The sequence below is a fragment of the Balaenoptera musculus genome, chromosome 5, assembly GCF_009873245.2.
Source record: "Balaenoptera musculus isolate JJ_BM4_2016_0621 chromosome 5, mBalMus1.pri.v3, whole genome shotgun sequence".
Lineage (NCBI taxonomy): Eukaryota > Metazoa > Chordata > Mammalia > Artiodactyla > Balaenopteridae > Balaenoptera > Balaenoptera musculus.
The window spans coordinates 112,359,405-112,481,300 of NC_045789.1; the positions used below are offsets into that span (position 1 = coordinate 112,359,405).

At 37.7% G+C, this 121,896-nt stretch overlaps 1 protein-coding gene and 1 long non-coding RNA gene across 2 annotated transcripts; one reads left to right on the plus strand and one right to left on the minus strand.

Annotated features, from left to right (window-relative positions):
* The first annotated feature begins 36,991 nt into the window (after positions 1-36,991).
* FAM241A (family with sequence similarity 241 member A) lies at positions 36,992-76,627 on the plus strand. Its single transcript, XM_036852186.1, has 2 exons — positions 36,992-37,324; positions 71,229-76,627. Exons 1-2 carry the CDS (start codon positions 37,169-37,171, stop codon positions 71,472-71,474), a joined length of 402 nt encoding a protein of 133 aa, XP_036708081.1. The 5' UTR covers positions 36,992-37,168; the 3' UTR covers positions 71,475-76,627.
* Positions 62,170-120,890, minus strand: LOC118895271. Its single transcript, XR_005019921.1, has 3 exons — positions 120,828-120,890; positions 86,017-86,056; positions 62,170-62,297 (listed from the first exon to the last, which is right to left on the minus strand). It is a non-coding gene; the product is annotated as an uncharacterized LOC118895271 (long non-coding RNA).
* Positions 120,891-121,896: the final 1,006 nt, after the last annotated feature.

Sequence of the window (121,896 nt, forward strand, 5' to 3'; positions counted from 1 at the left end):
GACAGGAATCTTTTGAGGTTCATTAGAGATCCCCCACTATTTGAACTGTTTTAGTACTCTGAGGCAGGGACTCTTTATAGTAGTGGGATGGAGTACCAAGAGTGTGGCTACAGTGTCAGTTAGGACTGGAAGAGATTCATCCCCAATCCGGAGACATGTTCTTGCAAGCCAGTTAAGAGGGAGGACTGGGAAGAGCCCCGACAGTTCTTCAAGGCTCTGTCATTGAGAATTGGTAGGGCATTGAAAAGACTGGTTCAAGGGCTGAAGGCGCTTGAAGTACTTAAATTTGTAGCAATCTCTTTTCCAATGTCCTGGCTCTTTGTAATAATACCAGAAACTAGGAGGACTTTGTTTTTGTTTAGGGGCCTTCATTTGCTGGAGTTGAAGAATTTTAGCGGTCTTCTTTTAGGGGACTCATCTAGGTTGTGAGAGAGCTTGTTAGCCAGATTAACTAAATCTAGAGTGGACATAGTTTTCCATTGCATTCTGGTGCTTTTTACTAGGAGGGAAAGGCCCTGGTTGAGCCCATTAATAAACAGAGTTAAAAGCTATCCAGGTGGAATGAAGGAAGGAAGACCAGAATTTTCTTTAAAAATAATTTGGGGCTTCCCTGGTGGCGCAGTGGTTGAGAATCTGCCTCCCAATGCAGGAGACACGGGTTCGAGCCCTGGTCTGGGAAGATCCCACATGCCGCGGAGCAACTGGGCCCGTGAGCCACAACTACTGAGCCTGCGCGTCTGGAGCTTGTGCTCCACAACAAGAGAGGCCGCGATAGTGAGAGGCCCGCGCACCACGATGAAGAGTGGCCCCCGCTTGCCGCAACTAGAGAAAGCCCTCGCACAGAAACGAAGACCCAACACAGCCATAAATAAATAAATAAATAAATAAAATTTAAAAAAATAATAATTTGAAGTCTACTGTAATAATTATGAACAGTTTCATCAGATTTTTGTGTGCAAGCCTGAATTTTGCTCCAGTCAACAGGCTTTGGAGAAGTCTAGGAATTGCCCAGTAAAGTTGCCTAGTGATTGCATAAGCCTGATCACATAGTAAGTGAACAGGCTGGTCTTCTGGTTATAATTCTAGAGACCTTTCAAAGTTTTTCCAGTTAGCGGTTTTCATGCAATGCTGGGCCTGGCCTTCATTAACAAGTATATGAACTAGCTGATATAAGTCAGAGAAACCAGGTTGAAGAGTTTGAATGACTATATTAAATTCCTCAGCAAATCTGTGAGGATCTTCAATTACTTTGAGAAAATCTTTGACTGTGGCTTGCAGTTCAGCTTTAGTCCAGGGCATATAAGAAATTAAGGGTTTAGCCTCTAGATCCTCAGAAGGCTTAATTTTAAAGGGATAGGTTCCGATAGGTTGAAAGGAAAAGGTAACGGGGAGCGTTTCAGAGAAAAGAGGAGGTTTGACAAGGGAATTAGTATGGGAGAACTGAGGGTAGAGAGGAGATGTAGGTGGTATAGAATGGAAGGAGGAAGATGGCACTAGAGTTAGGGCCTGAGCACGAAGAACAAAGGGAGAGGAAGAAGATGGCGCTGGAGGCAGAGCCTGAGAAAAGCAGCAAGGGAAGAGGAGCATGAGGCTTCAGAAGCCATCTTACCTTTCTTTAACCGTTTGTTTGCCTCAGTTAATCTTAAAATCTTATTTTGCAGAGAAGTAATTTTAGGCTCCTGATAACACTTGGAAGCCTCAAAAACCAATCAAAATAAGCATTCTGTTCAGTTTTGGAAATTTTAGAGCTATAGTGTCAAATTTGGTTTTAAGAAAAGTAGGTTTGGGGGTTTCAAAAGTTCCCCATGATAGCCAACAATGTTCTAAATTGCCTTTGGTTAGGTAAGTCCTAACCATTTAGTTAGAAATGCACATGAGGGAGGGTCGTGGTTTTTAAACATAAAATTGGCCAGGGTCCATGTAGGGGAGGGCACCCTCAAAATATTTAGATAACTGGGATCTCGTTTCTCAGAAGTTTTTCTCTAAAGAATAATTTTCAAACAGTCTAAACAGATCAAACAATTCAAATAGTCTGCAGGCCTAATACAAGCCAGTCCTAAGGAACAGTCTGGTCCCAAAAAAGCCAGGCTAAAGGCTGCACAGCACAGTTCAAATGAAATAGCCTAATTCCAAGGGAGTCAGGCCAAAAGCTTAACAAGCACAGTTCCAATAAAACAGCCCCTACTGCAAAAAGAATTGAGCTGAAGGCTGAAATGGCACAGTTCCAATGAAATAGCCCATGTTCCGAAAGGAATAGGCCAAAGGCTAGCCAGTTCCAGGAGGAACAGCTCCTGTTTCAAAAGGAATCAGGCTGAAGGCTAACACAGTTTTGAAACAGGAGGGAAGGGGGCAGGGCACAACCTTTGAAAGAATGACATAGCCCAAGGACATGACATAAACTGATTAGAACCAAATGGATCCAAGATGGCAGACAAGTCGACTTCCACTAGATCTTGAGCCTCAGTATACACTCACTGTAACACATCATCAACTAAATGACACACTCACAGGCGCCATGACAGTTCCAAGGCCAGCCAAAAGGATCAAAAAGTGGGCAGTGGCCCAATTCGTGGAAATTCCCACCCCTTCCCGAAATAGCTGGAATACTCCTCCCACTCATTAGCCTATGAAATTACCCACCCCTATAAAAACTGACAACCCCATATCCTGGTGCCTTTCTCACCTTCTGAGATGGCCCACGCTCTGTATGTAGAGTGTGTTTCTCCCAAGGCTGCTCTCGCCTTCTGAGATGGCCCACACTCTGTCGGTGCAGTGTGCTTCTCTCTAAATAAATCCACTTCTTACCTATCACTTTATCTCTCACTGAATTCTTTCTGCGATGAGACACCAAGAACCTGAGCTGCATTAAATCCTGAAACCAGGTGTGTGATCTCAGTTGGAAGACCATGGGTTTTGGCCAGGTTCGAGTCCCAGCCACGTAGATTCAAGTCTGTCAGGGTTTAGGCTGGGCTCGAGTCCTGGCATGTGGGTTCAAGTCCCAATCAGGGTTTTGGCCAGGTTCGAGTCCTGGCCACGTGGATTCAAGTCCCAGTCAGGGTTTAGGCTCGGTTAGAGTCCCAGCACGTGGGTTCAAGTTCCAGTATGAGGTGCACGGTTTCAACTTCAATTGGAACCGCCTGTTGCCAAAGTGCCAAATGAGTACCTGTATACAGAATAAGGCCTTAATCAGAAAGTGTGAAGCCTTAAAATAGATTCTGAATAAAACCTGGAGAGTTTCAAAACACAAAAAAGCAGAGGCTGGAAACCAGGCTTACTCTCAAACCCCAGGGTCTTCAAGAAGAGCAGCAAGCAAAAATGTACTCAATGTAAGTACCATACCTGTTTGCTTACCAGCCTCGAAGTCATGAAGGGTCTTCTCTGGATCCCCATATGGGCCACCAAAATGTTGACCTAAAACAAATAGACTACCAGGTATTTCTCCAGCAAAAATGGGTTTAATTGGGATCAACAAGGAATTGAAATTTGGTGTCTATAACCATGGTGAGCCATATGCAAGTCTCCCCCACCACAACAAAGAGAGGAGAAATCTTTTAAAGAGGAGAAAAATAAGTTGGGGGATCTATAGCAAACAAAGACTCCATTGAGGAATTGAGAGTTCAAAGTATAGGGGCTTTTCATTGGCTGAGTTGTGAGAGTCTCTCATTGGCTGAGCTCTTGCCAGGCAAGAATAGGAAGTCATTTTCCTTCCTGCTGAGCTCCGCTATCCTCATAGAATGTGAGAGCTTCCCCTTCTGGCCTCCTGACTCTATTTTAATTGAAGTTTCTGTTTATTAATTTTTACACCTTGCACACCATCGGAACACTGCATGTCCTAATTACCCACTGACTCCCTACAGAGATCTCTCGTCCCTCATGTAAGAAACATCTTGCCTTGGAGCCCAGCCCAGGTTCCTGTGACTTGTCCAAGCTGAGCTCATAGGATACATCTGTCAAGAGAGGGAATCAGATATGTGTCAGCTCTTTCTACTGGTTCCCTTCCTGTTTTTTCGACAACTCCACTTCAATTCTTTTCAATAGCTCTACTAGCCACGCCTACTCCCTAAGCATCAGTATTTCCTCAGGTTCAAGTGCCACATAGCATTCCCAATACATATTGTTAAATAAAACTGAATCCACAGAAACTGCGTAATCTGTCCATATCCATTATGACAAAATTGGGCTTGGTATTCAACTTTCTAAAGCCCAAGAGAGTGGTTTACTTTCTACAGCATATAGGGCAGTCTCGTAATTGCCTTCATGGGACAAACTCCATGAAGCACTTTATATTTGATTCTGGAGGTGACATTTTAGGCAGCATATTGATATATAAGTCATTCTAAGGGGGAAGGATCCAAAAGGCATTATCAAGTACAGAAAGTAAAGGGACTAAGAACGTTCTCTCTTGGGAAGAAAATTCTTAGGAGAGAGTAGACAGTGGTCTCAAATATCTAAACATCTGGGCTGTATAAAGGAAACCAGATTTATTTCATGCTCCTCAGGAGGAAGATAAGGAACAATGAGCAAAAGATACAATTAATTCAATCTGGGGTAAATGCATAATATGAGAAATTTCCAATAATTAGAATTGTCCCAAAATGTTGTTACCTTGTGTGGTAGTAAGCACCCATCAGTAAAAAATTTCAAGCCGAAGTTAGATGCCGCTCTATCAGGGATGTTGGAGACACAAACCTGATTTGACTTGATCAAATGGCTCTTAAGATTCCAGATCCTTTTTAAATTCTAGAATGTGTCTCGAGTGAAATGTAATCAGTAAAATTTTAATTGGTGCTTCTCAAACTTCAGTATGTACAAGAATCACCTAGAGAGCTGGTTAAAACATATATTTGGGGCCCAATCCCCCAGAGATTCTGATTCAAGGTGGGGCCCAAGAATTTGTTTTTCTAATAAGCTCCCAAATGATGCCAATTCTGTAGGTGCAGAGACCATGCTTTGAATAGCTCAGTAAATCATAATTATTTATTAGGTATTTGTGAAGAGATGAAGGAAAATTAAAAGGCTTTGGCAAGCAAAAAGGGAAATGAAAAGTAATGTATACTTGGCATTCATATAGGAAATAGAACAGTGTAATGACTACTTCAAAGGAAAGGATCCTTCCAAAACATAGGCCACATCTACCCAACAGTATAAAAACATTTGGAGAGGAAATTAATTGGTACATGTGGCTGTGGATGTTCGTTTCTAATCATTCTAAACACTCCACCAAAGTCTTTCTTTTAAACATTTGGTTACGTAATTCTAATGAGATGATACCATTTAAAAACCGCCTGGTAGGGTGGGGGGTGGTGGGGGAAGGGGGGTTACCCACTCAGGTCCAGGTATCTCTTCTGCACATCTCTAACACCTTCATTAGCAATTCCACCCAGACCAGCAATAAAACCTGGGGAGCTTGTCAGTTAGGAGTAAAGGGCAGCTGTTTGAGACAAACAGTACAATTCAGTTTGTAGATGTTTTTAACCCTTGAAATGGAGATCTGAGGTGACCACCTTAAAAATACAAGCTCCCTAATGGCAAATTCAAAGGAAATCCTTATCCATCCTTCAAAATTCATCTCAAATTGCACTCCCTCATTATATCTTTCCTGATCCCATCAACAGACTGTGAGCTACAAATCCTTATCTCACATTCAGATCTCTTGAGATGATACTACATACTTTATTCTGACTTGCAAACAGTACTTGTTGTATTAGTGTAGCCCAGATCACACAGTGGGTTAAACAGAGAATGCATATATAAAGAATGATCAAATTCTGATAAACGAGTGCATAGGAACAAGTGTAAGGAAACTTCGTGGTACTCTGAGGGACAGTACCACCAAGGGCTGAGGGACAGTAGCCAGGGAAGAACAAAGTTGGAAGGGGTTCTCCTCCCCAGGGTTCAGACCTCATTAAAGAAGGTACAGTTCAGGCCACTAGGTATCAGAAAAGTTCACTGGTTTGTTTTAGCCAGAGCTGATTGGGGTCACTGGGAGAGCAGGAGGCATCCCTCCACAGTGCGGGCCGAGGATAGTTAACCAGCAAAGAGAAGTGGGTGTGCACACGGGATGGGAGCCCTGGGAGCAGGAAGGCCACAGGGGCTGGAAGAGGAAGTAATGGCTCAGTGAAACCTTCCAGGCTCCCAGCAATACACACGTCGTACTGCACAGGGAATGAGGGTCCTGATATGGGCAGGAAACCTGTGAAAAACCAGCTTCTATGTCAAAGATGGGAGTGCTGTGGGAAGCTTATTGCCAGGCTAGGCTGAGGCTACAAGGTCACCTAGTGACCACACATTAAATTCAAAACCTTTGTGCTTCAAAGGACATCATCAAAGAAGTAAAAGACAGCCCACAAAATGGGAGAAAATATTTACAAATCATATATCCGATGAAGCACTTGTATCCAGAATATATAAAGAACTTTTACAAATCAACAATTAAAAAATAATGACCCAATATTAAAAATAGGCAAAAAAGGAACAGACATTTTTCCAAAGAACATATGCAAATGGCCAATAAGCACATGAAAAGAAGCTCAATGTCATTATTCATTATGAAATGTGTATCAAAACCACAGTGATTTATTCACCTCACACCTACTAGGAAGGCTATAATCAAAAAGAGACTAATAAATGTTGGGGAAGATATGGAGAAATTAGAACCCTCATGCATTGCTGGTGGGGATGCAAAATGGTGCAGTCACTTTGGAAGATCTGATAATTTCTCAAAATGTAAAACATAGAGTTACCATATGATCATCAATTTCACTCCTAGGCATATACAACAAGAAAATTGAAAACATATTTCCACAACAAAAACCTACACACAAATATTTTTGCATTCACAATAACCAAAAAATGGAAACAACTCAAATATCTATTAAATGATGAATGGCTAAACAAAATATACTATATCCCTGCAATGGAATACTAACACTACCATTAAAAGGGAAGAAGTATTGATACATGCTACCACATGAATAAACCTTGAAAACTATTCTTAGTGAAATAAGCCACACACAAAAGGGTACGTATGATTCCATTTACATCAAATGTTCAGAATAGGAAAATGCCTAGAGATAGAGGGTAGGTTAGTGGTTGTCAGGGGCTGTGGGAGGGGGAAGAGAATGGGGAATAACTGCTAATGGATACAGGGATCTGTCAGGAAGCGATGAAAGCATTCTGGAATTAGATAATAGTGATGTAAGCACAATATAGTGCACAGACTAAACACCATTGGATTGTACACTTTAGGGTGAACTTTGTGGTATGTAAATTATATCTCAGTATAGTTGTTATTTATTTTGAGAACTAAGATTTTGATATTTACCTCCATTTTCTTCTTTCCTTTCCAAGTACAGAGTTACATCCAAGGAACATGTACTGAAAAATTAAAATTTCTTTTCTTGGAACAATTAAGATATATAGAGAATTGGAATGTAATAATCAGTGACTTCAATTTTCTTATATTCTTATAAAATGTTTATTGTTACTGGTTGCCACGAATCCTGAAAGCTCATGAAAACAAGTGAGATAGTGGAGAGGCTAAGGGGCTGAATACCCAATGGAAGAGAAGACTTGAGCGAGCCACCTAGTCTCTCCCTGGGCCTCCAATTTCTCAACTGTGAAATGAAAAATTTGGGCGAGATGACCTCCAGCATCTGCATGCTCTTGTCATTTGCCCTAGAAAATTAGCTTTAGAATCAAATTTTCAAAGATGTTTAATATTTATGAATTAAATAAATAGTAATAGGGATTATCTCCTGACACCCCAAAAAATACTTCTTATTATATATGGGTGGAAGTATATATTATGCTTTTCTTTTTCTCCTGATGGAAACTGTGTCTCTTTATTACTAAGTTAAAATATATAATTCTAACCCTCTGTGTGTGTTTGTGCATATTATTATGCTTGAATGTTTAAGTATGCTTTGAAGGAATCTTTACCCACTTAACAACTTAGGCCTTCTAATTCTATACATACTTGTGCATACTTTGCACAGATTCCATTTTCTTCTGTGTAAAATTAAAATTCAGGGGCTTCCGTGGTGACGCAGTGGTTGAGAGTCTGCCTGCCAATGCGGGGGACGCGGGTTCGAGCCCTGATCTGGGAAGATCCCACATGCCGCGGAGCAGCTGGGCCCGTGAGCCACAATTACTGAGCCTGCGCGTCTGGAGCCTGTGCTCCGCAACAGGAGAGGCCGCGATGGTGAGAGGCCCGCGCACCGCGATGAAGAGTGGCCCCCGCTTGCCACAACTGGAGAGGGCCCTCGCACAGAAACGAAGACCCAACACAGCCATAAATTAAAAAAAAAAAAAAAAAAAAAAAAGAACCAGGAAATTAAGACATTTAAAAAAAAAAATTAAAATTCAGACAGCTAAAAAAATCATGAGCCATTTCTGCCAGCCATCTCCTGGGACTCTGTTCCCAAGTTAGGCAGTTATTTAAAATTGAGCAATTGTACTGCCTTTTTTTCTAATAGTTATCATTTCAAAAACTGATAGCATTTTTTAAAAAAACAGAGAATAAAGCAAACCTTCTTCAACTGGACAGTGTGTTCCCTTGAACACAGCAGATACACTTCTATCCATCTATATTTGGATTTAAGTATATATTTAGACTCTATCCTAGGGAGCTGAGTGCTTGCACTCTAAAAGCATGTTCTCTTCTGTTCTTGGTCATCTTAAAAAATATCATTATTTTTTCCTTTCCCATTTCAAGAAAAATTACGGGGGCTAATAAAAAAGAAAAAAATTGATTAAGAGCAGGGACAGAGGATAAGCAGTAAGAAAAAAAAATCACAGCTAATCAAGTTCCTTGAATCTGTTATGTCCACCCATCTGCTCTCCACAAGAGATCATTGCCTGCTCGTGAAGCCCTTCCTGATCACTAAAATCACAATTAACCCTGCCTTTCCTCTGTGGACCCTCAGCATGTTCCTTGAGACTCCATTTGATGCTTATTTGATTCTGCTGTATATTATGTAAGTTAGTTAAACGTTTGTCTTCCCCATCAAAATTATTTTTCTTTGAGTGTTGTGTCAGAATACTCCTGAGTCACACTGAATAAAAAACTAGCCATTTCCCAATGTAAAGCTCTCCAAATTCTCCTAAAATGGGGAGGGATGTCTAAATGATACTTATATTCCTTGAACAGCTCCTTGTACAGTGATTTCATAAAGTGTGTTCTCAATACAGTTCATTGAATTAAATTCACTTGTGAGATCATTCTGTTAAGCCTTATCAAATGGCCATTTCCTCAGGTTAAAAACTGGCAAGAATTCCATTTCCTGGCCCAAATGAAATTCATTTCATTTCAACAGTGGGCCCAAACCCACTGTTTGGTGTTATCTTCCTCCCTCCCTGTAAACGAGCTCTCCCATCAGGTACCTCACCTTCAAGTGATTTTTGTCAACATTTCATATGGCTCGATTTAATAATTTTCACTAAAGAGTTTTAAAGTTATAGAAGTATTTTAGTTATAAAAGCACTATTTGAAATTAATTTCCTCTTGTCTCTCACAAATTTGGTATTTAAAAAGCGAAGCAGGGCAACAACAGCCAGTAAGAATGGAACATAAGGTGGAGCAATGTTTGTTAGTCTTTTGAGTTGTTGTAGAGCCTTTGAGACTCTGACAGAAAAATATGGACACACTTCCCAGAAAAATGTACACACACACACACACACCATTTTGCATATAATTCCAGCTGTTAATAGATCTTTCCATCCCTGTCAAGCTATCGTTTAATAACTTCTCTTCTAGAGGACTACACTCAGAAGATGAAGAAAGTATTGAGTAACTGTCCAGTAATTTCAACCATTTCCCAATTTTAGATCAAGAAAAAAATAGTTTATTCTGGGATCTACCCAGTCTACAAATTACCAGATGGTTGCTACTTTTTGCCTGCATAAACACAACTAAACTGGAAGAGCATACGATGTATTGTCCAAACTGAGACACTTTTGAGGGTGAAAGGGGCACTAATAATTACACCAAGACAACAGAACCATGGTCTATAAAAAGAAAATGTCATCATTAAATATTTGTAGAGTTTATTTTAAAAATGTATCAGACCTCTATTATCCAGGTAACCATCCTATTTCTCCTCTTTCCAAGAGGGGCTAATGTCTACCACCATAAAAGACAACGTCCAAATTTATGGTTTTTTCTTCCTTTTATATTTTAACTAGAGTAAGTCAGTTAAATTCTATAGGGCTCAGCCTCCTCACTAGTAAATTAGTAGGCAGAAGAGATGACCTCTTAAGTATGGCTCTACCATCATATAAATCCAATTTTAAAATAAGGTTTTTATCAGAAATGTTTCTAAGTAAAAAGATTTTTAAGCCTTCTGCTTAGGAAAAAAAAAAGCACTTACAATCACAGTATATTTGTAAAAGGCAAATAAACTTGACTGAAAGTAGCTAATACCTTACAAACTTACAATCTACCATATAAATAATCAGTCTGTAATTTTGAAGTGTAAATTGTTAAAATGTCTTGTTATTGATTACCATGTTAACTAACATTTACACAGTATTTACTATGTGCCAAGCACTATGCTAAGTACATCATATATTTTCTCACATAATTATCACAATGAGATAGGTACCTTAGTCCCACTCTATAGACAAGGAAAATAGAAACTTGACTGAGGTTACATTGCTAGTGAATGACAGAATCAAAATTAAAACTCAGTCTGTCTACAGAGCCTCAGCTCTTCACTGATGCACTAAAGCTAATGAATTCACCAAGTAATGTCCAGCTTTGAACTTAGCTGTCATTCTACTTGTAGCCCTGACATATATAAAAATGCCATATTTCCTAACTTCATAACAGATATCTCTTGCACAATTACTTAATTGCTTATTATTACAATAAGTGATAATAGCCACGCTTTTGGTTTAGATAGGGGGGAAAGTATATTCAATATTTGTTAGTACATTTTAAAAATATCAAGTCTATTGAGACCAGTTATCTAAGGAATAGTTCATAATGGACTATGTCCTTGAATACAAAATAGCTACAGTTGTGAGGGATATTATTCCACCTGAAAGAATTTTTTAAATGACAACCCAAAAACTATACTCTGTATTTTTACATGTGGTATTTAAAACCAACTTCTACAGGCAGAGTCAAGATGGCGGAGTGGGAGGATGCGGAGTTCGTGTCTCCCCACAACTAGGGCACCTACCAGATGCTGGTGGGGGACCTTGACACCCCAGGGGACAGGAGGAACCTCCGAGCAACTGGGCAGGATGTGGCGGGGAGTGAGGGGAAGGAGGGGGGAGGAGGGGGGAGGAGGGGGGAGAAGGGGAGACTGGATGGGACCAGCACCCCTGAGGGGTGGCTGGGGGAGGGGAGGAGTTCCCACACCTGGAGGGACCCTCAGGGGTTCGGAGGATGCAGGGGGAACGCAGCTAGTGTTTCCCCTGCCCAATCTGGCCCTGGGAAGCCTGCTGGGCTCCCGGGCCAGGTCCTCCCCACTCCAAGGCCCTCTCTGGCTGCATTGGTCCTAGGGGTATAGGAGGGAGGGCGGAGGGGGGAAGAGGAGGAAAGGTAGACGGGGGTGGGGAACCCTCTGGGATGGGAGGATCAGAGGAAGCCCAGCTATTTTCCCCTGCCCACTTGGGCCCTGGGGAGCCTGATGGGTTTCCAGGCCTGGTCCCCTGCCTTCCGGGGCCCCCTCTGGCCACGTGGGTCCTAGGGGCATAGGAGGGGGGGAGAAGAAGAGGAGAGGAGAATGGGGAGAGATCCTCTGGGATCGGAGGATGTGTGGGGGAATGTGCCTAGCATTTCCGCCACCCACTGGGGCCCAGGGAGCCTGCTGGGGTCCGGGGCCTGGTCCTCCACTCTCCGAGGCTGTGCTGAACCTAAGCCCCCCCGAATCCCATCCCCCAGGGCCTTTTCTGGCCACATGGGTCCTAAGCCTAGACCCCTCCTGCCACCTAAACCCTGCCCCTGCCTAAGCCCCATCCCCCACAGCCAAGGCCTTTTCTGGCTTTTTTTTTTTCCTCTTTTTTGCTATTGTGGTTCCATTTTACCTTACAGTTGTTGTTTCATCTATATTTTTATTTTTTCTAACATATCTGTTAGTTTTCTAATCTTATTTTATTTTTTACTCTTTGTTATTGTTCTGCTCCCTTTTTTACTTCTTTTTTTTTTTTTTTTTTTTTGCAGCCAAGAATGACTTGCAATATTTTGGTTCATGAGCTGGGGGTCAGGCCTGAGGTCCTGTGGTGGGAGCTCCAGGTCCGAACCACTGGACTAACAGAGAATCTCAGACCCTAGGGAATGTTCATCAGAGTGAGGACTCCCGGAGGTCCTCACTTCAGCACCAAGACTCGGCTCTACCCAACAGCCTACAAACTCCAGTGCTGGAAGCCTCAGGCCAAACAACCAGTAAGACAGGAACACAATCCCACCGATCAAAAAAAAAAAAAAAAAAATGAGATGACAAAACAATATGTTACAGATAAAGGACCAAGGTAAAAACCTGTAAGACCAAATAAATGAAGAGGAAATAGTTAACTTACCTAAAAAAGAATTCAGAGTAATGATAGTAAAGATGATCCAGAATCTCAGAAATAGAATGGAGGCAATGAATGAGAAAATACAAGAAATGTTTTAAAAAGACCAAGAAAAACTAAAGAACAAACAAACAGAGATGAACAATACAATAATTGAAATGAAAAATACACTACAAGGAATCAATAACAGAATAACTGAGGCAGAAGAACCAATAAGTGAGCTGAAAGACAGAAAAGTGGAAATAACTGCCGAGGAGCAGAATAAAGAAAAAAGAATGAAAAGAATTGAAGACAATCTCAGAGACTTCTCAGACAATACTAAATGCTCCAACATTCGAATTACAGGGGTCCCAGAAAAAGAAGAGAAAAAGAAGGGCCTGAGAAAATATTTGAAGGATTATAGTCAAAAATTTCCCTAACATGGGAAAGAAAATAGCCACCCAAGTCCAGGAAGCACAGAGAGTCCCATACAGGATGAAACCTAGGAGAAACACACCAATACACATATTAATCAAACTAAAAAAAATTAAATACAAAGAAAAAATATTAAAAGCAGCAAAGGAAAAGCAAAAAATAACATATAAAGGAATCCCCATAAGCTTATCAGCTGTTTTTTCAGCAGAAACTTTGCAAGCCAGAAGGGAGTGATAGGATATACTTAAAGTGATGAAAGACAAAAACCTACAACCAAGATTACTCTACCCAGCAAGGATCTCATTCATATTCAACAGAGAAATCAAAAGCTTTACAGACAAGCAAAAGCTAAGAGAATTCAGCACTACCAAACCAGCTTTACAGCAAATGCTAAAGGAACTTCTCTAAGTGGGAAACACAAGAGGAGGAAAAGACTCACAAAAAAACCCCCCAGGCTTCCCTGGTGGCGCAGTGGTTGAGAATCTGCCTGCCAATGCAGGGGACATGGGTTCGAGCCCTGGTCTGGGAAGATCCCACATGCCATGGAGCAGCTGGGCCCGTGAACCACAACTACTGAGCCTGAGCATCTGGAGCCTCTGCTCCACAACAAGAGAGACCGCGATAGTGAGAGGCCCGCGCACTGCGATGAAGAGTGGCCCCCACTCGCCGCAACTGGAGAAAGCCCTCACACAGCAACGAAGACCCAACACAGCCAAAAATAAAAATAATAAATAAAAAATTTTAAAAAAAACCTAAAATAATTAAGAAAATGGTAATAGGAACATACATATCAATAATTGCCTTAAATGTAAATGAATTAAATGCCCCAGCCAAAAGACACAGACTGGCTGAATGGATACAAAAACAAGACCCATATATATGCTGTCTACAAGAGACCCACTTCAGATCTAGGGACACATTCAGACTGAAAGTGAGGGGATGGAAAAAGATATTCCATGCAAATGGAAATCAAAAGAAAGCTGGAGTGGCAATATTCATATCAGATAAAATAGTCTTTAAAATAAAGATTGTTACAAGAGACAAGGAAGGACACTACATAATGATGAAAGGATCAATCCAAGAAGAATATATAACAATTATAAATATGTATGCACCCAACATAGGAGCACCTCAATACATAAGACAAACGCTAACAACCATAAAAGGGGAAATCGACAGTAACACAGTAATAGTAGGGGACTTTAACACCCCACTTACACCAATGGACATATCATCCAAACAGAAAATAAATAAGGAAACACAAGCTTTAAATGACACAATAGACCAGATAGATTTAATTGCTATTTATAGGACATTCCACCTGAAAGTGGCAGAATACACTTGCTTCTTAAGTGCACACAGATCATTCTCCAGGGTAGATCACATCTTGGGTCACAAATCAAGCCTCAGAAAATTTAAGAAAAATGAAATCACATCAAGTATCTTTTCCACCCACAACGCTATAAGACTAGAAATCAATTACAGGGAAAAAAAAACTGTGAAAAACACAAATTCACTGAGGCTAAACAGTGTGCTACTAAATAACCAAGATATCATTGAAGAATTCAAAGAAGAAATTAAAAAATACTTAGAAACAAATGACAACGAAAACACGCTGACCCAAAACCTATGGGATGCGGCAAAAGCAGTTCTAATATGGAAGTTTATAGCAATTCAATCTCACCTCAAGAAACAAGAAAAATCTCAACTAAACAATCTAACCTTACACCTAAAGCAACTAGAGAAAGAAGAACAAGAAAATCCAAAGTCAGTAGAAGGAAAGAAATCATAAAGATCAGAGCAGAAATAAATGAAATAGAAACAAAAAAAAAAAGCAAAGATCAATAAAACTAAAAGTTGGTTCTTTGAGAAGATAAACAAAATTGATAAATCTTTAGCTAGACTCATCACGATAAAAAGGGACAGTATGCAAATCAATAAAATTAGAAATGAAAAAGGAGAAATCACAACTGACACTGCAGAAATACAAAGGATTGTAAGAGACTACTACAAAAAACTATATGCCAATAAAATGGACAACCTTGAAGAAATGGACAAATTCTTGGAAAGGTACAATTTTCCGAGACTGAACCAGGAAGAATTAGAAAATATGAACAGACCAAGCACAAGTACTGAAATTGAAACTGTGATTTAAAAACTTCCGACAAACAAAAGTCCAGGACCAGATGGCTTCACAGGCGAATTCTATCAAACATTTAGAGAAGAGCTAACACCTATCCTTCTCAAACTCTTTGAAAAATTGCAGAGGGAGGAACACTCCCAAATCTGTTCTATGAGGCCACCACCACCCTGATACCAAAACCAGACAAAGATATCACAAAAAAAGAAAATTACAGACCAATATCACTGATGAACATAGACACAAAAATCCTCAACAAAATACTAGCAAACAGAATCCAACAACACATTAAAAGGATCATACACCATGATCAAGTGGGATTTATCCCAGGGATGCAAGGATTCTTCAATATACGCAAATCAATCAATGTGATACACCATATTAACAAATTAAGGAATAAAGAGTATATGATCATCTCAATAGATGCAGAAAAAGCTTTTGCCAAAATTCAACATCGATTTATGATAAAAACTCTCCTGAAAATGGGCATAGAGGGAACCTACCTCAACATAATAAAGGCCATATATGACAAGCCCACAGCAAACATCATTCTCAATGGTGAAAAACTGAAACCATTTCTACTAAGATCAGGAACAAGACAAGGATGTTCACTCTTACCACTCTCATTCAACATAGTTTTGGAAGTCCTAGCCACAGCAATCAGAGAAGAAAAAGAAATAAAAGGAATACAAATGGGAAAAGAAACAGTAAAACTGTCTCTGTTTGCAGATGACATGATACTATACGTAGAAAAGCCTAAAGATGCCACCAGAAAACTACTAGAACTAATCAATGAATTTGGTAAGGTTGCAGGACACAAAATTAATGCACAGAAATCTCTTGCATTCCTATACACTAACAATGAAAAATCAGAAAGAGAAATTAGGGAAACAATCCCATTTACCATCACAACAAAAAGAATAAAATACCTAGGAATAAACATACCTAAGGAGGCAAAAGACCTGTACTCAGAAAACTGTAAAACACTGATGAAAGAAATCAAAGATGACATAAACAGATGGAGAAATATACCATGTTCTTGGATTGGAAGAATCAATATTGTGAAAATGACTATACTACCCAAAGCAATCTACAGATTCAATGCAATCTGTATCAAATTACCAGTGGCATTCTTCACAGAATTAGAACAAAAAATTTTACAATTTGTATGGAAACACAAAAGACCCTGAATAGCCAAAGCAATCCTGAGAAAGCAAAACAAAGCTGGAGGAATCAGGCTCCCCAACTTCAAACTGTACTACAAAGCTACAGTAATCAAGATAGTAAGGTACTGGCAAAAAAACAGAAATATAGATCAATGGTACAAGATAGTAAGCCCAGAGATAAACCCATGCACATATGGTCACCTAATTTATGACAAAGGAGGCAAGAACACACAATGGAGAAAAGACAGACTCTTCAATAAGTGGTGCTGGGAAAACTGGGCAGCTACATGTAAAAGAATGAAATTAGAACACTGCCTAACACCATACACAAAAATAAACTCAAAATGGACTAAAGACCTACATGTAAGAGCGGGCACTATAAAACTCTTGGAGGGAAACACAGGAAAAACACTCTTTTACATAAACCATAGCAAGATCTTTTTTGACCCACCTCCTAGAGTAATTAATATAAAAACAAAAATAAACAAATGGGACCTAATTAAACTTAAAAGCTTTTGCACAGCAAAGGAAACCATAAACAAGATGAAAAGACAACCCTCAGAATGGGAGAAAATATTTTCAAACAAAGCAACAGACAAAGGATTAATCTCCAAAATATACAAACAGTTCATGGAGCTCAATATCAAAAAAAAGCAAATGACCCAAGTAGAAAATGGGCAGAAGTCCTAAATAGACATCTCATCTTCTTCTTCTATGAAAGAAGACATATAGATGGCCAAGAGGCACATGAAAAGATGCTCAACATCACTAATTATTAGAGAAATGTAAATCGAAACTACAATGAGGTATCACCTCACACCAGTCAGAATGGCCATCATCAAAAAATCTACAGACAATAAATGCTGGAGAGGGTATGGAGAAAAGGGATCCCTCCTGCACTGTTGGTGGGAATGTAAATTGATACAGCCACTTTGGAGAACAGTATGAGGTTCCTTAAAAAACTAAAAATAGAACTACCATATGACCCAGCAATCCCACAACTGAGCATGTACCCTGAGAAAACCATAATTCAAAAGGACACATGTACACCAATGTTCATTGCAGCACTATTTACAATAGCCAGGGCATGAAATCAACCTAAATGTCCAATGACAGATGAATGCATAAAGAAGATGTGGTACATACATACAATGGAATATTACTCAGCCATAAAAAGGAATGAAATTGGGTCATTTGTAGAGATATGGATGGACCTAGAGTCTGTCATACAGAGTGAAGTAAGCCAGAAAGAGAAAAACAAATATCGTATATTAACACATATATGTGGAATCTAGAAGAATGGTACAGATGAACCTATTTGCAGGGCAGGAATAGAGACGTAGACGTAGAGAATGGACATGTGAACACAGTGGGGAAGGGGAGGGTGGGACGAATTGGGAGATCAGGATTGACATATATACACTACCATGTGTAAAATAGATAGCTAGTGGGAATATGCTATAAAGCATAGGAAGCTCACCTTAGTGCTCTATGATGACCTAGATGGGTGGGATGGGGGGTGAGTGGGAGGGAGGTCTAAGAGGGAGGGGATATAGGTATACATATAGCTGATTCACTTCATTGTACAGCAGAAACTAACACAACATTATAAAACAATTATACTCCAATAAAAAAAAAAGTGCTACAGCACTTATCTATAAAACAATGAAAGAACTGAAAAAAATTTTTAAATAATAAAAACAAATAAAACTTCTATCAAGATTTTTTAACCTTAGGGACATCCCTGGTGGTGCATTTGTTAAGAATCCGCCTGCCAATGCAGGGGGCACAGGTTCAATCTCTGGTCCGGGAAGATCCCATGCCACGGAGCAACTAAGCCCATGCACCACAACTACTGAGCCTGCACTCTAGAGTCCGCAAGCCACAACTACTGAGCCTGCGTGCTACAACTATTGAAGCCTGCGTGCCTAGAGCCCGTGCTCCGCAACAAGAGAAGCCACCACAATGAGAACCCTGCGCACCGCAACGAAGAGTAGCCCCCGCTCGCTGCAACTAGAGAAAGCCCACACACAGCAACAAAGACCCAACGCGGCCAAGATAAATAAATAAATAAATAAAATTTATTTTTAAAAATTTTTTAATCTTGAAAAAAATTTTAATATACATATATATAACATATACATGTATAACTGCATTATAATCTTGCATATTAACTTACCATATTAGGTTTCAAGGTTAAAACCTTAAACCTATTATTAGTTAGGTTTAAACATGTGCATTAAATGTATCTAATGGAACACCAAAGCTGGAGATAAACAGTCTTGTAAAATACATGAAAATATAGGTCCAAAACCAAGGGCAATCTTTAACACAGGCCTGAAATCTTGCTAAATCAAAGGCAAAACTTGAAGGTTGTTTTAGCACTACTGCCCAGAAACTTAAAACCAGCTGGGCACAGAGAAAGCAGAGTGAGGTTTCTTCAAAACCACCCACACAGTGGCTGTCTTCCTGCTCCCACGTCTGCCTGTGGAGACAAGCTTCCAGCTCAAGCACGAGGAGCACATGCATATGGAAAACTGTGAAGTCAGCCAAATTCCCACCCACATCAGTTCCTCTCCTCAGCAGCACCCTGACAACCCACAGAAACCAAATGGCTCAATGTGATGGCGAGATGAAAGCAGGACCCACTTCTCTTGCAAATAGAAATGTTTAGGTACACTGCAGACACTTAACCAACCCACAGAGCAGATGAATGAAGCATCAAGAGTTTTAAAAAGCAAAAGCTATAAAAAGATACATTTCATTAGAAGTGGAGACTTTAAACATGAAGGAATGGTATTTACCTAATTATAAATGGAAAAAGTAGAAAAGATATTAAGTGATCACATAAAGAAAACTAATATGAGAAATAAAATCCATTTCAAACGAGTTAGAAAAGGAAAAAAAAAAAACTTTGAGTAATGTTATCAAAAATTAGCACCTTGTCTCTCCAGAATCACTAGTGAATGAACTATGGTGAGCAGAGAGCTGGACGTTTATCCTTCAACTAACACATTTGAGAGAAGTTTAACTATCTTGAATGCAAATCTTTCTAAATCTATTATTTTATTATCTGTTATTATCTATTACTTTGACTTCTTAAATTGTTTATTCTTAAAGGCTCATGATAAGAAACATTGTGCAATGATTAAGAAACTCCAGCCTGAGATCAGGTTCCAGGTTGACTCATAAGAATCACCTGAGAAAACCTCATAAAAATATGGAGAAGATATTCTGATTTACTAGGGTAGGAGTGAAGCCCAGAAATCTGTCCTTTTAAAAATCTTCCCAGGTGATTTTGATTCACAGCCAGTTTCACGAACCGAGAGTAAAAGAGGAAGAACACTTGCGTGACCGTTAATATTCAGGTAGCTTTATTTCCAAGAACTGTGCATGCATTCAACCACAATGATTGGACATCTGATATGTCCTAAAATTGAGCACCTACTATGGTCTTCGGTATACAGAGATGAATAAAACAAGGTCTGTCAAAGAGTTCACATTCAAACAGGGTAGCCAAATACGTAATTATAGTATAAGTCAGTCCAATAATAGGATGTAAGGAAAATCCATCACTGGACAGGGAAGACCTCCTCTATCTTAACCTGGGCTTCCTGGAGGGGACGGCATATGAAGTGAGTCCTAAAGGTTGAGATATTAGCCAAGTGAATTTGGAGAGAGAATGAGGAGGGAGAGGGAGACAATGTGCCAACCCCCCCCCCTCCCCCCCATTGTACATATAGTATAAGGAGAGGTAGAAAGCAGGGAAGGGCTGGATAGGAGTTCGAAGTTCATCTTGCAGGCAATGGGAAGCTGTCGCAATAAAGTCAGTGAATGTTACCGTCAGATTTGCATTTCAGCCAGATGTCTCTGGCTGGATAAGTGGTATATAGATTTAAGAAGGATCAGAAATGGAAGGAGAAAGATGAGTTAGGAATCCATGGAAGAATTCCAGGCAAGAGATAGTAAAGGTCTGATATAAGGCAGTGAAAACTGAAATGGAAAAGGGAATATAAATTTGAGGAAACTGGAGGCAAAAAGACAAGGTGATTGCCTAGGTAGAGATGGCAGGTGGGAAGAATGGGAAAGGTGAGGCAAAGAGTAAAAAGGAGTCAAGTATGAGCCCCTCACCCCTGCTAGACTGAGGCAAGTAACTTACCCTTTCTAAATGTCATTAATAAAATGTGGAGCCTAGACAAGCTTTAAGAGAACTTCTAATTCTAAACGTCTATGAATCATTTTACAGCACTGATTATTGCATTATTCAATGATGTCCTCAAAGCCTCTAAAAGTTGACCTTACACTAAGTGGCTCCTGGACATTTTAAGTTCACATACCTGCTTTCTAGAATATTGCTAATTTATTTCTTGATGTTAACTTATCAGCTGTAATGGTAGTGGCTGGCAGCATGCCTGCATATAGCAGTTCTTCCCTCTTCTAAGTTTGCTATTTCAGATGTATACTGTGAAGGAAGTTAGGTAACTAAGTAATCTCCCTCTCTTCTGAAATACAAAGTACTTCGTTTGTAATTCCTTATGACACTTTCCTCATTCTACACTACTTTATTCTTAGTTGTGTAAATGCTTTACAAGGCTTATTAAGGTTTAACCACCTGAGAATAAGAAGAGTCTCAATATTCTTTGTGCCCCTTCACATAAATCATTCCATACACAACCACCTTGCATACAGAATTTAAACAATATATAGGTGTCTTTTTGCACCAAGATTGTTAGAATGTGAATAGATTGTGAATAAACAGACTCTGAGTAAGGACCCAAGCAGCATTTTTTTCTGAGTAGAGGAACTATAATGCTCAGGAGTCTTTCAGAAGGTCTTTTGTTTGGTTCTTTATTCTCAATTGTGTTCTCGACAGATAAGGTTATTAAGAGGCAGAAATAGAAAACAGCAAGCATCATTAAAGCACGAAAAACTGAAGATATTCAAGTACAATTTGAGAAAAGAGGCAACTATCAAAGAAAATAAATATAGGCAGCCCCATACCTTTGCATATAATGGATTTCTGAAGATCTATGAGAGTAAACTGTGTACATTCTCAGAAAACAAATACCGTATGCTAACACATATATATGGAATCTAAAAAAAAAATGGTTCTGAAGAACCTAGGGGCAGGACAGGAATAAAGACGCAGATGTAGAGAATGGACTTGAGGACATGGGGAGGGGGAAGGGTAAGCTGGGACGAAGTGAGAGAGTGGCATGGACATATATACACTACCAAATGTAAAACAGATAGCTAGTGGGAAGCAGCCGCATAGCACAGGGAGATCAGCTCCGTGCTTTGTGACCACCTAGAGGGGTGGGATAGGGAGGGTGGGAGGGAGACGCAAGAGAGAGGGGATAAGGGGATATATGTATACGGATAGCTGAGTCACTTTGTTATACAGCAGAAACTAAAGCAACATTGTAAAGCAATTATCCTCCAATAAAGATGTTTAAAAAAAAAAACTGTACATTCTCAGAAGGCTAAAGACTATAAAAAATGTAGGTACATCTAATTGGTGCAGTTTGAAAATATATGTCATGCAATTTGAAAATACATGTCTAGCAATTTGTATCAACACTTTATTTTTACCTTCCCTGATAAATGAACCTCACAGATAAACTGAACACGCTAAAGCTAGTGTACTGTTAATGCCAAAATTGTGCCATTGGGGACATGCCAGATGATTTTTACCTTTGCCCAATTGCAACTAAGTTTATGAGGCCTATACCTCTTACGTTTCAACAGAACTTTTATTTTTCTAGAACACTGCCTCATATCTATAAAAATGTTATGTCAAGATTCAACTGAATAAATTGTCACTGTTGTTCAGAAAAAGGTGACAATGGGGCCAAAACTGAGCTATTGGCCCTCTTCCTCTAATGGCTCAGAATAATCATTCTCAGCTGCTGAATATAACAGTACCCATTTTATTTATGAGTGTCAATTAATGATGTGGAAATTACAAGTTGGACAAAGTCTCAGAAATTATGACTTAAGAACTATCTACAATTTTAATATTTAGGAAGACAAGGAATCATAGAATTTTGATTTTGTTTTTTAGTTTTTAATAGATACTGTGTCTAATGGGTTGCAGAAGTAGGAATGAAAAGGAGCTGGTTAGTATGCACAGAAGGCCTAAAATTTGCATCTCCAGGGTCTTCCATATCCCTATTCCCTACCTGAATTCTGTCCTACATGAACTCTGAAAAAGGGTTTAGTAATCAGGGACTTACTGTGCCCTCTCTATTCTGATTAAAGTTTGGCAAACATCTTTTTGCTCTCAGTTTACTTGCTATAAGATGGGAATTTTCCAAAGATATTTTTAATAGGAAACTAAACAGAGCAGGAGGCTCCAAAATAAGCATAGAAACAGAATAAGCCTTACAGGATAAGGACTTTCAACCCAAACCTAATAAAAATTTAGATATAGCTGAATCAGCTCAAACATTGATTATGTACCTCCTACATACCTAGCAGTTGATAAAGCATGAAGGATAATAGTGGATCTTCCTTCTGGAAACTTATATTCCAGTTGGAGAGACAAACACATAAACAAAGGAGTTACTATCAATATAATGTGGTAAATGCTAGGATAGACATACACACATTTTACTGGTTTGCCAACAGCCTTGACGGAATACTTCCTTTAAATCTGCTAATTTTTCTCTCTCCTCAGTCTTTTTTTTTTTTTTTTAGTGAATTACCATTTTATACCCATCATATTGGCAAAACAAATTTTTTTATATACAGCAGGTTCTTATTAGTCATCAATTTTACACACATCAGTGTATACATGTCAATCCCAATTGCCCAATTCATCCCGCCACCACCACCACCACCCCTGCCGCTTTCCCCCATTGGTGCCCATACATTTGTTCTCCACATCTGTGTCTCAATTTCTGCCCTGCAAACCGGTTAATCTGTACAATTTTTCTAGGTTCCACATATATGTGTTAATATACAATATTTGTTTTTGTCTTTCTGACTTACTTCACTCTGTATGACAGTCTCTATATCCATTCACGTCTCTACAAATGACCCAATTTCATTCCTTTTTATGGCTGAGTAATATTCCATGGTATACATGTACCACATCTTCTTTATCCATTCATCTGTCAATGGGCATTTAGGTTGCTTCCATGACCTGGCTATTGTAAACAGTGCTGCAATGAACATTGGGGTGCATGTGTCTTTTGAATTATGGTTTTCTCTGGGTATATGCCCAGTAGTGGGATTGCTGGATCATATGGCAATTTTATTTTTAGTTTTTTAAGGAACCTCCATACTGTTCTCCATAGTGGCTGTATCAATTTACATTCCTACCAACAGTGCAAGAGGGTTCCCTTTCTCCACACCCTCTCCAGCATTTGTTGTTTGTAGATTTTCTGAAGATGCCCATTCTAACTGGTGTGAGGTGATACCTCATTGTAGTTTTGATTTGCATTTCTCTAATAATTAGTGATGTTGAGCAGCTTTTCCTGTGCTTCTCCGCCATCTGTATGTCTTCTCTGGAGAAATGTCTATTTAGGGCTTCTGCCCATTTTTGGATTGGGTTGTTTGTTTTTTTAATATTGAGCTGCATGAGCTGTTTATATATTTTGGAGATTAATCCTTTGTCCATTGATTCGTTTGCAAATATTTTCTCCCATTCTGAGAGTTGTCTTTTCGTCTTGTTTATGGTTTCCTTTGCTATGCAAAAGCTTTTAAGTTTCATTAGGTCCCATTTGTTTATTTCTGTTTTTATTTCCATTACTCTAGGAGGTGGGTCAAAAAAGATCTTGCTGTGATTTATGTCAAAGAGTGTTCTTCCTATACTTTCCTCTAAGAGTTTTATAGTGCCCGGTCTTACATTCAGGTCTCTAATCTATTTTGAGTTTATTTTTGTGTATGGTGTTAGGGAGTGTTCCAATTTCATTCTTTTACATGTAGCTGTCCAGTTTTCTCAGCACCACTTACTGAAGAGACTGTCTTTTCTCCATTGTATATCTTTGCCTCCTTTGTCATAGATTAGTTGACCATAGGTGCGTGGGTTTATCTCTGGGCTTTCTATCTTGTTCCATTGATCTATGTTTCTGTTTTTGTGCCAGTACCATATTGTCTTGATTACTGTAGCTTTGTAGTATAGTCTGAAATCAGGGAGTCTGATTCCTCCAGCTCCGCTTTTCCCCCTCAAGACTGCTTTGGCTATTCGGGGTCTTTTGTGTCTCCATACATATTTTAAGATTTTCTGTTCTAGTTCCGTAAAAAATGCCATTGGTAATTTGATAGGGATTGCACTGAATCTGTAGATTGCTTTGGGTGGTATAGTCATTTTCACAATATTGATTCTTCCAATCCAAGAACATGGTATATCTCTCTATCTGTTGGTATCATCTTTAATTTCTTTCATCAGTGTCTTATAGTTTTCTGCATACAGGTCTTTTGTCTCCCTAGGTAGGTTTATTCCTAGGTATTTTATTCTTTTTGTTGCAATGGTAAATGGGAGTGTTTCCTTAATTTCTCTTTCAGATTTTTCATCATTAGTGTATAGGAATGCAAGAGATTTCTGTGCATTAATTTTGTATCCTGCAACTTTACCAAATTCATTGATTAGCTCTAGTAGTTTTCTGGTGGCATCTTTAGGATTCTCTATGTATAGTATCATGTCATCTGCAAACAGTGACAGTTCTACTTTTTCTTTTCCAATTTGTATTCCTTTTATTTCTTTTTCTCCTCTGATTGCCATGGCTAGGACTTCCAAAACTATGTTGCATAATAGTGGTGAGAGTGGACATCCTTGTATTGTTCCTGATCTTAGAAGAAATGTTTTCAGTTTTTCACCATTGAGAATGATGTTTGCTGTGGGTTTGTCGTATATGGCTTTATTATGTTGAAGTAGGTTCCCTCTATGCCCACTTTCTGGAGAGCTTTTATCATAAATGGGTGTTGAATTTTGTCAAAAACTTTTTCTGCATCTACTGAGATGATCATATGGTTTTTATTCTTCAATTTGTTAATATGGTGTATCACATTGATTGATTTGCGTATATTGAAGAATCCTTGCATCCCTGGGATAAATCCCACTTGATCATGGTGTATGATCCTTTTAATGTGTTGTTGGATTCTGTTTGCTAGTATTTTGTTGAGGATTTTTGCATCTATATTCATCAGTGATATTGGTCTGTCATCATTTTCTTTTTTTGTAGTATCTTTGTCTGGTTTTGGTATCAGGGTGATGGTGGCCTCATAAAATGAATTTGGGAGTGTTCCTTCCTCTGCAATTTTTTGGAAGAGTTTGAGAAGGATGGGTGTTAGCTCTTCTCTAAATGTTTGATAGAATTCACCTGTGAAGCCATCTAATCCTGGGCTTTTGTCTGTTGGAATATTTTTAATCACAGTTTAAATTTCAGTGCTTGTGATTGGTGTGTTTATATTTTCTATTTCTTCCTGGTTCAGTCTTGGAAGGTTGTGCTTTTCTAAGAATTTGTCCATATCTTCGAGGTTGTCTACTTTATTGGCATGGAGTTGCTTGTAGTAGTCTCTTAGGATGCTTTGTATTTCTGTGGTGTCTGTTGTAACTTCTCCTTTTTTGTTTCTAATTTTATTGATTTGAACCTCTCGCTCTTTTTCTTGATGAGTTTGGCTAATTGTTTATCCATTTTGTTTATCTTCTCAAAGAACCAGCTTTAGCTTCTCAAAGAACCAGCTTTTAGTTTTATTGATCTTTGCTATTGTTTTCTTTGTTTCTATTTCATTTATTTCTGCTCTCATCTTTATGATTTCTTTCCTTCTGCTAACTTTGGGTTTTGTTTGTTCTTTTTTCTCTAGCTCCTTTAGGTGTAAGGTTAGATTGTTTATTTGAGATTTTTCTTGTTTCTTGAGGTAGGCTTGTATAGCTATAAAATTCCCTCTTAGAACTGCTTTTGCTGCATCCCATAGGTTTTGGATCATCGTGTTTTCATTGTCATTTGTCTCTAGGTATTTTTTAATTTCCTCTTTGATTTCTTCAGTGATCTCTTGGTTATTTAGTAACATATTGTTTAGCCTCCATTTGTTCCTGTGTTTTACGGTTTTTTCCCTGTAATTCATTTCTAATCTCATAGCATTGTGGTCAGAAAAGATGCTTGATTTGATTTCAATTTTCTTAAATTTACTGAGGCTTGATTTGTAACCCAAGATGTGATCTATCCTGGAGAATGTTCTGTGTGCACTTGAGAAGAAAGTGTAATCTGCTGTTTTTGGATGGAATGTCCTATAAATATCAATTCAATCTATCAGGTGTATTGTGTCATTTAAAGCTTGTTTTCCCTTATTAATTTTCTGTTTGGATGATCTGTCCATTGGTGTAAGTGAGGTGTTAAAGTCACCCACTATTATTGTGTTTCTGTCGATTTCCTCTTTAATAGCTGTTAGCAGTTGCCTTATGTATTGAGTGCTCCTATGTTGGGTGCATATATATTTATAATTGCTATATCTTCTCCTTGGATTGATCCCTTGATCATTATGTAGTGTCCTTCCTTGTCTCTTGTAACATTCTTTATTTTAAAGTCTATTTTATCTGATATGAGTATTGCTACTCCAGCTTTCTTTTGATTTCCATTTGCATTGAATATCTTTTTCCATCCCCTCACTTTCACTCTGTATGTGTCCCTAGGTCTCAAGTGGGTCTCTTGTAGACAGCATATAGATGGGTCTTGTTTTTGTATCCATTCAGCAAGTCTGTGTCTTTTGGTTGGAGCATTTAATCCATTCACGTTTAAGGTAATTATTGATATGTATGTTCCTATGACCATTTTCTTAATTGTTTTGGGTTTGTTTTTGTAGGTCCTTTTCTTCTCTTGTGTTTCCCACTTAGAGAAGTTCTGTTAGCATTTGTTGTAGAGCTGGTTTGGTGGTGCTGAATTCTCTTAGCTTTTGCTTGTCTGTAAAGCTTTTGATTTCTCCATCGAATCTGAATGAGATCCTTGCTGGTAGAGTAATCTTGGTTGTAGGCTCTTCCCTTTCATCACTTTAAGTATATCATGCCACTCCCTTCTGGCTTGTAGAGTTTCTGCTGAGAAATCAGCTGTTAACCTTATGGGAGTTCCCTTGTATGTTATTTGTCATTTTTCCCTTGCTGCTTTCAATAATTTTTCTGTGTCTTTAATTTTTCCCAGTTTGATTACTATGTGTTTTGGCATGTTTCTCCTTGGGTTTATCCTGTATGGGACTCTCTGTGCTTCCTGGACTTGAATAGCTATTTCCTTTCCCATGTTAGGGAAGTTTTCAACTATAATCTCTTCAAATATTTTCTCTGGTCCTTTCTCTCTCTCTTCTCCTTCTGCGACCCCTATGATGCGAATGTTGTTGCGTTTAATGTTGTCCTAGATGTCTCTTAGGCTGTCTTCGTTTCTTTTCATTTTTTTTTCTTTATTCTGTTCCACAGCAGTGAATTCCACCATTCTGTCTTCCAGGTCACTTATCCGTTCTTCTGCCTCAGTTATTCTGCTATTGATTCCTTCTAGTGTAGTTTTCATTTCAGTTATTGTATTGTTCATCTCTGTTTGTTTGTTCTTTAATTCTTCTAGGTCTTTGTTAAACATTTCTTGCATCTTCTTGATCTTTGCCTCCATTCCTTTTCCGAGGTCCTGGATCATCTTCACTATCATTATTCTGAATTCTTTTTCTGGAAGGTTGCCTATCTCCACTTCATTTAGTTGTTTTTCTGGGGTTTTATCTTGTTCCTTCATGTGGTACATAGCCCTCTGCCTTTTCATCTTGTCTATCTTTCTGTGAATGTGGTTTTTGTTCCCCAGGCTGCAGGATTGTAGTTCTTCTTGCTTCTGCTGTCTGCCCTGTGGTGGATGAGGTTATGTAAGAGGCTTGATGGGAGGGACTGGTGGTGGGTAGAGCTGACTGTTGCTCTGGTGGGCAGAGCTCAGTAAAACTTTAATGCACTTGACTGTTGATGGGTGGGGCTGGGTTCCCTCCCTGAGGGAGGGTTGTTTGGCCTGAGGCAACCCAACACTGGAGCCTACCTGGGCTCTTTGGTGGGGCTAATGGCAGACTCTGGGAGGGCTCACCCGAAGGAGTACTTCCCAGAACTTCTGCTGCCAGTGTCCTTGTCCTCACAGTGAGCCACAGCCATCCCCCGCCTCTGCAGGAGACCCTCCAACACTAGCAGGTAAGTCTGGTTCAGTCTCCCCTGGGGTCACTGCTCTTTCCCCTGGGTCCCGATGCACACACTACTTTGTGTGTGCCCTCCAAGAGTGGAGTCTCCGTTTCCCCCAGTCCTGTCAGAGTCTTGCAGTCAAATCCCGCTAGCCTTCAAAGTCTGATTCTCTAGGAATTCCTCCTCCCATTGCCGGACCCCCAGGTTGGGAAGCCTGACGTGGGGCTTAGAACCTTCACTCCAGTGGGTGGACTTCTGTGGTATAAGTGTTCTCCAGTCTGTGAGTCACCCACCCACCAGTTATGGGATTTGATTTTACCGTGATTGCGCCCCTCCTGCCTTCTCATTGTGGCTTCTCCTTTGTCTTTGGATGTGGGGTATCTTTTTTGGTGAGTTCCAGTGTCTTCCTGTCGATGATTGTTCAGTAGTTAGTTGTGATTCTGGTGTTCTCGCAAGAGGGACTGAGAGCACGTCCTTCTACTCCGCCATCTTGGTTCTCCTCCGGGCTCAGGGTCTTCTAATGTGGGCCCCCAATTACTCAAGTCCTTACTCTGGGTTGACCTCCATCCCTGACAGAACCGACTGCCTTTGGAGACACAGTGCGGGTCCTCGCTTGGCACCCAAACACTGATGCTGCCCCCACACCCACAGGGAGGACGTGGTGGGAGGGCGGATGCTGCTTCTCGGAATGGGTTTCGTCCTAATAATTAGGGACTGTGGCACCAAGGTGGCACCGCACCAGGAAAGTCAAGGATGCAGTAGGATGTAATCTCTGCAGACGCCCCGTGAGCTCTGGTTAAGAGTCCAAACACTCCTCTGGGTGCGAGAGGAAAAGGGACAGGCTCTGGCTTCCAGCAGCCTGGCTGGAGGGAAGCTTCCAGCTCACAGGAACGGGCAGAAAATCTCAGTCTTAAATGTATTTACTAGCCAGTTGTCAAGTTCACTTCCCATTCCTGAAACTTGCCTCCTTTGTCTTTCAGACCTAGATCGGAGAGGCAAATACATGGCACTTGTGCCAGTGCTCATATCTCCCGTGCCATGGCAGTTATTCTTTCCCAAAAAGTTCTCACAAGCTATATTATACAGTGTACCAGGCAGCCATGAAGAGTAATTGGCACATGAGATAAAACCCATCTGCTACCCTTATCTAGTTTTACTTCCACTAGTACCTTGCTGGCAGATGCTATTTGAAATTTTCAGCATGGGGTCTAATTTCTTGCCCAGCCAAAAACACATATTCTTTAATTTCTGTTTCAGCTCTTTGCATTCCCTTTTGAGCCAACCACAAATTTATTTCCCATGTGAGGAAACTCAAGGTCCAACGTCATTAGCAGAACACAGATAACTATGGTTTCCCACAAGCAATGAAAAATCACACACATCTCATGTGAGCTCTACTCACATAATACTACTAATTAATGTATTTAATATTAATACTAATTAATTAATTAATACTAATTAATAGGTGCCAATAATACCCATATTTCGCAAATATGAGAACTGAAGATTAGAGAGATCCAGGATCGAAATTCAGGAAAAGTCAAGACTCTGAATTGTTAGTCCCTACCCTGTACCAACTCTACTTTTCCAGATCCTTCTAAATGGTTCCAGAAATCCTCTTAGAAGTCCTTAGTTTTCTTAATACATACTGTTTTAAAGAATAATAGATTTATTTAGGAAAACACACACAGGAAAGAAAATACAGAAAAATATCAACAACAGGCCAATCTAGGTAAAAGCTCTGCTGGTGTTCATTGTACTATTCTTGCAATTTTTCTGAAGGTTTGAAATTTTTCAAAATGAAAAGTTAGAGACAAGAGAGTAATAGACCTAATTTTCACTGAGTAAAGGGAGTTATTTCATGACAAAGTCTTAAAATTATAGATGTCTTAGAACCATATTAGGACAATTTATATGTTCATTAAAACATTTTAAAAGATTGAGGGGTAGGGAATAGGGAAAATAATTTAAATATGAGTGATTAAAAAAAGATGCAGCATAGGAAAATTCCTTCTATCCTTTTGCTTTTGAGAGTTAACCTCTCCGAGAAGAATAACTTGACCAATTGGAATAAAAGCAAATGACAGCAGCCAAGACACTCAGGTTAGATCTAGAGGCAAAGTCATACAGAAATCATAGAAGTTTAAAGCAGGAGGAGGTTTTTCAAATTGTCCAGTTAAACTTGTTCATTTTACTGATGATGAAATTCAGTACCAGCACTTTAAATGAACTGCCCACATTTCTGCAGTCTGATAGTAGCAGAACTACTTCATTTCCTCTGTACCCTAGTTTAGAGCTTGTATCATTCTAACTTCTTTAGTAAGTGATAAAAAGCCAACCCAAGATGGCGTATGAGGAAAAAAAAGAGGGGGAGTGGTACTATGGTGATATATTTATTGGCTAACATATCTGAAAAAGGCATACAGGGGTAGCTCAACTTTTGGAGTAGTTAAAAGCTGGCTTTAAGAAGCTCATCTCTCAGTCATGCATTCTGCTGGACAGACTTCATTCTCAGGCCCTTATAAGATGGTTCTCCTGTAGTTCCAAGCTCATATCACCACACACCAATCCTGCAGACAAGACTTTGCTTTTTCTACAGTACAAACAAAAATCCCAGAATTGAGTTTCACTGGCCCTGATGGTCCTGATTTGGGCCACGTGCACATCCTCAAATCAGTCACTATAGCCATGGGAGGTAGGAAGGGTGAAATGCATTTGATTTACTTAGTAAAGGTCATATTCTCCACTCCTGGATCCAGGAAGAGAGTCATCTTCACTGAAATCACAGACAGAGTAGGAGAGAGTTGAATCAAAAAAAAAAGCTGGGGTACTGTTAACATAAGAAGTAGGTACAGATAATAAATGGCAAAATCTACAAATTCTACATCTATCCATAAATAACAGCTGAAAGAATAAAGGCTAAGAGAAGAGAAAAACTGCCTTTTAAAAAACATTCAAAAGACTGTCTTGAGGGAAAAAAAAAAAAAGATTAATCAGTACTCTTGTACTTCAGGAAAGAATTAGGACCAGTAGGCAGAGGAGACAAGGATACAGATTCAATTCAGTAGATGTAAAGAACTTTCTAACAACTAGAGATATCCAGTAATTGAACAGGTAGCATCATGAAGTAATGAGTTTCCCATAGTTGGAAGCCTTCAAACAGAAGGAGGGTGACCACCTGTCAGGAATGTTATAGAAGGGATCCTTATACTGGTGGGAGGTTGTTCTAAAATGCCTCTTAGATTCCTTCCAACTTAAGATTCTAAATTATTGAGAACGGCATGAATAAAAGATCCAAACCCATTCAACAACTAAATTATTCAACAAAAGGTAACAGAACTTTCAGCTATGAAGTTGAAGCAACCAGACTTTGCGTGCCAGCCATCCAATTTTACAAAGAAAACAGAAACAGATCTTTAAAAATGATTATTTTTAAATTACAACATTAAAATTAATTTTACTAGGAAACACACAACCCAGAAAACATTTTAAAAATTTTTCTTCCAAATTTGATCTATATGTTCACATAATTTCACTTCTGTCAGACTTATTCCCTAAGTTGAACAGAATTAAGTTCCGTATTACACTTTTTATCTTCCCAGCTCCTGAGATACAGGCTAAGTGGCTCTGCTACTATCAGGCTGCACTTTTCCACTTAACATCATATTAAATGTGTTTATCACATTGATATAAAATCTTTATCATTACTATTTTAAGGCCTTATACATTTAATTGTGTTGGAGTTCCATAGTTTACTCAGACATGTCCCTACTGGAGAGCATCTAGGCTTCTTTCAACTTTTCACTATAGTTTTGCCTTGAACACGGAACAGTTTTGTTTGTTTTTTTTTAACCTCTTTTGAATTTTTTTCTAGGTCTGCAGTTAGTAGGCCAAAGAGTATGAATATTTTTATGGTTCTGAATATGTACCGCCAAAAGAATGCCATGCCATCAGTTTGCAGTGCTACTAGCAGTAATTGAGTTTAACCATTTCCCTAAGACTTGTCCACATTAGGTTTTATTTAACACTTTAAAAATTGCTAACATATATTAAGTAGTACTTTATAATTGTTTACTTTTCCATTTTTTTCTCTACTAGTGAGTTTGAATAGCCTTCTCAACTCTTTTTTTTTTTTTTAGTGAAAATACAACTCTTAATCTACATTCCTACTGTAAGGAGAGAACTCAGTAGTACATGTGGATGCAAAGAAGTCACACCAGAAAAAAGAGAATAAAACAGTTAAGGTAAACAGATTAGGCCCAAGATGAAGTCACTCATGCTAAACACCACATCGACAAACCAAAACTTAACTAAATTTCGAGCCTCAGAGAAGGAAGGCCTAGGTCAACTGATCAGCCCTTGCCTGCCCAGCACAAGTTACCTCACCAGGCCCCAAGACTTCCTTTGCTCCATATAAGGGAATAACCCTGCATTAACCAATCAGCAAATGCCCAGTATAACTTTCCTGTTCCTGCTCACTTTGGTCTATAAAACCCTGTTAAGTTGTACACTTCTTTGGAGCTCCTTTCTATCTGCTAGATTGGATGCTGCCTGATTCATGAATGGCTGAATAAAACCAATAAGATCTTTAAAATTTATTCAGTTGAATTTTGTTCTTTAACAAAAGAGAGAATAGAAATTAATTCCAAGAAGAAGGGTAAATTTTTCCTTCTCCCAATCAGAATGGACTCTCTGGGATGGACAGAGAACATTGAGAAAGCATTGGTTCACCATGTTTCTGATATAGCTTCCTTAAAATAAAGGAACGATAAAGGAAGTGAGTGTTCTCCAATAAGTTCCTTTTCCTTTAAATTCACATGTTCTCCAGAAACCATAGTTTTTCCTGGGATTTTAGTTAAGATTTCAAACATCTCAAAAATTATTCCCCATACTGAAGGCTCTGCTAAACAGGAACGAAACAGATTTTTTTAAAAAATGAGAGGCAAAAATTAAAGCACAGGAAGCATATAATAACATCATAGTATGTCAAAAATTAAACTGAAAAATGAAGTTTGGTGCAGTTTCTACAAATAACTGCATTTGTTTCTAATATTATATTACTAAATGAGTACAGATCACTCTGATTTGTTCATTTTTCTCTCTGGAAAGTTGTACACATAAGAGTGGAAGAACATTAAAAATAAGATATTAAAGGTGTGAAAGTGAGAGAGTTCCCACAGCAACTGCAAAAGACACCTTTGCACTACACAGGCCACTCCTGAGAAATGAATCTGTTTTTTGCCACTTATTAATTCCTGGGAAAACACAAGGTAAATACACTAATAAAATCACAACTAAACTACATACAATTTGAGACCAACACGTTATAGCTGCCTAGGTAATAACAATCTTATATTTCCCATGGGAAACGGGCAGTAATAGCTTTATATATTTATTATTCATAGTATGCAACAGAGGGAAAACAGTCCTCCCCTCTCATAAGACACACTTGAAAGTATGTTATCTGTGATGTAACCTGAATAATGTCTTTTGTATAAAATGCTACTACTGGGTTTTGTTTTGTTTTTTTATAAATTTATTTATTTATTTATTTATTTTTGGCTGTGTTGGGTCTTCGTTTCTGTGCGAGGGCTTCCTCTAGTTGCGGCAAGCGGGGGCCACTCTTCATCGCGGTGCGCGGGCCTCTGCTCTCGCTCTCGCGGCCTCTCTTGTTGCGGAGCACAGGCTCCAGATGCGCAGGCTCAGTAGTTGTGGCTCACGGACCCAGTTGCTCCGCAGCATGTGGGATCTTCCCAGACCAGGGCTCGAACCCGTGTCCCCTGCATTGGCAGGCAGATTCTCAACCACTGCGCCACCAGGGAAGCCCACTCCTGGGTTTTTTAAAAAGAGGTGATTCTCTAAATCTTCAGGAAAGACTAAAGTCTGTATAAACAAATGAATAACAGTTCAAAGAGGAAACCCAAGCACTAAATAAAAGATAGATACTAAGAAAATGAAGAGGTTCTGACATCAGTCCTAGGCAGGAATCAGAGGATTCTGGCCACCTTTTGGTGAAAGTTCTTGGCTTTTGCCAGGAAAAGCAGAATTGAACTCAAAAGAAAATTAAATGTAAGTTACATGAGAGGAGGGACCTAGACCTGGGCCTAATGCCTAGAGGTGTTCAATAAATATCTGCTAAATAACTGAATGAATACACTTCTCAAAGAATCGAGAAGCCTGACTTTCCAAAAGGCCAGACAGTATGTTCTAAAGCACTTAAGTAAGACTTGTCCCCTAAGTTGAACAAAGCTAAATTCTGTATTATTCTTTTTTTCCTGGCCAGATATATATATTCTATGCCTTCTGAGTCCTCAAGTATAGAAGGAGTTTCTGTTCACTCTGTAACCTGATTGAAGAGTGCATAGCCACTTGATTTATCAAGTTATCAGCTACAAGCCAAAAGAGGGTGAACTTCAAAATGTGCCTTAAGCTCCACAGAGTTGGCAGTAAAAAGCTGATATTCTCTGTGCCACATACATAATCCTAAAGTTTTGTTTTAAATATATATATGAGGTCATTTTTTATAAGAAACACTACTAAGAGTCAAAGCAAAATTTCAAGAATGAAAATGTCATTAGAGGAAAGCAATGAGGTCCAACAGGGAATGCTTTTGGGTTCCCATGGTGACATTTGTTTCTGATTATATATATATATAATATTAAATACTTTCCTCTGGGGTTTTAAAGCCTTTTAAGAAAGGAAATAAACCAAATTCATTTCTAATTTGTGATAGCCAAAGGCATATTTTCTAGCTTCTACAGTCCTGATTACCAAAACCAGGAAACAGGTCTTTAAAATAAGTCTTTACATTCCCGCCTATTTTAATTCCCTCTGGGCCTAGAGACTTTTTAATAGAACATCTCAGATAACTCAGTCTTCTCCATACCTAGGCATATTTACTTTCCATTGAAAGATAGCCTGATATTTTATCTATACAATAGTCTATTATCTTCTGAAAATACAGATACGAGATATACAAAATTTGATACCTTATTTAAGTGCCCTCAACTTCCCTTTAACAAAATGGGTAGGGTAGTCTGATGTGTGTTTTTCAACACCACTAAGCAGTTAACTCAGTTCTGGCACTACCTATCTGGAGATAAGTTCACAGATCTTACAGGCCAGGGACTCAGTTCCGCAAGACTGCTCTCTCCCCCCCCCCCCACCTCCCCTCGCTCCAACTCCACCCACCACACACACGTCAGCTGCCAATTGCAACTCCGGGCTGTTACCTGTGCTTCTACCAGCCACCTATATATTGAAGGTTCCCACGATCCCCTCTTTGGGTTCCACTAATTTGCTTAGAGCAGCTCACAGAACTCAGAGAAACGTTTACTTACTTTTAGGAGTTTATTATAAAGGATATTACAAAGAATACAGGGGCACAGTCAGATGAAAAGGTACATAGAGCGAGGTATGCGGGAAGGGGCGCAGAGCTTCCATGCCCTTTCTAAGCTGCCACTCTCCCCCCATCTCCACGTGTTCACCAACCCGGAAGTTCTCTAAACCCCTATCCTTTGGGTTTCTATGGAGTCTTCATTACAAAGGCATGATTGACTAAACTACTGACCACTGCTGATCAATTCAACCTCCAGTCCCGCTCCCCTCCCGGGAGATCAGAGGGGGCACTGAAAGTTCCAATCCTCTAATCACAAGGCTGGTTCTTCTGACAACCAGGGCCCACCCTTAAGTTACCTAGGGGTTATCAAAAAGTTGCCTCATTAACATAACAAAGGACATCTTTATCCCTTTCACCACTTAGGAAACTCCAAGGTTTTAGGAGCTCTGCGCCAGGAATGGGGACAAAGGCAAAATATATATATATTTCTTATTATAAATTGCGATACCACAGGTAGCATGAAAAAGAATTATAAACTAGATGTCTCCCTTACCACACACTGAGTGACATATTCTTACCCATTTATAGAAATATACACAAAGGCAGATACACCACCAAGTGCTCCCAAGGCTCCAACAACCAACACACACCAGGGAAGCACTCAACAGAGAGAGACCTTCAGACCTTCAGAGAGACACAGAGAGCAGGCAAAAGGAACAAAATAGATGGAGAATGTGTATTACTTGCAAAGGATGGACAGCTACTCAGGACAGGCAGCCAGCATCACACCCAGGCACACTGCCGGTGCCAGGCAAGCCCAGAGGGGCCCCGCTGGAGGGTGGAACTCTGTGTCTGCGTGTGTTTCCCTCTCTCACACACCTACCAACACACGCTCTCCTCTCTCCCTCACAAACGCATACACCGCGTCTTTCAGTCTCTCTCAACACAGTGCCTATCAGGCTCTCACACACACGAGCTCTCACACACACAGTCTCATGCACATACAATCTCTTATACACAATCTCTCACAGTCTTTACGTACGTAGTCTCTCATACATTCCCTCTCTCATAGTCTCTCTCACACACACACAGCCTCTCTCTCACACACAGTCTGTAATGTACATAGTCTCACACACACTCATAGTCTCTCACAAACGCGTGCGCGCGAACACACACACTCGCGCGCGCGCCCCGTTGGCCCCGCCTCTGCCCTGGCCCCTCCCTCCCCCGGGTGGGCTCCGCCCCGGCGGCCGAGGGCGGGGCGAGCCGGTGACAGGAGGGGCCGGGCCGGGCTGGTACTTGTGGCGCCCAGACCGCCGGGGCGCGCTCCATAGGCTCCTGTCAGCAGCGAGCGCGGCCGATCCCAGGGCGGCCCTCGGGCGGCGATCGCTGCCTCCGGCTTCGCGGCTTGGCCCCTCCGGCGGCCGTCCCGGGCAGCGGGAGTTGGCGGCGGGATGTGCTCGGCCGGAGAGCTGCTTGGCGGCGGCGGCGGCGGAGAGCGCGACGAGGACGGGGACGCGCTGGCGGAGCGGGCGGCGGCGGGGACCGAGCCGGAGCCCGGGGCGAGCCCGCGGCGGCGCGACCGGCGGCCGCAGGAGGAGCAAGAGCAGGTGAGCCAGCAGGGGCGGCGCGGTCCGGCCGGTTTCCTGAGCCCCACGCGACGGCGGAGGGAAGTGGCCCGGCGGGCGGGCGGCGCCCGGGCTGTGCTCGGCGTGGGGCGCTGGTCGCTGCGGCGTTCTGGGAAGCGGCCCTGGAGAGCGGTTGGACGGAGCCCTCGGGGCCGGGCCGCGGGGTCCCGTGTGTGCGCTACCAAGTGCCGGCCCGGAGTCGCGTGCCTGGCGGGGTCAGCGCCGCCCTTACCCACCCGTCGGGCAGAGGCTTCTCAGGGCGGAGCCCGGGGGTCTGTGGAAGTGCTCTCCATAATGGTCACTTATCTAAAAGCCTTACATGTAAACATTCTTCAACTTCGAGTTCATACCCCGGTGCTGTGTTTCAGGGGCCAGCGGCTCCCCTCACGACTTCCATCTTGTCATTTCTGAACTCACACCTAGCGCCTCTGTAAGGTGTGGGTGTATTTCTCTAGACATGCAATCAGTACCTGAAGACGTGTAGGAGCGAGTATTACAATAGGTGTCTTGACAGGGACTCTCCGAGAGCAAGTTTTTCACATGAACCCAAAGGGGATCTAAACTTCATTTAAAAACTGAAAAAGGTGAGTAATAATTCAGTTTAAAAAATAATGCCTAAGGCAGAAAGAAAAAAAACTGAAAAAGCAAGAAAATTGCTTTCAGTTGGTACCAAAGGGGAAAAAAGTATGAGTCCAGCCATAATAAGGGAAAAGAGAAGTTGGGTAGTTTTTGAAACTTTTGAAAGAATTTGCTTTCACTAAGTTAAGTATGTGATAATAGGCATTATAACACATCATTTATCTTCAAGATTATGCAAGAAGTTTAATAAAATAAATTGAATTATATGTGGGATGAATTTTCACCAGCAAATACAGTAATTAGACCTTCGAAAATACCCGAGATAAGCTAGCCTTCAGAATCACATTAAAGACCAAGAATTAAAATGATTATTTGCCTTTATTACAGTGTATACTGTTGAGATCAGTTGATACCTGTCTCCTCTCATTATCCTTCTGCATCTGTTCTTTTTGTCACATTTCACAAACTCCAACATCATCACTAAATGCATTAGTAGATAAAGTATAAGTTCTAGTGTCTCAGCATTGTTTAGAAAACAGAAATAATTGTGTGGCACGCACAAAATATGCCTTAGCATTAGGTTTGCTCCCCATGTGGAAGTGTAATTTTTCATTCTTTTGACAATGTAAGAGATGGTGACTGAAGCAAATAATTGGTAGCTAGGAGATCTTCCTGACTGCTTTCCTGGTAGTTTTCCCCCATTAACTGTACCATGACTCAGTAGCTAAAGGACTGTTTCCTCTTACTTTAGTTGTTCAACTGGAAAAGTGAAGAAAACAGCAACAGGAACTCCCTGGGGGGGAGTGGGGGGGGGCGGATGTATTTGAGCTGAAGGTCCCAAAGCAATTTTCAAGTGGTTTTAAGGGAGCATGTAAAATCATTTAAGCTTCTGTGGATTTTTCATCATCAGTAGCTCTGGTCTTAACAAAATTGCTTATGGTACAACAAAAAGGGATGAAACGAAAAAAGAATGAAACATATAGCCTAGAAAACAGATATACTTTGCATACCTGCTTCTTTCATTGCATGTCATGTAAATTTATTTTCCTGTACTCCTTTGAAAATGTTATCATTTATTTTTATCACATGATTTATTTATGTACTCTAAGTCCACATACACAATACTTGAAAATTACACCTGAGATATGCGTTTCCTCCTATATCAGAACCAAAGAAGAACTTCTTATAAAGAAGTCAAAAATAAACAAAAAATTGATACAACCCAACTCACTGGTGTAAAAAGCAAGCTTTTGTGATAAATCATTTCTTGGTAATAAGTGTAGCTTTTTTGTCAAGTCCTGAAAATGAAATTTAAAATTTGTATGCACTGCCTTGCAATGATGGCAGAGATATAAAGATATTTGAGGGAGAGGTAAATGAAATTAACAACTATAAAACATAGTCTAAGGATTTGTTTTATTTTGTTTTTCTTTAGGCAGATGGTGTGTGTTTGTTTTGTTGTTTTAAGGACACATGGCCTCCAAATTACAAACGGAGTATTTTTGAAAACTTGGTTTGTAAACTTGTTGTTTAGAACTTAAAGTGAACTTTTCCATAGAAACAATGATATAAACAGAAACAGAACCAAAACTAATTAGCTGGAAATGAGACAGAGGCCATCTCCCTGCTGTCCTTTCTGCTTAGCACACTCACTTAAGGTTCCAGAATCTGAGTAGCATCATGGATGTTAAGAGAGAATTGGTAGTAGTGGCAGCGGCAGCAGTAATAGCAGAGGCTCCTTTATATCTGGATCAGGGTTACAGGTGGTGTGCTCTTGAATGCAACAGCTCCAGAAGGCACCTGACTTTTGCTTCTCCAGCTCTTTCAAAGATTTTTGTCAGCCCCTAATTTGCTGTATTAAATCCCTTTCTATTTCTAGTTCCTTCACAGTTTGCCCTTACCTGATCATTTGTTGAAGGAGCTTTCTTCCTTTGGCTATTCCCCAGCCTAAAGTCTCCTCTACATACATCCTTACCTTCACTGATTTTTCTTTCTATTCCTGTCTGAAAGACTCATGCCCTTCCCTCTACCTGGAAGCCTCTTGCATCAGCTTTGACTTTACAAAACATATCTTTGGCTCATTGTTATTATGATACCAGATCAAAATGGTATTTATTTCATGTAATACCAAAATACCAGTATTTATATAGGTGTTTTCTTAATAACTAAGATATTATAAGCATCTTTTTTTTTTTTACTATTTATCCTTAAGTACTACTCCATCTGAGAGAAAACTAAGGTTCCTCTGTCTTTCTGGCCTAAACCTTTCCAGGTACATGATTGACAAGGCAGCCTCTATCCTAGGAAAGGAGGACTTGAAAGACTGGACCAGGTTCCCTAGATGAAGGAACTGTCAAGTCTGAAGTAGCAGTTTGGCCTCTAAGAAAGATAAGCCAGGGAGAGAGGCAAAATGCCCAAGGAACTGAAGGGACAGGGCACAGCTGTCCTACATGTGTGTTGGTAATTGTGTGCATGGGAGATGATCCAAGTATGTTCATGACTGTGAATGCCAGGTCCCTTTAGGTAAGAGAGTCTCTGCCCTGCTGCATACCTGGAAGGTTAAATATCTCCAGTCCTTTTATTACATTTATGTATGTATGTGGCATTTTACAACCTGAATAACCTAAGATGGCCCTGCCTTAGGTGGGATAGAAAGGTCCCACCATCCTTGGATTGACTTTAGAATCATTATTTTTAGCTTTAAGGTCTTTCTTTATGATTATAAAAGTAATGTGTACTTCGGAAAATGTAGAACTATAAAACAATCTAAAGAAAACAAAAGCATTTGAAATCTCACTGAGTAATATTGTGCTATAAAATATGAAACATTTGATGTTACTACATTCATATATCTCTCTGTATGTGTGTATATGCATATATACACACATATTTTTAAACATGTTTTAATGTAATATTTGGATTTGGTATCTTGTTTTTATCTACTTAGCATGTTGTGTCATTTTCCCATGTTATCAAAAATTCTTTGTAAAAATTATTTTTAGGGCTGCCTAATAATCATTCCCCTAATACTACATATTTAAGTTGCTTCAAACTTTCTTTTATAGATAATGCTGTAATGAAAATCTTTGCTTATAAAGTTCTACCTTTTTCTCACTGTTCCACCTTGGAATAAATTCCTAGAACTGGAAGAACTAGGTCAATAAGTCAAACTCTTTGAATCCTCTTGAAACATCCTAAAAAATTGCATTCAGAAAAGCTTGCACCATTGTACTCTTCTGGCATTAGTATGTAAGAGTACCAATTGGAAACCATCCATTCCAGCAACAAACAGTATAATTTATAGATTAATCTTTGCCAACTTAATAGGCAAAAATTATCTTATTGTTGTAAGATACTGCTGGAGAGGTTTACTAAACCATTCATATATTTGTTGAGCATTTGTATTTCTTTTTAGTTGTGTTCTTTGACCATTTTTTCTTTTGGCATTATTATAAGATATTAAACTCATATTTCACATTGATTATAATTATTTTCCCTGCTTGCTGTTTACTTTATAATTTTGTTTATGATGTTTTTGACTTAGAAATGCTTTAAATTTTTATTAGCCAAAGGAATTTTTTTGTTAATTTCATACACACACATCTCACACCCTCATACATGCACACACACACACCCCACACATACATACATATATCTATTATATTTGTTTAGAACATTCTTTCTAATCCTACACTTAAAGTATCCACCAATATTTTCTTATGTGTGTGTTTATAGTTTTTTTTTTTTTTTTACTCTATATATTTAATCTCTTTAGAATGACTTTATGTATTGTGTGAGGTATGGAGCTGATCTTTTTTTTTTTAGCCTAATCATTGAATAATCCACTTTCTCCCTGGCTTTGCAATCCTTTATAGTAGTTATAAATACTGAAGTCTATATTAAGCTTTTACATTTCTGTTGGCATTGTGAAAGGGATTTCTTTTTCCACATCATGTTTTTGCTGCTGGTTTCTAGCTATCGGTTTTTATTTAGTTAGTTTTAAACTAGCTACCTTTCTGAATTCTTTTGTTAATTCTAATACTAATATATACTAGTATCTCTTAGACTTGATTCTTTTGCATCTTCTAGGTATATAATCATCCACTCTATAGATAAGGTTGATTTTGCTTCCTTTCAGATGGTAATGCTTCATTTCTATTTCTTGCCTTTTGCAATGCTGGAACTTTCAGATAAATGCTGGCTTATAGATATTTAAGTAAATAAATGAAGGAACCTGTATAATGGCATTTATCAAGGAATGTTCCATGAGATCATCTGTAAAAAAAAAAAAAAATGGTACCAGAGGGAAGCCTTATACCTCCTTTTTGGTCTATCATCAAAGATATGATTAGCAGTACATATTCTAGATCCAGAATACCTAGGTTTGTATCCTAACTCTGCCACTTACTAACTGTAACTTTGGGCAAATTAATTAACCTCTTTGGCCTTCAGTTTCTTCATCTGTATAAAGGGAATAATAGTTGTATCAACCCCATAGAACTGTTATATGTATGTATGTAATATATGTAAAGTGTTAGAGCAGTACTTAGCATATAATAAGCGTGTAAGGGTTAGCTTTTGGACCTAATTTTCAACTAGAACCTAAGTGAAAAGATATCTGAGAAATGTTATTTTTAAGTTTTCCAGACTCTGCAGTTAGAAAGCCACCCTAGGAGGAAGGTGGAATAGAACAGTGCTCCTCAGTTTTAATGTGTAGACAAATCATCTCTTGTTAAATGCAGGTTGTGATTTTGTTGTTCTGGGGTGAGGCCCAAGATTTTGCATCTCTGACAGGCTCCTAAAGTGATGCTGATGCTTTGCCCATGGACCACACTTTGAGTGGCAAGGGAATAATAAGCAAACCAATCCACAGTATTCAACAAACTTGCCCTTCGACATAGTATCAGTAATAGATATATATACATAAGGAAGTTATTTTACTATTTCCCTAGAAGGGTATATTAGAACTCTTGGTAAAGTGTAAGAAGCCAACAAGCCTTGCTTCTCCAGGCCAAGTGATTTGCCCTAGGTCTTAACAATTAACTGGTACTAGAGCACACCAGAACCCAGGTCTCCAAACTCCAAAGCCGGCTTTGTTTTTGTTTCAGAAATGCAAAGAGCCCTCCCTCACCTATGATGGGAGGACAGTCTGATAAATCTGCTGCTCCCCCTTAGATTGTGTAGTTCAAAAATAGATATTTGTTTATACCCACTTCCTTTCACATCTTTGAAAAGCAGTTTGCAAGCAATACTGTAGCAAGTGCTTTGAGTTTAGATGAACTCAGCCCTAAACTTAATCTAATTTTTTTCCAATGGGCATCTAGTCACTAACTCAGGGAATAATTTTGTATATGGTAGATATCTTTTGTCCATTTTTTATCATTATTTCAAGAATGGAACTTCTAAATCAGTGGTTCTTAACTGGGGGCAGTTTTGCTCACGGGGGACATTTGGCAGTGTCTGGAGACATTTTTGAATGTTAAGACTAAGGGGGTACAGTACCGTTGGCATCTAATAGGAAGAGTCCAGGGTTACTGCTAAACATCCTATAATGTGCAGAACAGTCGCCTACAGCAAAGCATTGCCTGACCCAAAATGTCACTAGTGCTGACGTTAAGAAACTCTGCTCAAAATGTATTAGGATTACAGTGATTTGAGTTGTCAAGAATAATTACTCTGTTGATAGATATTCCAATGGATAGGTAATAATTGTTTATTTTTTTGACACCTACATTCCAAACAGGTAGTCTCCCTACGGATCTTTTCTTGCATCTCTTCTTCCAGCAACTCCTTATATGCAACTTTCTCTATTTTGCTTTCCCTCTTTGTTGGAGAACAAAGGGAACAAAAAGTGCCCACCAAACTGAGAAGTTATCTTGAGACTGAAACACAAGGCAGGCAGCTCTATATAATCCATGGATCAGTATATTACAGGGTGACTTGCTCACAGGGTGGGATCAGGCGGATGCTCTGTAAGCGTTTGCAGCTGCACTCCACACTGCCAAGGGGCCACTGAGACAATTTTATAGTTAACATAGGGTATAGGGGTATGTGCTTTGAAACAGGAAATGCATTCCTAAGTCAATATTTATAAATGGGTAACTAGTATTATGGACCAGCAGTCCCCAACTGTTTTGGCACCAGGGACCGGTTTCATGGAAGACAGTTTTTCCGCGGAGGTTGGGGGGGATGGTTCAGGCGGTAATGCGAGCGATGGGGAGCGGCCGATGAAGCTTCACCTGCTCACCCACGGCTCACCTCCTGCTGTGCGGCCCGGTTCCTAACAGGCCTCGGACCGGGGGTTGGGGACCCCTGTTGCGGACACAGGGAATAAGTCAGCAAAGGTTTTCATCACTGTTTGAGGATTACAGAGCCAAGAGGCCAACCTGGTCCCAATGATTATTAAGCAATATCTATTAGCTACAAAGCCCTTGACAACAGAGATGTGATTTACCTCACAGTACTGTCCTGGCTGGGATCAGCGGAAGGACAAGAGGAACTGTACGGGCCCAGGATGGCATCACTTATGCTAACAGCCATATACTCTCATATTCTTTTTCTGCCCCTCTGTCCTACTACCCATCGTTTTTTCATCTCTCCCTACTGTGTCTCATTCTCCCATTGTCTGTTACTCTTCCCCACCTCCCATCTCAGCCACTTTCTCTTTTTTTCCATACGTCTGCTCCACCCCACTGCCTCCTCCTTCTGTAGAAGCTGAGCATTATGGAGCAATGAAAAAGGTTTTGGGTAATGACAGTTCTAAGTTTGAGCCTTGTCATCCTAATAACTTAATCCCTCAGAGACTCAGTTTCCTCATTGTAATGGGTATAATGCTATCCACTTAAAGTTCTTATGAGGGTTCAGTAACATTCTGTGTATGAAATACCTAGCATATAGTAGGTGAATATTAGCTCCCTATTTTGCCCTGATCTTCTCTCCCATCTTTTTTTCTGGTTCCCTTTTTCTTCTTCTTCTTAACTAACCACATCATAGAACTGTATTTTTAGTACATGTAATTTTCAGATTTATAGAATAAATATTATTTATTGAACAAAATATTAAGATTTCCTAATCTAAAAATCAGATGTGGGCTTCCCTGGTGGCGCAGTGGTTGAGAATCTGCCTGCTAATGCAGGGGACACGGGTTCGAGCCCTGGTCTGGGAAGATCCCACATGCCGTGGAGCGGCTGGGCCCGTGAGCCACAACTACTGAGCCTGCGCGTCTGGAGCCTGTGCCCCGCAACGGGAGGGGCCGCGATAGTGAAAGGCCCGCGCACCGCGATGAAGAGCGGTCCCCGCACCGCGATGAAGAGTGGCCCCCACTTGCCGCAACTAGAGAAAGCCCTCGCACGAACCGAAGACCCAGCACAGCCAAAAATAAATATATAAATAAGTAAATAAAATAAAAGTAGCTATAAAATTAAAAAATAAATAAATAAATAAATAAAATAAATAAAAATCAGATGTGTTTCATATTTCTTTAAAAAAAATTAAACCACCAACTAAATTATTAATATGTTGCTTTTTGTATAGATCGCCAGTTGATTTTTTTTTTCTGTTGTGGATCATTGATCTTGATGAGAAAAATACCCACCCTCCTCTGTACAAGTTATTCTCAATTTACTATTCAAGAGAAGTGGTAAAGCAAGGTTAAAGGGTAAAACTTAAAGTAGTACCATGACTTTAACCTTGCCCTAAGAGACCTAAGTAGAGACTGTATCTTTCCCAGGCCTTCTTTAAGCCCCAGCCACACTAGCTTTGGCTCCCATCGCCGTCTTCTCTGGAGTCATAGTCTTGTCTTGCAGTAACAGCCACATATCTTCAAAGAACCTTAAGCGTCTCCACTAGTCATGTTTTGGTTCATTAAGTGTGTGTGTGTGTAAGGCAATTAATAAGATAATCAAAGAGTAGTTTCATCCGAGCAGAGAAACTGCATTTCTAATTAACTTAATGCAGAAGTTACTTTCTATCTGCTGATCTAATTTTTCCCGTATCCAGTGTTTTGGGTTTTTTTTTTTTCCATTTAACATCATTGTCAGCTGCGCCTTATCTTGGCTAAGGAAGAGGAAAGGGTTGGCTTTATTTGCTGTTGCTGTTCTCTTATAGCAACAACTTGATCTTATCAGATTTCTGATCAAAGAGAAAGCATGGTGCAAATATTTTGAAATTTACGGGAAATGAAGGATAAACTAATTATTAATACTTAATATCTAAACAATATCTATTAATACTTAATATCTAATATCTCTTAATACTTAATACCTAAATTTTTTTTAACAGTGTTAAGAAAATTAAATTTCCATTTGTGGTTTTTACTATATTCCATTTGATATAATTTTTTCTAACATCTGTGAAATTTTTTTTATTCCCTCTTCCAATTAATCCAATTAATTTGTCTTTTATCCTCTTGATCAAAATTTTACTGGGATGTATGCAGACCATCTACAGAGGCAGGGAATTTAAGTTTGATTTCCCATGGCTGGCAAATTTCATCAGTTTGATTGAATTCAGAATTCCTTATTCCATGGTTTTCAGAGGTAATAAAATATAACAGAAGCTATTGTCACTGTCACAAATTGAGAATTGAGAAGGAAAGTCATTTTTAAGGAAAAATGTTTGGTTTTAGCTACTTTAAATAAACAAGCGATTGCACCTGTGGTAGCAGCCAGCATACAAGGTACTCAATAATGTCACCAGAAACTTCATTTCTTTAAAAAAAAAAAAGATTTTAGAGAAAGTACAAAATGTAGAAATTTTTAATTTGCAGCTTGAATTAATCATATTCTTCACTTCATGGCCTATTATTATCTATCATTAGTTCATGCACATCATTAAATTTTAATTAATTTAATTAATTTATTTTTTCATTGTAGAACCATTCTCTTCTACTACAATAGGCAACTTTTAATATTTTTGGTAGGTATGCCTGAAGGTGGTTTCATTTGTCTACGTTTGTAACTATGATTTAAAATATTGAATTCTATTGGTTAAAATGAAAATGAATACAAATTTTAGTATTTCTCCATTTATAATCATTTCAAAGACTTATTCAAGAACTAGCTGATATTCTCATTGATTTGTATCCATCCCCCCAAAAGCTTTTTCCTTTATTGGTTATATGTAGTTTAGTGGAAGATAAGTGTAAATAAATGTCATAACCTTGCATTTAATTAAAAAATGACAAAGAAGTTATAAATACAATGCCTAGTAAAATTTTATATTTAACACATTATTTTTGTACATTTTGTAGGAAATAAAAACTGCAACTACATTTAGTATCCAATGAGGAGGAAAACACGTCCAGCCTCACTAGAAATAAAAGAAATTCAAATTAAAACTATTAGGAATAATGTTTCACCTATCAAGTTGATAAAGATTAAAAAGATGAATGGTGTGGGTTTAAAGAAACAGTGTATGAAATAAGAATACACTAAAGTTAGAAGTAAAATTGATTCAGTCTTTCTGGAGGGAAATCTGGTTTCAAACCTCACGGGTAGAGACTGCTGTTGCCCCTCACTCTAAAGGTGTAAAAACTGCAGCACAGGGATGTTAAGTAACATATTGAAAGTATCACAGCTAGTAAGTTGCTGAGTTAAGATTCAAACCCATGCTTGAAGCCTGAGTTCTTAACAACCAAGCTAGTGTTGGTCCATGAAATCAATTCAGTGGATTGTGAACAGGATAGGATAGGACAGAAATTGTTAGAATGCATCACACATGGTATGAATGTCATTTCGTAGAAATTTATATGTACTGGGTCAGGAAATAAAATATTTATCTTATTGTGGATCACAATCAAGATCACTGCACTAGCCCAGCCAGCTCAATTCTATCTCAAGGCCTCTGCCTAGATTCTTTTCCCCAAATCTTCCCTTGGCAGATCATATCATCGGCTTAACTATAACCTTTCTGAGATCTCAGCTCAGCTCTGATATATAGAAAGAACCTCCAGTCTATCCCCTCTTCCTCTCTTCCATTACTCTTTTATTTTCCTCATAGCTCTCACACTATTTGACAGTATTTTATTTATTTGTTTGCTAACATGTTTATTCTCTGCCACTTCCCACTCTCTCCTTCACAGGCTCACACTAAAACATCATCCCTATGAGAGCAGAGACTGCATAAGGCAAAATGCTTCAGACAATTATTTTGGCATCTCTGAGGTAGTACAGAGTCTATAAAAATTTCAGTCTAAAATGACACTGCTGGTAAAAACTCAACTGATGTTTTTGCTGAAGCAATGTGGTTTCCCAGGGGAAACTTTCATAACAAAATTTAGTTTTGAAGAGAGAGAGGACTTTGTGTGTAACAGGAACATACTCTATTGTCAGACTCAACAGAAAAGAAACGAGTGGTGTTAGTTTGTGCATTGAGCTAAAGGTCCCTGTAAAACATTTGTAAGAATTTAGGCAAGGATTGTGTTCCTTGATGTGATGTATTTAAAAACTACCACGATATCAAGAAGGTGAAAGGCTGACAAACAGAATCTTGGAATACTAACTGGCATTAACTTATGTAATTGGTAAAACCTTGCAATTTTGTTTTTAATTTTTCTTGAACTAAACATAGGAAAGACAGTAAATGAAACCCAAAGCTAACATAGATTTAAATTCAGATCAGCCATTTCAATAATGGCAAAATGTTAAAGGATAATTTTCAAAAAGAGGTAAAATTATAGTGCTCATTAAATATAAAATGAACACATGTTAAGGAGTTTATTTAACTCATCATTAAAGAGGGAACCAGGCAAATGTTACAACTGCTTCAAAGGAGAAATCAGTCAGAAATGTATGTGGAGAAAAGGTATGTTGAAATGAATTTACAAATGGCCACGAGACTGGCTTTTTCCATAGGCAGGGAGGAAAGACAGTTGAACCTCTACTGGAGCAGAATTTGTTTGCTTGTCTATAGATATGAATTATTTTGCATTGCTATTGGTTATCTGTAATTTACAGACTTGTAAAATATCTCAAAAGCCATAAAGACCAAACAGTAGTATTCTAAACAATGCAGTTTTCCATGGAGACACCCATAATTTTTTTTTTGCTTATTCTTAATTTTCTTATAGTAATAAAGAAAAAAAGTAATTTCTAAAATTTGCTACACAGAGTAGATTAATTTGTGGATAATGAGGGTACTTTATCTCTCCCTTTACAATGTCTCATGCTGCTAGAAAAGATTAATTCTATTCTAGTCTTCTTCCATGGTAGTACATGTATACATACATGTATACATACATTCGGTGTACATGTGGAAATGTATGATTTGTATGCATGTGAAAAGCAAGGATTGATTTATATTTGAAGTTCTTTCTGTTGAGTTATAAGTAAAATTAACCTGATAGTCAGATAACTACTAAAAACAAATTTTGATAGGAACAAGATGGCTGCTCCAAGGATTCCATATCCATGTCTAGTTTTTATTCAGCACACAAATCCCAACTGCTTGTTCCTAGCATCCTAGCATACTTTCTTCACATGTTGAATGGTTATTGGTTTCACAGACAACTTTGTCTACTAAGGAGTTTCATGGGAGTTTAGAAGCACATTTGGTTTAAGCTTTTAAATTTAAAGGAGGGCAAGAATGAAGTGATTTCTTCATAGAGAATTAACCAGTTAGTTATAACCATTTTTGATATCAATAAAAATACTCAGCGTAAAACACTTGAGAATAAATATATGAAGAAAAAATTAAATACTAAACTTCTTTCTTTATTATTCAGTATGTAAAGTTTATTTAACAGTAATATCATAAAAATGGTTTAATGATTGTGCCATTTCTGGATGATAGTATTTTCCCTTTGGAGTTTAAATGACTAAGTATTTGGAAATCAGTCTTTGAGCACCCTATGTTAGGCTACTAATTTAAGACTTAAGTTGTGCTAACAAGCCGGCCATATACTAAAGATATTTTCCTTATCCATTTGTGTCATATAGAACATCAATTGCTTTAACAACTGATAACACATTGTATTATGGATGGTTTTCTGTATTTATTATTTGTATTCATTATTTGTTATTATTTGTTATTTGTTCCTTATTTTCTTGGTAGCTTTTTTTTTTTTTTTTTTTTTTTGGCTGTGTTGGGTCTTCGTTTCTGTGCGAGGGCTTTCTCTAGTTGTGGCAAGCGGGGGCCACTCTTCATCGCGGTGTGCGGGCCTCTCACTATCGCGGCCTGTCTTGTTGCGGAGCACAGGCTCCAGACGCGCAGGCTCAGTAGTTGTGGCTCACGGGCCTAGTTGCTCCGCGGCATGTGGGATCTTCCCAGACCAGGGCTCGAACCCGTATCCCCTGCATTGGCAGGCGGATTCTCAACCACTGCGCCACCAGGGAAGCCCCTCTTGGTAGCTTTTAATTCATTCATTCAAAACATTTTTGAGCTCCTACTATTTCCTGGGCAGTGCTGTAGGCACCGGGACACAAAGAAACAAACAGAAACAGGCCAGATCTCTCCTCTCATTAATCTTGCATTGTAGTAGGGAGAGACTATGAATAAATAAACAAGTACATCAGTGGGTTATAAATGCTATGGAAAAAAAAAAAATAAAGTAGGGAAGGTGTATGGGGAGTATGTGTATGGGGTAGGGGTGCTATTTTAAATAAGATGATCATGTAAGGGCTCACTAAGGCAAATATAAGCAGAGTCTTAAGGAAGTGAGAATTACTGGTTTGCCCCCTCCTTTTGATTTGACTCCATGGAGGGTAGAGCCAAATTTGAGGCTCAGTCTTAGTAATCATGGTAACATATCTTTCCCCAGTCTAGACTCTCAATTCTTTCTCATCCATCCCCCCTTCCAGTTTTCTATATTTTATTACTATTTTATTCATTTATTCCTACTATAAGCAAATTCAAATCCCTTGTGGAAAGATGAGAGGAAAAACCAAATTAATTATGGACTTAAGTAAATTAACTAAAAACTTCATCTTTTAAGAAGTATATTTCTTAAGGAGTATTATATAATCACACCTTATAATGAATTTGTTTAAATATTTTGCTTTCTTCTTAATACCTGGTTTAGTTCCTTTGTACTAAGGGATTTAGAGGTCTGCAGTGCAGTTTATTGGAAAGAGCTCAGAATTTATAGTCAGAAGACTCCTGTGCTCAAATTCTGGCTGGTTGTCTGATTCTGGGGAAGTCACTTGACCTCTAGAGTCTAATAATACCCACCTTAATGGTATTTTTGTGAGGAGCCAATGCTTGGAGTATGTGTGTTTAATAAGTTTATTGAACAAATGACTAGTAAGCAAATGAAATGGGGAGAGGATTCCATTTAAAAAATGGTGGGGGGAGGGCTTCCCTGGTGGCACAGTGGTTAAGAATCCACCTGCCAATGCAGGGGACACAGGTTCGAGCCCTGGCCTTGGAAGATCCCACATGCCGCGGAGCAACGAAGCCCGTGCACCACAACTACTGAGCCTGCGCTCTAGAGCCCGCAAGCCACAACCACTGGGGCCTGCAAGCCACAACTACTGAAGCTCGCGCGCCTAGAGCCAGTGTTCCGCAGTAAGAGAAGCCACCGCAATGAAGAGTAGCCCCCGCTCGCCGCAACCAGAGAAAGCCCACGCACAGCAACGAAGACCCAACGCAGCCAAAAATAAAAATAAATAAAATAAATAAATTTATAAAAATTTAAAAATGGTGGGGGGAGAATCAAAACTACAGGAATTTTTTTCCTGAAGAAATTAAAAATATTTCACTAATAATTTTCTCTTGGCCAGGGTGTGATTTTAAAAAGTGAGAGTCTTCAGCATATAAACTATGTAAGAATTAATAAAATCATTAGAGTACATGAAAGCTCCATGAAGAGAGACTGTAGAGTAAGAAGAGAAGAAGGCCTATAGGTAAGTCCCTGAGAAGTTCCAACACAGACTCAGAGGGAGATGAGCCTGCAAAAGTCGACCAAGCAAGACAAAGGCGGTAAAGACATCTAGAATGACTAGCAGGCTTCCTTGTACTTCTGGGTTGTGCCATTCCCTGAGGTAGGGGACGCGTGGAGGAAGACCAATTTTAAGGCAGATCATTATGAGTTTGATACAGGGCATGTTGAGTTTGAGGTCCTCTAAGACATCTGGGAAATGCTGAACATGCAATTGAGCATACAAGTCTCGGAATCTGAAAAATTGCCTGAGCTGAGAAAGATCAGAAGGAAACTATGAATCTTTTATAAAAGTATGGGTCATTTTAATTGTTAGGGGATTTGAATATGGCAATTTGAGTACATATCTTTCCTTATATATTAAGCAGCTTAATGGCAAGGAGTATAGGTTATTTGCTTTCTGTATCCCACAGCACTTGCCTTGTTCATGGTAGGCATCCTATTATTATTTATTGAATTGAACTAAATTGCCTAAAGGATTTATTTTGCAAGCAGACTATTCTGTGAGTCAAGGGTTGTGATTATCAGAGTTGGAGTTTAGTAATCAAAGATTATTGATACTCAGGGAGGACGTGACACACACTAAGAACCAGAGTGCGGTTTCCTGAAAGTAAGCAGCTGTCAGCCTGGCAAATCAGTCAGGTCTGTGCAGGCTTGCCACAAGTAGGGCACAACACATCTTGCATAAAATGCAGGTGTAAAACATGCTGAGACGAGAGGATCATAACTTCACAACATGACTACAGACTTCATTACAGTAGGCAGAAAACTTGTCATTTTCACTATATCACTATTCACCCAAAATTTAAATAACTAGTATATTCCATTATAAAATAAGGTGGCTTTATATAGATATACTGTTTTTCAAAGAATTTCTTCCATAAGAAATTTTATAAATCCACATACTTTTATTTACAAAACTAGATTCCTACAGATTCTTTAATGTCATAAATAATGAGAAGCAATTAAAATTTTTCCCCACTTAGTCCAAATGGTTGATTGATAACTCAACAGGCATTTCATTTCATAAGAAGTGCACTGCAGTGGTTATTTCAGAGCACAAAGAAAAATATCAGCCAAGTCACTGGATTGGACAAAAAGTGCAGTATATAAAACAAGAAGCTGTTATTGTACAGAACACAATAAACAACTCCCAAACATTGTTACGTGAGTGGCATTTTCATAGCTTTCTTAAAAATTGTCCCACTCATAAGTACTGTTAAATTTTCTTTGAGACAAAATTCCATTATGGATCTTAGTAAGGAATTAATGATAAAAAGCTAACTTTAAAGGCAACTTAATTCTAACAAGGATGGATCATATTTTTGCCTAGTTCTATTAGACATACCAGCCATATTTATCTTTAACTCTTCAAATATAATATGGAAAAGATATTTAATAGCATAAGCAAGTAGAATTTTCAAACTTTCATAAAGCTATATACTTCCTTTGCAAACTTAAAACTCCTATGATAAAATTTAATTTTAAAAGAGGGCATTCACAAAGTCACAAATGTTGATGATTCTTTCAATAGATACGGTCAAGCAACTGGAACAGCAGTGACAGACCCAGTGCTTTTAAGAATCAGTCCTCACCTACTTAATGCCTCAGATTCTGACAAGTGTCTTTGATTTTGTAATATCTTTGCCTTTCTTGGTTTTGTCTTAAAAGGAAGTGTGACTTGCCTAATGCACAAATGTTCCAGTTTCAATCGGGATCTCTGTTTTGCTTCTTTTGCTTTAGGAATGAAAGTATGTTACAGTATAAAATCCATTTTTGTACTTAGATGTATGGATGCGAGAATTTGGGATTATGAATCTTGGTTAACCTTAAAAACAAACAGCAACACCTCTAAGAAGGAGATGATAGAGTGGGAAAGATTTGGAACAATAAATATTTGGAATTGGATGGAGAGTTACCAAGAGGTGACTCTCTCCACTTAAGAGTATAGAAGTAGTACCAAGAACACTGAGACAACATGATTTTATAACGAGGCATCTGAGCACAATTTTTACCAACAACAACACTTAGCAGCCTAGAAGAAGCAGCAGGGAAATTGGAGGATGCTGAAAGTCAGAAAGTACGGGAGAATATGTGGCTATGAATTCGTGGTTGAAATGGTAGACTGTGGGTTCTAAACTGCAAGGAGAAAATAAAGGGCTAAATCTATAACAAATCCAGAGGCTTTTAAATTTTATAACTACTTCTTTCTTAATATCTATTTTCACATATTTGTTTATCGCAGTATGATACTGTCTCTTGATGTTTTGCAAATGTAAGACTCCTGCCCTTTTAAAAGAAAGCAACAAGATCTTTCTCAAAACAGGTCTTTCTTTTGAGAGGTCCAGTGGAATGGTGAGGTGGATTGAGAGAAACAAAATTACAGTATTTTGGAGGGGAAGACTTTCAGTCTAAAATCCCTCTGAAACTGACTCCCAGCTTGTTTCTATTGTTGTCCTTCATCCTTCATTTTTGTCTCTCCATAATTATATTCAATCAAAAATTACATTATTTATAAAGGCAGCCTTTCTATGATCATTGGAGCACATTCTACTATGTTAGAAGTTCATTGTTCATACTACGAAGGCAAGAAAATTTCAAAGGGAAAGAAAAGTTTATGTCCAAATAAAATGTATGTTTCTCTCTTAACTGGATGTAGTTAGAAAAATGAAACCAAAAATCTACTTCAATAGTGTTCTATGTGCTTAGTCTTTATGCCAGTTTATGTTGCTTTTCTTCTGGGGAGATGTGGTGGAATTAAGAATTCGATGTTGGTTTGGTTTTTAGTTTTAAAGAAAGAAAAATTTTAAATCCGGTCAAGCTGTATCACAATTAAGACCAGTTGCTATATTGTACAGTGAGTCAGATGTAACCATCACAAAACCATTTTTAAATGACATTATTTTTACTGAATATAAATTAATCAAGACAAGTGTAACTGTTTGAACTGCTGTTAGAAACTGATATATTAAAATAAATAGAAGGAGGGACTTCCCTGGTGGCGCAGTGGTTAGGACTCCGTGCTCCCAATGCAGGGGCCCCGGGTTCGATCCTTGGCCATAGTGCTATAAACCACTATTCTGTTATATAATAAGACAAAAGCAGTTAAACATGCCATATCATTTTTTAAAACATCATCTAAATATTTGAAAGCATTGCATTAACTTTTTTTGCCAGCTCTCCTGATTTAATTTTTTGACTATACTGACCCTTTTTGAACTAAATGCCAAGCATTTTGCAGCTCTTAAACACATCATATTTTTGCCTTAAAATATACTTTTTTTTTTTAATGTCTGAAACATTTATATTAACATATTTCCATACGTATTTCCATACAAATACAAATATAAGATTTTTAGAAATTTCATGTAAATATACTTATTTTTATATAAATGTTAACCTTTTTATTAAATTGTTAGCTTCTTGAAGTTAAGGATATAGTCTTATTTATCTAACACATTTTAGGTGTCAGGAAAATTTTGTTGAATTGAATTGGTTCTACAAAGCAGAAGTGTTTTTACAGTAAAATAATTTTAAATGTTTTACTGAATATATATGATAGCTTAAGATAGTTTTATTTGTTCTTATATGTATTAGTATATTTATTTCTTTGTTTATTTTTTTCTTTCTGGGCTGCCAGAGATTTAATATGGGGAGTTAGGAAGGAGGAGATGATTTTAATGCTCACAAAGCATTCTTGATTTACTTCTGACATTTCTGCAACTCTTAGAAACTTTCCCAGAGGGTTATAAATACTGATAAAAAGTATTTTACTATGCTAAAAATTATTTTAAAATACAGACTTGGGTGTAAAATTTAATGTATTAGATGCAACTAAAGGGAAAATCAGGACTATTCTGAGACTTGAATTTCCAGTTAACTTTCCTTAGACTTAATTTTTAAAAAATGAGTTAATTACCAGCTGAAGTTCAACTTTTGAAGTTCCATTTAATCATATGGTTCTTCTACTAACCCTTTTTTTAAAAAAATCTTTAAATATTTACTTATATTTAAAGCTTAAATGAATAAAAAACAATGGGTTTCTTTTCCTCCTTTCTCATTTCCTCTCATACCAACCATTAAAGAGGCAGTTTTCCTTCTTTGCTTAGCGAGTCTAGCAAATATTTTAGCTGCCCACACTACTGAAGCCTGCACGCCTAGAGCCTGTGCTCCACAACAAGAGTAGCCCCCGCTCGCCGCAACTAGAGAAAAGCCCACGCACAGCAACGAAGACCCAGTGCAGCCAAAAAACCCCTCAAATTTCACTTTGTTTAAAAAAAAATAAAATAAAATAAACACTCTTCAAAGTGCTTAAGGTCCTATGGATGATTCCAGAAAACTAGCTGCGTACTACCCAGGATCCCCTGGTTCATCCTTACAGGAATTATCCTTCAGTACACCATCAGAAGTAATTAATGTCCAGAAACAACATGGCAGGACTTCCAGAACAATGAAGTAAGGAACTCAGTAGATTTTATCCCAGCAAAACAACAATTTAACTGGTGAAAATTATTTAAAAATAAAATATCATTTAAAATCTTTGGGAATCACCCTAAGAGCATACAGCAAATGAAGGAACATTCATTCAAGAAAATCTACAAAATCTAGGTAAGAACAGTGAGTATTTGTGGCATTTGAGCCACAACCTAACCCATTACCTCCCCATCACAGTGCTGTGTTATAGAAGCTGCAACCCCAGCATGTGTAGCCAAGAAGCTGAAGTTCCCCTCTCCCTCTACCTCCCAGTCTAGGGCTACAGTTTCACCTGCAAGGGTAGGCCTTCTCATCCCTTTCCTCCCTTCCCCCTCAGCTCCATGTTACAGGAAGTCTATTCCAGGCAGGCATGGCTGAAAGGACCAAGTCTCCCTCCCCACAAGCAACCCCCACCCTAGGCACAGCAAGCTGAGAACACTGAGGCCGAATTACCCGTCCCAACTCACTATAGGGTAGAGATTCCACACCAAGAGAAGCAAGCCACGACCAAGAGCTGCTCCCCACCCCCAGGACCTCCTTATAGAGCCAGATTGTCACTCTAGGAAAATAGGGTCCCTGCCCCCAACTCCAGTGCAGTGGTGCAGGTGTTCTGCCCAGGGGAAAAGGCAGACCATAAAAGTGAAGAGCTCTTTGGATCTGCCTGAGAAGACTGACTTCAACTGGAAGAAGGAATGGAGAACTCCATGCCTAAGGGTGTTGTTGAAAACAGTACAGATCTTGATGAAGATCAATTAAGAGGAGGCTGGTAGCTCCATAATACATCAAAACAACAGAGCAGCCAGAGGTTTTAAAGAAAGAACCAGGGAAAGAGTTGGCCATGAAGAACCCTCTTGGGATCATAGTCACCTGTGAGGATCAGGAAGGCAAGTGTGCATGTGTTAGGCTGCACCCACTCAGGAACAATTGTAGCAGGATGTGGGGCAGACTTGAAAGCATTCCCTAAGCTGCACACAGACCCATCAACACAGGGAAGAAGCCTTACAAAGAACAAGGGGCTTAAATACAACCTGTGACCAAACACTGATTGAACAATACGCTACTCTGACCCAGGGATAACTCCTAGGAAGCAAGGCTCCAAAATATCACAATCACCTGTGACAGTCGGAAAAATGTATACATGCCCAAGGCTATAACCTCTCCGGAGTAGTAACAGTAGGACCCTCCAAGCTACTAGTCCCTCGCTGAATGTGGGGCAAAGAAGTAAAATCTCTGAATTATGATAGCAGTTTCCAAGCTACAGATACAGCCAATGGTAAAGAATGAAAATAACTGGCTAAGGGACCATAAGCACAACCTCTAACCAAGAAATGGCTATACTAGCCCAGGGACAACCCCTAGGTAATGAGACTAAAAGATGAAAACAAGGGGAGAAAATGTGAGTAGGAACATCAGAGGCTGCACACTGCAAAGGAATAGACTTTGCAGAATTAGTTCAGCCAAGTCACTAAACAAATAATCATGCGAATAACAACCACCACCACCCCCAGAGTAGTGGTAGGGGATCAGTATATAGTGTTGCAAAAATATATCTAAAATGTCCAGTTATTGACAAAAAAAATTATGAAAGATGGAAAGAAACAGGAAAGCATGATCCATAAGTAGGGAAAAAAATCAGACAATAGAAAATGTCTTTGATGGGGCCCAGTGATATACTTAGCAGACAAAGACTTCAAAACAGCTATTATAAATATATTCAAAAAACTAAAGGAAACATGCTTAAAGAGTTAAAGTATGATGACAGTGTGTCATCAAATAGAGAATATTAATTAAGAGAAATTGTTTTTCTTTTTAATTAAATGGAAATTCTGGAGTTGAAAGTACAGTAACCCAAATGAAAATTGAGTGGGCAGAAGATAAAAATCAATGAACTTGTAGATAGAGCAATATAAATTATGCAATCTGAATAACAGAGAGAAAAAAGAATGGAAAAAAATGAACAGAGCCTCAGAGAACTGTAGGACATGATTAAACACATCAGCATACAAATAATGGGACTATGAGGAGAGGAGAGAAAGGGACAGAAGAAATATTCTAAGATATATATGGCTGAAAATTTTTCAAACTTAATGAAAAGCATTAAGCTACACATACAAGAAATTCGATGAAATCCAAGGAGGATAAACAGAGTGATCCACATCTAGACACATTATGGTCAAAATGTTGAAAGAGAAAGAAAATCTTGAAAGCAGCAAAGGAAAAACAACTCATCACATAAAAGGAAACCCCAGTAAGATCAATAGTTGATTTCTCATCAGAAACTTGGAGGACAGAGGCAATTGGACAACACATTCAAAGCGCTGAAAGTAAAAACCTGTCCACAGTCTTATATCCAGCAAAATTATCTTTCAAAAATAAAGGTAAAACACATTCCCAGATAAAAACAAATTTTTTTGCCAGCACACCTGTCTTACAAGAATGATCAAAGGAAATTATAAGGATGAAAGCATCTGATATCAGACAGTACTTTGAATCCACACAAAAAAACAAAGAGCACTGGTGAAGGCAATAATGTAGATAATTACAAAAGATAGTATAATCGCACCATCTTCTCTTGACTGATTTAAAAGCAGTTGCATAAAACAATATGTATCTATAATTGTATTGTTGAGCCTATAACATACTGAAATATATTTGACAATATCAGCACAAAATACAAAGGTGGAAAAGTTGTATTGGAGTAAGGAAATGACACCAAATAGTGACTCACATCCACAGGAAGGAATAAAAAGAACCAGAAAGGAAGGTGTTGAGAAGACGGATTGTATACCAGCCAACAAACAAGAAAGATTAGACAACTATAAATGCCTGAGATATTTAGGATTTAAAATCAACAGAACCCACTGATAATTTGGATATAGGAAATTAGGTAAAAGAAGGTTTTGCAGATCATTCCTGAGTTTCTTACTTGTAGAAATTAAGGATGGATTTTATTCCTGAGAATCTGTTCATTGAATGAAGACCAGTTTTGAGGAGGAAAATCATGGGTTTGGCCTTGGGTGTGTTGAATATTGAAGTATATTCAAGATATCCAAGTGTAAATGTCGAGAAGGCAGTTGAATATACGGGTCTAGAGTGCAGAAGAAAGGTCTGAGCTGGCTATAATACTTAAATAACTGATTTACTGGTGGTAATTGAAACTGTAAAGTTTGGATGAGCTTATTTGGGAAGAGAATATGGAAAGAAAAGAGATAAGGACTGGGGACTTCCCTGGTGGCGCAGTGGTTAGGAATCCGCCTGCCAATGCAGGGGACACGGGTTCGAGCCCTGGTCCTGGAAGATCCCACATGCCACAGAGCAACCAAGCCCATGCACCACAACTACTGCTCCTGCGCTCTACAGCCCATAAGCCACAACCACTGAAGCCCATGCTCCTAGAGCCCATGCTCCGCAGCAAGAGAAGCCACTTCAATGACAAGCCCATGCACCGCAAGGAAGAGTAGCCCCTGCTCACCGCAACTAGAGAAAGCCCATGCGCAGCAACGAAGACCCAACACAGCCAAAAAGCAATAAGTAAATAAACAAATCAATTTATTAAAAAAAGAGAGAGAGAGATAAGGGCTTAAGACCAGAGGTTGAGGATCAGTATTTAATAACTAGGTTGAGGATGGTGAACCCACAAAGCAGACTGAGCAAGGAACAGCCAGAGGGATGAAAATAGAACGAGTAGAACCAGGAGAATGTAATACCATATAATTCAAAAGAAAAGAAAAAAATGGTTATTAATTCTGCTTAGGGTTTGAATAAAATGAGAACTGAAAAACTCTAATTTTTTTTTCTTTTTTTTTTGGCCCCACTGCGCGGCTTGTGGGATCCTAGTTCCCCGACCAGGGATTGAACGTGGGCCCTTGGCAGTGAGAGCACGGAGTCCTAACCACTGGACCGCCAGGGAATGCCCCTCCCCCCGCCACCAAAAGAAACCCTCTAATTTACTGATACAGCAGTTTATTGGTAACCTTTTCAAGAACTGTTTTGGTGGCGTAATAGGAACAGAGGCCACACTGGAGTAAGTTGAGGTCTGACTGGAAGATTGTTGGGAGCAATTCTCCATGGATCTCTTGCATTGAGAACTTTTGTTTAGGACTGTTTTTCAAGGATGTTTGTTAAATTAACAGACTTGGAAGATAGGAATATTGTCTCCTTTAGGAGCAGAGGGCAGATTGTCTGCTACCCAGTGTAATAAAAATGACGTCTCCCTCTGGGACAAACATCAGGCAGATTTGCTTACAGCCCAGTGTAAAAGATGAGAGTTCCCTAAGCTCAGAGTTCTTCAGCTGAGACATAAGCCCACTGAATGCAGCATCTACCTGTGCCACTCTGTCACCCTGTGGGACTGGGACTTAGGAGGTAAAGGGAACCAACATCAACATGAAACTCAGGCTGCTTCCTGTGGCATGAATAATAAAGTCCTTTGTCAGAGACAAAGGAGGCTTGTGTCTTCTGCCAGTATCCATGAAACCAAGACAGGCTAACTTGTTAACTTGCAAGTAGGATAAAACATCAGTCCCTTCACAGTTCCTGACAAAGATGAAAATATGGAAACAAGCAGAGTGAATTGTTTCAAATAGTTTGGTTATGAAGGAGAAGGAAAGGCAAGGCAGAGCTAGTGGCATTAAGGGGGAAAAATCTAAGCATGTATAAATAGTGATGAGAAGCAGCCAACTGAAAGGGAAAGACTGAATATATATGAGACAGAGGGATAATGGAAAAGGGATAATATAAGGTAGGAAAGGATGTGAGCCTAAGCATAGGTAAGAGGAATTGGACATAGAAAGAAGAATACTTCCGTATTTCTTTATTTGTAACAAAAGAGAATGAAGAGAAGTTGGATGTAAACTTTGGTAGTTGATACATTTAGTATCACAAAGTTAAGGAAACTCTTCTGACTGCTTCTCTTTTTCCTGAGAAATAGGAGGTCAGGTAATTTGCTGGAGGAGAGGGATAAAGAGAGGAGTAGGAGGCAGTTCAAGATTTTTAAAAGAAGAGATTTGAAACAGCCCTGTGTAGAGAGCAAAAAACCCAAAAAAACAAAAAGAGTAGAGCAGAGAAATGAAGTAGGAATGTACTTGAAGATCTGTTTGGGGTTGTCATAAACTCTTGGTGCCCTATGGTGTGACTTTCTCTAGCACCACGGGTACTCTGGTGCAGACACAGAAAATAGTTGTTACTCTAAGATTAGGGTTTCCCCTATGAGACAAAGGAGTTTTATTAAAGTTTTTAAAACTTTGGGTCATAGAAATCAAGCTGAATGTGAAAAGTGAAGAAGAGGGCTAGTGGATTGAGAGAAGTTAGAGACGGGACTGCAGTCCCAGTGAAGCTGAAAAACAGTGGGAGTACAGGTACTCCCTGCTTTCGAAAATTTGCTTTCTGCCACTTCACTTTTATGAAAGACCTACCTTAGTTTGTACCTGTTTTTGATAAGCAAAATAAATCCAAAGAGGATTTTTGCTTTTAAGAAAAAAAGGTGTAAAGCGAAAATAGCATTCAGCGTTTGTTTTGTAGCAAGTTAGAGAGGCAGCACACCTCCCAAGTAGCTAAAGTGACAACACCAAGCTCCTCCCCAGGAACTACACTCAGCATCTCAGCATCAGGCCACCATAGTTTTGAACTGTGTCTGTGCGCATCTGGGCTTTTTCTCAGTTTGTTTTGTGTATCCATCAGCAAGATGTGCCCTAAGATAATTGCTTCTTTGCTTTACGCCATTTCGGTTTACGAAAGCTTTTATAGGAACACTTTACTTTTGGATAGCAGGGGAAACCTACAGTTGAATAAACAAGTTGAAAGGAGAAGAGGTTGCAGCAAGAAGATTTAGGAGTTGTTCATTCATTCATTCATTTCTTCATTCATTTAATAAACCTCAGTTCCCAGACTACTATGTGCTATCCAAAAATACTTTTGCTCAGTATGCATCTTGATATGTATACCAAAATAAATTTACCTTCCCAGTTATGATTTCCATGGGCTTGCGTTATTGAGGCTGGCTCTGCTTGATAGCTAGGGAAGGTTAACCTAAAGTGGCAAGGAGAAATCAGCATCTTAGTCTTTACTCTGTATTTGTGTTATCTGAATACAATAACCATTTATCCACGTATTCTTACGTAGTTTTTAAACACTTTTAGAAAGTTATATCTAAAAATTTCTACTTGCATAACCCCCATTATTATTTTTTTAATATTATTAATACATTCCATGTTAATTATTGCTAGTAGCAATAAGACCAAATTAATGAGGAAGTTCTTGAGCACTACAGTTAAAAACACAGGCTTCGAAATTAACTAATAATACTTATTATAATAAATAATAATTAGATGGCATAATGAATGTAAAATGTTTAACACAATATCTAGCAGTAGAAAACATTCAGTTAATGGAAGCTATTACTACTTTTTTTTTTTTTTTTTTTTTTCTTTGGCTGCACGGCATGTGGGAACTTAGTTCCCCAACCAGGGATTGAACCCGCACGCCCTGCATTGGAAGTGTAGAGTCTTAACCACTGGCCCGCCAGGGAAGTCCCTAATGGTAGCTGTTACTACTTTTTATCATCATCATCATTATCTATAGTCCGAACTCTTAGTTCCAAGCAACAAAAATTCAACTTTTACTAGGTTTTGCAAAATAGGAATTTACTGGCTCATGTTATTAAAAAAAAAACAAAAAAAACAGGTAGATGCCCTAACTGGATTCAAGTATTCAAACAACATCAACTATGTCATTTCTTGGCTTTACTTCATATTAGCTTCATTCATAGCAAGCTTTCTCCTCATTGTAATATTGGGTTGGCCAAAAAGTTCGGTTAATGAATATGTTGTTCAATAAAGTTTTTGGTGAAAATGAAAAATGTGTCTTATTTTTACTTAAAACCAAATGAACTTTTTGGCCAACCCAATAAGATGCCCTCCATTTTGCCAGCTAACCAATATTAGTGGGGGGAAAACATGTCACTTTTTCAATAGTTGCAGCAAAAGTCTCAGGTAGAGCTTTCATTGGCCTGTCTTGGGTCACATGCTCATTCCTTAACTAATCATATGCCCAAGGAAATGAAATGTTCTGATTGTCCAGGCCTGAAACTGGGGAATGGGCACAAATTCAACCAAAACACATGGACCAAGAGTGGGCGGGGAGGGTTTTCCCAAAGTTAAATCAAGGTGATACCTGAGGAAGAAAGTAGCATAAAAATCAGGCAAAAACAGCAGACTTCCAGTACTACACTCGGGAAAACAGCTGAAAGTGAATCTTAAATTGTCACCCACTCAGTGAAAGCCTGTTTATAGAATGTAGCTTGTACTCTTCTTAAAGTAAATAAGCAGGTTCTGCCATACTAATGTGCACAGATTGTTCCATAGGTAAGGATGTGCCATAGAAAACATCCCACCTCAACTTCTATATAATTAAATTGTCATAACACTTGAAGAAAAATACAACTGAATTTAATTATCACAAGAAAGGTGATCATAAGGTATTAATTATCTCAGGCAGCATGTTACAATAGAAAGAGAATAGAAGTAAAAATCACAAGACATAAATTCTACCAAAACTGTAGTAATAATATTAGTTACCATATATTGAATGATTGTTATATCTATTCTAAAAGCCTTTTATCTGCTTCCTCATTTTATTATCACAACTCTATGAGGTAGATATTAATATGCTCCTTTTATACCTGGGGAAACTGAGGGTCAGCAGTTAAGTAATTTGCCTCATATACGTGACAGAGAAAGATTTGAATCTGTCCACCTTGCTTCCAAAGCCTGTGTTTTTTGTTAATAAGCTGTGTGACTTAACCTCTTATTTCTTGTTTCTGAAGTAAGAGGCTTTGTTTAAATTATCTTTAAGGATCCTTTGCTCTTAATAATCCTATGATTATTTAAGGGTTCACCTTTAATTTCTTTTTTTTAAATAAATTTATTTATTTATTTTTTATTTATTTTTGGCTGTGTTGAGTCTTCGTTGCTGCACGCGGGCTTTCTCTAGTTGCGGCGAGCGGGGGCTACTCTTCGTTTCGGTGCGCCGGCTTCTCATTGCGGTGGCTTCTCTAGTTGCAGAGCACAGGCTCTAGGCACGCAGGCTTCAGTGGTTGTGGCACGAGGGCTCAGTAGTTGTGGCTTGCGGGCCCTAGAGCGCAGGCTCAGTAGTTGTGGCACATGGGCTTAGTTGCTCTGCGGCCTGTGGGATCTTCCTGGACCAGGGATGGAACCCGTGTCCCGTGCCTTGGCAGGCAGATTCTTAACCACTGCACTGCCAGGGAAGTCCCCACCTTTAATTCTCATCACTAATTTTGCATATTTTTAAAGAAGGATTTTCAGTCAATTATAACACCCCTATGTCATTAATCGTGGACAAAAATAATATCACTATTTTGGTGAGAACTTTTTTTTTTTTTTAAGTGGGATGAATATCAGGAGTCCCACTTTTTTTTTTTTAATTAATTAATTTATTTATGGCTGTGTTGGGTCTTCGTTTCTGTGCGAGGGCTTTCTCTAGTTGTGGCAAGCGGGGGCCACTCTTCATCGCGGTGCGCGGGCCTCTCACCATCGCGGCCTCTCTTGTTGCGGAGCACAGGCTCCAGACGCGCAGGCTCAGTAATTGTGGCTCACGGTCCCAGCTGCTCTGCAGCATGTGGGATCTTCCCAGACCACGGCTCGAACCCGTGTCCCCTGCATTAGCAGGCAGATTCTCAACCACTGCGCCACCAGGGAAGCCCCAGTGAGAACATTTTTTAATGTGCATGTCATAGTCAGTACTATCATATGATCATGAAGGAAACTGTACATTTGACAAATATTCCTCCATTGGGATCTCACATACAAAGAATAAAATTTGACAAAGACACAAAGTGACTAATGTTAGAACAGGGGGGAAATGCCATCTGCATTTTTGCATTGGTGTATTTTATGTGTGAAGTGTTTGTGTGTGTGTGTTTGGTTGGTTGGTTGGATTTTTGCCTTATTGCAACTCGGCCAAGCCTATCTCCTCATTCTTGCTTGGAGTCTTTTTTTTTTTCTCACATTTGAATCTGAATTCTAGTCAATACTGAAAGGGCTATGAAAAATTTGCTAAACTGCTGCAAATAGCTTTACCTTGTTTAAATCTTTATATAAGATGAAAATTAAAATTTGAGCAAGTTTTGTGCTTCATAAACTCACCTTCAAGTGTAAACTGAAAAAAGATGTAATGCAAAAAAGATACTGATGTTGATTTCACTATGTTAAGTGTACTCTTTCTATGAAAAATGAAAATGTGCTTACATAGCTTGTCTTTTTTCAGAGATCAATATTTCTCTCTGCAGCATTAGACAGCTGCTAGCTATTAATAATATAATAATAACTGGAGGGAGTATAACATAGGGATTAATGGTGTTGTCTCTGTAGTAAGAATGTCTAAGTTCATATCATAGTTCCTTCAGTTACTAAGTATAAGTCAATGGCCAGACATTTAACTCCCCTGAAACTTAGTTTCCTTATCTGCAAATGGGGAAAATAATAGTGCCTCCCTCACAGCCTGTTGGAAAGACTAAACAAGAGAATGCATGCACAACACAGTGCCTGCCACATAGTAAGTACTGAGTGTTAGCTGTTCTACTATACCGTTAACAATAGTACCACCACTACTATTACTCTGAAAATTACACATACCTGAGAGTGAGTCAAGGACTCAAGAACTCATCCGTTCATATTAGCCTCTGCTCTTAAAATACAGTGGTTTAGGAACTGAACTGAGCATGTGAATTTTAGCTAACAGCTCCCATATCTTATAATCTAAATCTAGAACTTATTTATAAATATTTGAACAAATTCACAACTGTACTCATGGGAAAATAAAATAATTTATGTTACATGTAAAGTTTGTTTTTATTTTTCGAGTAGTTTTTTTACCTGATATGTTATTATAGAATATTTCTATTGTTTATTCAACAAATATTTATTATGAGCCTACAATGGGCCAGGCACAATGCACTATACTAAGTACTCATGTTAGAACTATAAGATATGGTTCTTGCCTTTAATGACTTGGCCTTCCCTATCAAAGATAGTGAGAAATAGATATATAAAGAAATAATTTTAAAATTAAATATTGTGGTGCACAGAATAATGGTTTCTCCCCACCCTCCCCAAAGATGTCCACATCTTAATCCTTAGTACCTATGAATATGATACCTTACATGGCAAAAGAGATTTTTGTAGATGTGATCAAATTTAAGGACTTTGAGATGGGGAAATGATCCTGGATTATCTAACTGGACTAGACCTAATCACATGGGTCCTTAAAAGCAGAGAACCTTCCCCTGCTGTGGTCAGAGGGAAAAGTTAACTACAGAAGGATGGTCTGAGAGCTGCAACATTGCTGGCTTTGAAGACGGAGGAAGGGGACCAGGAGCCAAGCAATATGGACACCCTCTAGCAGCTAGAAAAGGTAGAGAAATGGATTCTCTCCTAGAGCCTTCAGAAAGAAACACAGTCCTGCTGACATAACTTCTAACCTACAGAACTATAAAGTGATACATTTGTGTTGTTTTAAGCCACTAAATTTGTAGTAATTTTGTATGGCACCAATAGAAAATTAATACAAATACAGTAAATTCTCTCTATTTAAGGTCTATATGTGGAGAAATAGAAGAAGGATCACTTTCCAAAGTTGTATCAGAAGAGCTAGGAAGAATTTTCCCAGAAAACCCACAAAAGTCATCATTCCAAAGTAGATCACATGGCCTTTCCAAAAGCCAGCTTCTAGTAAAGGGAAGGGGATTACTCTTAGACCTATCACCTCTGAAGCTGTAGATGGGATTTTCCTCACATAAAGAATGCAGACTGGATTAAGGTTCTAATAGGAAAGAGGAAAGAGTGAATGGATGCTTATTAATATCCACAACAAAAAAAGACTGCTAATTCCATAAAAATTGATACATTGTTTTGAGATTACTATAATAAATAATACTTTGGAAAAATAGGACCATCTTTTGTTTGGCAAAAAGTGGAGCAGGTAGAAAACCTATCAAGATATTGCTTTAATGCTTGCCAGACACATGATAAATTCTCTCCATCTATTCAACAAATATTTACTGATACAGAAAATACTGTAATGAGATTAACTGTAATGCCAGTGATTTAAGAATGCTGCCTATTTTCTTTTCCATGTTTTTAAGTGTCTTTCCTCTAGGATTATTCAAACCCCCATCCAGTTCATTGCTGGATATCTTTGATGTTTCCACAGAACTTCATTTGTGAACGTATGCCGCTTTTAGGCATTCTTCTAGTGACTTTACTTTTTTCCTCTCCTTTAGATTGCCCAGATTAAGAAGTGCTTTGGTAAAGTGGCAAATTTTTAGTATTTAATCTGGTTGATAGGTGTTTAGGGGTTCATTGTACTATTTTCTCTAATTTTGTGTGTTTGAAATTTTTCATATTAAAAAAAGAAGTGGCAGGCTGCCACAGCACGCCTAGGCCAGTCCTTATTGGGCCTTCTACTTCCCTTCTCAGTCCCCCCAGCTGCTCCCAGGATCTGAGATGATATGATTAACTGCTGCCTCCCCACCTGGCCTCTAGGAGTTAACTAAGCATTGCAACACCTACTTCTTCCCCTGAAAAACCCACAAACAGTTCGTAAAAGAATTCAAAGAAATCTTCAGAAAGAACCGTTTCAGATTAGGGTACTTGCTTTGTACTAAAACCACAAAAATACTGAAAAAGTCTTAAAAATCTTCAGTAACAACAGAAAACCCCAAAGTACAATAAGTGCATAGATTAAAAGAAATTAGAGGTGGTAAAAAAGAAGAAAAACTTTAATAAAATAAATGAAAAAAAGAGGCCAAAAATGATACCAGCAATGCTAGACACTGGAGTAGAAGAGAGAGTTGAGAGACCAGAAGAATTACAAACTAAATCAAGAACTGTTCAAGTTCTATCCTAAAGAAAAGAAAGCCTTAATCTCAGGCAAGAACAAGATTTTTGTTTTTCTTTTTTAATATAGTATATTATCATGGAACACATAGAAAAGTATGAGAAGCTGAGAAACATAAAATTGATTACAGCACATCAGTGAAGGAAAAAATAATTTAGAAGTTAAAATACAAAAAATAAGGAAAGATTAACAAATAAATTATAATTCAAGAGGGTATTATCAGTATCAAAAGGGGCTCATATAAATCCCATTTTATGGATTAGAAAACTGAAGCTCAGGAAAATGAAGTAACTTGGTCAAGGTCATTCAGTTGAAGTGTTGGGAGACTAGATTTGAACTCTCCAGATGTCTCTACAACATTCGGTTTTTCTCTTTTTTTGGTAGAAATGGAAATCCAAAAGTAATTTATTAAATTATATGTACTTGTTAACTCAAAAATAATTCTGGCTTAAGCTTAAAATATAGACTTAACAGTGATGCCCCTTTAAGTCTCATTTTTCCACAACACCAATGACACTGTGTGCTACACAAATTACTGTTATATGGGAAAACATCACCTTAAAATCATATTGAAAATCATTTTTTCTGACTATTGCAAATAAAATTAGATTTTTTCACTCTCTTTCCTTAAACTGTATATGTAGAACAGAAAATAAGGCATTTTTTAAATGAAAAAATATTTTTAGTTATTTACATATTGATTACTGAAATGATTAAGCTTTGTTTTCTACTAAAGGAATCTAAGTTTGATTCATGTGTTTGAAGAGTGCCTCAAGTTAAGCTAATTAACTTTTTTTGGCATAGACAGCAAAATTAATGGCATTTAATACTTACCTGTTATTATGTGAAACCCTATACCCAAAGTCTTCTTTTTACACATGAGTAATTTTCTACCTTGCACCTACTATGAGCAAGTATATGTTCAATGAATAATTACTGATTTGAATCATCACTCCTAAAAGAAATTAGGCTTAATAAATTATAATTACAACTATGTCATCTACATGACAGTTTTTCTTTTGTGACTGCATTAGGGGCTAGTGAAGAGAGGGAAACTATACCAATTATTTTAACAAAGATAATCTAATATAAAGAATTGTTAAGTAGGCATTGAAGAATAGAAAAGGCAAAAACATTAAGGCAGTGATATTCAAAAGATGGTAAAAAGACAGCATCATAAGCATCCCGTGGAAACTTGCTAGAAGTACAAATTCTTAGACTCCAAGCCCCACTCGTGGCTTACTAAATCAGAAACCCTGGCAGTGGGCCAGCAATCCATGCTTTAAAAAGCCCTCCAAGGGATCATAACTTATGCTAAATTTTAAAAACCACTGCACTAAAGTAGGCTAGAGGGCCACAAATAGTAACAGCAGGAAGCAGCGACCACTGCTGGGCCTGAGGGAGTAAAGAAAAGAGGTAGAATACTAAAACTGAGAAGACTGGGGAAGGCCCCATCCCACGCAGCTGAAACTCAGACCTCCAAGAACCGATCACTGCTCACCTGGTGCTGGTGTTTCTGAGCTCAAAGGAGAGACACCATAGGCCTTGGGAACCAGATATCTGAGGAAAAGGAACCCACGAGTTTGATCTGGTGTCTCAAGAAGGCACATTGAGATTGGTTCTGCAAGTGTTGGGAAGCCACTAAATTGAAATCAGTGGCTGCTACCGGAAGGACCTACTACTGCCAGAGTGAACTATCACTAGAGACTGACAGGATCAAGAAACCCATGAGAGGCAAACAAGGAAAGAGCAAATCCCTTCCTCCTCCAGCTGTGCAATGTCTCTCTAGTTCCTCTATTGGCAGAGCCTAACAGGGAGACAGATTGTTTCCAGAATTCCAAAGGGTGGGGTTGAAGCTGAGAGATAGTAGCTTAATTAAAGACCGTAAAGACCGTAATTGTAATAAGACTGAAAGGTAATAGAAATAGTACTTAATTTTTGGTATCTATAATTGGGTACAGATGGACGTTTTCTAGGCGACTGATATCTAGGTAGACTTTTGGGCTTATTTTACAAAATGATTCCTATTTGGAAACTATATGTTTCTCCTGATGAGATTAATAAGAAACATTTAGGACATCTATAGAATTTGGACAGGAAACTACGCAAGGACCTACACTGAAGTCTTCTTAGCTCCCCAGCTAAAACTGAAAGATCACAGCCGTAATAGCTGAGGATGGCTCAATAGTAGCAGCAAGCCCTGCTCCAGTCAGCTGAGGCTGGGTTCCTTAAAGTCTTAGTGTCAAAGGAATGGACTAAAAAAAAGGCTTATTTACCAGGACAGAGCAATCCAGAGCCTGCCTCAAAACAGGAGATTGGTAGAAAAAGGTTGTTCTGAAATCACGGTCATTGATAAGAGAAATACAAACATGATTTTTCATTTAAGAAGTTGTCTTGGGCTTCCCTGGTGGCACAGCAGTTGAGAATCTGTCTGCCAATGCAGGGGACACGGGTTCGAGCCCTGGTCTGGGAAGATCCCACATGCCGCGGAGCAACTAGGCCCGTGAGCCACAACTACTGAGCCTGCACGTCTGGAGCCTGTGCTCCGCAACAAGAGAGGCCGTGACAGTGAGAGGCCCGCGCACCGCAATAAAGAGTGGCCCCCGCTTGCCGCAACTAGAGAAAGCCCTCGCACAGAAACAAAGACCCAACACAGCCAAAAATAAATATAAATAAATAAATTTTTAAAAAAGAAGTTGTCTTTGTGCAATTCCAGGCAACTAGAAAATGAATGGAAATGAATCAGCTACTTCCTTCATCTTGTAAATCAGTGTTCTAGTAGTTGAGTGTCCAGTCAATGCTGAGTCCACACAAATCAATAAATCAGTGCTTTTCATATTCTTGAAAGGTGGGCACAGACACAGTTGTTTTTTATGACAATCAAAAGGAACATTCCCAAGTGTTATTGAATGATTATCAGAAGTATGCCCAGTACATACTTTGGAAGATAAAGAAGAACTATGAGATAGTCATTATTCTTAAAGACCTTCACCTATTTCTCATTTTATGTTTATGTTTTGTTTTGTCTTGTTCTGTTTTTTTAAGGATATTGAAGAATCACAAAACGCCACTGGCGAGCCTGTTGGAGATGACTACAAAAAGATGGGAACACTTTTTGGTGAACTGAACAAAAGCCTCATCGACATGGGCTTCACAAGGATGTATTTTGGAGAACAAATTGTAGAACCAGTAATAGTCATTTTCTTTTGGCTTATGCTGTGGTTCCTTGGCCTACCAGCCCTTGGACTAGTTGCTATTCTTTGCCTTGTCATTATTTATGTGCAACAGTAAAATATGGCCGAATGAACTACTGACATTTGGCAGCCATATATGTAATTAGTGAAGTTATGTATTTCACCGCATAAAGGCTGAACATTTTGCCTTGTTTCAAATTGTGTGCTGTTTTGTAATTAAATTTATAAGTTGATGTTGTTATAAAATTAAACTCAACTCGATTATAACAGGGTTGAATATATATTTTGTAGCTTATTCATAACTCTTAACTACTGTGATCTGTGCCCACTTTTAAACACTCCTATTCCCATGCCAAATCTTGAATAACACCAAAAAGTGAGCAGGGGATGTTCCCCTGTTCACTCTTCTAAATGTTCTAAAACATTTTAGAAGAAAAAGGATTTTCTTTTTGTAATTGGAGAACTGATCCCCACCTACCCCCACCAAATAAACCCATATTATCTGGGAAATAATTTGAATTTCCATTGTCCCTGCTTAGCCCAAACCAATGTAAATGATAACTTCTATATACTACCTTAATATTTTGATGAAAATCAGTAAAGCTAGCACATTTTCTAAAGATTGAAAAGAAATATATTTATTATTGCTGGGGAAACTTCCCAAGTTAAATGTAACTTTTTTATAATGTAATACTTGGGCTTCGAATCACTTCAGTATGTCATTTGAAGTTTTAGACAGTTTTGGTGCTAATTACTTTTTGTGAATTTTTAAAGTCTCATAAGCCAGGTTCATAGTTGGCTGTACCCCATGGTAATGGATATTTTCTTGTATCTAACCAGTTGTGTATTTTTTTCCTAGAGAGACATTTTCAGTGTATTTTTTTCAGAAATTTATATTTTATAGTTCTTTTATAGCAATTATTCTAAGATTTAAAAAATCTATTTCCTATCTTGACATGGATATTTTTCCCCCCAAATTGATTTGTATTATGGCTGAAATTCTTTACTATTCCTTTTTAAAAAAAAAAAAAATCATCTCATTTTCTTTGATACCTGTATTAGAAAGTACAGTATTACAGTATAAAAACAAATGCTTAAATTTGGAACTCAGCAGCCAATTGTATAATATTCCTCTAAGGCTAAAGCCAAAACAGTAATTGGCCAGGCATGTTATTAATGTGTCTTAATTCAGCACTTTGGGGTTTTATATTGAAATAAGCATTTCTTTCAATATACTTAGAAAATGAAAATGGCTTACTGATATTTTGGATTTTGTTAGAGAATCTAAAATCTTTACACTTTCATCTGAAAGACTTTCTATGTAGACAAAGGATAGGTAGTTAAGATAATTATCTAGAAATTTAAGTTAAATAGAGGAAAAATGGAACAATGGAGCATTTTTATCTTTGGCAGGGCAATAACTAAAGTGTGTAATGTGTTTACTATTCTACTTTATAAAGTTTTTATCCAATCCTAGTTTTAAAATTTATTCTATAAGTTCTCAGTGTCTTCCATTCCAAAGCAGAAAAATGATGAAAATGTTCAATTTAGATTTCTAAAATTAGATCATCCTGAACCAACAATACCAGTCAGAGGGCACTAAAAAGTATTGTGCATTTGTATAAATACAGAACTTTTAAAGTTTGACTTAAAAAAAAGACTTTGTACTATATCATTGTGTTTTTATTGGATTTGTAATATTTTTATAGAATATTTTATAGAACCTGGCATAAGTGCGAGTTATTTGAAAAGGTGTCTTTATTTGTGTCCAGTAGAACTGAGAGGTTTTTAATAGAAGTCATGAGATTTTGTATATCTGCATTTAATATTAAAAAGTGTATTCTTTTCTAATACTACTAAGAATTTTAATTTCCTTTTGGAATGTAAAAAGATATAGTATGCATAATAAAAGCTCTGGTTCCACCAGTGCCTAATATTGAAAATATTTTAAAAGTAAGTTTTAATTGTAATTATTTAGTATACTGTCAAATACTATGCATCTGCACACTGCTGTTAATAGAGTATATATTAAATTCTATAAAGAAATGAGATATTTTGCTGCTATTCTTTTTGCATATATTATTAGAGCAGTATACCATCAAATTATTTGCTTTTATAGGGAGAAAACAAACTTTGCTCATTTGATGGAAATAAAATATTTTCCCTTATGAAATATAATAGAATGCAAATTATACTGATATCTTGAAATGAAAAGAAATTGGTCATTTCTTTGCTTCATGATATAAGGCAGGGGTCCCCAACCCATGGGCCACAGACCGGTACAGTCGGGGGCCTGTTAGGAGCAGCAGGAGGTGAGCAGCGGGCGAGTGAGCAAAGCTTCCTCTGCCGCGACGCACTACTTACTGCCTGACCCATCGCTCCCATTACCGCCTGAACCATTACCGCCTGAACCATTGCTGCCCGCCTCACTCTGTCCGTGGAAGAATTGGCTTCCACAAAACTGGCCTCTGGCGCCAGAAAGGTTGGGGACCACTGGTATAAGGAATTTGTTCAAAAATAGTTCTCAGGGACTTCCCTGGTGGTCCAGTGGTTAAGACTCCATGCTTCCACTGCAGGGGGCCCAGGTTCGATCCCACATGCCGCGCAGTGCGGCCAAAAAAAAGTGCAGGGGAGGAGAAAAAATGATTCTCAATCATTTCCATCTCAGATACGAGCCAGTTTTAGAAACCAGTACTGCTATGAATAAAGAGATAGAAGTTACAGGGCTGCATTACTAGATTATTAGTGTATATATCACTCATACCACCAGCCCTCAATTCAAAGGAAAACGGTCAAGACCTACAAGTAAACTGACTATAGATGAATAAATCAATTTTCATTCAGGGAAAAACTCTGTTTTGTAGAATTCAGTTGTCTCATATGTTAAGCTGTCATATACAAGGTATTCTTCCATTCCTAGGCACCAGTCAGATCATTCTTGGTCCAGTAGTGTGCTGGAGCCAGCTTGCACTGGCTTGCAAGAGCCAACTGCATACATTTTATCCCTACTCTGCCTTTAGTGACATCAAGTTGGTAGCTTGTCATTGAGTATGGGGGCAGTATTTACACTATAAAAATTGGCAAACACAACAAATCAGGGCTCTTTTTTCCTGGCAAGCCAGTTGTTAAACATATATCAGCACATCACTGCTCAGCCACTCTAGAGGCCACGTTTCCATTTCTACTCCTACAAATACAAAGGAAGCATATTAAGGGAAATCCCCATGGACCCATTCAAAACTGTATTTGAATCTTTTCCATGTGGGAACTATGGACCATGGTGTCTTCTGACCAACATATATCTCTGTTTAATCACGTTTTGATCAGAGAAAATCTCTCCGGGCTATCACTAATCTGCAAATCCATTAAAGACTATCCAGATGATCAGGAAATAAGAAACAGTTACAGAACTGATGGAGGGCAAATTACAACATAAGTAAAGGTCTGTTGTAAAGTATTAACCTCAAAATAATCAAAGCTAGGTATTGAGCAATAAAGGACTGTTTGTTTGGTTTGTGATTATTTTGAGTTATTTTATAAAAGTTTATTGATTTCACTTTATTTTAAATGTTTTCATTGCAAATTAATGGCTTTACAAGGTCAAAGAAGAGAAAAAAATCAAATAAGACTTTCATACCTATTAGGACTTCTAGTACTGGACTTGACCAAGGAGAATATAAACTAATGTACAAATTATGGCTTCAGGATTATTGCTGGACTTAGTGTATTTTGTAAGTCCTATTTCTCTGCCCAACCCTTAATTTCTGGTGTTTTGACTGTTCTCTCATCACTCTACACCTTGCCCTGGGTAATATCACCACTCCCATGGTCTCAGTTACCATTTCATACTAACAGCTCTCCAGTCTACATCTCCAGTTCAGAGAGTTCCATACAGAATATAAGATTCATACATTCAGTTGCTTGCCCAACACTTGTACTGGCTTATCGCTTAGTACCCCAAATTTAATATGTCCAAAAAGGAACTCAGCATCCTTCTCCCAAACTTTTTCTTCTTCCTATGTTTCCAGTCTCAGCAGATGACAAAATCCCCTCCTACACTGCCCACATTGTAACCAGTCACCAAGCCCTGCTCTTTTACTTCCTAAAAATATCTTTAATCTTTCCACTTCTCTCCATTCCCAGTATCACTTAGTCCATACCACCATCCATAGATTGCTATCTCAGAATCCTCATTGGTCTCCTGCCTTCGTTTTTCCACTTTATAATCAGAATAATCTTTCTAAAATGTGACTCTAATCTCCTTGGCCTAAATCTCTTCAATGCCTTCCTGTTACCATTATGATAAAATCCTTACTCCTTAATATGTTTTACAAGGTCCTTCATGAACTGGTTCTTACATACCTCACCTCTCTATACTTCCACTTTTTCTTTCCAAGATTCACTATACTGATTTTGTTTTCAGTTGAGTGATGTGTTTCTGCCTTCCATGACTCTGTGCATACTTAACCTTCTTTCTTTAACTCCTCCCTAGCAAACTGACCAACGTATCCACAACTGTAACGCCTCAATTTAGACATCGCGTCCCTGGGGAAAACTTCTCTGACTCTTTTAGATCCAGTTTTGGTACTTCTCGTGCTTTCAGAGAACCCTGTATTTCCCCTATCAGCATTTATCATGCTATTGATATATTGTAAAAGCTTATGGTCAGCTTCTTCCATTAAACAACAGGCCTCACACCGCAGAAAACATGTCTCTCGTGTTCATGGCTGCACTGCCTAACAGTGCCTGGCATACAGTATGTGCTCAAAATCTTTGTCAAATGAATAAATCAGCTTCATTTATTCATGCTCTCCCCAGAGTGCATTAACAGAAGATCTAGAGTTGGTTATACTTTAGAGTTTTTTGACTCCAAAAATGTACTTATTGTGCATAGAGTGATTGATGTATATGTTATCATTTATAAAGTTTATTCACTTTTGATGGAAGAATATTGCTGTTATTTGCATACATATACAGTATTGCTACTATATGCTTGCCTTTTTTAGGAGAAAATGTATTTTCACTGCTGTGCCTGGTGGAATCACTGTTTCTCCAAAATGCATAGGGTCACTCATGTTACCTGAATTTCATATTTTTCCAGTATTTTTCAGTAGACCTTTATTTACTAAACTTTAATTTTCTAAAAATCTCAGAATTGTGAGCAGGAATCCTCAAGTATGTAAGCTTGGTATTTTGGGCTCCAGAATAAATACTTTGTTATTCTTTCTAATAAATAATACTCTTTCACAACCCTGCATTCTGAGTCTCCCTTCTGACTCCTTATATTGTGTTCTACTTGTCAGTTAATTGCTGCCACATCAAGTTTGGAAATTGTCACCTGAGAGTGAAAACAGCTTGTTTATTTTCCTCATCCATATTGCTGGAGCAGAAAGCCAAGGCCTGATGTATGTATGGCTTCCCAGGCAATAGAGTAGTGGGAAAATCTAGATCAATAACAACCAAATTGTATTTCTTCTTTCTGTTGACTACTGTGTAAATTAGAATTATTGAATGAGCTTAGCAGGAGCCTGCTAAGATTCAGAACTTGGTCATTCGTATGCTTATTAAATTTGAATTGTTATCTTTTCAGCAGCTAAAGTTTTTTGGGTTTTTTTTTTGAGGAGGGGGGCCGAGTTCAAAGGTGGGACCATAGCATAGTTTTAACAGGTACCATCTTGGACTTTTTTTTTTTTTTTTGAATTTTATATATTTTTTTATATAGCAGGTTCTTATTAGTCATCTATTTTATACACATCAGCAGCTAAAGTTTTATCATTTAACCTCTCATCAAGTTAATCAGTTGGAAATTTCTTTGCTAGTTTTCCAAAGCACCATAGAATATAGTGACTTTTACCACAAGACCATGGACCTTTTTTGTTATGGGTTTACCCTTGTATTACAAGAGGCTAGCTGATGGTATATTTTTTAATGTGAGATTTTTTTTAAAGGGAAGAATGAAAATACTTATTTATACCATAGTTGCTTTAAGACAAAATCTTAAGAATTATTTTTGTGGGGCTAGGGGAGTGGGATATGTAAAAGCTCAATATTTGAGAATATGTGCCATCTACTGAATGCCCTTCTCTGGTCTGTCATGAGAGCTTGTTATATATTTTCCTGGTTTTACATATGTAATATAAAAAATATTCATGTCTATTATTTAATGTATTTTCAGCTTTTTAAAAGGCACAAGAGTATATGTGTAAATGTAACATACAAATAAAGATTAAGAAGAAACAATTACAAAAGGAAAACACACTCCTTAGATGTTGGTTTGGAAAGATTAATCTACAGAAATTAATCTTGCACAAAACCATAATGATGATTTTTCATATAAGGTGAAACATTGTTTAATTGTTGGATCAGTGGCCTTCAAAGGTTTTAGTTTGTTTTGCTTTAAGTGAAATCTTACATAAATATCCAATATATATAAATGATAAAAGCAGAGCTGCTTTAATTGATTTTGCTGTAGGTCCCAGTTCCCTGGGAGGCAGACGCCCGGAAGACGTTAGCATGCGGGAAATTTATTAGGGAGTGCTCTGGGATCAACACCTGTGAAGGAAGTAAAAGAAGCAGGATTGGGCAGTTCAATACAGTCACAGCAAGGCCTCAGTGACTCTACCGGGTGCTCCCAAACAGGGATGGCCCTTAGGGACTGACCTATAGTTGGGACAAGGGAGCCCTCTTCAGCCAAAGGTAACCACCAGAGAGGACTGACAGCTAGGGGTTGTCATCTAGCAGCATTCCAGCAGCCATCAGAGAAACTTTGGTTCTGAAGGAAGGATCTGAGCAGCACAACACAGCATCCACGTAGACTCTATTCTTTTCTCACCTCGTCTTCCATGATCCCTGAGTCGCTTCCAAAAACCTCACTCTTCAGAGTACAGTATGAAGATGACTAATTTAAGTAATAAACTCATTGGTCAAGATAGGTTAAAAAATTTAAAAATGGGTACCGCCTTTATTCTGTTGTGTTGCCTGCTTCTATTATGAGATTCAGGTCTCCAATTATGATAAAGTTTTAGTTGACTAAACACTATGCCCAGAGTTCGAAAAAGGCTTGAAGTTATTACAAACAGGTGAGCAAATGATTGACAGAAAGGCCCATTACTTAAAATCAGGAGTAGGAAATCTATGAAATTTTGTATATGTAAACTGCTTACGCCAAAATTTATGCTAATAAGTCCCTCAGATAGTGCCTACAAGACATCAGGACAAACCATCAGGGCGTGTCTTGGGAGCTGGATAGGTTCAAGCCTAGATGTAGGTAAGTGTTTTGTCCTTTCTGGCCCCTTTCCCAAGTTCCAAAGCAGTTTCAATCCTCAACCTTTTGGAACATGTTTAAAATAAAATTTTCAATGGCAGAGCAGAACTCACTTGTAAAGAAACCATATTCCCCTTGCCCCCAACACACTACTGCAACTGATTTATGACTTGGAGATTTGGCCCTAATCATGGCTTTTCTATTTATTTTTAGCACGAAAGTCTCAGCAGCTGAATTTGGTAATTCAGTAGGCACTTGAACTTTCTCCAGTCTTGGCCCAGAATATTTTGGGGGCCCCTAAGAGTAATTTTACTTACTATTTTTATCCCTGGAATTTTAGGAGTGAGCAAGATCAAGCAAGACAGTGGCCCCAAGCCAGTTACATACTAAAACTATAGCATTGTTTAGGCATGATTTCCCCCTTTGGTTATAGAAAAATTTTATAAAAACATACAGACTTTCAGATAAAGAGATCTCTTTATGTTAGACATGAATTTAAGACTTGGTTCTGCATTTACTAACTGCATAATTTGTATAAGTCATACCCACATCTCTTTAAACTCCAAGATTCTCACCTGTAAAATGGGGTAATTTTATGTAAGGCTGAATAAATTTATCGCGTATCTTATTGTAGTGCCTTACACATAGCCAGCTTTCAATAAACGCTAGTCATTAAATATAAACATTCACACATAGGAGAGGACATTCTTCGTTATCCATGGATACATTCAGAGCCATAAAAGATGAGTATTTTATTGTTGCCAAAAGATAGATAAATACAAGGGAATTCTATTACAATGCTATGGTTCACAATTCTTCATGATTGAAATCTTCTGTGATATGTCTTATTAATTTCAACTATTAGTGCTTCATGAATCAAAATGGTCATAAAAATAAGGAATCAAAAAAAAGAAATAAGGACTCAAGAGCCTAAAGACTTGAATAGAAATGAAATATGCTCTGTGCAACCACACCTTCCTTAACGAGATGTTGTTTTCTCTAACCACCTGCTTACCACAATACCATGCACTTTCTATTGCTCCTTTGCCTTAGTAAACTTAGGTGCAGAATCACACTCACCAATGCATACACAATTCTGCTGTGGATTTGCACAGTTTACAAAATGAAATCAATTCTGAAAATACTTTTCTAAGTTTTACTCCATTGCATAGGCCAAGAGTACTATGTTATGTTTATAGAATCGCAAACGGTATCTTGCTTTGATTCCAAAGTGAAATTTCAGAACTAATCTGTTGGTTTATATGTTATATTACGTTTTCAATGTGCACTAGAAATGTTATCACCAAGATATATATAATTAAACACTAGTACTCTCACATAAAAAATCCAGTACATACATGGATACATTCTGTACACAGGTAGGTAGTATAAGCCAGTAAAGATTATTAATATATAGTGTTTAAAAGAGTTTTATTAATTTGTTCATGAAGCCTTATCTTTTTAGTCTGTAAAAACATGCTAAAAGCATATTAGGATCTTAATTTCTATTGTAGTAAATCTTCAATTACATTGTTCCACCCTGGGTTTCTCTTTCATACTTCCTTTTCTTTTAAGTATTCTCCCTACCTGAAAAGTGAAAGTTCCTCAAATCAGATGTTTATGGATATGAATGTTTTATAATAAACTATGGCATATCTTTAGTGCCATCTCCTAGGGCATTTCAAAACTGGTTCTCCCACATTTTCCTTAACTGTCAGTTTATGCTTTCAGATATTTTTATAAGATGCTCAGATAGAGCTAATGTTGGCAAAATAGAGCTCTCCTCAGGCATTTCTTTCTTTTTCAACTTGTAAGAAACATTTCTTGAGAGCTCCATGCCTAGCTACCTAATCATCACAATCTCCTTCCTCTGTAATGGAAAGATACTGTGCTTTTCCTTCCCCTGCCATATCACTGACACTCAAGTCGATGACACAGGCTTTTTTCCACCAGCCTGACTTGCAAAAGACCTAGGCTAACAAAGAAGACATTATTTTTGTAATGCAGAAAGGTTTAGACACAAAAAGGCCTGAACTTCCATGCCTGTTTTAAATTGCAGGTGCTTTACTGATATCATTTACTAGTGCTAGGTGCTGCTGCTTCATCTCTGCCAAAGCAAGTAAGACAAACTGCTGTGAAAACTACCTCTTTACTAGGTGAGTCACTTCTCTCCATCAATGCCTAGCGGAAGTGGTCACATCAGGAAAAAATGATCCTAGTGAATCCTCAAAGTATTTCTAAACTACGTACTTCATCTCTTCATCACCATGTAGTCAAAGAGCAAGGTTGTTGCTCCACCTGCCCGACTCTTCTATTTCCTCTAATGTTGACCGAGCTTCCAGTTCTATGCAGGGCTTTGTGCCTAATAGAACCATGTTTTTAATACAATCTAATCTTCAGAGGAGGCCTAGAGAATGGACAATAATTTTTTTTCATAGATTTGGCACATATAATCATAGCAAGACTGAAAGGAAACTTGCTGCAAGACACCATCTGTTGCCAACTTTTTTCTTTACGGAACAAGGAACATCAGTATGAACTCATGTTTAGCCTAATATAGATACAGATAAATAAAGACAGAAATAAGTATAGATATGAGTATATGCAGTGGCTTAGTATTGAAAGAGTTCAGGACATGCCACCCCAAAATATACCACTTTGGTACATTGATTATTTTGAGCCGAAAGCACTTGAAAAGCAGCAAATGCAGAGGAGGCTTTCTCTGAACTCCCCTTATCTGACTAAAGACAGATGCTCTAAAAGGAACTCAGTCATAAATCCCCTTGACATGAGTTTCATCAACCAGGGAACGCTGACACCTATCACAGGAGAGGAGACTAGTGGACACCACAGCCAGAAACACTTTGTCACAAACCATCATACCTCCCATCTCCCATTCTTCTAAAAGCCCATTCAACTTTCCTAAAAATCAGTTCCTAAATTGCCTACATCCCCAATCCCCTTCCCCTATTAAGATGGTATATAAGTTCTCAAATATCACCGATTGGCAGGGTGAGGGTTAATTCATTTTTTTTCCCCTGTGATGCTCCCATGAATGAAATATTAAAATTTAATGAATTTGTATACCTTATCTCCTATTAATCTGCCTGTTGTCAGTTTATTTCAAAGACACAGCTATCCAATCCAGGAAGATAGAGGGAAAGTCTTTGCTCCCCTGCAGCATACATTCATATATTTCCAAACTGAGAGCACCTAGAAGTAAAAACACCACAGTGGTAATCAGTACACCAGCACCCAGACCTTTGTTTCTAATACCATTCTCTAATAAAAGGAACCCAGGCTTCCTGGAGAAATAGCCGATTCTAGACTGGGCAGGGAATATACAAGATGAGCCTGGGATATCTTACAGTGCCAGAAAGTAAGGGCTAAAATCAGTCAGTCTCTCTCTTTCTCTGTCTGTCTATCTCTCTGTCTCTGTCTCTGTGTGTCTCTCTCTATGTTTCTCTCTGTCTCTTTCTGTCTCTGTCTCTCTCTCTCTCAAACACACACACACACACACACACACACACACACACACACACACAGAAGGGGTATAAGAGCCAATTGAAAGAGTTCCCAATGACCAAAGCTGGAAAAATTTGAGCAAGAAAATATAGGAAGTAGTATTGTATTGTAACACAAAGTATAATATAAATACCCATGAGTTCATCCTGATATAAATAAATTAATGTGGGAGAATAGACAAATCTCCTGTACAGAAGAATTCAGAATAATTAATATAGATACTGCCCCCTCAAGAAGGTGGAACATAACTCCTCACCCCTTAAGTATGGGCTTTTACTTTCCAAAGATTACTGTATGAAAGGGAGATGGGGAAGTAACTTTATAGTCGAGAAGCCTGACTACCTCAGCCATGTTATCAAGCTCAGTATCATCAGTGGTAAGTCATGTTAACAGCATGTACCCTTGATGGGATATGATAAGAATGTTATTTTACATCTGTGATCTTCCTCTCAAGAAACCGTATCTCCATGCTAACCATGGGGGAAAACATCTGACAAATCCTGATTGAGTATCATTCTACAAAATATCTGACTGGTACTCTTCAAAACTGTCAAGGTCATCAAGAACAAGGAAATTCTGAGTAACTGTTCCAGACAAGTGGAGGCTAAGGAGACATGACTGTTGAATGTAATGTGGTATCCTGGAAAGGATTCTGGAACAGAAAAAGGACATTAGGTAAAACTAAGGAATTCTGAATAATATATGGACTTCAGTTAATAATAATGTATCAATATTGGTTCATCAGTTGTGACAAATGTACAATACTATAAGTATAAATGTAAATGTAAGATGTTAATAGGAGAAACTGGATGCTTGGATAGATAGGAACACTATGTACAATCTTTGCAACTTTTCCACAAATCTAAAACTATTCTAGAATTAAAAGTTTATTTTTAAAAAAGTAATTTAATGAATTCCACCTAAACCCTTAGTCATGTCAGTAACTGTGTATTATCCCCTTTACTGTAAATGTAATTTGTGTTATCAGACAACATGAGTTTCTGATGATTTCTTTTCATCCTCTTTATATATTATTTTATAACAGCAATATGAAATTCACATTAATTCACTCTTCTTTGAAAAATCATTGACCTATAACTTTCCATGTGAGCATTTGATTAATGTTTAATAAATTTCCAGGGGAAGGGGAAAGAATAGGAATCTAAATGTTCTGATACAAAGAAATTAGCTCATACCCAAGAGAGCCTTTGGGTTTGACATATACTCCTATACTTGTAGATGTTCTTTCTGGGTGTGGGGTGTGCCTCCAGAATGCCCTGGAAGTGGACACACTGTGAATGCAACAGAGAGTCTGCTGGCTCAGAGGTCCTGAAGAGCCTCACCACTGTTGAATGTTCTGACCTGCTCAGGACACACCAAACTGGAACGCCGTCTCCTTCCCCCCACCAACCCCCAAAGGAAAGTCTTAATCTCAGAGCTTACCCAGAAGAGAGTTCCTAGGCTGGAAATATCTTAAAAAGTCTTTCCAGGGCAGCCTCCAAGGTTCATATCGATATGCCCCTGTGGCCTTAAGGACCCTGGAGAGGAAGCATGCAAGGATGGGTCCTGCAGCCTGGCAACTTCCTTTTGCACTCATATCTGCATGTCACTAAGAGGCCTTCTCAGGGGAGAATAACAGGTGCTGGGTACTCTCTAATGGGTAAGGCTTTACAAGGTTTGATAACTGCTTCTGACAGCAACACCTGTTTTCTTCTCATTAAGCAATCTTGTGCTTTCTCAGCGTTTGAAACTATTTCTGCCTGAGTATCTTCAGTATATTCCCTATCATTTTTTGAAGGTCAGCGATTCTAACTACCCAATGGTGATTATGGAGACTATCTGTACATTGAACAGGTGACATAACAGAGAAAAAGGAATTTCACTTGCAATCTATTCTTCACTTCTGCCCTCGAAGAAGCAGGCTGTGCTCTGGTTTTCCTGTTTGTAAATGTCAATTTAATCTAACTCTCAAAGGGGTAAAACATTATCAGATAAGGTTTAAAAAACATCTTGACTTTGGTTAAATATTAAATTTAAATTATTGGGTTACAGTTATATATATATTTATTATGAATATTTATTATACTTATTTAATTTTTATATACATTTTCCAGAAGACATAGTAAGGTGTTAACAGTGGTGGACATGTTTTTATTTAATCATTTTTGCTTAATTTATTTTCCACAATGCAGTCCATGTACACTAGTAGCAAAAGGCTATTGTTTTTAATCTATGCTAATTTATGCATTCAGTACATTAAATTTCTCTACCTTCTATCTGCTCCCTGCCTGGCAGAAAAGTGACTTTTTTAAAGGATAATCTATTTAATGAAATAGAAAAGCTGCAAAAATACATACTAAGAATGTTAATAAACTGAGTTTTTATTCATAAATAAAATGCTTCTCGAAGTTTTCCATGAGGTATTGGCCTTCAAGATGGAAATTTCCAAACTGTTTTCACTTGCTACTATAAAAATTGCATGAGTGGTCAGGCCTGAACACAGATGGGGAAACTTGGTGATGCCTAGATGACAAAAAGGATAATAAGGCCCATATCCTGAGCTGTTTTCTTTACACTGCACCTGGTCTATGGGAGCCCAAAGTGCTCCACAGCTGATGTCATAATTGGTTGTTGGGAAAATGAGTTTAATGTCACAGAAAGGTCAATCGTAACACTGAAAACCATTTGAACTAACTTCTCATCACTGTACTTTGAACGTAATTTTTATACAGTTACTTTGTTCAACTGTTTGCATACCCAGGACAAATAATGAAAGTTTAAATTCTGGAATCCCTGAAAACATTTTTCAGGAAGTTCCTTACCTCTGCTGCTCTTCCACTCCCATCATAACAGAATGCTAGGAAGAGGGGAATAATTCCAAACAAGGCCAAGACAAGTTCCTTTTGAAGCTCACTTGGACCATCTGCTGGAGCAGTCCTGTTCTCTCCCTCAAGTTGGCAAAAATGCCTATTTTAATCTAACTAATCAAATAAACAGCAAGTCCAAAATTCTTATTTCTTAAATCTTAATTCTTCCCTTATACATAATCAAAGTGCCTTGCAGACCTGCTCAACCAGGCTTTGCCACATTCTGGATAGTCTGGGAGTTAGGTAGTACCTGAAACTAAATAATACGGTCCAGCTCTCAAGTGATTTGCTCAAGTCTAAGGATAAGTGTCTATCTCCCAAACATTATGACTGCTTTCCTCATTTCCTTTCATGTAAAATTGTACAGAACTTATTTAAATATTGCAAAAGTAAAAAAAAAAAAAAAGTTCAGTGACAGATTTTTAGAAGATTTTCTTACTTTCTTCAATATTTTCTCAAAACAATGGGCAAAGTAAAAATTTCTCACCTATATGTTATCCAGACATTTGCAGGGAAGAGAACCCTTTGGAAAAGCAGTCTGAGCCTTCACTTGACATTTGCTTTCTGTACTGAGATTTTGGGGGTTTGTTTCATTTTGGTCTTTTGGAAAAATTTTGGAGGTCTGCTTTTTCTGTTGAATCACTCAATCTGCAAACACTTATTAAACACCTACAATCTGCAAAGCAATGCAGGCACTACATGCTATAAGAAATTCAAATTATATAGCCTGGTATTAACTGTTACAGAGTTTATAATCTAGCTGGAAGAAATCAGAAATAAATGTGAAAATTTTAATAGCAACAAGAGATTAAAATAGGTTATAGATCCAATTCTGTGGTTGAATATGATAAAGTTAGAATACTATTATATGGGAGAGTGACATCAGCAAAATCGTGGCATAGGAATTTCTAGTGCTTGCCCCTGCCAAAAAAAAAAAAAATACACATCAAATTGAACAATTATCCATGCATGAAAATATTTACCTTCACAGAGCCAAGGATTCCAGGCAAGGGATTACAGCACCTGGGTAAAGCATAGAAATAAGAAAAGATGCAGTGAGGAAGATAGGAAAGATAGATTCACATTATCCCCATCACTCCTCCCCCAAGCCCAGGCCCCCAAACATGGAGAGAGGACCCTCCCCGTGGAAGGAGAGTGAAGGGAGCAGCCGCCTTCACCTCGGACCCCAGCACCAGGATGACTCCCACGGCCCTAGGTGGCTCCCTGTGGGCTTCTGCGAAACCAGGCCCCGGGCTCACCCCAATGCCTACTGGCTCCAGCAGCCCCAGGTGACTCCTGAGGCCCCAGGCAGCTCTTGCAGCACCGGGATCCCAGCTCACCCCTGTGCAGGACAGCTCCCAAGCCCCAGGCTCCAAGTCAGCCCCCCCTCCTCCCCTGCAAACCCAGGTTCCCAACCAGGCCCAGGGCCAGGCCAATTACCACAGATGCAGGCTTTCAACCTACCCCAGCACCAGGCTGGCTCTCTCGGCCCCAGGCCCCCAGCCCTCTCCAGCACCAAGCTAGACTCTGCAGACCTAGGCTCCAGATTATCTCCCTCCACTAGGAATTGCTCCTTTGCCTCCTTGGAGACACTAACCTTAGTTCCTTCCCCTAATGTTAGAAATTATAGTTTTAGCTGCTCTCCTATGCACTTCTGGAAGCAAGAACCACTGCTTTCCTTGCTTGGACTGGAGATGCAGAACTCCTACATGTGGGTGTAGGTGAGCCCGGAATCACTCATATACAGAGAGCTGCATAAGTCAGGATAGAGCATGGACTCTAGAACAAAACAGACCTGGCTCTAAATCTCAGCTTCCCTACCTCCTAATTTCTGATCTCTCAATTTTCTCATCTGTACCTTGTTAAGATGTTCTGACAGCTAGGGATAATGAGTCTGGCTTCTTATAAATACCCAACAGCACAGTTATTATTTTCTCAGTCCTTGACTTACCTGCTTAGGTCTCTATTAACAGAATTCGACTAGATGTGATGTTTGCTAGGTCCTTACAGCTCAGTAGGACCCAGTCTTGATTCCCTATCTACCAGTCCTGAACTGAGTCTGTCAGGGAGACAGATTAAGGGCAAATCCTTCCACTTCAGAGTCACAGGTAGACAGAAACCCAATGGGCAGTATTACTGAGCTACATGCTACTGAGGTAACAAAGGTAGGCAAAGAAATTATGATGAACTGGAATTTGTCTTCAGTGTTTGTCTGCCAGCCCCCTTCTTTAATTTCGTCTTTTGTTTCGCTTTGCCAGTAGTCATCCTGTCTCTCCCCTGGGATCTTTCTTTTTCACTCTATCAATTTTTTTGAACTAAAATCATGGCCTTACAGGTTGAGAGGGACACTGAATACTAAGTCCATCTGTGTTATTTTAGAAGTGAGAAAACTATGGCTCAGATTAGTAATTTGCCCAAGTGAACCCAGCTTCTTTGTTCCAGACCTAGGATAACCACCCAGGTCTCAAGGCTTCTGGTCACATGCTCATTCCATGCCTCCCTGCTGTCTTCATATTACAACTGAAGTAAAATCACCAAAGAAAAAAGTCTACAATTCAATGGTATGCTTTGGGAGTTCATTTAATTTTTTTTATTTCTTAATATACATAATAAAGATCAAGGATTCATTAAGTATGAGTGTCTTTATGCATTTTAATTAAGAGGATATTTTGTTAATAAGACAAGACAACCAATATGAAAGTTTTTAAATTGCAGTGAGTATGTAAATAATGTGGGAGTTTCTTAAGTCCAGAAAGTGAATATCTAGTAATTTACTCAAAAAATTACATTTTCTCCGACACCATCACAGATGATCAGATATTACAGAACTAAACTACAGGTAAGGGAAATGGTACCGTGAGAAAATTAATTTTATGTCTAAAATCCCTCCTCTTATGAAAGGAAGGATGAAATAGTCAATGGTGGAAGGAAGGAAGAATAAAAGAAAGAGTAGTATAAAATGCTTATTTCAGAAAAGGTTTAACTCTGCTTCAGGAAGATTTCACAGCAAAGTATCAGCAACAAATTCCAGAAAGCCAAATTTATTATCAATTCAAAACCAGAAACATTCCCAGCTTCTCTGTATATTTGTAAGATACATGATACTGAGAGTGAAATAGTTAAACCTTATGCCCCTAGGAAGTATTAATAGTATTTCATAGTCAGGATAAAGATGCCCATGCTTCTGCCCAATGGAGAAATCCATTATTGGCTAAGGCTCAACCAAGAAATTACTTTTTCTGCCAAAAGGAGCAGAATTTAAAATGCCTTCTCCAATCCCTATACAGGTATAAATTAGAGCACTCAGAGCAAGTTTAAGGGAACTATGAAAGGTAAAACTTTTCTTTGTGTAACTACTAGAGATATTTTACAGAGCATATTGTAGAAGTATACTTTCTTAGGAATACCATTTATAAAAACTCAATACTTCAGGTGAATATGGAACATACACAAAGAGACTGGTAATTCTGCAAAATAATAGGCAAAGAATAGGATCAACAGAAGTGGAACAAACAAAAAGAAAAAGAAACCACATTAGACCAGAAAAGGGACCCATTGTCTTAAACCATCCATGATTTACAATTTTCACCGATAAATACTATAAAGAGGACTTTAAAACACGTGTGTGTGTGTGTGTGTGTGTGTGTGTGTGTGTGTGTGTGTGTGTCTGTACGTGTAACATCTCTGGAAGATTATACCAGACACTGGTAATAGACGTTGCTTCTGAGTAGGGAAACTGGGGCACAGGGGAGAGAGAGACTTAACATTTCACTGTGTTCCATGTGAATGTATTAACTAGTTTTTTAAAAAGTAAATAATCCTAAATGCATATATATAATATCCAAAAGGATTCATACCAGCATGTTAATAGTGGTTATCTCTGAAAAATAGAGACTGATTGTTTTTCTTTTCTCTTTTGTATTTTATAGTTGTCAAATTTTCTACAATGAGTGTGTATTAATCTTATAATCACAAAAATATGTACCATTAAATATCTTTAAAAACATAGAATAGTGAGTAACCAATGAATCAAAATAAATAAAATTAATAATATCAACATTATTACTGTATAGTATTAGTAGTTGTTGCATATAATTTCACTTAAATCAACAGTATAGAAAACTAAATACAGTTGTCATTAAACAGTATTCACTTTCAACGAACTTCTTTTTTCTTCATTAATTTCACATCTTAAGGAACTCATCAGGTACAGATACCTGAACTAAGTGGTGCATACCCTGGTCCATTTGGGTACCTACCCTGGACACTTGGGTACCTAGGAAGTACAAAACTGGATAAGCAGCACTCCTAACATGCTCTACCATGGCTAACTTCCACATATCACGTGCTCAAGGCTGGCCCTAGAGAAGCAGATGCAGCTGATATAAGAGTAATGTAAAAATTATAATTTCATACATAAAATATCTTTAAAACTTTTATACCTATATCTGTTAATGTCTTGGATAAATAGGTGACATGAGAAAGTTTTTTAAATTTTTCATTATATTTCACCAAAGAAAGTATACAAATGGCCAATAAGTACCTGAAATGATACTCAACATCATTAGTCATTAGGAAATAAAAATGAAAATCACAAGATACTAATACACATTCACAAGGATGGCTATAATCAGTAACAGATAATAACACATGTGCAAGGATGTGGAGAAATTTGAACACTCATAGATTGCTGATGGGAATTTTAAATTGTGTAGCTGCTTTGGAAAACAGTTTGGTAGTTCCTCAAAAATTTAAACATAGAATTTCCATATGACCCAGAAGTTCCACTTCTACATATATGCCCAAGAGAAATAAAAACACACATCCACACAAAAACCTGTACACAAATGTTCAAAGCAGTATTATTCATAATAACCAAGAAGTGGAAACAACATAAATGCCCATCAGCTGATGAATAACTAAACAAAATGTTGTATATCCACCCATACAATGGAATGTCATTCAGCCATAAAAAAGAATGAAGTACTAACACATGTTACAACATGGATGAACCTTGAAAACATTATGCTTAAGTTAAAGAAGCCAAAAACAGAAGACCATATGTTGTATGATAACATAGATATGAGATGTTCAAAGATAGAAAATAGATCAGTGGTTGCCAGGGGCTGAGAGGAAGCGAAAATGAGGAGTGACTGCTAATGGACACAGAGTTTCTTTTGGGGTGATGAAAGTGCTCTGGAATTAGATAGCGGTGATGATTGCACTGTCTTGTGAATATGCTAGAAACTACTGAATTGTACATTTTAAAGTGGTGAATTTTATGGTATGTGAATTATATCTCAATGATTTTTTAAAATTTCATTATGAGCTGTATGCCCAAGGTCAGGGTATCAACCTGGTCAAGTTGATTGACCCACGGGCATAAGGATCATGTGGACTGATTCTTTGGGAGACAATGGTGTTACTGTTACTTATTAAATAGAATATTAAAACTAATGCAATACAGACCATATTTAAAATCTCTTCAGGGATATGCTAGTTCTTAAATTTTACTTTGGAACTTATTACCAAAAGAAAAGTAATATGACACACAAACAAGAGCAAATATGCTTTTTCACAGACTTTCATTATAATAGCATAGGGGTTCTGGTTATTTTTAGAGTTCTTAATCACCAATGACAGTGAAAATTGATAACAATGTGGCCTCAAATATTAATTTGACTCATTACAGCAAGTGTTTGGCAGTATACACGAATATGGCCATAGCCTGACTTCTAATATTCATCAATACATCTTGTATATTTTACACACAGATTATGCAGAATCTGCATTTTAATTACTGTAAACTAAACATTATTATGATTTTTTAATTAGAATCCTTTTTAATGTTGAGAGTATACTGCAGTTATTAAATTTCTATGTATTACTGACATATTTAAATGAAAACATCTAAATTCTCTTGTTTTTTCTCCTGAATTATTTGGTTAATATTTTGTTAATATAATATTGTAAGAGGACAATAAAATTAATGAATAACAGTTCTCCACCCCTCATTTCCCTCTTCCTTCCCTACACACATGAAGTACTCACAGTTTTATTTAAAAGTGTTAGTGCCAATTAAAATGTTTTTACTTAGCATTTCATTAGGGAATTCTTTATGCCAATAAAGTTGATTTTACCTTATAATATTGAATTAGTTATCTACTGCTACATAACAAATTACCCCAAATCATAGTGATTAAAAACAAAAACATTGGGCTTCCCTTGAGGCACAGTGGTTAAGAATCCGCCTGCCAATGCAGGTGACATGGGTTTGAGCCCTGGTCCAGGAAGATCCCACATGCCGCGGAGCAACTAAGCCCGTGTGCCACAACTACTGAGCCCACGCACCTAGAGCCCGTGCTCTGCAACAAGAGAAGCCACCGCAATGAGAAGCCCGCGCACCGCAATGAAGAGTAGCCCCCGCTCGCCACAACTAGAGAAAGCCCTCATGCAGCAACGAAGACCCAACACAGCCAAAAATAAAATAAAATAAAAAAATTTTTTAATTAAAAAAAAATTTATTATCTCACTGTTTTCATGGGTCTGGAGTTTCAGAGCTGGGTGGTCTGGCTCAGGAGTTCTCATGAGGTTGCTGGAGCTTCAGCTGAAGGCTTGACTGGGACTACAGAATCCATTTCTACGCCAGTTCTGCTACATGGCTGTTGGCAGGAGGCCTCAGTTCCTCACTGTACATAGAGCTGTTTGGTATATTCCCCCAAAGCCAGTGACCCAAGAGAGAAAGCATGGAGGGAGCCATGATGCTTCTTATGATATAGTTTTAGAAGTCACACCCATCATAATATCCACCGTATTTTATCATTAGAAGTGCATCTCTAAGTCCAGCCCACTCTTAGAAATTAGGTTCCACTTTTAGAAGAGAAGAATGGCAAAGAATTTGTAGACATATTTTTAAATCTCCACAAATCCCGTTGAAATCAATCAGCATGAGTATATAGTTAATGCATTATATATAAATCTCATGTTGTACTAATTTGGCTCCAAATTTCACTTGACTAATTTTGGAAGTTCTTTTTTTTTTTTTAATTAATTTATTTTTTTTTTCAGTAGATTTGAAAGATTTCTTTATTTCAAATCAAGAGATCTAATAAGAGAATCACTTGTCAACAGGCATTCTGTGCATCTTATCACATGCAAATTTTATAGACTAATATTGCTGACCATAATCACTTTATGGAAATGTTTTGCTAATAGAAATAAAGACTAAATATATTTAACTATGTCATAGAATATATTTCAGAGTAGGCTTAGAATCTGTTTTTTGTTTTTTGTTTTTTTTACACACACACACTGTATTTTATTTTTACAAGAGATAAATAAACTGACACCAAGCATTGTAAATGGATGACCACAACAAAAGCAACAATGATTGCAATTACCAAACACGAAACACACTCATACTATGTCACAATATTGACATTCAGTCCAGTAATCTTCCACTGTAACAGCTCCTTTACTTTGCAGTGAAAATTGATTTGTAAATTTTTTGCCTCTGAGTCCTTATGGGACTTTTTTTTTTATTCAAACAGAAAGTCACAAAAATTATAACCATCCTCATCAGTTCACTCAGTCCCATGTAATTAATTCTTTTTTTCATCTTGATCTTTTGTTAGCACTTTTATGAATTCATCAGTTTTCCATTAGAGTTCTGAAAATGTTTATTCATTCAGTTCAGTAGTATAGGCAGTTACCAGAAACCTGTACTTGTCAGAGTCTTTTCCATGTATTCCTTGAAGATGAAACCCTTTTATAGGAACATTTTTGCAAAAGCATCAGAGTACACCCAGAACTGTCTGTAAATGACAAAAGACTTAAAAATGACCACGGTTAAAGATTTGATGAAAGTTCATAATAATGCAATTGACAAGGAAATTTAGTTTTTTCTGAGATATACATTTTAAAGTAAAGGAAGTTCTATATTAGGATTCTAATTCTTTTGTTTGAAATTTTTTTTCTCTATTTCAAACAAAAGAATTAAAAAAAAAAAAAGTCAAGATTTAACAATAAAAGCAATGTGACAGAGACTATTAATTCTCATAAAATATACATGTGTTTCTGTATATGTCATAGCCTTCCCTACGGTTAGATTGGGGCCATACATCAAGTTCTAGCCAATAAATTGTAAACAGAAGTGATGAATGTCATATTCAAGCCGAGACAGTTAAAAGCTGAGTCGCCTTTTCAAGCCCTCTTTTCTCTCCCAAAGCAACTTTGAATAGTGCATGTTCCAGTTCTATAAGAAGACATCCCAATCATTATTGTTCTATAAGAAGACATCTCAATCATTATTGAACTATGTTGTGAATGAAAAGTAAACATTTATTTTGTTAGGCCACTAAAGTGTGAGGATTAATTTGTTAGCTAGCATAGCATAACAGAGCATAAAGTGACTAATTCATACTGCTAATACTTGAGTTAAATATTTAAAAGTACAATTTTTTATGTCCTAAACAAATGTTTTTATCCTTTTTAGAAATTAAGATATTTCCTTTCAAGAACAAATAAAAGCAACTGACACTAGAATATTTAAATCCAGTCAATGGAGCATCATACTGTATCCCAGTTAATTATTACCTAATGGGTAGAATCAAAGAAAAATAGCCTCGAGAACAAAGAAGCTATGAGGAAAAATTAATGGCGGCAATTTAATCTCAGAAAAACCCAGACATTAAGAGAAATAGTAAAAGACGTTCATGACTTTATGTGAAATTCACTCTAAACTGATATTTCTTAAAGCTAAATCCAAGGCTTAAAAAATAATTCATGGAAGAAACAAGAAAAAGAAACAGTTAAATTTGCACATTCCTAATCTTTGGAGGCTAAAATCTGAGATAAATAATGTTTTACACATGGCAAGACTTAGGGTTATGTACATACTAACTAATCGAAAATTAAATTCCTAAATCCAATCATTATTGTTTAGAAATCTTATCACATGTGTCTTTTGGTGTGGAAGATAGTTGAATAGGGAGGTGAAGAGGATGATGTTGACAAAAGAACAAGTGAAAAAATGGGAATTAAAAAAACTAACAACAAAGGAAAATCAGGAAAGACTGGTAAATCATTGGAAGGGAGAGGGAGCAAGATTATTTTACTTTATTTTATTTACACTAGGTCCTTGTTGATTATCTATTTTAAATATTGCAGTGTGTACATGTCAATCCCAAACTCCCACCCTATTATTTTAAATAAAGAAAAAATGAGTACTGATGATGAATTCAATCCCATTCAAAAAGAAAAAAGGCCCAGTGAATTGTTATTTTATTTTTTGCCTGCAGGTGGCAGCTCTAGTTAAATATTAACAGAGATATTCCCGAGTATTTCTGTACTATCCACACGTAGGTAATCCTGAGAATTAAACCTAGGCTTTCACTTTAAAAGGAAAAAAAAAAAAGAAGCCAAAATTGTATTTCTGTTACTTCTTAATACAGTACTAAAATGGGAATTTTTCAAAATTTTTCATGGTTTTTGTCACTTTGCTAAATAGCATATTTTTATTACAATTTCAATTGCTTGCTGTAGTACATACAGAAATATGGCTGATTTTTGTATTTTGACCTTATGTCCTGAAATTCTGCTAAATTCACTTATTGACATTAGTATTTTTCTGTAGATTCATTGGGATTTTTAATCTACAGGTTCATGTCATCTTTGAATAAAGACAAGGAATGCCTATGGCCAATATGCATATATATTATTTCTCTCTCTCTCTCTCTCTCTCTCTCTCCATCTTTGTCTATTTCACTGTCTAGGACTTCCAGTTTAATAGAAATGGTGAAAGCCAACATCCTTGCCTGGTTCTTGATCTTAGCAAAAAAGTATTCATTCACTCTTTCACCATAAAGTGTGATTATAGCTGTAGGTATTTTATAGAGTTCCTTTATCAAGTTGAGAAAGTTCTCTTCTTTTCCTAGTTTGCTGAAAATTTTTATAATGCATGGATGTTAAATTTGGTGAAATACTTTTTGTTGTTGTTGCTGGAGTAATGGCTTAAGTATTGATTTTCTGCTTTTAACTTTATTTTTAATTTTTTTTCACAAACACACACTGTATTTTATTTTTACAAGAGATAAATAGACTGACCCCAAGCATTGTAAATGGATGACCACAACAAAAGCAACAATGATTGCAATTACCAAACACGAAACACACTCATACTATGTCATAATATTGACATTCAGTCCAGTAATCCTCCACTGTAACAGCTCCTTTACTTTGCAGTGAAAATTGATTTGTATATTTTTTGCCTCTGAGTCCTTGCGGGATTTTTTTTTTAATTCAAACAGAAAGTCACAAAAATTATAATCATCCTCATCAGTTCACTCAGTCCCATGTAATTAATTCTTTTTTTCATCTTGATCTTTTGTTAGCACTTTTATGAATTCATCAGTTTTCCATTAGAGTTCTGAAAATGTTTATTCATTCAGTTCAGTAGTATAGTCAGTTACCAGAAACCTGTACTTGTCAGAGTCTTTTCCGTGTATTCCTTGAAGATGAAACCCTTTTATAGGAACATTTTTGCAAAAGCATCAGAGTACACCCAGAACTGTCTGTAAATGACAAAAGACTTAAAAATGACCACGGTTAAAGATTTGATGAAAGTTCATAATAATGAAATTGACAAGGAAATTTAGTCATTTCTGAGACATACATTTTAAAGTAATAACTAGAATTATGCCTTATAACATTATACCAGAACATATAAGATTTTTAGAAATTTCATGTAATGTCTGAAACATTTATATTAACATATTTCCACACAAATAACCCAAAGAAAGTTTAGTATTAGTTGTTTTTTTGTTTGTTTTTTTTATACTGCAGGTTCTTATTAGTCATCAATATTATACACATCAGTGTATACATGCCAATCCCAATTGCCCAGTTGAGCACACCACCATCCCCACCCCACCGCGGTTTTCCCCCCTTGGCGTCCATACGTTTGTTCTCTACATCTGTGTCTCAACTTCTGCCCTGCAAACCGGCTCATCTGTACCATTTTTCTAGGTTCCACATACATGCATTAATATACGATATTTGTTTTTCTCTTTCTGACTTACTTCACTCTGTATGACAGTCTCTAGATCCATCCACGTCTCAACAAATGACTCAATTTCGTTCCTTTTTATGGCTGAGTAATATTCCGTTGTATTTATGTACCACATCTTCTTTATCCATTCGTCTGTCGATGGGCATTTAGGTTGCTTCCATGACCTGGCTATTGTAAATAGTGCTGCAATGAACATTCGGGTGCATGTGTCTCTTTGAATTATGGTTTTCTCTGGGTATATGCCCAGTAGTGGGATTGCAGGGTCATATGGTAATACTATTTTTAGTTTTTAAGGAACCTCCATACTGTTTTCCATAGTGGCTGTATCAATTTACACTCCCACCAATAGTGCAAGAGGGTTCCCTTTTCTCCAGCATTTGTTGTTTGTAGATTTTCTGATGATGCCCATTCTAACTGGTCTGAGGTGATACCTCATTGTAGTTTTGATTTGCATTTCTCTAATAATTAGTGATGTTGAGCAGCTTTTCATGTGCTTCTTGGCCATCTGTAGGTCTTCTTTGGAGAAATGTCTATTTAGGTCTTCTGCCCATTTTTGGATTGGGTTGTTTGTTTCTTTAATATTGAGCTGAATGAGCTGTTTATATATTTTGGAGATTAATCCTTTGTCCGTTGATTCCTTTGTAAATATTTTCTCCCATTCTGAGGGTTGTCTTTTCGTCTTGTTTATGGTTTCCTTTGCTGTACAAAAGCTTTGAACTTTCATTAGGTGCCATTTGTTTATTTTTGTTTTTATTTCCATTACTCTAGGAGGTGGATCAAAAAAGATCTTGCTGTGATTTATGTCAAAGAGCGTTCTTCCTATGTTTGCCTCTAAGAGTTTTATAGTGTCCGGTCTTACATTTAGGTCTCGAATCCATTTTGAGTTTATTTTTGTGTGTGGTGTTAGGGAGTGTTCTAATTTCATTCTTTTACATGTAGCTGTCCAGTTTTCCCAGCACCACTTATTGAAGAGACTGTCTTTTCTCCATTGTATATCCTTGCCTCCTTTGTCATAGATTAGTTGATGATAGGTGCGTGGTTTTATCTCTGGGCTTTCTATCTTGTTCCATTGATCTATGTTTCTGTTTTTGTGCCAGTACCATATTGTCTTGATTACTGTAGCTTTGTAGTATAGTCTGAAGTCAGGGAGTCTGATTCCTCCAGCTCCATTTTTTTCCCTCAAGACTGCTTTGGCTATTCGGGGTCTTTCGTGTCTCCATACAGATTTTAAGATGATTCGTTCTAGTTCTGTAAAAAATGCAATTGGTAATCTGACAGGGATTGCATTGAATCTGTAGATTGCTTTGGGTAGTATAGTCATTTTCACAATGTTGATTCTTCCAATCCAAGAACATGGTATACCTCTCCATCTGTTGGTATCATTTTTAATTTCTTTCATCAGTGCCTTACAGTTTTCTGCATACAGGTCTTTTGTCTCCCTAGGTAGGATTATTCCTAGGTATTTTATTCTTTTTGTTGCAATGGTAAATGGGAGTGTTTCCATAATTTCTCTTCCACATTTTTCATCATTAGTGTATCGGAATGCAAGAGATTTCTGTGCATTAATTTTGTATCCTGCAACTTTACCAAATTCATTGATTAGCTCTAGTAGCTTTCTGGCAGCATTTTTAGGATTCTCTATGTATAGTATCATGTCATCTGCAAACAGTGACAGTTTTACTTCTTCTTTTCCAATTTGTATTCCTTTTATTTCTTTTTCTTCTCTGATTGCCGTGGCTAGGACTTCCAAAACTATGTTGAATAATACTGGTGAGAGTGGACATCCTTGTCTCGTTCCTGATCTTAGAGGAAATGCTTTCAATTTTTCACCATTGAGAATGATGTTTGCTGTGGGTTTTTCATATATGGCCTTTATTACCTTGAGGTAGGTTCCCTCTATGCCCACTTTCTGGAGAGTTTTTATCATAAATGGTGCTGAATTTTGTCAAAAGCTTTTTCTGCATCTATTGAGATGATCATATGGTTTTTCTTCTTCCATTTGTTAATATGGTGTATCACATTGATTGATTTGCATATATTGAAGAATCCTTGCATCCCTGGGATAAATCCCACTTGATCATGGTGTATGATCCTTTTATTGTGTTGTTGGATTATGTTTGCTAGTATTTTGTTCAGGATTTTTGCATCTATATTCATCAGTGATGTTGGTCTGTCATTTTCTTTTTTTGTAGTATCTTTGCCTGATTTTGGTATCAGGGTGATGGTGGCCTCATAGAATGAGTTTGGGAGTGTTCCTTCCTCTGCAATTTTTTTTTAATTAACTAATTAATTTTATTTATTTTATTTTTTTGGCTGTGTTCGGTCTTCATTTCTGTGCAAGGGCTTTCTCTAGTTGCGGCAAGTGGGGGGCCACTCTTCATCGCGGTGCGTGGGCCTCTCACTATCGCGGCGTCTCTTATTGCGGAGCACAGGCTCCAGACGTGCAGGCTCAGTAGTTGTGGCTCACGGGCCCAGTTGCTCCGCGGCATGTGGGATCTTCCCAGACTAGGGCTCGAACCCGTGTCCCCTGCATTAGCAGGCGGATTCTCAACCACTGCGCCACCAGGGAAGCCCCCCTCTGCAATTTTTTGGAAGAGTTTGAGAAGGATGAGTGTTAGCTCTTCTCTAAATGTTTGATAGAATTCACCTGTGAAGCCATCTGATCCTGGACTTTTGTTTGTTAGAAGATTTTTTATCACAGTTTCAATTTCATTACTTGTGATTGGTCTGTTCATATTTTCTGTTTCTTTCTGGTTCAGTCTTGGAAGCTTATACCTTTCTAAGAATTTGTCCATTTCTTCCAGGTTGTCCATTTTATTGGCATAGAGTTGCTTGTAGTAGTCTCTTAGGATGCTTTGTATTTCTGCGGTGTCTGTTGTAACTTCTCCTTTTTCATTTCTAATTTTACTGATTTGAGTCCTCTCCCTCTTTTTCTTGATGAGTCTGGCTAATGGCTTATCAATTTTGTTTATCTTTTCAAAGAACCAGCTTTTAGTTTTATTGATTTTTGCTATTGTTTTCTTTGTTTCTGTTTCATTTATTTCCGCTCTGATCTTTATGATTTCTTTCCTTCTGCTAACTTTGGGTTTTGTTTGTTCTTTTTTCTCTAGTTCCTTTAGGTGTAACATTAGATTGTTTACTTGAGATTTTTCTTGTTTCTTGAGGTAGGCTTGTATAGCTATAAACTTCCCTCTTAGAACTGCTTTTGCTGCATCCCATAGGTTTTGGATCGTCGTGTTTTCATTGTCATTTGTCTCTAGGTATTTTTTTATTTCCTCTTTGATTTTTTCAGTGACCTCTTGGTTATTTAGTAACGTATTGTTTAGCCTCCATGTGTTTGTGTTTTTTATGCTCTTTTCCCTGTAATTCATTTCTAATCTCATAGCTTTGTGGTCAGAAAAGATGCTTGATATGATTTCAATTTTCTTAAATTTACTGAGGCTTGATTTGTGACCCAACATGTGATCTATCCTGGAGAATGTTCCGTGCACACTTGAGAAGAAAGTGTAATCTGCTGGTTTTGGATGGAATGTCCTATAAAGATCAATTCAATCTATCTGGTCTTTGTGTCATTTAAAGCTTGTGTTTCCTTATTTATTTTCATTTTGGATGATCTGTCCATTGGTGTAAGTGAGGTGTTAAAGTCCCCCACTATTATTGTGTTACTGTCGATTTCCTCTTTTATAGCTGTTAGCAGTTGCCTTATGTATTGAGGTGCTCCTATGTTGGGTGCATATATATTTATAATTGTTATATCTTCTTCTTGGATTGATCCCGTGATCACTATGTAGTGTCCTTCCTTGTCTCTTGTAACATTCTTTATTTTTAAGTCTATTTTATCTGATATGAGTATTGCTACTCCAGCTTCCTTCTGATTTCTATTTGCATGGAATATCTTTTTCCATCCCCTCACTTTCAGTCTGTATGTGTCCCTAGGTCTCAAGTGGGTCTCTTGTAGACAGCATATATATGGGTCTTGTTTTTGTATCCATTCAGCAAGCCTGTGTCTTTTGGTTGGAGCATTTAATCCATTTACGTTTAAGGTAATTATCGATATGTATGTTCCTATGACCATTTTCTTAATTGTTTTGGGTTTGTTTTTGTAGGTCCTTTTCTTCTCTTGTGTTTCCCACTTAGAGAAGTTCCTTTAGCATTTGTTGTAGAGCTGGTTTGGTGGTGCTGAATTCTCTTAGCTTTTGCTTGTCTGTAAAGCTTTTGATTTCTCCATCGAATCTGAATGAGATCCTTGCCGGGTAGAGTAATCTTGGTTGTAGGTTCTTCCCTTTCATCACTTTAAGTATATCATGCCACTCCCTTCTGGCTTGTCGAGTTTCTGCTGAGAAATCAGCTGTTAACCTTATGGGAGTTCCCTTGTATGTTACTTGTCGTTTTTCCCTTGCTGCTTTCAAGAATTTTTCTTTGTCTTTAATTTTTGCCAATTTGATGACTATGTGTCTCAGTGTGTTTCTCCTTGGGTTTATCCTGTATGGGACTCGCTGCACTTCCTGGACTTGGGTGGTTATTTCCTTTCCCATGTTAGGGAAGTTTTCGACTATAATCTCTTCAAATATTTTCTCTGGTCCTTTCTCTCTCTCTTCTCCTTCCGGGACCCCTATAATGCGAATGTTGTTGCATTTAATGTTGTCCCAGAGGTCTCTTAGGCTGTCTTCATTTCTTTTCATTCTTTTTTTTTTAGTCTGATCCGCAGCAGTGAATTCCACCATTCTGTCTTCCAGGTCACTTAACCGATCTTCTGCCTCAGTTATTCTGCTATTGATTCCTTCTAGTGTAGTTTTCATTTCAGTTATTGTATTGTTCATCTCTGTTTGTTTGTTCTTTAATTCTTCTAGGTCTTTGTTAAACATTTCTTGCATCTTCTCGATCTTTGCCTCCATTCTTTTTCCGAGGTCCTGGATCATCTTCACTATCATTATTCTGAATTCCTTTTCTGGAAGGTTGCCTATCTCCACTTCATTTAGTTGTTTTTCTGGGGGTTTATCTTGTTCCTTTATCTGGTATATAGCCCTCTGCCTTTTCATCTTGTCTATCTTTCTGTGAATGTGGTGTGAAATACTTTTTTTTTTTCTGCATCTATTGAGAGGATCATATGGTTTTTCCTTTTTAGTCTATTCATATGGTGAATTACACTGATTAGTGAACATGAACCACGCCTACAGTCCTGGGATAATCCAACTTAGTTATGATGGTTTATCCTTTTTATATATTTCTGGATTTTATTAGCTAATATTTTGCTGAAGATAGTTGCATCCATGTTAATGTGATATATTAGTCTTAAATTGTCTTTTCTTGAAATGTCTTTGCTCTGGAATCAGAGTGAATGCTAGTCTCATAAAATGAGTTGGGAAGTATTCCTTTCTCTTCTATTTTCCAAAAACATTTGAGTAAAATTGGTATATTTCTTCCTTAAATATTTGGTAGAATTTACCAGTGAAGCCATCTGAGCGTGGAGTTTTCTTTGTAGGGAGGGTTTTAATTACAAATTCAATTCAATCTAACAATGTCTGCCATCCAGTTGGGATGTTTGAAGCATTTATAGTTAATGTACTTATTTATATGATTGAATTTAAACCTACCACCTTGTTATTTTTTCCTTTTTCTCCAGCAGTGGACTGTCATTGTTTGTTACTTGATGGGTAGTTTATGGTGGGATGTAGAGGGTTCTTATTTCTCCTGCCCATCCTCAGCCTTAGGCAGGCCATGTGTACCCAGGTGCTTAGGTGTAGGCTTTCCCAGTTTTTCTGTCCCTCCCAGCTCTAGGAATCAAACTCTTGGGAGTCTTGGGCTGGAGAAGGTTTTCTGCCTCTCCTCCAGCAGCATACAGCTCTTCTTCCCAGTGCAAGACTCATGGTTGGGCAGAGGAGTTTCCTGTCCTTCTCACTGTGGCATATGGATTTTGCTTCTGTCCCTTCCTCAGCAGCACTGTACCTATGCCTGGGCCCTGGGAGTAAATGGTTTCCTGTCCATCCCCCAGAGGTTTACAGCTTTTACTTTGCATGTGAGAAAAGTCTAGAAAGTGGACAGATTTTCACCAAGGAGCATGCTCTCGGATCTCCTGGCCTGTACCCGAGACTGTACTCACAGTCTTTTTTGTGAACACCAGGTAGAGACCAATGGACAAGAATTGACAAATGAATGACTCCAAAGTTCCCAAATACCCTAAGCTGTCAGGAGCCCCTACTCAGCTTTAAGGTTTTGTTAAAACTTTAACTGTTTTCTTTTTCCTGCTTTTATGACAACAACCACTTCTGTCTATGCTCTGCAAAAGGTGAAACAGGTTGTCTGTGCCATTTCTCCTTGGAGAGACTTGTCACCTTTTAGAATTTATCTGTTTGTCTTGCAACCTCAGTTCTCTGATGGGTTTGATAAGTTATTACCTGGCTTTTTTCTCATTGTTAGGATGCAAGCGACACTTTTTTTTTTTTTTTTTTTTTTTGGCCGTGGGAGATGTGCAAGGAGATAGATGAAACAAGACTGGCAAAATGAGTGATGGCAGATGGAGATTAATATTTTTTTTTCTAATTCTGTGTATGTTTGAAATTTTCCAGAATAAAAAGTTTTTGAATAATTGCCTGAAGATTGAAACACTTTAGAGATTAGGCTTCATATTCTAGAAACTGCTTTATAATTAATATTTACTCTAAAATAGAAGAGTCTTTGATAAACTGTATTTATAAAGTAAAGGATTTCACCTCTGAAAGCAGAAGGATGTTAGAAAGAGTGGTGAGGAATTTGCCCTAATAATTAACTCAGAAGCTCTGATTATTGCATTTCCATCCCATGACCTCTGCAATCTTCTTGTTTGCCAATGTTGCTAACTTCACTCAGTGTAAAGAAGTTAATTTTCTTGTCAACTGAACTTTGAGTCTTTTTATTACCAGCTATTACAGATACTTGTGTAGATTTCAATCCTGGGAGAAAGGACCCCAATGATGAAGAAATTGTATTAAATACTCCAGCCCTTAATAAAAAGATTCTATTTCTAATCTTATTTTTTTATTGAAGTATAGTTGATTTACGATGTTGTGTTAATTTCTGCTGTACAGCAAAGTGACTCAGTTATACACATATATACATTCTTTTTTGTGTGTTCTTTTCCATTATGGTTTATCCCAGGAGATTGGATATAGTTCCCTGTGCTATACAGTAGGACCTTGTTGTTTATCCAGTCTAAATGTAACAGTTTGAATCTACTAACCCCAAACACCCAGTCCATCCTTCTCCCTCCCCCCTCCCCCTTGGCAACCACAAGGCTGTTCTCTATGCCTGTGAATCTGTTTCTGTTTTGTAGATAGGTTCATTTGTGCCATATTTTAGGTTCCACATATAAGTGATATCATGTTATTTGTCTTTCTCTTTCTGACTTACTTCACTTAGTATGATAACCTCTAGTTGCATCCATGTTGCTGCAAATGGCATTATTTCATTCTTTTTTATGACTGAGTAGTATTCCATTGTATATTTGTACCACATCTTCTTTACCCATTCATCTGTTGATTCATTTAGGTTGTTTCCATGTTTTTGCTATTGTGAATAGTGCTGCTATGAACATAGGGGTGCATGTATCTTTTTGAATTATAGTTTTGGGAGGTATATGCCCAGGAGTGGGATTGCTGGATCATATGGTAAATCTATTTTTAGTTTTCGGAGGAACCTCCATACTGTTTTCCATTGTTGTCTGTACCAACTTACATTCCTACCAACAGTGTAGGAGGGTTCCCTTTTCTCCATACCCTCTCCAGCATTTGTTATTTGCAGACTTTTTAATGATGGCCATTCTGACCAGTGTGAGGTGGTACCTCACTGTGGTTTTGATTTGCATTTTTCTAATAATTAGTGATGTTGAGCATCTTTTCATGTTCCTACTGGCCATCTGTATGTCTCCTTTGGAGAAATGTCTATTAAGGTCTTCTGCCCATTTTTCAATTGGGTTGTTTGTTTTTTTCTTGTTGACTTGTATAAACTGTTTGTATATTTTGGAGATTAAGCCCTTGTCAGTTGCATCATTTGCAAATATTTTCTCCCATTCCATAGGTTGCCTTTTTGTTTTTTAGTTTTAGTTTTAGTTTTTTATGGTTTCCTTTGCTGTGCAAAAGCTTGTAAGTTTGATTAGGTCCCATTTGTTTATTTCTGTTTTTATTTCTATTGCCTTGGGAGACTGACCTAAGAAAACACTGATACAACCTACATCAGAGAATGTTTTGCCTATGCTATGCTTTCTTCTAGGAGTTTTATGGTATCATGTCTTATGTTCGTCTTTAAGCCATTTTGAGTTTATTTTTGCACATGGTGTGAGGGTGTGTTCTAACTTCATTGATTTACATGCAGCTGTCCAACTTTCCCAGTACCATTTGCTGAAGAGACTGCCTTTTTCCCATTGTATAGTCTTGCCTCCTTTGTTGAAGATTAATTGACTGTAGGTGTATGGGTTTATTTCTGGACTCTTTATTCTGTTCCATTGATCTGTATGTTTGTTTTTGTACCAATACCACATGTTTTAATTACTGTAGCTTTGTAGTATTGTCTGAAATCTGGGAGAGTTATGCCTCCTGCTTTTTTTCCCTCATGATTGCTTCGGCAATTCTGGGTCTTTTATGGTTCCATATAAATTTTTGGATTATTTGTTCTAGTTCTGTGAAAAATGTCATGGGTAATTTGATAGGGATCACATTAAGTCTGTAGATTGCTTTGGGTAGTATTGTCATTTTAACAATATTAATTCTCCCACTCCAAGAGCATGGGATATCTTTCCATTTCTCTGAATCCCCTTTAATTTCCTTTATTAATGTTTTATAGTTCTCAGTGTATAAGTCTTCCACCTCCTTGGCCAGGTTTATTCCTAGGTTTTTTTTTTTTTTTTTTGGTGCAATTTTAAAAGGTTTTTTTTTTTTACATTCCCTTTCTGATATTTCATTATTAGTGTAAAGAAATGCAACTGATTTCTGAATGTTAATCTTGTATCCTGCTACTTTGCTGAAGATTCTCCTATTTCTTAAACCACTCTCTCTGGCTTCTTTTTCTTTGCACAACCCCAATGCTCCTTGACTGCCAGTCCACTCTATAGCATTGACCATATATAAGGTGCATAGTATGTGCCAGGCGCTGTGGCAGATACTTTTATACATATTACCTTCACATCACAGAGCCTCTCCTCCATTTCCACAGGTTCTCTTTTTGACCTCATCTGTTGCTCTGCCTCAAATCTCAATTCTAGCATCTCTAGGTCTGCCCTTTGTCCACAGGTCTAGGGCCACATTCCCAACCGATGGACTTCATATTGTCCTCTCTTGCCCCTCAAACTTGATATGTCTGACATAGAAATACTTATGCCATTCCAGCTGCCATTTTATATCATGCCAGAAAATATGTGCTAAAAAATTACCACAGAAAAATATTAACACATATTTCAAGTCACACTAAATATTGAAAAAATTCTATATACCTCAAACCCTATGAAGTTGTATTTTTTAATGATGTGACATTCCTTATCTATGTTATTGACCATGCTAAAAGGGGAATAACTCTTACCTTTTGGCAAAATAGCTGAAGAATTATCACAAAATATATTAAATACTCACTATAAGCTGAAAATATGAAAACGTAATTCCTAAAAAGGATAAACTCCCAAGAATTTGGGGGAAGAGCTTAACAAAAATCATTCTCTGAGTTAACTTTCACAATGTTAGAGTGTTCCCCCAAATTAAACTGCTCCTTAATTTTATCAAAGGGAATAAATATAAAGATAACTTTGGATATTTTTTATTGTTGTCTATAATGGTGTCATGCTATGTAACTGAAGAGTAATAATCATTATAGGGTCTAAAATAAGAGAGCCAAAGAGCAATGTTTGTCAATATTTATCAACTTTATTCATAGCAGAAGGTAACTTGATTGATTGACCAATTCAAGCATTTGAGTCAGATTCACTTTGTCTTTATATAATAGTAAGAAGCTCTTCTGGTTTGATGACAACTCTCCACAGGCCCACCCAGCTACTTTTCCTTTTTGCTGTACCAGATGGTCCTTCTTATTGGGAAGAAATGCAATCAAAAACCAACTCCAAGATAACTGAAAAATTGAATTCTTGTGTCTTAAAGCTAAGACCTGGGCCTTCAACCACAGGTGACTGATCCATTTATAACACAGCCCCTCCCTAGGGCTGAACAAGCAGAATCTAGTTTCCCCTTTCTCCTGTCACATCTTACAGTCACCTTCATTTGTGTAAAATTCTGCTTGGTATGACCTAATGAAGTGTTCCAAGTTTTATTACAGGCCTAGAATTCTGCTCTTCATTCAAACAGTAAATACATTTGCATTTGCCTGAAATACTTGAATGGATTTTTTATAAAATTTATTTTAAGAAAAATTATCAATGTCTTGTTAAAATACTTGAATTTGTAAAAGGAGAGAAAAGTCCATAACTTTGTTATTTTAATACAGCTGTTATCATTTTTTTGTGTTCTGTTCTGGTCAAACTGCTTTGCAAAAGATTGACAACAGTTGACAACTCAGGAATGTATGTATACAGTGGCAATTTTTTTCAGTAAAAGGCCAGACAGTAAATATTTCAGGCTTTGCAGGCCATACAGTCTGATGGAACTATTTGACTCTGCTTTTGTAGTACAAAAGCAACCATAGACAATACAGAAACAAGTGTGGCTCTGTTCTAATAAAACCATGAACAGTAAAATCTGAATTTCATATAATTTTCATGTGTCACAAAATATTACTCTTTCTTAATTTTCTCTCAGCATTTAAAAATGTAAAATACAGTCTTGACTTGTGGGCCATACAAAAGTGAGTAGCAGGTTGGCTATCCATGGGTCATAGATGGCCAGCCCTGTTTAAGACCTTATCTCTAGTTGTGAACCATGTCCTGAGCTCCACAGCCACAATTTCAGCTTTTTCCTGAACATCCCATCAGCACCTCAAACCAAAACCATTTCAAACCTAACTCAGAACATATGTCTCATGTAAACTGTTCACTTGTCTCAAATCTCCTATTTCTGTTCATGGAACACTGTCTCCCAGTCATCCAGATCTGAAGTTTAAAAATCATTCACTACCCTTGTCAAGTCCTGTCCTGTCTCAAATATGTCTCCAGTTTGCAATTCCCACACCCAGCATCCAAGTTCAGGCTTTCATTGTTTAGCCTGCATTGTTATTGTAGTACTATAATTGGTTTCCATACTTCTAGCACTCCAATGTATCTAATATATTGTTGTCAGAATAAGCTTCCTAAAGGGCTGCTCTAATTATGTCACTATGGAACACTATCTTAAAACTCTGTGTAACTCTATTGCTTGCCAAATTAAATACAAACTTTTCAACTAGCTTTCAAGACCATCCAAAACATCCCAAATATCTTTCTAGTCTTGCTTCACCCTAAATCTTTGTCCATTCATTCAACAAAAGTGAAGGAGCACCTATTAAGTACCAAGGCACTATGCTGGATACACAAGGGGATACAATGATGAGCAAAAACCACATGACCTCTGCCTTCATAGAGTTTACAGCATAGCTGTGGAAAAAGACATGAGTCAAATAATCACTTAAAAGATATAAGAAGAACATGAAGCAATATTTTCAAAGTACTAAAAGAAAAGAACTTCAAATCTAGGGCTTTACGTAAAACTAAACTATTATCTAAGTGTGTGGCTGAAATAATGATTCTTTCATGCACATAAGTATCAGAACATTCATCACATAAAGACCACCTTTGAAAACATTTCTAGAAGTGCTCCAGCAATAAAAAAACAAAAACAAAAACCTCTGGAGGCTTTGAGATCTATGGGAAGTAGGTCTACTTTAAACTCTGATAGGCCTGATTGTGGTGATATTTTACAGCTGTATACATATGTCAAAGCTTATAAAATTGTACTTTAAATATGTACAGTGTATGTATGTCAATTATACCTCAATAAAACTGGCAAATATTTGGTAGGAAAAAAATTTTAATGTTAATGTACAGTTTAAAGTAAAAGAATAAAAGGAAAAAGAGAATAAAAGAAACACCTAAGTTATTTTTTAAATCCATAAATAAATGTAAAATTATGACTGTGACTATAGAGAGAGCATAGATGCTCCACCCCTTTTCCCATATCTTGCCCTGTTCATCTCTTCCATCTTAGGAATGGCTGTTCCTAAGTTATAGCCGTTCATAATGAACCAGTGATCTAGTAAACAAAATGTTTCTCTGAGTTCTATGGGCCGCTTTGCAAATTAATCAACCGAAGGAAGAGTTCATGGGAACCTTCAATATACAGCTGGTTGGTCACAAGCACAGGTAACAACCTGGGCTTGCGGTTGGCATCTGGAGTAGGGAGGTATTAGGGAGTACTGTAGAACAGCGCCCTCAACTTGTGGAATCTGATGCTGTCTCTGGGTAGATAAGGTAGAATTGTATAATACTCAGCTGGTGTCAGAGCATTGCTTGTTAGAGGTGTGGGGACAAAATCTCCACCCCCATAACTTAGAATTGGGTGCTCAGAACTAAAAAGACCCCCCATTTTACAAATTAGGAAACTGAGGCACAGAAAAGCTAAGTGTCTTGCCTGAGGTCATTACGCCAGTGAGTAGTAGAACTGGGATTACAAACCAAAGTAATCTGGTTCAAGAGTCCACACTCTCAACTATGAAATTAACAGATGAAGAGGGAAGAGAAAGAATTTCAAGCTGATGAAACAATACATGAAAATACCCCATGTGCTTGGGGAGTATGGGGATTCAACATAGGCCAGTGTGGCTAGGGCAGAGAGGCGAAAGAAACATGAAGACGTCTCTGAGAGGAAGTAGAGGCCTATTACGCAAAACCTTCTAAACCAGGTTGCAGAATGTTGTCTTTATCCTTAGAACAATGGATACCATTTAAGTCTTGTAAGTAGGGACTAATAGGAATTTTGAAGATATTATTTTGGCTTCAATGTGGAAAAGAGATTAGAGAGGGCTAGAGTGGATGTGAATAAACTCATTATTGCAGTTGTACACATGAGATATGTTGGTAGTTGAACTGTGATAAAAGTCAGCTTGAAGAAAGAAAGGCAAGCTGGAAATAAACATCTTACTGCATAACTCAGAAGTCTTTTCCTTCGTAGTAATTAGAGGCAGATTGATATTGGGAGGGAATGGATCTGCTCCGAAACTCTCAAGGTGATGGTAGACATAAAACTCAAGTTCTGGTACAGTGAAGCCTGGAGGAGACTGCTAGTGTCCTGCCCACTCTAAGCAGAATTTTTTAAAATAGGCTATCTTTGGAGAAGAGCAGATAGCCTTCTCCCACAGAGAAAGTATTAGAAGAACACAGAATATAGTCCCTAGTGAATAACTATTGTGCAATGTGTGCCAAGTGAAATTTTATTATGTACTTGGTTTAAATACTATCCATAAGAACTCATCTCTAATCTTATAATGGAAGTCAAAGGGAAAATAAATTCCTACAACATTTAACTTGGAAGAGATATTAGATATTATATAGCCACAGTCTTTTTACAAATGAGGAGACTCATCCAAGCTGTGATGTTAATAATTTAATAAACAGTAAATTAACTTGAAAAGTACCTGGCAGAACATGACACATATTAGCCACTTAATAAGTAATATTTATTAGTATTATGCTTAACATCACTATTTTTGATAAATATTATGTTAACAATAAGAATTCAATAGATGTTTATTCAGTGAGTTCTATGTGTCAGATGTTTGTCAAGGCTTAGAATATAAAAATAACTAAAACACAATCCTTATTTTGAACTTGAGGTGTTCACATCCTACTGATGATTAAATAAAATACATAAAAGGCTAGATTACAACGTGGGGGATAACTGCAACATAGTAAGTATTAAAGCATTATTTTTAAAGTTTTGTGGGAATTCAAGCCTTATTACTCACAGACCCCGTGTTCTTCCCACTCAACCATTCTGTCTATTCATATAACCCAATACACACACAGATGTATACATACAAACTCAGAGTCAGGTTAAAAATAATGCACTCATGTTCCAAAGTAGAGAAACACCGAATTGAAAGTGAAATTCGTTTTATCATAGGGATTTTCACAGCATGGACACTGTGAAAATCAGTATTCGAAGCTTGAAGCTTTTGTGGTTCAAAATTCAACAAAATGGCATATACCTCACAGGTTTTCCCTTTTATTTTAAGAACAATTTGTATCCCAAAGAGAAAATGTAACCAGATAATAGGCTATCAACCTAAACTTTATTTGGATTTTTATGTTTGACTGGGAGAATCCATGCTTATAAGGATTATTTTTGTTTAGATTAAGATCCCAGCATCCTCACACTTAGCATAGTGTTAAATATATTAAACTTGAGAAGGTTTTCTGATACATGTGGTAGAGGACATTTCTTTTCTGCTCAGCATCCTTTCCTTTGGATTAACATGGAATCTCATCCATTCCACATTAATAGTTTCAGTCCATGCAAATCAGGTAAGACTGTCATGACTCAAACAAAACCTATTAAAATATCTCCAGATCATCAGAGATTTCATATCTGGTAACTAGGAGGGAGTGTAATGTTCTATTTTTCTGGACGAATGACTTGTAAAATGAAGTAGATTTGGAGCAACACTAGGCATCTTTCCATTATGATATTCTCTTTCTGACAATGAGGTCAGGCAAAGATGGATAATCTGAGTGATGGAAAGAAATAAAGAGTCCTAAGGATATCATTTCAACCATTGTATCTAGCTGTGCCCTAAAGCTCTAGCTTCTCCCACTGAAATTTCCACATATGTGAACCAAAAGAATATGTTTTCCACTTAAGCTTGTATGAGTTGAGTTTCTGTTGTCTGCAACCAAATGGTCCTGATGCCTACATGCTGGTAGTACATAACATTTATTGCTATTATTATTTCACAATTATTCAGCACCAGCAATACCTCATACAAAGTACTGTACAATATAATAGGTTTAGCATCACAATTCCTATCATCTAGGAACTTATTTAAATTCGGTCATGACACATATATACAATGGAATATTACACAGCCATAAAAAGAAACGAAACTGAGTCATTTGTAGTGAGGTGGATGGACCTAGAGTCTGTCATACAGAGTGAAGTAAGTCAGAAAGAGAAAAACAGATATCATATATTAATGCATGTATGTGGAACCTAAAAAAATGGTACAGATGAACCGGTTTGCAGGGCAGAAGTTGAGACACAGATGTAGAGAACAAACATATGGACACCAAGGGGGGGAAGCCGTGGGGGGGGTGGGGATGGTGGTGTGTTGAATTGGGCGATTGGGATTGACAGGTATACACTGATGTGTATAAAATTGATGACTAATAAGAACCTGCTGTATAAAAAAAATAATAAAATTAAATTAAAAAATTAAAAAAAACACTTATACTGAACTTTCTTTGGGTTATTTGTATGGAAATATGTTAATGTAAATGTTTCAGACATTACATGAAATTTCTAAAAATCTTATATGTTCTGGTATAATGTTATAAGGCATAATTCTAGTTATTACTTTAAAATGTATATCCCGGAAATAACTAAATTTCCTTGTCAATTGCATTACTATGAACTTACATCAAATCTTTAACCGTGGTCATTTTTAAGTCTTTTGTCATTTACAGACAGTCCTGGGTGTACTCTGATGCTTTTGCAAAAATGTTCCCATAAACGGCTTTCATCTTCAAGGAATTCATGGAAAAGACTCTGACAAGTACAGGTTTTTGGTAACTGACTATACTGCTGAAATGAATGAATAAGCATTTTCAGAACTCTAATGGAAAACTGATGGATTCATAAAAGTGCTAACAAAAGATCAAGATGAAAAAGAAATTAATTACATGGGGCTGAGTGAACTGATGAGGATGATTATAATTTTTGTAACTTTCTGTTTGAATAAAAAAAAATGTGATGTAAATTTATGTAAAAAGAACTTAATATAAAACAATGCCACTCTTCTCACATATTTTCTCTGGTTTTGGAAAATATAGATATTTTCTGTTAAAAACGTGATTTATGCTGACACGTAATAGGTTGATTATTATTACTATAAATGAATTAATAAATATTTTTAAGTTAAAAAAAAAAAAGACACAGACGTAGAGAATGGACTTGAGGACACGGGGAGGGGGGAGGTGAAGCTGGGACGAAGTGAGAGAGTAACATTGACATATATACACTACCAAATGTAAAATAGATAGCTAGTGGGAAGCAGCCCCACATAGCACAGGGAGATCAGCTCAGTGCTTTGTGACCACCTAGAGGGGTGGAATAGGGAGGATGGGAGGGAGGCTGAAGAGGGAGGGGATATGGGGATATATGTATACATATAGCTGATTCACTTTGTTATACAGCAGAAACTAACACACCATTGTAAAGCAATTATACTCCAATAAAGATGTAAAAACGATTTAAATAAATAAATAAGGCCGTGAAAATGAGAAGAATATTCATTTGTCAGGAAAGAAGGTGAGGTAAATAGAAAGAAAGATTGTGACACTACACTGATCTCTCTGATGTGCTTTTCCTTAGACGTTGCCCTTACCCATTCAGAGGACAATCTGCAGTAATTTTACTAGATTAAAGCAAGTATGAGAAGGTAGAATAACAACCAACAAGAGGATAACTCAATTGCCATATACTCATAAAACTAGAATACAACAGCAGTAAAATAAATGCACCACAGCTCCACACATCACATTGATGAATCTCAAACACAATGTGGAGTGACAAAGCAACTTCAGAATACTATGAAAACATAAACACTTAATGTACCACTAGAAATATATAAACATAGAGTAAAACTATAATGAAAATTGAGGAAATGATCAAATTAATATTCAGAATAGTAGCTACCCTTGGTAGGAAAGGAGAGGGATGTGACTGGAGAGGGGTAGACAGAGGCTCTCAAAGGCACGTTTAGCGTTCGATTGCTTACTCTGGGGTGAGAGCACAGAGGTGTACTGGTTCCTATTGCTGCTGTAACAAATTATTGCAAACTTAGTAGCTTTAAAACATTAAAATTTATTATCTTTCAGTTTTCAAGTTTAGAAGTCTGAAATGGGTCTTATGGGGCATAAATCAAAGTGTTGGCAGAGCTGAGAGCTTTCTGGAGGATCCAGAAGAGAATACATTTTTGGGCTCTTCCAGTGTTTAGAGGCTGCTGCATTTCTTGATTTCTGGCCATACTGCTCCAACCTCTGCTTCTGTCATCACATGTCCTTCTCTGATTCTGACCTTCCTACCTCCCTATAATAAGGATCTTTGTGATTACACTGGCCCACACAGATAATCCAGGATAATCTCCCCATCTCAAGATCTTTAACGTAATCACATCTGCAAAGTCCCTTTTGCCATGTAAGGTATAATATTCATATGCTCCAGGGATTAGTACATGGACATCTTGGTGTGTATGGTGGGGAGGAGGGCAGGGATTACTCTTTCCAACACAGTGAGTGTTTGTTTTATTTCTTATGTCTTATTCATATGTTATATATATTCAGAGTGGATGCTGTAGTGTACCACTCAAAATTCTGTTCAGGCCTAAAGCACTCATGCCTTCTGGGGAAACTGGCAGCTGACGGTGCCCTCTAGGAATTGCCCTTAACCAAAGAGAGGCACTTCACCCGATGTTTTCCCCTTCTCCAGAAGCAGCAGACATAGGCAGATATACGAGTATAAAGGCCTGGCCTCCAGAGCTGCCCAACAACTCCCTCTGCCCAATCTTACTTCTTTTCCTCCCCTTATAGGCACTGATCTCAAGAACATGTCACAGTAGACTTCCTGAGCATAAATCTCCCTCTCAGAGTGTGTTTCCTGATCTACAATAATATCATTTTGTAAAGATAAAATATTTCATGATCATTTAAAAAAATTTAAGGACTACTTAGGGCACTAGTAGGGAGTAAATAAATTCAGAAACAAAAACAAGATGAATTGGAGTAAAAAGAAACTGGAAGCACTAAGTCCAATTTAAAATCCTATGGAAAAGGACACATGTACCCCAATGTTCACTGCAGCACTATTTACAACAGCCAGGACATGGCAACAACCTAAATGTCCAATGACAGATGAATGGATAAAGAAAATGTGGTACATATATACAATGGAATATTACTCAGCCATAAAAAGGAACGAAATTGGGTCATTTGTAGAGATGTGGATGGACATAGAGTCTGTCATACAGAGTGAAGTAAGGCAGAAAGAGAAAAACAAATATCGCATATTAATGCATATATGTGGAATCTAGAAAAATGGTACAGATGAACCTATTTGTAGGGCAGGAATAGAGGTGTAGACGTAGAGAACGGACATGTGGACACAGTGGGGGAAGGGGAGGGTGGGACGAATTGGGAGATCAGGATTGACATAAATACACTACCATGTGTAAAATAGATAGCTAGTGGGAACCTGCTGTATAGCACAGGGAGCTCAGCTCGGTGCTCTGTGATGACCTAGATGGGGGTGAAGAGGGGGGAGAGAAGTCCAAGAGGGAGGGAATATAGGTATATGTATAGCTAATTCACTTCATTGTACAACAGTAACTAACACAACATTGTAAAGCAATTTTACTCCAATAAAAAATAAAATAAAATAAAAATAAATTTAAAAAATAAAATAAAATCCTATAGATATCTAGATACTTAGTAAATGCTTTGATTGAGGAATTAGCAGTAGATTTCAAAAGAATTAGATAAATTCAACATTTCAAAATAACTTTCAATATGAATTAGCAACTGAACTATTCAGGGAGGTCAGGGTTAACACTCTTAATTTGGACTTTTGGATTTAGTCCCAACTCTGTTTCTTAACTTCTGTGAGCTGTGGTTTTCTTACTATGAAATGAGATAATTGGCTGCTAATCTCTAGTCTAAATAGTTCTAAAAATCTTTTAATCCAACCACAAACATAGTATTTACACCAATTAAAAGATCTGAAAAATGAGAACAGACATAAACCAAATAATTTGCCTTTGAAAAAAATGCTGAATCTTTTGTTCTGCTAGCTATTAGGTACTCAACATGGTTCCTGTACTCTAAAAGAAAAAGCATGGAAAAGTCCAACCTCTCACAGAGGGTTAGTGATAATTCAAAATCTACATTTGAAAATATTTTCCTCCCTAGTGACAAAAGTCTGAATAGGTCCTGACATTCTTTTTTTTTTTAGTTGTTTTGTTTGTTTATACTGCAGGTTCTTATTAGTCATCACTTTTATACACATCAGTGTATACATGTCAATCCCAATCGCCCAATTCAGCACACCACCATCCCCACCCCACCGCAGTTTTCCCCTCTTGGTGTCCATATGTCTGTTCTCTACATCTGTGTCTCAACTTCTGCCCTGCAAACCGGCTCATCTGTACCATTTTTCTAGGTTCCACATACATGCGTTAATATACGATATTTATTTTTCTCTTTCTGACTTACTTCACTCTGTATGACAGTCTCTAGATCCATCCACGTCTCAACAAATGACTCAATTTCGTTCCTTTTTATGGCTGAGTAATATTCCGTTGTATATATGTACCACATCTTCTTTATCCATTCGTCTGTCGATGGGCATTTAGGTTGCTTCCATGACCTGGCTATTGTAAATAGTGCTGCAATGAACATTCGGGTGCATGTGTCTCTTTGAATTATGGTTTTCTCTGGGTATATGCCCAGTAATGGGATTGCTGGATCATATGGCAGTTCTAGTTTTAGTTTTTTAAGGAACCTCCATACTGTTCTCCATAGTGGCTGTATCAATTTACATTCCTACCAACAGTGCAAGAGGGTTCCCTTTTCTCAACACCCTCTCCAGCATTTGTTGTTTGTAGACTTTCTGATGATGCCCATTCTAACTGGTCTGAGGTGATACCTCATTGTAGTTTTGATTTGCATTTCTCTAATAATTAGTGATGTTGAGCAGCTTTTCATGTGCTTCTTGGCCATCTGTAGGTCTTCTCTGGAGAAATGTCTATTTAGGTCTTCTGCCCATTTTTGGATTGGGTTGTTTGTTTCTTTAATATTGAGCTGAATGAGCTATTTATATTTTTTGGAGATTAATCCTTTGTCCGTTGATTCCTTTGCAAATATTTTCTCCCATTCTGAGGGTTGTCTTTCGTCTTGTTAATGGTTTCCTTTGCTGTGCAAAAGCTTTGAAGTTTCATTAGGTCCCATTTGTTTATTTTTGTTTTTATTTCCATTACTCTAGGAGGTGGATCAAAAAAGATCTTCCTGTGATTTATGTCAAAGAGTGTTCTTCCTATGTTTGCCTCTAAGAGTTTTATAGTGTCTGGTCTTACATTTAGGTCTCGAATCCATTTTGAGCTTATTTTTGTGTATGGTGTTAGGGAGTGTTCTAATTTCATTCTTTTACATGTAGCTGTCCAGTTTTCTCAGCACCACTTATTGAAGGGACTGTCCTTTCTCCATTGTGTATCTTTGACTCCTTTGTCATAGATTAGTTGACCATAGGTGTGTGGGTTTATCTCTGGGCTTTCTATCTTGTTCCATTGATCTATGTTTCTGTTTTTGTGCCAGTACCATATTGTCTTGATTACTGTAGCTTTGTAGTATAGTCTGAAGTCAGGGAGTCTGATTCCTCCAGCTCCGTTTTTTTCTCTCAAGACTGCTTTGGCTATTTGGGGTCTTTCGTGTCTCCATACAAATTTTAAGATGATTTGTTCTAGTTCTGTAAAAAATGACACTGGTAATTTGATAGGGATTGCACTGAATCTGTAGATTGCTTTGGGTAGTATAGTCATTTTCACAATATTGATTCTTCCAATCCAAGAACATGGTATATCTCTCCATCTGTTGGTGTCATCTTTAATTTCTTTCATCAGTGTCTTACAGTTTTCTGCAAACAGATCTTTTGTCTCCCTAGATAGGTTTATTCCTAGGTGTTTTATTCTTTTTGTTGCAATGGTAAATGGGAGTGTTTCCTTAATTTCCTCTTTCAGATTTTTCATCATTAGTGTATAGGAATGCAAGAGATTTCTGTGCATTAATTTTGTATCCTGCTACTTTACCAAATTCATTGATTAGCTCTAGTAGTTTTCTGGTGACATCTTTAGGATTCTCTATGTGTAGTATCATGTCATCTGCAAAGAGTGACAGTTTTACTTCTTCTTTTCCAATTTGTATTCCTTTTCTTCTCTGATTGCCGTGGCTAGGACTTCCAAAACGATGTTGAATAATAGGGGTGAGAGTGGACATCCTTGTCTCGTTCCTGATCTTAGAGGAAATGCTTTCAGTTTTTCACCATTGAGGATGATGTTTGCTGTGGGTTTGTCGTATATGGCCTTTATTATGTTGAGGTAGGTTCCCTCTATGCCCACTTTCTGGAGAGTTTTTATCATAAATGGGTGTTGAATTTTGTCAAAAGCTTTTTCTGCATCTATTGAGATGATCATATGGTTTTTCTTCTTCCATTTGTTAATATGGTGTATCACATTGATTGATTTGCGTATATTGAAGAATCCTTGCATCCCTGGGATAAATCCCACTTGATCGTGGTGTATGATCCTTTTAATGTGTTGTTGGATTCTGTTTGCTAGTATTTTGTTGAGGATTTTTGCATCTATATTCATCAGTGATATTGGTCTGTAATTTTCTTTTTTTGTAGTATCTTTGCCTGGTTTTGGTATCAGGGTGATGGTGGCCTCATAGAATGAGTTTGGGAGTGTTCTTTCCTCTGCAATTTTTGGAAGAGTTTGAGAGTGGTGGGTGTTAGCTCTTCTCTAAATGTTTGATAGAATTCACCTGTGAAGCCATCTGGTCCTGGACTTTTGTTTGTTGGAAGATTTTTAATCACAGTTTCTATTTCATTACTTGTGATTGGTCTGTTCATGTTTTCTGTTTCTTCCTGGTTCAGTCTTGGAAGCTTATACCTTTCTAAGAATTTGTCCATTTCTTCCAGGTTGTCCATTTTATTGCCATAGCGTTGCCTGTAGTAGTCTCTTAGGATGCTTTGTATTTCTGCGGTGTCTGTTGTAACTTCTCCTTTTTCATTTCTAATTTTACTGATTTGAGTCCTCTCCCTCTTTTTCTTGATGAGTCTGGCTAATGGCTTATCAATTTTGTTTATCTTCTCAAAGAACCAGCTTTTAGTTTTATTGATCTTTGCTACTGTTTTCTTAGTTTCTATTTCATTTATTTCCGCTCTGATCTTTATGATTTCTTTCCTTCTGCTAACCTTGGGTTTTCTTTGTTCTTCTTTCTCTAGTTCCTTTAGGTGTAACATTAGATTGTCTACTTGAGATTTTTCTTGTTTCTTGAGGTAGGCTTGTATAGCTATAAACTTCCCTCTTAGAACTGCTTTTGCTGCATCCCATAGGTTTTGGATCGTCGTGTTTTCATTGTCATTTGTCTCTAGGTATTTTTTTATTTCCTCTTTGATTTCTTCAGTGACCTCTTGGTTATTTAGCAACGTATTGTTTAGCCTCCATGTGTTTGTGTTTTTTACTTTTTTTTCCCTGTAATTCATTTCTAATCTCATAGCGTTGTGGTCAGAAAAGATGCTTGATATGACTTCAATTTTCTTAAATTTACTGAGGCTTGATTTGTGACCCAAGATGTAATCTATCCTGGAGAATGTTCCGTGCACACTTGAGAAGAAAGTGTAATCTGCTGTTTTTGGATGGAATGTCCTATAAATATCAATTCAATCTATCTGGTCTATTGTGTCATTTAAAGCTTGTGTTTCCTTATTTATTTTCATTTTGGATGATCTGTCCACTGGTGTAAGAGAGGTGTTAAAGTCACCCACTATTATTGTGTTACTGTGGATTTCTTTTATAGCTGTTAGCAGTTGCCTTATGTATTGAGGTGCTCCTATGTTGGGTGCATATATATTTATAATTGTTATATCTTCTTCTTGGACTGATCCCTTGATCATTATGTAGTGTCCTTCCTTGTCTCTTGTAACATTCTTTATTTTAAAGTCTATTTTATCTGATATGAGTATAGCTACTCCAGCTTTCTTTTGATTTCCATTTGCATGGAATATCTTTTTCCATCCCCTCACTTTCAGTCTGTATGTGTCCCTAGGTCTCAAGTGGGTCTCTTGTAGACAGCATATATATGGGTCTTGTTTTTGTATCCATTCAGCAAGCCTGTGTCTTTTGGTTGGAGCATTTAATCCATTTACGTTTAAGGTAATTATCGATATGTATGTTCCTATGACCATTTTATTAATTGTTTTGGGTTTGTTTTTGTAGGTCCTTTTCTTCTCTTGTGTTTCCCACTTAGAGAAGTTCCTTTAGCATTTGTTGTACAGCTGGTTTGGTGGTGCTGAATTCTCTTAGCTTTTGCTTGTCTGTAAAGCTTTTGATTTCTCCATCGAATCTGAATGAGATCCTTGCCGGGTAGAGTAATCTTGGTTGTAGGTTCTTCCCTTTCATCACTTTAAGTATATCATGCCACTCCCTTCTGGCTTGTAGAGTTTCTACTGAGAAATCAGCTGTTAACCTTATGGGAGTTCCCTTGTATGTTATTTGTCGTTTTTCCCTTGCTGCTTTCAAGAATTTTTCTTTGTCTTTAATTCTTGCCAATTTGATGACTATGTGTCTCGGCGTGTTTCTCCTTGGGTTTATCCTGTATGGGACTCTCTGCGCTTCCTGGACTTGGGTGGCTATTTCCTTTCCCATGTTAGGGAAGTTTTCGACTATAATCTCTTCAAATATTTTCTCTGGTCCTTTCTCTCTCTATTCTCCTTCTGGGACCCCTATAATGTGAATGTTGTTGCATTTAATGTTGTCCCAGAGGTCTCTTAGGCTGTCTTCATTTCTTTTCATTCTTTTTTCTTTAGTCTGTTCCGCAGCAGTGAATTCCACCATTCTGTCTTCCAGGTCACTTAACCGTTTTCTGCCTCAGTTATTCTGCTATTGATTCCTTCTAGTGTAGTTTTCATTTCGGTTATTGTACTGTTCATCTCTGTTTGTTTGTTCTTTAATTCTTCTAGGTCTTTGTTAAACATTTCTTGCATCTTCTCGATCTTTGCCTCCATTCTTATTCCGAGGTCCTGGATCACCTTCACTATCATTATTCTGAATTCTTTTTCTGGAAGGTTGCCTATCTCCACTTCATTTAGTTGTTGTTCTGGGGGTTTATCTTGTTCCTTCATCTGCTATATAGCCCTCTGCCTTTTCATTTTGTCTATCTTTCTGTGAATGTGGTTTTTGTTCCTGACTTTCATATTTTACATTGTGTACATTTCAAATACAACATAACTAAAGAAGATTAACTCAGTATATCTCCTTATCTACTACTTCACTTGGAATATTAATATTGAATGTGTATATTCACGCCATGACCTGTTTTAGAATAATACCTTTCATGCCTATTATGTCATTAGGAATAGTATATAAAATATTCTATATTGTATATAGCTATAGACTATCCACACAAGTGAGGATTTATATGGCTAGGGAAGATACATTATATGAACTGGTAAGCATAGACAGATGTTCCCTGCAATCACTGAGCCATGTGGTTTGGAGCAAGCCCTAGTAGCATAGATCTAAACCACCATAGGCTCACAGATTGGAGAAAAGTCCATTGTGGAGTAAACACTCATTTATCAGCAAGTGTGTGTAGTGCAGGATATGTGACAGACATTTCATCTGGAAATCTAGCCTTGGCCTAAAGCCCCAACACAATTTTAGAACTCACTAGGTACTCTGAACTGAAAATAACAAATCCAAAGCCTAAGAACCAATTAAAATACAAACCAAACAACCTACCTCCTAAGATTAGGAAAAGTACTGCTTTAGACTTGCTCTTTAGTTTCCCATGTCCAACTTGATATTAGCCTCCTAGAACCATAAAGAAAAAATGGTTTTGAAATCATATTTGGGCCTAAATCATAACTTTGCCACATTTTGGTTTTTTGAATTTGGATGATACCTAATTATTTTAGCTTCAGCTTTCTCATTTGTAAATCTAACTTCCTCATTGAGAAAGAAAAATGAAATAACTAATTTAAACTACTTTAGGATTCTAAAAGGCTATGCAACTGTGTTTCTGTTCTTGATGAAGTTGGTTTTGATGGTGAGGGGTTGACAGGCTTACCACCTTATTCATAATCAATAGAATCAAGAGATTGGAAGAAAAAGAAAATGCTACAACAGCAACATGAAAGAGGAGGCTGGTGGGGCAGGCTTTTTTTCCATTCAATAAATGACTAACAAAGGCAATTACATTAGAAATAATATTAATATGGGATTTGTATACTAAATCAATCCACCTTCTAGGCAGCCATCCTAGTTAACAAGTGAACCTAGCCCTTCTTCCCAGATGTGTAATTCATAAAACATGTCAATCCCATAGGAAACAGTTAACCAAGCCATGTGCCCATTCTTGTATATGTCAAACAACAACAAAAAACACAAAATCACTAAATTGATGGTCTGAAGATTATGTTTCTAATAACTGCAGAAAAATGCTAGCACGAGTTCAGCTCTTGTCAAGCCATTGGTTCAAAGGCATAACAGATTATAGAAAAGGAGGAGAAAAGAGGCTAACTTAGAATATTATAAATGACACTAGACTAGCTGTCAGTAACCAGAATTCAAAGGCTAGCTCTTCCATGAATGAACTGTTTTACTTTGTATAAGCCACTTTGCTTGCAGTTACAAATGCATTCTCTGGCTTATTTATTCAACAAATGTTTCTTGATCACATACTAAGTACCAAGCACTGCTTTAGTTGCTAGTGATTCAATAGTGAGCAAATACAGATATAGTTCCTACCCTCATGGAGTTACTAAAACTTGTTTCACTTTGTAAATCAACTATACCTCAATTAAAACAA

Excerpts from the sequence above, each read along its gene's own strand:
- FAM241A (XM_036852186.1), top strand. The coding sequence starts at position 37,169 with ATGTGCTCGGCCGGAGAGCTGCTTGGCGGCGGCGGCGGCGGAGAGCGC. Across the intron at positions 37,325-71,228 it reads CGCAGGAGGAGCAAGAGCAG|GATATTGAAGAATCACAAAA; the intron begins GTGAGCCAGCAG and ends TGTTTTTTTAAG.